Source organism: Ciconia boyciana, chromosome 12 (assembly GCF_034638445.1).
Source record: "Ciconia boyciana chromosome 12, ASM3463844v1, whole genome shotgun sequence".
In the NCBI taxonomy this organism is placed as follows: domain Eukaryota; kingdom Metazoa; phylum Chordata; class Aves; order Ciconiiformes; family Ciconiidae; genus Ciconia; species Ciconia boyciana.
The window spans coordinates 10,032,455-10,176,633 of NC_132945.1; the positions used below are offsets into that span (position 1 = coordinate 10,032,455).

Genomic DNA, 144,179 nt, shown 5'->3' on the forward strand with positions numbered 1-144,179 from the left:
GTCATCAACAAACTTTCAGGCTCTTATGCACTACAAACCTGAGGCAGTTTCCGGACTTGAAAGTTTGTCTCTGTCCTGTGCCTCCCACCCAAACCCATATTGCTTTGCTGTGGTGATAACATGGATTTAGCTACATCAAAATGATCTCAAGTCTCCTACTTTCACCCTGATTCAACATAGCTAGCAGGAAGCTAATCTGAACAGAGATATTTTAATCTGGTTTTGCATTTGGATTTGAAGTATTATCTAGAAGCCACATTTCTACAGCTGGCAATACAACTGAGGAGGGTTGCTCCCATAAAACATTTCTTGCAAATATTGAGTAAAAACTGAAGTATTTGAGAATTATCTTGGTGAACCTTCAATAACCCTGGTAGATCTGCTCCTCCCAACCCCACCGTGCCCATTCCTGGACCTGAAGAGCTCAGCTGCTGCCTGACCACAGTCTGGGGTGAAAAGAAAGGAGGGAGATTTCTGCAGCTGCAGTGCCCTGACCATACCTGGGCTTCCACTCACCTACCTCCACTCTTTCTTGGGTGAGGGGAAAACCTCCAGAACTGAGTCTCTTCTTTTTTTAAAATTAAAAATAAATCAGCATTTCCCTTCTAGGGGAAATTCTGAATATTTGAAGTTCCAATTCAGAACTAAGTTTATTGAATATTTTCCAGTGAATGGAAATACTCAATCTGTGAATTGTTTTACCTAGTGAGCATTGAAACACCATGGCTTACAATTCAGTGTGGTCATCTCAACTCATTTAAAGCTATCCAACTGTGTCATGGCATTCTTTAATTAAAATAAATTAAAATTCACAAAAAAAGAAATAGAGTTTAATTTTTCTAGCATGCCAAATACAGAAAACTTAAATTATTTAACAATGTATTAAAATAGAAAAAGGTCACTTATGGGGAGTGATTAAAATCATTATTGCCACAAAAAACTGTAGAATTGGGAAAGAAAAAATCCAAATTGACTTGCTTTTTAACTTCACAGTTTATTCCTTAATTTTGAATAATCTGCTCACTGACCTGAAGGAAACAAAGTATGCTTTCTCTCAATCTTTCAAAGAAACCATTGCTAATGTGTTTATTTGGCACTTGAACACATTTAGGTCTAAGCAACTAGGTAATGGCTTTCATAAGCTTTGCAACCTGGCATCTTTAATGACTTCAGCAGCTAACAAAGACATAAAATATTGGAGCTACGTTTGGTAAGGCTACAGCAAGCTCAGTCAAATTCCAGTCTGAGAATTTATTAACTCTCTACAGTGTTATGAATAAACATCCAATGTAAGAAAACAGCATGGCATTGAATACACAGAGGGTAGGAGCACAAGTCTTGTGCACAATTCCATCTCCATCTCATTACTCCAGCCAAAAAAAAGGACAGCTGTAGCATTCCCCATGGATTGCATGGGCTGAGTTCACTTTTGAAAGGGAAGAGGGCAAAGCAACACTCAGTTTTTCTTCTCTGGGTTCTGCATGCCTCAAACACGGTTTCTCATTAAACCACTGCCATCTTTTCGGTCTCAGTTTATCTTCTCAACCCAAGAACAAAATGCCATCCAATTATACTGAAAAATATTCAAACATATTTATTCATTCTTTACAGATCAAGTAACTGCAATGAAGAACAAACAAATGATAGGAAAACATGGGAAATTTCAAGCTAAAAAAACCCTTAACCATAAACAAGGTATGTTACAGATGAAGATATACTCAGACACTTACTTCACATGCCAAAACACAGACTCGAGAAATTCATTCATTAGGAAGGGCATAAATTACTATTATTCAGGAAACAAAGAATTATCCAAAACTTTTCTATAGTGATCTAAACCATCCTCTGCATTTAAGTCTTCCTTTGACCTAGCACCTTCTGTCTGTTTTTTGCCCTCCTTTGGCTTTATGAATTTGGGTTTTTTTTTGTTTTTCAAACAAATAAGCTTTGGTTTTACCATAAACACCAAAACAAAAGTCAAAAGAATTTAGGGTAAAGTACCAAGGATCATCTTCCTAGATTGCTATACTGAAAGCCACAAAACTTTATATCATACTGTTATGCTTGCTTATCTTGAAATGATACATTTCTGTTTGTCTAGTGGTCTATGATGAGCAACATTCTAGATGAGGTAGATTCGAGAAATATTTATATTGCTATAATGATACAAATGTTGTGGGGGAGAGGGAGTGAAGGTGGCACAGGAATTTAATTACCCTTTTGCCCCTGCTATTCCTTTACCTCTGGAATATCAGATAGTGCTGCTAGCTGACCTTATATAACCTGAGTTTTGTTTTATCTCACTGAAATCCCTGAGACTTCATTCTCATTTTGTCTCGCTAACCAATTTTTATAATGTCTTTTTTTTAGCCTGATTGTAAGTAAAAGATTTAAGCTAATATGGGGTCTGCTAGTTCTGCTACATTTCTCCTCCCCTTTCTACCACCAGTAACAAGAGGTAGATAAGTGACGTGGAGGAAACTGTATATTTGAGAGGCTCAGTGGGGACTGGAGAAAAAGTTGAATTTATGAAGAGTGGGAGGGAATACATAAGAGGATAAAGGATGTAAATTTGTAGCTAAAGAGCAAGCTCCATTAGTTCTACTTCTCGCAGAACTGTATGTTCTAAAAATGTAGCGTTTCATTTCAGATTTTTGATTGAATGGAGTTTGAGGACAGGGCTGAACTTTAAAAGGTTAGTGGCTATAGCGTTTGTTCCTAGCAAACTTCTGAGGAGATCTCTTCCCAGTCTAAGACTGACTATATCAATACTGTCTTGACTATATCAATAGTGACTATATCAACAACGTGTCTGCACTTAGCGAGGAGGAGCAAGAAATTCCTGAACACTAACCATAAACAGCTTGCATGGATCCCTTTCTCCCCATTACATTACTTTCTGCCTCCAGCACAATCAAGGTACTGCTGTTAACACCCTTGCAGCACAGGGTAGAAACTAATGCTCAGAATTCAGAGCAGACAAATGTCATAGTTGTGCCAGAAAACGTCTGCTGAGCTTTGCTGGGTAAAGCAACCTCAAAACAAAACCATCAAAAAATGAACAAATCAATTAATGGTTTACAAAAAAAAAAAAGTCATCAAGCTGCTGCAGTAAAGTATAGAACAATTTTTTTTAAAAAAGTCAAAACAGCACTTTAAATTGCTAAGCTCCTAGAGGGGAAGCTCAAATCACAGCTTCATCACCACAGAAAGAATAAAGCTTATCCCTTAGAAAGCAGGCCAAGGTTGTCATCTCCTCTTCCCCCAAATCCATCAGCTCAGCAGTAAGGATGGGTCTTGGAAGTCTTTGAATTAATTTGGCTTCAGTGGTTTAGCACTTGCTAATCAATTTGACCACAGCTCCTTAGACTCATGCATCCATGCTGGTAATTTTGCTGGACAGACTCAGGATGACTTAGCTTGCAAAAATTGGTGTTTTCAGGCCAATATGGCCAAAGTAGAATCACAGTCTGGTGAGACTCAATACAGTTATCGGCCACTGCACAACACAGGTAAAACAATTCTATTTATCATTTTAAACAAAGTATAATTAACCCAAGAAGTCCAAGAAGGCAAGGCATCTGAGGACAGGCACTTGAAAGGATAAAAAACTAAGCCTTTTCTATGAATAGTCTGAACACCAGCTGGAAAGCAGAGAGGCTTTTCATACACATTTTTAAAGAAAAAACAACCCTCTTTTATGGGGTTTGACCAGGCCACAGCTGATGCACATCAACCAGGAGCATAAGAAGGTCAGTCCATAAATGCCCTCTGGAAAGTGCCCTGCCCTGGAGCACACAAAACAGGCCATCCACAAACGGTCCGTGCTCTGGCAGCCTGCCTGGCAGCAGTTCCACGTAGTAGCACTTATGAGCCATCTCCTGTAAACGAGCCTCATCTCACCTGCTGCAAAATTGAGCCAAATACTTCAGAGAAGTCACAGTGCTTGCTCCAAAAAACTCGGTTACAGTCTAATGTGAGGCGCAAACACAAGTGCAAATGACAAGTAATACGGCAGAGCTGGCTGGAGCCAGAACGCGAGACGCTGCAATGCAGTCAGATGAAAGTTATGTACACGCTCATCTCGAATGATCCCAGATGAGTCTTTCTAGCAGAGATGGAGGAATGGTCACTGTTAGTGATGTATCTTCTGAGCATCAGAGAAGTAAGGCTCAGAAAGGACTCAGTAAGGTGAAAGCTGGTGAATGTCTTGCAGGCCTCTTCACATCTACATTGTCACCTGAGGTACAGGAGCAGGAACGAAAGTTTCCTCATCTTTCACCGGTAAAGCAGAGTTCATCGGTTTTCTTTTTCAGAATTAGCGCACTCTGGAGTTTCTGTTAAAATTAAAGAATGAATTTCTTCTTCCTTAATTAACCTGTTGTAAGCATTCACAGAATCATCCTTTGCACAGATCTGAAAGAGAACAACATTTTTAACAGCGCTTCTTCATGGCAAGCATTGTTTTGTCAGCCCAATAAGACAGACCCATTTCACAATGCATAGCCTATATTATGGTGAAAAAGCCAAGGTAGCTGGGCAACAAACTGTGCTTATTAGGGACATGGCTTAGGCCTGGTTGACAGAAGAGTTGTCCTCTCTGGAGACAAGGAAGAACTGAAGGTTGGCCCCCATCTTAAGAGTGCTTCCAACTACAGCTAACGGGTGAAACTCAGGCAGGAGGATGGAGAAGTGAGGATATACACATCAGTAGAGTTTTCACGGAGGCCCCGAGCACACAGAGAAGACCAAGATAATACTCAGAGGCAAGAACATAGCGTTACTTGGGGCAATAACAAAGCACTTGTCAAAGCACGACAAAGCGTAACAGCTACCATACTTATGACCCTCATGGCCAAGAGTCCCATCTTAGTCCCATAATGACTAATACATGCTGAAATGTTTATCCAAAGGGTAGCAAACTAGGCGGCCAGATCCATGCTTTCCACATAGTTCTGGTTTATTATTAGGTGAACTCAGAATACCCCTGTGAAAAAAGGGAACACTGGATTTTGGACTCTGACTCCATTTACAATTGGGACGCCACAAAAGGAGACTTATTTTCAAAAAGTCCGTGATTCCTGCAACTCCTGTTCAACTGAGAACATCCAATGCACATGCAGCATCAAACACCCAGATAGTCACTATCCTCTATAAAGGTTTCACAGGTGGCATCAATTTTGAGATGCCACAGTGAGTCAGAAGGTCTCTTCCATGCAAGGGCTGCGTTCAGCGAACAACATACATTGCCTCATGTCCCGGTTTGAATTAGGGCTTGTCAGTGTACTTCCCTTAGGATTTTATGAAAAGCTACTGAGTTAGATTTGTTTAGAAATAAGAGTTTCCATAATCAGTATTATTTTTCCTGAAATAAGGGCCCATAGCAAGTCTTTCATCAACCAAAGCTTGAAGCAGCTCTAGTTAGTTTTGTTCTTTTACCAACAAGAAACTAAGTGTCCTGATTTACTTCATAGCTAACTGGCTGTGATAAATGTGAAAGTGATAAAAATGTAAGTTTCTGGAAGTCGAATATGAATAGCTTTATTCAGCATCATAAATATCAGCAACTAGCATGATATTGCTATAAATATCATGCATCATAAATATCATAAATATTCAGCATCATAAATATCAGCAACTAGCATTAATCTACTTCTGAATGTCCAGAAGTAGATTAATGGAGCTGAAAAAAAACACAAAAAAACCAACCAAACAAAACCAAAAAACCCCCCCAAACCACACAAAACCAAACCAAAACAACCACAAAAAAAATCCAACAACCAGAAAACCCCCACCCAAGAAACCCAACTCCCAAACCAACCCAAAACACATTTAAGGGACTAGCAGTCTGTGAAATAATAGAATAATGCAATTCTACTAATGTATCTAGAAAAGTATACGCAATTTGAGGGTAAAAAAAAAAAGTCCTTCTCAGCTTTGGGTAATTGTTTCTGAACAACTCTTATTACTGTAAATACTTACTCTTTGTACGATATACTTATATACAGTTAGTTTTAAGACAGACACAGGTATAAGGAAAAAGAAAATTGGAAGCCTACAGATTCCAGTTCAACAGATTAGTTGGCCCAACAGCTTCTTACTAACCTGGGAATCCTCATTCTGCTCTCCAAACATGCGCTTAAGAATTTCTCTAGGGTCCGGAATTGGTGGAAGAATTAGTATCTTCAGCCTTCAGAAAATTAAAAAGAAAAGCTTTAGATGAAAGATGTATTAATTTAAAAATCACCATTTTCATGTCATACTTGGGGGCAGTCAAGAAAATTTGTGGAGTCAGCTTTGGCATCACCGGGCAGCTTTCATTCTCTGCAACGGTAGCCCAATTCTCATTTTTACTCCCCGAGCCAAAAGAAAATGGGAATATTCACAGAGACAGATTCTGAATAACTTTCACTGTTGACAAAGACAGCAGCAAAAGTAGGGTTTTTTTTTAAATCTGGTAAAATATACTATATAAGCTTAATTTTTAATTTGGACTTCATTGCTTAAAGAGAGGGCATGCAATAGCTGTGCAACAAGAAGTTTACTGTAAGCATACATAAGCAATGTTACCCAAGCGCAACCAGAGAGTGTATATGGTCTATAAACCTAATTCTAATGACTGAGGCACAACGGGGCTGCCATTTTTGTTATGCAATGCATGCTATGGATAAAAGAGCGGCTACTGAAACATGCCACCCCATGGACAGTTACCTGGAAGAGAGATGAATTGTAACCCCAGTCACAGACCAATCAGAATTAGTGGATCGTAAATAAAGGGAGATCATTATTTACCTTTTTAGATAAACTAGTAGAATTATCATAGATACTGCTACTATTAATGGAATGGTGATTATTAAAACAAAATAGAACGTAGAGTCTGTCTTCTCACCTGGAAAACAAAAATTGTAGAAACTTATGGATGTTTTGGGAGGCTTTTTAGGAATAATGACAACAAATTAAATAATTCTCTAGTTAATTCACAGACAATGTTTTTCAAATATATTAGCACTTTTGTAGGCAAGGACTCATTTTTCAAAGCATGATATTATAATGTGGATACATTTGGCAAGAAAATGAAAACCAGCAAGACTCAGGGCTGAAAAACTGACAGCACTGGAAAGGGGTTATTGCACAGCTACACAGATGGCAACCCCATCACCACAGATAGCAGTACAGGCAGTAGCTGACGGCACTGCGGAAGGACTAGAACTCTCTTGCCCTCTTTTCACCAACAATTAAATAGACACATAGGAAGATGATCTTCAACTCTCATTTACTTAGCAGACAAACGGTATTAGATGCCTTACAGATGAAGAATAAAGTGCAACAAATTGCAGGAAGAATAGTTCTCACCAATACTCTTTTCTTCACTCCAGTCGCTACAGAGCTTGCTGCTGTAACACTCGGGCTTTGGTTTTGCTCTCACTTTGAAGATGTACTTGCTGTTAGGATCAACGCTCGGAATTGACGTATAATTATTTTCAACCTAAGGTGAAAAGAAAAGGTAATTTGCCTTGTTCAATTACCAACATATTCTCAGTCATTTACAAGCCCATTTTCATTGTGCACTTAATGTATTTGGAATGTTTTGATGGAAGATCGTTTTGTGAATACTGAACTTCATATAAAAAGACATAGTAGCATTGAACCAGCACAGACTGCCTAAACAGAGATTCCAAAGCTAAGATTTAAACTTATTCACTGCTACATCTATCATACAGCATTTGGCATCAATGATTAAACTAAGACTCAGTATCTGGAACACTGCCTTTTTTTTTTTATTTTTGGAGAAACATCTGTGATTTACACTGCCTTCCCCTCTCTGTCAGGGCAGCAATGCTGATCCAACTTTGACCATGCAAAAGTCTTCTGTGATGCCTCTACAGAGACAGGCAAACACACTAGCTGGGATCAAACTTCACTTATTTTTGATCCAAAATGCCAGTTTCCTGAGAAATGTTGATATTATTCGAGTTTGCTAAATTTGGGGTAGGACACACAACTAAATATGCTCTGCAGGAGAAGACTGCCACCTTACTTTTAAATTTATCATATTGTTTACCATTCTGATCAAACAGTAGAGTCAGTTTGGCTATGCAGATACAGGCATGAGTACATCCAGACACTGAAGTCAATGCTTTTTACACATACATTAAGGTCAGTGTATCTAAGAGTGCATGCCTTTTTCTTCCCTCCCATCCTCAGTCTTTTTATCCCCTTGCTTTTCTGTATAACATTCTGTGTTCTTGTGTGCACGCACAATTAATTCTGCTTTATGATAATCAAGTCACATAATTCAAGAACAAAGCAGTCATCTGACTGAGCACAGACCAACGACAGGAAAACCCAACACCAGCAGAGCAAAGTCCCATATCACTGAGAAGCAAAGAGGCACATGCACTGCAGTATACTTCCTGATAAGTGTTGTTTAGTTTAGTGTATACTTCTTTATCAGACTGTTCTTACACGTTACTGCTTTGCCATAACAAATAATGGCAAGAATTCAGAAGATTTGTATGAATTGTGTTGTATAGGTATTACTACCAGAAACCTACTGTATGGGAGAAAAAAATCTTATGTCCCCCTAACACTTCCAGCTAGTGCACCAGACCCATTCCTATGCAGCATATATAATTCTTCACTTTTAAACAGAAAATATTTGAGTTACTGTGAATATCAACACAAATTATAAAAGATACGTAGGAAAAAAAAAATCAGTTAACTGTAAGTAATGAAAAATTACCTTAATTATCTGAGCGGTGTCCAAATCACCATTGTGATATTCAACTTCATAAAATAAACAATTTTCTGGAAAGGTGTCTGATTCACTCCATTCTACATATATTTCATCATTAGTCTTTGACAGTTTAACTTGTCTCGGAGTAGCAGGTTTTACTGAAATGCAAAATGGAAGAATTAGTTTAAAAGTGTATTTCAGTGCTCACAAAAACTGTTCAAGTCCTGTATTGCATCATATTACACCAATTCAGGAACAGAAAGAGGAAAAAGTTAGCACCAAAAAGTCAAGAAAGAATAAAAACGACTAAAGAATAAGAGTAAAAATTAGTGGAAAATGACACCCCACCCCCCCAACCCCCAAAAAACAAACCTTGTCTATATAATTCCCAAATCAAAGATCAATAGAAGAAGGGAGCATTTAATCATGTTGTCTCATCCACAGCTTATGAAGTGCAAGCTTCTCAAACACAACAATATACTAGCAAACTTCTTTTTTTAATTATTTTTTATGATGTGGTGTTAAACTTACCAAGGGTGGTAGGATTTTCACTTGCACACACAGGCCTAATTTCTTCAGAATCATCTCTAATCAAAATACTTATAGCTGGGTAAGTACTGGTGACTTTTGGGAAGCTAAGATTGAAAATGCATCCAAAGATTCCTTGGTGCATAGAATAGTTGCTGCACTTCTTATGGTTTTTCAAACCATCAAACCTATAGGAATAAAAATGTTTTTTTTTAACTTCAAAAGAATAGGACAGCAAGGGGCCAGCTTGTTCTTAAACCTGTTGCGAATTCTAAAGACTGATCTTGCATTAAAGCTGTACTATAGCATATATAAAAATAAAGCTAAGCAAAATAAGAAGCTTCTCATTTATCTCAAGCTTTAGAAAGAATATTATTTTTGTAAAGAGTGTCAAGCAGCAGAAAGAGCGGGAGGTTTGCTTTATATCCAAGCACCAAATACAACAGCTGCTTTCAGCTTTGGTTCACGTTTTCCACATGGGAAAACAATTTCAAGGAAAAAAAAAATATTTAGAAAGCAAACTAATTTGTGTCCCTTCCTGTCAACAGAATTTCACTTCTATGATAGAATGACCTGATCAATCTCCTTCAGCAATGCCTCAGGTATTGCAGATCTTGCTTGAGATGGTTGAGTTTCACCTATTGCTGCATTTGCTTTTCAAAATGTCAGTATTCACTTCCAATAACAGAGAAGGTATGACAACCTTCTTCCTTGCTTCCCTTTGTTTGCCAAGTCCCAATGAAAACGTGCCAGTAGCTTTTCCTCCCGAGAAAACGGATTTATTTATTTATTTATTTAAAAGTGGTACAGAGTAAATCAGAGCTTCATTTAGGAGCACAATAGGAATGATGTTCCCCTACTTCACATCTCAGTGAATCACATACAGGGGCTTGGGAAGCCAAACCCCTCTGTCCTGTTTTCAGGACAGACCCCTTTTTTATCCACCCTTCTCACCTCCTGCCGTGGGGCTGATGAAGCCGGGAGGCATTCAGAGCAGACAGCACCATGCCGATGCATCAACCTGCTCTTGTAAGCCTCTGTTTCAGCAAGTATTACTGTGCACTGACTGGATTTGTTTGTTCTAAGCTAATGTCATATTCATGTTCATTTTGGATGAAAAGATAGGGTTTTAGAGGAAAATATCAATGAAGAATATAAAATGGAACTAAGCAATAATTTTTCAGGTCACTGTTCAGTCATTTCTGGGGAGGAAAAAAAAACCCCACAAAACAAAATGAAGATTAAAAACCCCAAACACACAGCCAAAAACAAACCCTCACCTGCACTACGGAAAATGTATCTTTCAGTCCAAAAGTCAAGTGCTTCCTTGGTTTTCAGCTTTAAAACCAGAAACAAAAGTATTTTTCTTTCTAAGCAGCATGAATCAAAACACACTGCTGTCACTGCAGCTACATCTTTCATCAAACTAAGGGGTAAGTTGAAAAGAGCTCTAATTAAAGCATTATTCCAGTAAGTGTCGATATACCCAGAAATTCAGATCTTCAATGCCTCATTGGTACTGTTCTTGTAATAAAGAAAAATTTTCTTTCAGTAGCAGTTTAGAGAGAGAACAGTCCTCCCTGCATTTAACTAAAGCAGCAAGTGTTCTGCTGTTTGCTGTCCAAATGCATTAAATCGAACAGTTAGCCTGTGAGGCTGCCACTGGAGAGGGAGAGGAAAAAGTTTATTTAGTTAGTTCAGATAAGATAAAAAGCTGATTTAAACTACAACAAGGGGCTTTCAGAAAGAAAACTTCAATATTTCTACAGAAGCTAATGCAATCTGGCATTTCACAAGCTCCATCAACATGCAGAAATATGCATAGATTAGCGTGCACAGATCTTGCTGCCAAGTTTTTGCTCACACCACAACTCTGTTCCTTTGGAACAGGAGTCCATTTATGGCAGTCAGCTGGCAAGCGTGGATGATGATAAAAAGATGTTCTCCATAACTTTCAAGGTGAATCGGTTATTTATGACATCGAAGATACAAACCAAACTACTGTTAAGTGTTATTAATGCTTTCATACCATTTTCCAATGATTTAAGAGCTGACACATACATTAGTAAGTGAATCTGACTTAAATGGCCCATGTTTATTGGCCTGCAAAAAAAGCAATTAATACATTGGTCTTGCTCAGTTCTTAATTCTTCCCCCTTTGAATCCACAATCAGAAAAAATTAGAAAGCCAAAGCAGTTATTTTTAAAATGGGCTGCAGAAGCAGCCAGTGCTTCTCATAAAAGTTACATCAACTTCCCAAAAAGACTCAGAAACAGCAACCGCTTGACCCTTCCATAGTGAAGTTTTCTGTTGGACAGGACCCAACGCTAACTTGTACGAAATGCCCTGGGATCTTCCAAGGCAACAGGAAGCGGACAAGTAAAACGCCTAATGTAAAACTAAAGATTAGCACTAAAGCGCTTTAGAGTTGGGAATAAAAAGTTCATACGAACCAGTAGAACAACGTGTAATTGGTATCACTGCTTGCATTCTCCCCAGGACGCCACGTACAAATCATGTACTCCAAATTGTGCCAAATACAGCTCAAGTCAACAGCAGCAGTACCTGGAATACCTGCAAGGCAAGTTGGAAAGATCTCTTAAGATTTATTTTGCCAGCAGTCTTGTTTCCAGAAGTAAAACATCCCTTTTCACATAACTGAAACTGTCTGGAAGGCAAAGACGGGTTACCTCTCAGCCCGCACTGCCTGTCTCAGCATAGCCAGTGATGAATTCCAGTTGTTTATTGCTTGCAATAGCTGAAATCTCAGCAAGGCAACTTCTAAACGCAAGCTAATTCTAACAGGGATTCTCAGTTTCCACCATGTCTGAATTACTACTTAGAGCTACCTGATGCTAAGGACAAGGTGTTGAGTCAGGAAAATATTTTTTTCTATTAAGCTACAGATACTTTAAAAAGGAGTTAAAGTAACTGGCAACTATAGGGATAGCACTTAGCTTTGTTATAGTTACTACAGCCATCAATGTTAAAAATAAGCAGCATTTAAGTATAGTATCTTCTCCAGATACAATATTAGTGTCTCAGTATTCTGAATATTGAAACACCTGCAGATCTTAAATGCGGACAAAAGCAACACTGAGGTAAGTTGAATTTTTAATTGAGACCCATACACCTCTAGACAGTCACTTCAACGTATTGAAAACCCAAACTACAGAACATAAATACAAATGAGTACATAGCAATTGTGAATAGACACATCAATGTATCTCCCAGGCAGAGCAATTACAGAATAAAGTCCTTCATATTCAATCTTGCATTTTTTATGGTACAAGTTCTTCATACTGTATTATCATATTACAGAACATTAGATATTTTTTCCTTTTAACAAGTTGCAACGTCTCCAACAACTAAAAAAAAAAAAAGACTTAATTTTATCAAGAGTCCAGACTTTTATTGATAGCAAACCCCAAAATACCTTCTACTTCTAAGCTTGCATTCTCCCTGAAGCAGTAACTAAAGAGTATAGGAAAATGAAACTGGTTTTCCTATTGCAAGAAGTATTTAAAAATATTTTATGTGCAAGCAGACTTTTAAAAGCCCCAACCTGTTTAGTACATGCTGTCCTAATGATCCGCTTCCCTGATTTTCCAGAATACCCTTTTGACAGACACACAGACAAGCCTGATAGGGTCTCAGATTCTCCCATCCACATGCCGTTTTCATCCACATAGAGTCACACTCCTGGGTTAGACAGACTTTTACTACTCAAGGCAAGAGGCTCTATTTCCTTGCTGTACCTCCTAACTTCCAGCATCCAGCAGAATACATTATTCCTTAAAGTCTGCTTCCTAACAATTTTGCTATGGACCCCTTATTGCTGGATGTCAAGAAAAAAAAATATTTTTTCTCTATTCATTTTGCTATGCACAGCTTTGTAGACCCCAGTCATCTCTTTTAAAAAAGACAGAACCCTACTATAATTATTTAATTAAGTCATTTATTTATTCAACAAGTTGTTAAATTTGCTAGATTCATCCCTCTAAAATAACCCTACATTTGTAAATGTTAGACACTTTTGCTTGTACAGAAAAATCATACAAAATAAACTGACTTAGATGTTAGTCACAAAGTCAGCAGGCTTAATACAACCTAAGTTATCTCTTATCCCACAACCAGAGCATGGCAGGGACAAGAGGAATGACAGGAATCACATCATTGTCTTGGAAGAACATTTAAATTTTACAAGCTCGTCCATAAGGTTTTAAGCGTCGGAAGACTCCACTTGGGTTTAAATGTAGTATAATCGTTCTGTTTAAGCTCTATCAATTGAGCTAGCCCTTGTGTCTGGTATGTCTCTATTTCTCTATAATGTATTTCTATGATATTTTGTTAAAATAGCAGAGAAAACAAGGCCATGTCTCCTCAGGCCCAGAGAGTCACATCTGTCTCGGGTCTGGCTGCTGCACGTGTTACCTTCTGGCTTAAGAGAGGTCTCCACCCATCGGCTGGGCTCGCTGGCATTATCGTACTTGCATTCACTTCTCACTTTGAAACGCATTTCCTCATTCAAGAATATATCCGTCACACGGAAGCGACTCTTACTCCATTCCTGGGTTTAGATGGGGGGGAAAGAAAACCAGAACACTTGGCATACCATATCAGACACATGGGAATTACTATTAATGTAAGAATACATTACAGGCCCTCACAAAGACTGCAACTCAAAGCCAAATGAAAGGAGTGTCTGACAACATGGGAAGCCTCAGCATCACTTTGCTTTTCTTTTTTGCCATCAGGCACACCCAGAACTCACCAAAGGAAAACTACTTCTACTCCAGTGACCTGTAGACACAAGCAAAGGCCACACAGAAATCAAGGAACAAGTATAACGTGGGGGGAAATTATCATAAACTCTTCACAAATAATGCAAAATAAGCATGTTTACACTACAGCTATATAAACAGGAGCTTACAGATCTAACCTTCATCTTTCTGTGCGCGCACATGAGTGCAGGATGAACAGAAAAAAGAACCAAAAAGCAATGAGAAGAGTTTGCATGGATTTAAGGAGCAAAAGAAGAAAATTATCAAAACAAATCCACAAATGGCTATTAAATACAGTGACAGCACATCAGGCCCAAGTAGTCCATGAGCTTCCATTTTCAGAAGAGAGCATGCATGTGTGTGAGAAAAGGCTTATCATACACTTACTTGAGCATCTTTTATTGGGCTAGGGGGATACCTTTTACTTAACTGGGAACAGGATTAAAAAAAAAATAAAAATCTTTGTTATGACCAAAGAATGGTGTAACCACTCGTGTATAAAAAAAAATAACAAATAATAAGAGGGCAAGGAAATCAAACAGCAATGAACAGACTAGGTTCTACTAGTTGTAATGCAAAAAGTCTGGTTCACCCTGTCATGTGAAATCACTGTCCCACAGCTCTTTCATGGCTGTTGACCTTAACAGCTGTTAGACACTTCCACAAACTCATTCAGCTCGTTAACCAAGCAGACTTTCAACTTGTTAATTTGTTAATGAACCCATCAAAAGAGGTAAACAGGCTTCTGCTGAGTTAGCAAGTTCAACTGGCTCATCTAAAGGTCCAATGAAGATCATTAGAGAAAGGGGTGTCAAAAATGAACTATCACCCTTTTAGCACTGTTAAGCCATTAAATCAGCTCAGCTGTTTGCAAAACTACAGACTTACTTCAAGTCCAGGATATCCTGGGGCTGTCAGAAAAGCATGGCAGTCACTGTGAAGAGGCCATTGTAAACATCAGGCCATAAAACAGTAATAGGGCTCAACAACAAAGGACTGTTTTAAGAGGCATCATATAGATTTTAACCATATCTGAAATAGCAGCGCTGCCGGCCCCACAGTCGGTGCATATTCAAGGCTTCAAATTCTGACAGTTTGGAATTATGGACTGATAGCATATTATCTTACTGGCAATAAATTGTAAAAATATTTGTCCTATGGCCCCTTCAGTACTATGGCAATGCTGCTCTCATTCCTGACCAAACAGTTGTTAATCCATACCAAGGATCACATCTGGGCTGCAAACCATCCGACATAGAAATAAAAACAAAAGCCCCCCCCCCCCCCCCTGAAGTTCTACAGTTTCTCTTCCAGGGAACAAATGTGTTCCATGTTGTATTCATAACACATCCCCATGGATAACTGTAAGCGCAGGTGCTGGACAGGGCAAATGCAGGAATACGTTAACACTTGGCATTACCTCCAGAAGACACTGTCAAATCACAGATACATCAAGGTTAATGTGGACATTTCTTTCTTAAATTGAGTTCAGAGTGAAGGAGATCGGCCTTTGCAAATTGCCATTAAAGTCTTAAAGATGTAGACTGCCCTGTATATATTTTATTTTTTCTAGGAAGCTGCATAAGCAAAGACTGAAACAAGTCTTTTTGCATTATTATGGTACTTCTGTGTTATTAGTAGCAGCTCAATTATCAGAGAGCGACAGACAGATTTTTCTGATCTGAAGATCCCACATGCTGGTATGACTCGTTCTTGAGGTTTTGATCCCATGACAAGAATTAAAGGCTATATTAAAACTGTATTTATATACATTTATATATGTATATATGCTTACATACACACAATTTTATCACAGTAAGACATTTACTGGAGCATAGCAGCGTTTAAAGAGGCGATGCACTTACTCTTTTGTCCTGAGGGACCTTATCAATCACGATGTCGCTGGAATACTCCAGGTCACAGCTACTGCTGACGTTCTCTGGGGGGTTCCACGTCCAGTTCAGGGTGCAGATTTGGATAAATGTGTAGCCCAGGTTGGATGGAGGTGGAAGAACTTTTGCTCCTAGAAGAAATAAGTTATCAGTGTAACAATCTTGTTGGTCCACATTTTACCCTTAGTAACACTGACCAATTTTTAACTCTCCAACAGAAAAGAACACAAAAGACTTCTCAACTTCACTAGCTTGTATTTGCTATCAGATAAATGCCCACTAAATTGTTGCTACTATTCCTGTTATCTCAGTCTATTAATCGCTTAAATAATTATAATAAATGCACACACAAAAAAAATTGAAAAGTAATTTTAAAGAAATTGTTGCATGCTGCAATGTAGTAGCTGTGGTAATGAAACTTATGCTCGTGGAGGGAGGATAAGTCTCATTTTTTGGATCTTTTCTGCTGCGAGTTTGCATCGCGCATGATGAATCTTTAGTAAAAATAGTAAATACATTTTCTGGAGCAATTAACACTTTATTCTACCCCAAAAGTATCCATCAATGCAGTTTTAGAGAGAAAACTTTAAAAAGACAAGGGATTACATCTTGCAGGCGACAGCTGTAGGTTAGAACCACAATTTAGCCCAATCCAAGCAAAACCGAGAATGTTAAAAAACAACAAAGAAACCACAATGCTTTTTCAATTACTCACCTATTAAACTTTTAATGCTATGCTTTGGCACAGTGAACAAAACCAGTGTGGGACAAATAGTAATTCACTGCTGGTGCACTTCAGTGGTACATTTTCTCACCTCCCCAAAAGCAAGATAGAAGCGGAGGAAGAGACATGACTCAGAGAGAGCTGCTGGAATAAATCCATTTGTGCATTGACCCTTCCTCACTCTTGTGCACTGAGTCACAGACTACTCAATATCCAGTCATACAGCTTAAATGTCTTACTAGAAAACAAAGAAGGGAAGTGTGGCAGAAAACAGAAAATTGCCAGGAAAAATTAAAGTATGTGCCAGACTCCAATTCTAGAAAAAATTACCAACTGCTAATTACCTGAGAAAATGAAAGGGAATTTTGTTTTTTCTTAAAGGGCTACTCTAATGTGTACTATTAGGAGATATTAAATGAGAGGCCAAATGAGACTGCTTCTCAAGGGTATCTACAGGTACCATCACTGAGGCACCACCACCTATTTATCTGTGGAAAGAAAGTACCCTTGTTACACAGTAGTTTCACAAACACTTCAAACTGATATCAACTAGGGCTGCAGGTCTTGCTCGTCCCAGGAAACCAGGCTCAACCTGCCCCAGCATTTGGGGGAGCACATAGGGAAAGGGCAGAATAATTCCACCGAGATCAGTTTTCCCATCCAGGTCACAGTGCAGCCCCATTTCCTTCTGCTAGTGCAAGGAAGAGGGCAGATGGAAAGGCAAAACGGCTTCTTTCAGCAAGAATTCTGCTCAAAGCATCCATGACACCATTATCTTACATTTCCTGAGAGCCTTAGCTGCCAAAGCTGAAGAAAATTAATCAAACTCCTGGAGCTTTCTCAGACCTTTGCAGAGTTAAAGGACCGGCAATGGTAGAGATCAGACATTACTACCATCTGCGTGTCCGCGTGTATGTGCGGATAATGTATGCTCGCACAGAAAATGAGACTAATGACTAGAATTTACTGTTTTAGTCTGAATATGCTTAGCTTTTTTGAATACTTAAAACTTTTGAGATTTTTCTGTTTGTTTGTTCAGTTTTACAGCTGGCCTTGGGAGCAGAGAAGACAAAGTTTTGTTCTTACAAAAATACAGTCTCCTCTGAGAAAACTGAACGTAGCCAGAGCATCTTTGCCTACTACCTGTTCCGCTAACAAAAGCTTACGACAGGTTTTAGTAACAGCATCGGGAGCTTAAGTTTACAAATACTGAATCCTTTAGATCATGTAAAAAAATAAATATATTTATTCAACAAGACTACACAGCTCCAAACATTGTCTTTTCATGATCACACTTTTTATTACCTACAAAAGCCACAAACCATTTTAAAAAAATAGTGTCATCCCTGATTGTCGTTCTGAAGTTCTACACATTTCCTTTTAATAGGTTTGATTAGAAGTAACTGTGCTTAAGCTTGCAGATCTCTAACCTCACAAAGTAAGAGCTGGGAATACTCAAAGTTTAGAAATAAATTAATAAATTGTATTAGCATAAAAAGTTTAAATCTAGTAGGTTTTAGATTAGTCTATACAATCTGAAGCTCATGCTTTAATGTTATATTCAGCTGAAGATTTGCTTTTATTCATAGGCTTGGCCAGTCTCTACTTTTGTTGTATAAAATATACATACACCCTAATACTTTTGTTATTAAAATCTAATCGCTACAGCAATTTAGCAGAACAACTCAAAGACCAACTATGAAACATAGACAAGACGTTATTTCACTATTAAAAAACAAAGCCACAGTGATGCTTTGAAGAAAATAAAGTGCAGCAGTAACTAGCAGAGATTAGCTGAGGCAATCCTGCATAAGAAAAATTTTATTTCTAAAAGCGATGCTGTGGAAACATCAACAAATACTTTGCATCAAGTATCATAAAAGTGTTGTAAAGTATCATAAAATACTTTGTATTTGTATTTTGTCCTCCTGTATTTTCTTAAGGTTGATTTCATAGTTATAAACCGAATTGTAGCCAGTTGAAAAATAACAATTCTCTAATGTTTGCAACTGCATTTTTGCATAACATAAGCAAAGACAGAACTAATGAGGCTTCGAGCCCCGTTTCTGATTAAACCCTCTCAGACACGCACACATCTTTCCTGCAACTAAACGTTCGTGTTTCCAAAAGCGCGGAAACTAAAAGTAACGGCAAACGTAATGTACAAAGCACACGACAAGGGCAACTTTATGCCCAGAGCTCCCACAGCCAGCAAAGCCAAAGGCGGCAAAGGCAGCGAAGCCAAAGGCAGCTCCCGCCGTGCTACCAGCGGCTGCCTTCGCCTGACTTCCAGGAATCCGCCGCAAGACACACGCACAGAGAGAAGGGCGCTGGTTTGGTTTCTGCCTCGGCTCTTAAGGCAGAGACACTCCCGGGAACCGAAGACAGAGCTCAAAAGATTTCTGCTGACCCTGTCAACCGCTGCCTTCCAGAGAGAGAAAAGCAGATTTTTAAGCATCCCCGTTCCTCTGCCCGGCAAGAGGCCGGGCGCTACCGGCATCGCTCTTGCACGCAGCCGACGCGCTTCGGGCGATTTCGACTACAAAATGAAAGCATTTGACTTAACTATAAGAACACAGACGCACCGAGCCCACAGCCGAGCGGCCAGCGCAGCTCCCACGGCCGCCCGACCCGCGCACGGACGGGTCCCCGCAGCGGCTCCCGCGCGGTGTCCCAGCCCCGCCTCGGGTCGGCAGCGAGCGGCCCCGCGGCCCCGGCTGCGCCGGCCGGGACGAGCGCCCGGGAGCGGAGCGGGGCGAGCCCGGCTCGGGGCTGGCAGCCGGCCGGTGGTCCCGCTCCCCTTCCCGCTCCTACCTGCCGCCGGCCCCGCGGCGACCACCCAGCAGACGGCGAGGAGAAGCCGGCACCGCAGCGGGGCTCCGGGAGGATCCATGGCTCCGGCGTCCCGGCCGCCCGAGCACGGCCCTTCGCTCCCACTTCCCGTCGCGGGGGCCGGGCCAGACGGGAAGAGCCGCGACGCGGCCCGCCCAGGTAACCCGAGCCCAGCGGGGAGCGGCGGCCGGCGGCAGCGGTCCGCCCCCGCTACCTGGGCAGCGCCGGCCGCCGCCCTACCCGCCCCGGGGCTGGGCTGCCGGCCCCCGCCGCGGGGCTGCCGGCCCCCGCCGCCCCCCCGACAGCGCCGCTCCGGGGCTGCCCGCTGCCGCGGGGCCGGGCTGCGTCTCCCCCGCTGCGAGGGCAGCGTCCGCGGCAGTCCCTGGCCCCGCGCTGCCCTCCCTCTGCCGTCCCCCCGCCGGCCGCCCCCTGCCTTCCTTCCGGTCTCTGCTGGCCGCGGCCGCCTCCCGCAGCCGCACCGCGGAGACGCTTCTTTCCCCCGGAGCCTCTGGCCTCCCAGGGGCCCTCCCCAAGCCCCGCCTCGGCCCTGCTGCAGAACCTGAACTTCGGCGTTGCTCAGGGACCCTGAGCGCTTCCCGCACCCCCTCTGCAGGGACCACAGCCAGCACCGCCCCGCCCCGCACCCCCTCTGCAGGGACCACAGCCAGCACCGCACCAGCTCCGCACCCCCTCCGCAGGGACCACAGCCAGCACCGCACCAGCTCCGCACCCTCCCGCACCCCCTGCCGCAGGGACCACAGCCAGCACCGCCCCGCCCCGCACCCCGTGCTGCTTCCCCTGCTGCAGCCCGGTGCCCCGCCGCGCCTTCCCCCAACACCCTCCCAGCTCCCCTCGCACTGCACTTCAGCACGGCCCTAAACGGAAAGGTCTTGTTTTGGGAGTCAAAGTCGTTTTCCTTTTACAACCAGATCTACACTCAGCTCCTACTATTACTGAAACGTGCCCGAGACATTCATATCCTCTCACCAGGAAAGCCACTATGTTAGCACATCCCCAAATAGTTCTCTTGATGTTAAACCTAGGTATTCAAAACCCCTGGCAGAACTCCTCTTTTCAAAATCCCTCCTGCAAATTCAGGTCACTTCTATAGTTCTCATCTGTACTAAAAATGCATATTGTTCTTTTTCTAATCCGCTACTACAGATTCTTCTTTCTACAAACTTCCCCAAACACCTTCTGCTTCAGCCCCTTCCAAACATGATACGGTCACTCGCAATTTTGCTCTCACTTTTGCAGGTGTGACGTGGCAACTAATTTTCCCAAATTTCCACAGAAGTGAGAATATCACGCAAGTGATATTTTGATACACTTCAGGATAAGAAAACATTTGGGATACGCGTTTTTCTTCTCGACTAGATTTTTGTGGTAGCTAGCAAGCTTGCTCCTACTTGCCACCCGAATACAGGTATTATAAAAATAATAAAGATCCAGCAGAGAGGAAACTTTGGCTAAGTTTGAAGGCAAATCAAAATTAATTAGTGAAAATTACTTATTCCTAAGCCAACAGAACGTTTCAGTAGTTACTCAGCTCTTCAAGGAGTTTTGTAAGAGTTCATCTGCTTTTTAGACACTCATTTTAGAAAAAGGGAAGCGGATCTTTTTATGATAGGGCGGGGAATATCCTGTGTTAATGTTTTTTTTTTGCTTTTCTGCCTGTTTGTTTTTATACTCCTGGGAAAAGAAGAGGATTTAGCAAGTTTCTTAGTTGCTGTTAGAAATTGCCCAAGGGCCTGCAATTATAGTAAAATAAAAATTGTGCCTTAAAGTTCCAGGACGTGGAACGTTTAAGCTGTGTGACGGTGATCAGACTGTGCGACTACCTACAGCCGGCATGGACTACGCCTGCTGGTGATGACCTTTGTAGAGTAAAGCTGATCTGAGATACAGCGACCTCTCTCTTGCTTTTGGTTTCCTTGCTAATGTTTTCTTTCCTTCCTTCTTTCTGTTTTGTCCACTCTTTCTCCTGGGAGAGCCAGTGCCAAGCACACATCCAATGGTTCACATGCTTTTGGCTGCCTGCCCGTTATCGGAGGCAGCTGGAATGTTTTTCCCCGGCTCCCTCCCTCCTCCCCAAGTGCTGGGCTTGTCATCACATTCCCATCTCAGTGCATGGCAATCACAACTCCCGCCGAAGACTTTGATCCCTGCCACCTACCCGAGACTTCCCGTTTCTCAATCTCATTGAGTCCTGTCCTGCATCTTCCTTTTGCAAATCTCATGCTCGCTCATGTTCTTGTTAGACAATACACCTGCACTGTAGTGACTGGAACTCACATAGACACACCTGAGGTATCTTTAAAATGATCTGTTAAGTAAGTACTTGGGGTATGGCTTCATGCTTGGTGTAAACTGATTTACGATCGTGCTGGTGATCTGCCCTTGGCCGTGCATTCCTGCCATTTCCACCAAAGCTAGCAATCATGGGGCTGTGCAGCGAGTTTGCCGATGCATTAAAAAAACCCAACTAACAATTTTTTTCTGTACATGTTCCCTAACTCAGATTAACAAATGATGCTGATGCATGGTGTGGCTGCATGATTACTAGGTCCAACAAGAGGCAGCGGTAATTAGCAGCATGGGGCTGTGGGGAATTGTCCCTTTTGGGAGCAGAAGAGTCCTCAGTTGGCCCACACCGATGGTGAGATTCCTCCTTTTTAATTTCTGATTTTGCAGCAGCTTCTGTCAATACTTTAGGTCTCAGCTGACATAATTATAGGCTCTTCAGAAGATGGCTGGGGTCAGTTCAAAAAAGGGCTCAATTAGAATACAGCTGGATCCGAGGCACAAAAATCCAAAATTGTGAGCTGAAAAAACCCGGTCTGACTCACAGGGCCTCTCCCTTTTTGACCTCAGTGTTCTTTGGGGGACGTCTAGGGTTTTGTGATACGTGTGTTCAAAACGGCCATGAACTCTGCAAGTTCTCTCCGAGCTGCTGCCCAAGCATCACCGGAAATCAGAAATTATGCGGAATAAAAACTGCATCCTTTGAAGAGCATTTTTGGGTAGATGTGGAACCAAGCATGCTTGTGCAAAAATTGTATCCCTCTCCAGTAAATTGCTACTGCAAGTCCATGCATCAACTTTTCTGCTCACAGTTCCCTAAATACCAAGGCCTATTTAATTCGTCTGTTTGTTCGGCAAGGGAGTGACTCCTTTACCCATCAAGGGAGGCAGGGCATGAACCTGGTTCTACAGCTGCTCGGCCAAGGCTTGCAAGAGCCCCACACAGGAAGCCTCAGCGGTAGAAGACAGCAGTAGAAATAGCAGTTTGTCTTTTATCCACTGGTGAGGTAAATAACAATAGTTACACCTGACTTCCATTCCATCATGTAATAGCCGATACAACTGCCTGAGCTTGGCATATATATTAGTATGCTAGCCATTTAAGTTGAGTTAGTTGGAGAAGGGCGACAGTAAATACATTCCCGAAGAGCAAAAGTCTGGGTTTGAAAATTGGAACTACAAAACAGAGCAAAAACCTGATCACAAACTTACTGAATATTCTTTAGGAACGTAGGGTGATGTGCTGGGACATTTCCTCACTAGCGATTCACACCTTATTTCTATTTATAAATTTGTATGCATTTCTATGTCTGTCTCAGGTTTCCTGATGAATCGTAGTTTTGGGATCCTCCGAACTGGATGTGTGGGATTTATGCTCCTTCAGTATTTCTGAATCAACATCTTCTATTTGCTGCTGAATAATTTAGTGTTAACAGTTTCATTTGGTGTACATATCTATTTGAAGATTTATTACAGTAATCTTTAGAGGCAGCATAGGCAATAGCTCATTTGACTAGGTTTAGTCCTATGAATCTTACACTGGTGTTAGCTTCAGATCACTCATCCTGTTCTGTGAAGGGAAAAAAAAAAACCCTAAGCAAAACATGTTTATTGAAATACTTATTTTTCCTGTTTTTGTAGTCTTTTATTTTGACTTGGAATAAACTTTCTTTTATCTGGATCGACTGAAATGTGATTTTGCCCTGACTTCTCAAAATTATTGATTCTTCAAGAAAAAGAAAACGAGAATAAAGAGAGCAATATAGGATCGCTGGTCTCAGAAAGCTCTGGAGCAGCGTTGTGTATTACTCGGTGTCACAGGTACATCAGTTAACAACCGAGGCAAACGGGATGTACCGTTCTGTTGTCACACACAGAAGGTTAAACAGGGCTTGTACAACACACGTATATACAACATGCACAATAAAAGCACTTCTGTTATGAATATGTAGTAGCAGGTGTTAAATTTACATGAAAAGAGAGTAAATTACATCCAGAATAGCTGAAATATTATGTGTGCATCATAATTGGTTCACCATTGCTTGACACAAGCATATTATTTAAAGGTTAAGTACTACAGTCTGTGGTTGCATAATAATTAGCTGTATACAGTATTCCTAAATCCAGTAAGAACCCCTTCTTTAATTAGAACTCAGCTCAATGATGAAATGAAACACCCTAGACACATGCTACTCTCCTAAAGTGCGTAAATTGAGTAAGATGTGGTTTAATTTGTATGAGACTTTTGAGGCCATGATTTCCACTTATATTTTCCTCCAGTCCTTTTGGGCTGCGTTACATCAAATTGTAGGGTTATTCTGAAGCCTGCTGTGAAGTTCATGGGACTCTGTCTCTACCAGAAGGGAAAATGAACATATTTTATCTATCTACTTGGAGATAAAAGGCATTATGCTCATGTAAACTCTTATTCTATATCAAAATACCACATGGTGTACGTTCAAAAGGCTTCTGAAGCAAAATAAGCGCATTACTACAGATATGCTCACATCCATGATTTTCCATTTCTTGGCCTATCTCATGAAAATTTCTGTTTTCAGAAGAAATTTAGAACATCGAGTAGTATGTAGAAATATATCCTTGGCTGTAGTTAATTCTGGATTCCAGATTTTTTTGGGGAAAGAAACGTAACTCTGAAGTAATTTGTCTTAAAATACTACTTTCTGATCTCTCTGCAGAGAGAAAAGCAGTAAGACAAAGAAGAGACTAGAGGTTTACACTTTGCTTACTCTATCTAGGTGTATAAATGTCTAAAAGCATGTTCTTGTACATAAAGTGCTGGCAGACCCTGTGTTGTTTTATATGTCCTATTTGCAAACAATCTGGCTCTAACACATACCATTATCCAAAACAGTCCTGATACTGAGAGTAGCCAAGTACTCTTAATCCTCATGGACAGATATCCTATTTCTTCTCCTTTTATGCAAAATTACCAATGCACCCCTTCTGAAGACTTGATGTGTTACACAGCACTTTTGCAGCAAAAGTAATTAGAGGTGTACATATAAAATATGTATGTGTAGCTATATTGATATATAGAAAGAGTGCATGCCAGGTTGTAATTTGAAGTATGTCTACTAATTTTTACAGACCAAAAAAATCCTGCCATTCCTTAGGCAGTGTAAGAAAAACAGAAGTATTAATGAACAATAAACATTTATATTCTTCCAAAAAAGGTAGCAAATAGGAAGTACCCAATGTGAGTACCAGCTACATAAAACAGGCACATATACAGTACACTCCCCAGATATATATGTGAATTAAGCTATTTCAGCCAGAAATAAGAAAAAATCTGGAGGACTTCTTTAAACTGGGACAATTATGTAGGAAAAAGATAGGAAAAGAAAATGTGAACACTTTCTTGGCACCATTGTCCAGATACAGCTGTAAAATACCTAATGACCACTCCCTATCATTTCTAGATTAGTGAAAATGTAAAGAAAACCAAGCTGGTTTGTTACCAGTCTTTTTATAACCCATCTAAAAAGGACAAATTTTCCTTTGAGATTTTTCTGTTAAAAATCTAGTCGAATTATTTACCTGCAGGACAGAAGGCAAATCCTTAGGGCATGATCATTTTTGTTATTCATCAGAATAACATAATAATATAAGCGTGTATCCTGAACTGTACTGACTGTATATATTCTAATTGGACTGGTATTAAATACTTTTTTTGGCTGAATTACCAAGACAGCTTTCCAGTATATTAAATTGAAATGACCGGACAACTCCAATACCAACAATAAATTGAGAAGTTCAGACAAAAATTCATTTTGGACTATTACAGACATGCGAAGATATAAGTGAGAATTTCACTGGAATTCCAGTAAAAATAAGGAATAGCAATTGAAAATTCAGCCAACAATGTTATTTCAGAACATTAAGGACATCAAGAAACATGAATAAGAATTTCACTGCAATTCCAGGAAAACTATTAGGTTAGCTGTAGTATTTAAAAGAGCTATAGTGCAAGAGCTTTTGGATGTCCACATCTCATCATTGCTGATTGTATTCAAGATATGCCTTTTGTACTGATGTTTAGTTTAACTAGCCCCCAAAAAACCTTGTAATGTATCCACTACTAACAGCTTCATCACCTTTTAGTAAAGTAATTTGGAAAACTCTCACTATCTGCCTTTAAATACTATTTGTTGAAAGATGAAAATCAGTAAGGTAGTAATCATATTTAAACATACTAGTCTCTCTTCCTCTTTCTGTTAAGCTAAATTTAGAGCCTGCCTGGCATAAAAGCACATACAAGCAGAAATGTTGTCTGTTTGTTATATAGGCACATCTGTATTTTTGCTTGCAACAGCTAATGGATGAATTTACGGATCACAACATTACTTTCTCAGAAGACAATTAATTTTAGGTATTTAGAATCATGCACAATAGACATTTTGAAATGTGGTCCAGTTACTATTTGGAGATAATTTTTGTTACAGAAATTAGAAGCTTAACATTTTATAGACACTATACCCAAGCTAAATACCCAGCTGGAGTCCTTTTATTACGGCATTTTGTTACATATCCTTAAAAAAACCCACCCTTCCCATATGAACTACTGGAACCATATTTACAATTGATGGGATTTTGAAAAACAGGGATGTTAAAAATGTTGCTGGATAAAAGAATTACTGATCTGTTTTCTTCTTCCTGCATCTGAAAGTGTCTTATTAAAGAGACAGAGATAATGTATTAAAGCTTTGGGGAGGGGAAGAAGGAATAAAAGAATTCTGGAAAACACATTTTCTCCAACCACCTGTCAGACAAAAATAACGTGCTTTCAGAAAACAGATCTGTTTAACAGGAGGGAACATGCATGTCATGTGATGTTAAAAAACCCCCTCAATTTTGTATGAGGTATTCTGATGTGCTGCATTTTTTTTTAAAGCACATCTCACAGATTATTAGAATTTTTCTGATAGGTGTTAAAGCACTTTATAATTTCCAACTCAATTTAAGGTGTCCTCAGAGTTTATATTTGTGTGAGACCATGAGTGGTAAATAGAAAAACTCGTATCAAATGACAAATCTCTTAGGTTGTCCTCAGTGAGTACAATCCATCCTCCTGCAGCTGTGAAAGATCAGCCAAAATTGAAATCAGCTATAGTAAGCTCAGCTCTCGTGGAGGTTACTTTAGAATTATCTGCTCAGAGGATGTATGAAAATTACTATTTCTGACTTAGGTTTTAGTTATTCCAGACTAGGGCAGGTTTACTCTCATTGTCTGAGTGCAACAGGGGCACCTGGACCCCAAGTCACTTTTTAGAAGAGGAAGGTCTCTTACTAGTGACTACAATTTCTCCTTCATGTTCCCTGTCCAACAAAGCTTTTAGCAGCAAATATGACATAATGCTAATTTCTATATACTCTACGCTCCTTCTATTTACAAAGTAGTTTTACATTTTATTATATTCCATTGTACAACTTTACATAGTACCGTTATCATTTCAATTCATAGTTCAGCACTTCAATACATATTTAGATAACTGCCTTTCCATGTCCTTTTTTTAGCTTTAAAAAAAAAAATAGTAGAAAACAAGCACGGTGGTGCACTGTCCAGGCACTTTCAACATTGCTCAGCAAAATAAGCAAGCACCCTGTTTGAAAGCATGGCAATTTTTTGGGAAAAAAAAAAAAGAATCTTTGCTCATCATGGATTTTTTTTAAACATCCTTTGTACAGTTCCAAGTATTCCTGAGAAAGCTCTGTAAAATATGACTGATATGTTTATATTTCAGCAGCGGGTCTGAGTGAGCAGTAACTTCCATCACCAGATGTTCCGCTGATCGCACAGAAGACATGTAGGGAGTCATGCATCCATGGCGAATGCATTGTGTCTTCATGGTAGATCTAGACAAACCAAAATAATCACAAATTCAGTAAAAGTTTCCGTTTGTTATTATAATCAAGCTGTTTAAAAAGGCATGCAAAAGAGATATCCAACCTTGTCTTCAAAGCTGTTTCGCAAAGGCAGCATAACAAAGAAATGAGAAAGAAGAGTAATTTAGCAATTTCTGTAGCATTCATATATACACTGTTCTGTGTATTACTGGATCATTTTTAGTTACAACTATCCAGTATAGGAGAGAAACAATTCTCTGCATAGCAATTTTTTATTATATCTTAGCAGTAACAGAATTCTAATAGGTTTTTTTGTAAGCCCAGGGAGTACCTGCAGCTAAATACAGCAAACACTTACTACACCTGTGCCATGTGGCAAGAATTTGTACTTTATAACCTGAAGGTTGGTCTTACAGCACAGGACCTAACTGGACTGGTAGAGCTGCTCTAGAGCTGACTGTGTATTTGTTTTTCACCCCGTGGTTCACCAGTCAACAAGTTAGTTAGCCTGAATTGACATTAGTGAAACTGAGATCACTGGCCATCATAAACAGTTTCTGGACATCCAGTTTTCTGCCACTCTCCGAGGCTTCCTGTACCTGTTCAGCTGCAGTTTTTCAATTTTTTATGTTTACAATTCCCTAACTTAAAAGATCTGTAGATAGGCCACAGGCTGATCCAGTGAGTTACCCATCTGCCCTGCCCTGTCAAAATAAGTGCACTGCCTGTGCTGTTTTGGGGCACTGACAATATTTAGAAAAGCATATGTTATTTGCAATTAGAACCCTAAATTAATGTAATATACTTTTTATGTTTAACTGAGTAATTTTGCGGAAGAGGAAAACATGTTCCATTAAGTTTAATTTGTTAGATACTTAGGTCATTTGATGGCAATACAAAGTTCAAGTCAGCAGTTATCTACATAATGTTGTACAACCATAAACAACAGTGCCCGTAAACATGATCTTTTAAGCTGTCTTTTGATCTAATACAAGAAGAAAGTGAAAAGTATATCCTTCCCAGTGAGCCCTTCACTTTGACATTTCAGTTGCTGTAATATTTTGCACATTAACCAAAGACAACATGACAGTGGATTTGTAAATCTATCAAGATAATAGGGAGTGTGTTTTAACAATACTTCTTTGTTTTAAGATAATCTTAACTATTGTACTGCGATGGTGCAGAACTGAGTGATTTGGTTTTGATTTGACTATTGCAGAATTCAGAAACCACAAAAGTTCCAGCAGCTGCATGCAAATTAAATGTCTTGGAAAGGTTTACTTGCAAACAGCTTAGAGTAAGCAGGTGGCAACTCCTATGAACGAACATCTCTGAGCAAAATTCAGCAGTGGAGTATACATGGTAAGTAATGTACTTGAAAAAAATGAGTGTGCCGAATGTGCAAAATTAGTAATTTGCACACTAAGAAAATGGTGGTCATGAGCAGAATAGCAGGGAAATGTAACAAAAGCAAGGGGGACGCAGCAGTCACTTATTCTTTAACGGATCCTCCCTTATACTCCTACAACAAAATTCAGCCCCATCATGAGACTGTTTCCCTGAAATGATATTGTACTCTTCCATAACAAGACTCTGTTTGATTCCCATAAGCATTATTTTATTGTAAATACATCTGACTTACAAACAGCAGCCTGGTGCAGTTGTATGATTTTGCCACTTGTGCATTTTTGCATTAGTTTGAACAACTGCTCAACTTACTGTGGAATTTGCCTATATATTTTTTGTGACTTAAAATGTTGCATTTTTAATTGTCACACATGGACTGAATGTTGAGTAACTGGGAGATTCTGAAAATATTCTTCTAAATTTCTAGTACTATGAATCACAATGCAGTCTGTACCGTTCATTTTATGTGCTTGATACTATAAATCTACTATGAGCTTTCTTTTGTCATAATGAAGGCAAAATTAAATAGCAGAGGTACAGAGATTACTTCAGAAAGCCAGTTTTAATCTAATTTCACGGCATGATACTAGGTAGAAGTGCAACTGTTCTTTAAATCTCTCACCTCTCTGATGCTACTGTTCAAATGTATTTTCCTAGGAAGATCCAAGAAAACATTAAAACACAGGTCAGATAAATTAGCACAAATATTTTAACAGTGCATATAAATAGCATGTTGGCATTATGCCAAAATTAAAAGAAAACATCCTTTAATGAAAAATGATAAAAAAAAGGAACTTAAGCTGGATATAACTGAGGAAATGAAAATTTTGCCAAAGAATTTTGATCTGTGGCTTATCACAGGATTCTTACGACGTAGAAAACATGAGGCAAAACATGGCACAGGATTTCTGATGACCACAGCAGCCAGGAAACTAATGGTTTGTGTCAGCGAAGACTCCACCCTGAAGCACACTGTATACAAACACCAGGCTGAGACTTTCAATCAACAGAAACGGGTTTTAGGAATCCACCAAGTGTATAATTTACTTTCATGTTCAGTTACTCGCCTTTTTATATTTAGCTAAATAACATGAAGAGCGATCAAGTTTTCAATTAGTTTTCAGCATTAGCAAGTTTTCAAGCACAGAGAACCACCTCTGTGGATTCCTGATATGCAGTACGTGCCTGTTCGTGGATGATGTCAGAAAGCTCTTTCACCATATCCCGAAAGTTTGATTTTAGCCCCTCATGGTACTCCACTTGATCCTCCTTTATGAGTCGCTCATTGAGCTCCAGAGCAATTCCACAGGCTTGTATAAACTTCCTGGGGAGGAAAGGAATGAACTTTGGGCATTACAATAGCCCAGTCTTCTACCAAAGCAAACAACCAAACAGATAGGCAAATCTCATTTTTTTCCCCCTTTTCTCCAACGTGTGGGACAAGTCACATTCTAGGAGCATCCCTGGCATAGTGGATCAGGGAATGGGGAAGGACTGCAGCACAGTTATTGGGCTTTCTGCTGGAGCTCCTTCGAGCCTGGATCCTCAGTAGATGGGACATGTGCACCTGCAGTGGTCTGACACCTTCACCCCAACCTGTAGGACCACACACAGCTTGTAGGTCCCAGATAAGCCCAACCAGCTGCACATAGGGTCACAAAACAGAGGGAGGCCGTGGTCAGGCACAGAAGGGAAATAAATCGTACAGGGTTTGACAGCTCTGGATGTATGTGATGTAGCACGTGTGCTTGAGAGGTCAAGTTGCTAACAGCAGACGCCCTCCAGAAAGAAATTTAGATCAAGGGAAGCTGTAATATTGCTTACTTGGTTACTGTTACTCATTTTCTTTGCCTCATTTCACATGCATATTTCTCCTTTTTTATAGGCTACAATAAAAATACAAGCACAACTGGGATTTTCCAGGATTTTTTGCATGAAATAGAGATTGTGTTTGTCCTTCTGGCTGCACTGCAAGGCTGGAAAGTAAGACTACCTTCCCTCTGTTCTGCATCCATGCGTGGCAGGTTTGCAGGGATTGTTCCTTTATTTTTTCCATGGTTTGCTAGGTTACTCAATACACTGAAGGAAAATAGGATTGGCCCAAATGCTGCCTTCTCCATACAGTGACGGATGGGTGAAATGGGAGTCACCAGCAGCCAGTAATGAATGCAGGAGCTGGTAGGCAACTGGTTGCTCCTGAGAGGTCCAGAAAATAGTGTGGCAAAGGCTCATCACCCTGAGGTGAAGCCAGAGCTGCCTGATTATATCTTGGGGGACACTTTCAAGTGGGAGGTAAAACCTACGTTAAGGGACAAAGTCAGAAAAATGCCTGTGCAAGTCACATAATTTCAAAAATTAGCAACAGAAATAAGAAAGATGGTCCTCCATAAACTGGGAAGGGATTTGCTTTAAAATACTTCAAGTTCATCATTATCTGGTAAAAAAATCCCTTTGGAAAGATTGGGAAACAATGCACAATGTGAAAGATCCCTGAACACAAGACTGTCAGACCTCTGGTTTTCAAACATACTTTCTTCACATGATAATCCCAAATACCCACACAAACCATTGAAGCAGGCATTCAAGCAGATCTCCCCACAGAGATCACAGCCCTGAGCTTGGGAACTCTAGACATATATAGTTACATTGGCTTTTTTCATTATGTCTGAGCACCCACAACCCTGTGAGACCTGGATCTTTATAAGGCGCATCTAAGCATTCAGCATCTGCTGATTTTGGAGACAGACAAAAATATAAGCAAAGCAGGTACCATGTTGCAGCCAGCTGGCTAGTTTTTATTACGTTAGAAATCCTACCTGAACATTTCTTTTAACTCATTCACCTTCTTAGTAGGATATTTGCTGGACTGGCTGTCACTTAGGAAAGCTCTGGCATAGGCCAAGGGACCAGCATTAACCTAGAACCAAAGAAGTAAGAAATCATTTATGCTAGAACTTCTGTTGAGTTGCTAAAGGCAGTTGTGAAGAGAATAACTTTTTTTTTTTAAAACACCCCAACATTAGCATATTATTTGAATGCCACCAACTCTGCATTACTAATGTCACCAGAGGCACCTGAGGTTTCAACAGTTGAGTATTAGTTTTTCTATCTAGGTTTTTTAGGACCAAAAGATAAATGGAGATAAAAAGAGAGATGCAATCTGTTTCCTCATACTTCCCTCTTATTTCTGTTTGGAAAAGCAGTATGGTCTGAGTCTTAAGGTCACTTATCCAGCTTGAGAAGTCAGGCTCACAAAAAGGCTATTTGTGCCTGATACTTACACTACAATCTTCAAGAGTTAAGTATATTTCAGCATTCACTCATGGCCAACTAATGTGCAATTACATTTGGACTTGACACTGTAAACACCACTGGACAAAAAGCTTATTACCATGAGCCACCCGCTAATGTACCACTGTATGTGGCAGGGCAAGCTGTGCTGGCAGGTTGATGGCTGCAGTGCTGCAAACGAGGTAGTTAATGATTTCTGGAAAGTCAATGTGTTGCGCCGTGAAAAGATGACTCACTCTGAGATGTGTATATAAATGTAACTTTGAATGGACATCAAGCCTTACCTGCACAGAAACACAGCCTTGCAATTTGAGTTGCAGCTGGATCATGTCAACATCACCAGCAGAGCAGAGTTTCTGGAGCTCTGCTGTCTTGTCTTTTATTTCATCAGTAGCAACATCAATTGGTTTTAAATTAACCTGATGTTCGTAATTGACTGGAATTCTTTTCTTTACGTATGGAAAGGAGTTCAAAGCTACCAGAAACAGAAAAAGAAGTTTATAGATTGAAAAGTCATGCAGCAAATGGGAGCACTCTTCATAGAACATATACAAGCAGATCCTTGCCCTCAGGGTTGTACTCAGTGTGTGTGAAATCCCAAACAAGGCTATAATTTACCAGCACGATTTATTAATTTGTAAAAATTTGCACATAGAAATATAAGGTAAATTCCCCCACCCAACCAGAATATTGTATCACAATTCTCATTAAGTAGCTGAGAGAATTTCTGACTCTTTTGGAATATTTTTATGAGCTAAAATGGTCTAAAAATAGTTGCTGATACATACTGTCTCATGTTCAGATGCTTGTACTTACTAGTTAGAATGGTCCTTTTTTTACACTGTTCTTCCACACTGCCATGCTTTTTTCCAGATAAAGTGTAAGGAGTTTCAAATACAAATCTGTTGATGTTATGATTTCTTTCAAATTCAGTCTTTCTTTCAGAGATTTCTTTGTCTTCAAAATAGGGCTTCACATAAGTGACTTGAATATAGGCATACTTAGGATCAAGGTCTTTAACATTGACCTGTGAAATAAGAGGGTTACTCACTAGAAGAGCAAAGGTTAATAACTTAATTTATAATTGGTTAATTTATCTGCTGGGATCTGATTTAAACTGATTCCCTGCTGACCCAGCCCCATTGCATGCAGGTGAATGACACACAAAACACTCCCTTTGACATCAGCTGTGATGTCTAGACCATCCGCTAGCAGACACACAAGACAATGAGGTGTGGCACAAGAAATACCTCATCTGAGGCCAAACAAGCTGCATCTGGAACAGGTAGCTGTATCACCTTATCCATCAATGCAGCACATGCCTGAGCTACTTAGTCCTTCTTATATGACCATATTGCTTCCAGGCCATGAGCTAGTGTTCATGTAGTACTGTGCTGTGGCACGCAAATCTGCAGGCTTGCACAAAGGAAGCTTTGGGATCACCAGTATTGTCTTTAGTAACCCAGACATATCCACAGTTGCAACCTAAGGGTGTGAACAGCCCTTGCAGGGAACATAAATGGATATTCAACAGGAAAAGGAAGGAGCTATGGCTGCAAGGGCTCAAAAGATTTTCTTTTAGACTTGCAGTGTCAAAGCAACAAGAAGTAACTCCACTTCCAATCATCTGCTCCTCTGTGCTGGTTCCTAACGCCTCCCAACAACAGGGCCCAGTCAGATGTGGATTGCAACTTCCCATTCATAATTCCCAAATCATTTATTTCCACCTGGGAGCCAGATCAGCACCAAAACCTGTCAAGCTGTGCAACATGTCCACACAGGAGCATGAAGACACAAGGGGCAATTGGAAGCAAGGTGCTTGTAAGAGCGCAGAAGACAGGGCTCACTTCCATTCCTACTGGCAGAAGGAAGGGATGCTCTGTCATCTCCATCTTCAGCTCCACAGAGCAAAGCTCATCCTTCTGTGCTCCATTTGCACAGCCCTTAGAGCAGTGCAGTCCCAGGCCCTGAACAGTATTAGAATACAATTGATATTTTTGTCACACTCATCAGTGCACTCTCTAGTATGTGGCCCTGATGCTCACGGCTAATAGCATTTCGTTAGTTTGTCCATGCAGTTTAACTCTACCTTGTTAGAATCCTGGATAATTTTTACAGTCTCCGACCCAAATTTTTCTCCATAAAGTTTAAGAAGTCTGAAGGAGATCTCCGAGAGGCCTGTCAGCTTGGGTTCCTTATAGATGTATTCCTTCCCATCTTCTTCTTCAAAGAACGTCTAGCATTAATCACAAACAAGTAGTGAGGAATAGCTGGGTTTCTTCACTTGGAAAACTTTATTTTAGATTTGCTACTTTGAAAGCAACTTTCTACTAACATCTCAGAAAGTCAAGAAGGTTTAGAAGGCTATGGCTAGCATAAAGTCTGACTGAACTTGGCCTGTTTAATACATTCCTTCAAAAATTGTGTAAAAAGTCATAAAATTCCTCAACCAACACAAACACGTCATTGCTGAACAAAAGGCTTGCGTGTGACCAGTGAGAACTCTAAACAATGTGGAAGATGGGTTTGGCCAGCGGTTGACTTCTTGGAAGGCTGGAAAGAGGCAAGCAGGAGAAAAACCACAAAAACAAGGCATAGAGAAGGAGCAGAAAGACAAGTAAGCTGAGGAAGCCCTATAGCAGAGCCACATGAACAGTCTGAAGAGAAGGATTTTGTGTAGGCTGAAAGGGACTTCAAGCAATAAAGAAAGAAATGGGTTTCCTCTGCTTTGATTCCTCTTGTATTCAGCTAAGTGGAACCTGGTGTATTTGCTGTAAATAGAGACAAAATTTCATTAAAGGTTGTGCCTGCATCATCAGTCCTCCCTGCAATGGAAAGAGCATGAAAGCTTCATGCTTTGGCGAGCTGTTCCAGTCAGAAGTTGCGACAGAGCGTTAAAACTATCTCCGTGTAGCTGGCATATAAAGCTGGCAAAGCTTTAAAGTGCAAAACTGGATCAAGTATTGATTGTCAGGATGATATGTTACATAGCTTAATTTTAGGGTCTGATCCAGTTATTTCTACAGCTTCTAGAAAACTAAGCTAGCAGTTGTTTCCTCTTATCTATTGCTAACCTTATTTACTTTTTATTGGTGAAGATAAGATGGGGACAAAAATAAAATATATGTTTGCTACAGCAAAAGTCAATGCTCCGATATGTTGTGCATGTAATGACAGTGGTGTTCAAAGGTACAAACCCAAGATAGTTTCAGGGGTATTCATCATCTCTAAAAGAAGGAACAAGGAAATGCAGGGCTAATATAATTTACATGGCATTTTCTAAAGAGGGGTCCTGCATCTCCCCCGTGGTTATGGGTCCACAAGCAGAAGCAGGTAGTTCAGACACAAGGGAGATGAGGGGTAACACACGTTATTATATTAACTGCTATAGCTGGAGAAAAAAAATAAAACCACAACCGCTTTCAGGCTCAGAAGACTTCACAAGATATGATGAGATCATGCTCCTTCATGGGGCTCTGAGCCCCAGATCTTGTCCATTTTTCCAGCTACCTTCGTCTAACAAAAAATACTATCTATCTCTACTAGTATGTAACCAACACTTATAGATATTTTGCCTCCAGCTTCTCCTTTTACTCTACTAATACCTAGAAGGGAGCAGCAATTGTCTGTTACTACTAGTGTTTATATACTATGGTTATATACTGTTACTGGTTATATACTATACACACTAAATTGTGTTTATGTAACTTATAACTATAATTACAAAAAGCCCTGGTGTTTTCTGAACCCACTAAGCCATTTCCTAACTGCTGAGTTGTTTTCTGAAAGGCCCAGCAGAATCATAAACTGTATAATAAATCAAGTGCTCCTGGAGAGAGACACAAACCCTCACCCAAGGGTGCAATACTGAAACGCTCACGTAGACATGCCAGTGGCTGCACCAGAGAAGCTAGCAGGCTTTTCAGCTTCAGGTCTGACAGAGCAGCAGCTTTAGGGGCCAGGATGCCTGGTGAGGGGTAGCTGGCGAGCCGGTGTATATACTTACTTGTCCATAAAAGGCCACTTTGAAAAAGGTTCCAAGAAGCCTCTTCCTTGTGTGCATTACTTCCAATATCTTCGCGTATGCTCCATGAAGTGTTCTGTACAGCTGAGTAAGTTTCTGGAAATCAAATCTTGACATAATTAAAGCAGAATTTTGCAGGCAGGAAATTCTAGCTAACACTGGAAGCTACTGAGATATCTGAACACAATTCTCTGGAGAATTCAAACTTGAATTTCTAAAGGGGTTGAACTCATGCAGTTTTCTTTGAAAAACCTCAGTCTTAAGCACATGCTTAGCTTCACGTCTGAAAGGTACACAGACTGCAATAATACCACTATCCTTAAAGAGAAGGCTGAGCCTACTGTCTCAGCATGTTCCCTGACTGAGCCTTTAAGGGTAGAGCAGCTTGCAGTACTTTACTGAGAATTTTTTTATTAAAAACAGCTTTATGATGAAAAAATAGATCAAGGCTTCCCCTAGCTTCAGTTATACAGCTGGATGCTGTCCTGATGTGGAGGGGTCATGGGAGAGGGAGGGAAAGAGGAGTGCTATTCAGCAGTTGAGCAACAGCCTTGCCGAAGCACGGGTCACTGCAGGTGTTGGGAAGGAGCAAGGCAGAGGGCTGGTAACAGCTTCTTTCCTTCCTCTTCACTTGCCACTGAATTACCTGCAGATCTAGTCCTTTCTTTGAACAGTTCTCACTCTGTTTTTAATTCTTAAAATGCTCAAGTCTCAAAAAGAATCTGGCTTTGCTGAGCATATGGGATGATGACAGCTTTATTTTAGGGGAAGAAAGGTGGGAATTATTCACTAAATATGAGTCTTCCGTGTCTTTAGCTTTAATAATTACCCTCAAGACCATTGCTTTCACTAATTTGTTTAATGACCAGCAATGAAGCACAGTGTGTGCTTTACTGACACCGATTCATTAACTCATAACTTCAAAAATAAAAGTCTCCTGTTTTTTTCTTAGTGATCTAGAAAATTACCTGATATATGCAAACTAGTTCAAAATACCTACCTCAAATTCACGCCGCTTTTCATAAATAGGAATGATCAGTTTGGAAACTTCAGAAATTGTTTCATAACGCTCTGCTTTCCACAGGCCATCTACACATTGCTCCAGCAGCTCCACCAGGACTTCCTACGAGAGCAACCAGATGGGTGTTTTTAATAACCGCCAAAGTTAGAAGAGGAACCCATTTTAACTTCAGATACTTTAACAGGTCCCAGTGTAAGTAGCCACAGTTTAAACCCTGTGTGTTCCTGGCCTTTCCAAAGGTATTCTAAATTTTGGAAAAAAAAAAAAAAAAAGGACAAGTTATTTTTTAAAAGTTCATTCATTCTTAACAAATCATTAGCACAACAGCCAGAAAGTATGTCTTGGTTATTTAGCTACCTCCCCAGGAGAATGCCAAAACTCTGGGAGGGTATGAAGATGACGGGAAGTCAGAGGTACCTGCCTAAGAAACACGTCCAAGGAACATACGTGCAATAGCAGTGGGATGTGATGCTAAGGATCCTCAAGCCTAGTCTTGATGAATGGGCAATTGGGCAGCTGGGCTGCAGGGCCACTTCGCTCAGCCACGTGGCCCACCCAATACAGTTGTGCAGGGATGGTGCAGAAGTAATTGTGAGACTTTATGACTCACGGGAGCATCTATCCACTTCCCCAGTGCCCTGCTGTGGTTTCTGGATTGTTCTGCTAACGTGGTGTCCTGCAGCACAGCCTGAACTCAAGGGGAACCTAAGCTGACCTCTCACTTGGCAGAGCGTGACTTGCATTCTGTCCCTCCTTGGAAATACCATGCTGTGCTGCCCTGTGCTGGCAGAATTAGCATTTGCATAACATGGCAGGCAAAGATTGTGGTGTAGCTTTTTCAGTCTCAGTGCTAGAAAAGCCTTTCAAAGGAACTAAGAACTTACACCAGTTTTACCTATCTGAATTGGACACAGAAAATCCTTCAATGCAGCTTTCTCTTGGGAAATTGCTGTGGAACAGTCTTCCTTACAGATGCCAGTGCACAACTATAATTTGTTAGAGCTCACGTGAACAAAGTCTAAAACTAAATCCTAATCAGCTATCAAATAGCCTGTAGTCTATACTACAGGACCTCACCTCACTGTAATGTACATCCATCATCCCACCATCTTCTTTCATTGCACCTTCTTCATCAATGTTGGGAGTGATTTTCCTGAAGGCAGTGCATCCACTGGGGAAGAGTTCTGTAGCAGACAAAAGCAAATGGATGAGTGGAATAACATATCTCAAATGTGTCATGCTTTAATGGCCAGGAAAGCAGTCTAGCTGATAGCGAAGTCCTACAAGTACAAGGGAACCTGACTCCCATTTTTGCTACTGATTTGCTATATAAGACTGAACACATCAGAACCTCCCCAGCAATTTGCCATGAGAGTCATTCCTAGTACGTAACTAACACCAAGCACAACAGATTTCCCAGTGTGCTATCTGGAAGTCATCTTTGACCAACCTAACCAGCTGCTACCAACTGAAAGACAGGAGAGAAGACGAGGGTATATCTTTGCACAGAAGATGCAAGAAGAAAGCTATTGCGGGCTGCTGGAGAGCTGGGTGGAAAGTGAACAGGATTGTACACTCCTAGCAGAAAGCACAGTTAGGTACCCCAAAACTGAGTAGTTCAGCCTTTACTGAACCCTTTCCAGCCTATGTATATGTAAAGAGTGCCAGTGACAGAGATAACTGAATGTATTCACTTGATATTCCTTTGGATTTGTTCCTCTTCTTTTTTAGAAGTTCTCCTTTACCACTGGTTGTGGTAAGCAGCCTCCAGGGTACAAATAAAGAATTGCCAGCTTTCAATACTCTCCTCTCTGCAGCCATGTGAAATGTATATATGTATCAGAAAAACAAGTCCTGATTTTCCCCACTTAGCCAACACAAAGTATAGAATTTGGAGGGACTCCAAGCCCCCTGAACAAGGCACTTAAGACCTTTCCCACCAAGGCAGTGCATGTAATCAGCTTTTATGCAGCCTTAACTTTCTGAAATGTTAAGTGTCCATTTCAACAATTACTCCCTTACATGGAAATGAGAAATGGGGTCAATATATCCACTGTGGAACAGACATTGAAAAGAAAACCTGCAAAGTGGTGTTACTTGAGAACACACAAGTCTGTCCTTCCTTCCTGTTTTGCATTAAACCACAACACTCCCTTTTTTCTGATTGTTTTTTACATATTTGTATAGTTAGGCTATAGTCTCATTTTTTGACTGAATTTTGACTGCTTTATTCTATAGTTTTCTGTCCTGCCTATAGTGATACTTCTGATGAACATATTGACAGCCAGTTTTTAACATGGGTTTCCCCTGCGAGCACATTTCCTAATGTAAAATACAACTGAACATTTAAACCGAGACCTGATGTGTCAGTTCTTATTTCACTCAGCAACATGCCACCATGACTGTCTAAGCAGACCTGGCCAGCCTAGTAAATGCCTGTGTATGAACAATTGGATTCCATTCTTAAAAAAACCCTCATCTTCTTCTAGCTTTATCCACTGCATTAATTTTTTTTTCTTTTTTAGCTTGTTTCTAAAATAATCATTTACCAAATCAAGAGAAACTTGTCTCTAAAAAGATTCTGATCCCCCAAAACCCACCACTTCATTGTCTTTCTTGTGCCTCCCAAACAGCACACACTTACTTTTCCTGTGCAGAAACTCTGCAACGAGGGCTGCTACATGAACGTAACACATGGCTGCCTGCAAAGTACAAAGGCAAAATTAAAACGTCATCTGTACATCTGTCTTGTTGCGCACCATGTTTTTAATTACATGAATTACCTCTGAAAAGTCTCCGTTTTTTACATGTATCTTTGCCATACTGTCCAGCCATGTTTTCCGGAGCTCTGGGGTACTTGCATAAGATTTGGCTAAACTGTACTGTAGATCTATTAACATTTCTGGATCCTTCTCATGTTCTTTCATTTGCGCGGTAGCCATAAGCACTGTACGGATTCTCTTTGTCAAGTCTTTGACTTCGGAAGGAAAAGCAGTTGCCTGACACAAAACAAATCTAATTAGAAGCAAATACAGAAATAAAAGGTGTTCCAGGCTTTGCCAAGAAAGACCGTTGCTACCCTTTCAGCCAACGCTCCACTTACTGCCAATCTGAAAACGCCGAGAACACAGGAGATAAGACTAACTAGCTTTTACTTATTGAACTCACGCTGCACACAGTGTACAGTATTTCACATGCAATTAGAGGCATTTCAATCTGGGCATGCAGAGGGCCAATCTCTCCTGGCCATGTGCAGGATGCCAGGTTGGCTGTTCCCGTGCTACAGTGAAGCAGGTACTTTGGCATCCTGAGGAGCTGGTGTGAGAGTGAGACAGAAGTGCTCTGTGCATGCGAATGTCCCAGGACAGGATTGTAAACCATGGCTGAAGTATTTTTCATGTCATTCACCATCCGGCTTGTTAGTCTCTGATGTGGTCATTCTTCAATTCCTAAAGCACCAAAGGCATTTGTAGAGCTTCCCACCACAGGAATGTAATAGAGAAAGAAACACAGGCTCCAGTCTGATCCCCTGCTCAGAGCAGGGCCATCATTGAGTTAGAGCAAGGCTTGTCTGGCCAAGTTTTATAATCTTCAAGGACAGAAATCTCACTTCCTTTCTGGGCCCTGCCCCAGAGCTGCACCATGTTCTTGGGAAATAATTTTTTCTTTAAGTAAAGTTGGAATTTTCCTTGCAGCAACTTGTGCCCATTGCCTCTTGTCCTGCCACTCCACACCTCTGAGAAGAGCCTGACCTCCTCGTCTCTATAACCTCCCTTTTGGTAGTGGAAAGCAGCAGTTAGGTCCCCCCTCAGCTTTCTCTCCTCCATGATGAGCCTGGCTCATGTTCCCTCTCCTCGGGCTCCTGCTCCCTAGCTATCTCTGTGGCTGTGCAGGGCATCCTCTCCCGTATATTGAAATCTCTCTTGTACTCTTGCACTTTTATAAATACATAAACTCGATATAATGATGGTCTCATGATGTAAAATATGAGCAGCAAAGTATGGCTCAGTGAAACCCTTATAAACACCTGTGCACAGAAGAGAACTGAGGTTTTTGCCAGGTATATCCTAACTATAACTTTGTTACAGCACAATTCAATACTTAACTGAGGTTCCCATTCCACCTTTAAGTCACAGGATAATCACAGAACTGTAAAAACGCTTCCCGTTTTCCTCTATCCTACCTTGGCAGCTACACCATGTGCAATGGAGCAAGCTGCAGTGATGATATATTGTTCAATGGATTGGGTAGAAGCTGTTAATTCTACCACAAAGACAGACAATTATTTTCCAAAGAAATACAACCATTAATCTCCATGAAAGAGTGCTTTCTTAATATTACTGGCACTTAATTAATTAAAATGAATTCCTGCTAATTATTACCTTCAGGCAACAGAAGTATCAGACCCTCCCTTGTCATGTCCCTCAAAGCTGGAAGTTCTTTGAAAGCTCTTTGGACACCCTTGCAAGCAGCACACTTTGCAAAGCATAACCTGAATCGCAGACCTCCCTCCTCTTGGCGTGAGGCCTCACAGATGGAGCACGACCCGCCTGTGCAGCTGGCCCTATTGCTGTTGGCATAATACTTACTTATTGAGCAAACACAGCTCATTATGAGCTTATAAATCATAGTTCCAATCATTAGACTTACCCCCATGATTTCCTTGAGTGTGTCCCTGTCTTGCATTAATGGCCGATAGCACATGATGTGATTTAACGTCTCCAACTTACCTTCATAGGCCTGTCACTGTTTGCAAAGTTGTTAATGATGAGCAAGGAGTCCTGAAATCTTGTCCCACCGCTGAGTGCCACATCTGCTATTAATTGGCTCACTGCAATTATTATCTGTTGGGACAGGGTAGGGGCTTTATTTAAATGAGCCCTAACAGACAAGTTTTATTGCTCATAGGAAAACATCACGTCTTTCCCACAACATAAGCAACGGTTGTTGTTGTGGCTTTGCTGTCACATCTCCCACGGACAAATACTTCCCAGGGGACCAAACTGCTTTGCTGAACAGTGAGTTCACAGAGTTAACAATATAACAATTGTAATACAAATCCCTGTTTGTACATTAGTTACCTTCTGCCGTGATTCATTACAACCCAGATGGTATTCATCTGCCCCACTAGGTATCTAAATTTGCTTCAGAAAAACACTGCTGCAAAAGCAGCTCCAGGAAAATCCCTTCTCCCGCCTCAAAGGCAGCTCTTCTTGCTGTGCTTTCCACCCCATTCTGGCCAGCTTCTGGGGCAGAGATGTGTCTTGTGTCTGTGATTCCAAAAACTCAACAGCTTGGAGTACTTGATGGCAGTGTATTTTACCCAAAGGACCCTGGGCCAATCACTGGAAACAGGAATTAGGCAAAGCTTGGAAATAAGAGGATTTTTGTCCATATAACAATTGCAAGATCCTCTGCAGATATGAGGTGACATAGTTATATTGATATATCTGTTCATTAAATCTGAGGCATCCTGCTCTCTAGGTTTTCCCCAGTCACTGACCTGAAGATGCGTTCTCAGAAATGTTCTCCTTTTGGTGAACTCGAAGTTATTTCTCATCAGGAGATACAGAAGAGCTGAGGCTTCGTTCCTCGTGGAGGACACCTTGGAAGTACAACACTTCAGGATCTCGTAGCAGAGGGCAGCGCACATGTTCACCCTTCCCTTGAAAAATGCTGAGGGAAACTTCACAAGAGGCATGCAAATATTAGAAAGTACACCACTAAATTACACCCACAGGGCTCAGAAGGGCAGGGGCATGGGGCAACACACTGGGCTCCAGCCTGGATAGCCTCAATAAAACTTCTGCCAGAGTTCTGAGCCTGAAAGTATTTGTGGGAATAAATTCAGGGCCTATTTTTAACCACGTTTCGTAGAGCAATGTGAACTTTGCTGTCACTCTTTTTGGGGATGTGCCTGTGTATGTCTGTCTGTCCCCTCCCCCAACAATTTTTGGGTTGATTGGAAAATTCTCACCAAATTGAACAGACAGAAGTTTTATGTTCTTACAAAAGCCATAAACACCAGCAGCAGGGCAGAGAGGAGAGGTCCCATGTACATTCCCACCAAAGGCTGCCATCTGGGACATCAGAAAATCTGCCGGAGCCCACCCAGAAGCCTGACCTTGTTGGGAAACATGACCTGCGATGCTCACACAGCTACTTCTACGTGTCCCCCCCAAAAAGCCTAAAATCATGCTTGCCCTCAGGAATGCAAAGAGACTTGCTTGTCCCAGAAAGCCTAAAATACACAGTGACCTGCCCTGGCTGCCCAGATGGAGCTGGCCCCAGGGAGCAGCAGGATCAAGCCAAACCGCAGCATGAACTATCTCAGTTAGCAACGGGGCTCAGAAATTTGCAGCAGAGTGAAGAAAAGCAGAAGAGGAAGACCAGCAGAGGAAGACCCTTTACTGCCGTAGCATGTCTATCACCTTACCAAAGACCTACTTCCAGGCACGTCTGCAGGGGCAAGCTCAGCCATGCCTGAAAAGCAGACAGCTGCAGCGGTGCCCTGCCCTCGCAGGCAGCAGCCTCCATGCAGGGCTCGCCGGAGCGGGCACTGCCAGTGCGCATCCACCTGGCCGCGGTCATGAGTGGTGGCTGGCGGGGAGGGGGCACCGCACTCAGCTTCCTTCCACCCTGGCTGCAGTGGGCTGGGCCCAGAGAAGCAGAACAAGGAAGGGTTTTGTGCTGGCACGCGGCCACCTCCGCTGCCACCGCAGAGACCTGGCTGGAAAGGGGTGACGCCAACACCTCCCGGAGGAGCAGAGGCTGCTCGGGCATCGCACAGCGGCACTCTGCTCCCTCTGCTGCAGCTGGGGACCAGCCGCAGGGAATTTCCTGGCACAAAGAGGTAACAGAGACAACCATATTTTTTATCTGTTCAAAGGAAAGATGTGCTCAGTTCGTTCAAGACCCAACGGTCCTCCTCCCAATGGGGCATGGTCCATGAGCCACTTCTATCTGCCCCACTACCTTCTCCCCATGGGAGATGACAGTAAATACTGTCAGAGTATTCACTCACATCCTCCAAGTCAGAGCCTGGAGCTGTTACCGTGGCCCTCTACTCCTTGCATTAAGCACATACGATTCAGAAAAGCTCATAGGTACTTCTGCGGCCACCACCATGGCGTGCTGGTGAAAGGGTCTCAAAACAGGAATCTAGGAGCTGTGGCTAGCATGACTACACTGTTGGGATTACACTGAGCCACACAGGTTACAAGGCAGAATGAAGACACTGACCAAATACTTGGTGTTCACTGTCTCTGGCCAAAAATATTTTCAGAAAAAAAGTGGAAGAAAGACAAGAAGCAAATAAACATCATAGTAACACAGGGCCAAGAGGATCATGTGTGCACTTGGGAAAAGAGCTATTAAGTAATTGCTGCCTGTTGTAATGCAGTCCTTCTCCCATAGCGAGATGGGATCATGCTCAGAACTGGGTTTAGCCCAGAGCTGGCCACAGTGATGTGTGATTGAGCATGCACAGGCAGCACATGGGCACCCAAGAAGATAACGGCCGGCACGTGCTCTCAGCAGGGACCACTGCTTGCCTGCAGAGGCTTTTCAGACATTTCCAACCCAGTGCCAGGGAGAAAAACTTTGCCTGGGAATCTGCTCCAGGAGAAGCCCAAGATCCTGCACGTTCCCCTCGACACTGCACCAGCTCTGGAGGAAATCCTGTGACACTCTGCAACCAGAGGGAACCTGTGTCCCCACCCAGCTCCTTCTGGAGACCAAGCCCAAGCAGATGCAATCGCTCCTCGTACCAGGTTCAGGGCAGCAGACCCAAGGGTGTATGCCTGCTGGAGACCTGGCCAGGTGCTGGTGCGGCTCTCCAGCTAGCAGGAGAACATGAGCTGGGAAGAGCTGTGAAACGGCACATGTGGCGATGACTCTGCGTGCGCTGGAGGAGCACATTTCTGATCCAGCCCTAATACAAAGGGCTAGAGCAGGAGTCAATGCAGCGAGCAGCTCCCAGAGAGGCCTTGGCACCAAAGGGACGTGAGGGCAGGGCAGCCACAGTGGCAGGCAGGACATGCCAAGTGCCCTTCACAACTGCATGGGAGGCTGTAATGATGCTTGTATCCTGAGAGCACTAACAGAGAGGGAAAGCACAGCTTGATGTGGTCAGGGGGAATTGCGAACAGCCAGGGAAAAGCTTCCCAAATCGGCTGTTGCAGGAAAGGAGCAAGGCTCTGCTGCCCTAGCCCTTCAGGGCCTGGGATTTGTGATGCCTCTAACGTGCCCTGCTCGTATCAATGCACTGAGGGACAGGCAGGCACGGAGCAGGCACCTACATGGGGTTTCCATCACTCTCACATCCACATGTCTGAGCTGCTCTTTAATGCAGGGCAAATTATCTCAGCCCTCCTCTGTGCATGTTTTCCTTCATAACCTTTAATTTCAAGACCATTCCCAAGCATGTATATATGTATTTATCTGTAAGTGATGCTCTGAAAAGGATTTAGTTGTTAAGGAAACCTAGAGTATAAAACAAGAGCAATCTAGCTTTTGTTGCTTCTTCCCAGATGGTAAAACAGACACAGCTTTCTTCCCAAATTCCCAGCACACATGCATGCAAGCGGGATTCATTCTAAAACCAAAACCAAACATGCAAACAATTATAGAACTTGTTTGTTCTTTGCCTTCTTGCGACATTTCTTTCTTTTTTTTTTTTTTTTTTAAGTCTTTTGCCTATCAAGTAACCAGATTTAATGCAGAAAGAAAGCTATTTTCAACACAGATTTTGGGATGCAGAATAAATCCCAGGAGTTTTTTCCCCTCCAGCAACCATTTGCTGCGACCCTAGATAAGAGGGGGATTCTCTTCCTTGTAATTATTAGCTACAGAAGGCCATAAAAATGACAAATTGTCCATTCTAGCTGTGTCAAAGGTATTTCTTGGTTTTCTTGAAGTTAATGCTAATTTATAGTTAACAGCGGTATGCAACCCAAAACAAAGCAGTGCAGCTTTCATATTTCGAAACAAACTTGCAGGAAAACATGCCATCCTTGCACTTGTCATGAAATGCAGTGACCCCCTTGGCTATTTTATTGTCACTTTGGGCCTTAGAAAAGCCCTTCAGAGGACTTAAAAGGAAGTTTGGGACTCGTGGTTATGGAGTTGGCAAAGAAAACACTTCCTTATAGATACCATCTGCTGGGCTCATATCTTGCTTTTGCAGAAGCAGCACTGTGTCCTGTCATAGGGGAAATGTGAGAAATTAACTGAAATAAATTTTTCATATCTTTGAAGACCCACGATGCCAAATTCAGCGTGGATTCAGGCTGGCATAAATCCAAGAAAATGACCCCACTGCCTGTCCTTGCAGCAGCCAAGAACACAGCCTCCATTGCTGTAATTGGCATTTTGGAAAGCGAGCGTGGAACCCCTGAAGGACTCCAGGTTTTGAAGGCTGATGGTGAGATCAAATTGAGTAGGTGTGCAGGTTTGGCTTCACATTTAAACAACCACAGAAAATTTGCCAGGGAGGCAAGGAAGGTCTCTTATTTTCTATAGGCACAGAACAAATATTTCTGGCTAAACAAACTTTCGAATAGTAAGGGGAAGACATGTGCGGAGAGACTGTGTCTGAGTGGGGTGTGTGCAGATCTGCAGCAGGATGGATCTCAAGGCTAAGCAGATCACAGGCAAGCAGAAAACTCAAAAGAAAGGTAGAGCAATAAACATGTGTTGGACCCTGTAGAAAAACTGAGTGATTCCTGCCAGTGCCAGCTGCCAATCTAGCAGGCTTTAAGAAGCCCTATGGAAAAAGATCTTGTAGGAGACCATGCTGTCTGGAGCCACATAGGTAGCTAGCAGGACTTCTGCATTTTCTGCTTCTCATGTGTTTGCTTAGGACAAACCAAAATTCAGCCCTAGACATATTCATACTAGCTCTTAGCTTTGCTGTGGGGTTATAGTAAAATGTACGTAGCGCAGACTTTTTCCACCTTTGAAAAACAGTTTAGCAGTCTCTTTCTTTAATCAAACTTTGCTTGGCAACTAGTGCAAGACCTCCTTTGGAAGTAACGCTGTGCTGCCTGTCATTCCCGTACTGTGCTCTGCCTGGCTGCAATCTCACGCCACATGGATTTACCTCATTAATGAAGTGTCGCATTCAAGTGATTTGAGATGTTTTAATTCAGTTTGAATTTATGATAATTGTACAGCTTGGAAGGAATGGAGTTTGCATGTACATCTGGTCTCAAAAATGTACTCATGAGAAGCGGCAGGTTTTGACAAGCATGAAGGGAAATGTCAGCAATAGCATCAGTCACTGCTCTTACGTGGTTAGCTGTGCCTTTGATGCTGCTTGAGCTCAGGGGATTAAACAGCCTTGCTGTGTACCAGGGCTCAGAAAAGTGTAGAAAGAGGTTCAGCAAGTACTACCCTCTTTCAAACACAGAGGGAGAGGAGCAGCTTGTCAGTACAAGTATTATTTAAGCAATAGCACTGTCAGCAATATTGACAGTTTGGGGCAAAGATTCAAGAAGCACTAGCTTTTGGTCAAACAGATACTAATCTTTAACAGCAGTTTTGTGACCAAGGCAAGTGAGGGAATTCCTCACGATTTCTCCTTTTGTTTCCTGATATCCAACAAATAATAAATAACTGTTGAAATAGATAACTTAACCTGGGCTGGTTTTTAAATCAGTGAAGAAGTTGTTTTCTAAAACACATCTCCAAACAGCACAAAAGTATCAGTTTAGCAGGAGTTTAACGGTACTGGTCTCTTCCATCATACCTATATAAATTCTCCTGCACCTTTGGAGTCATATATTACATACCTTGCTAATGAAAGCTCTCAGAGAGGCGAACACATGCTTAAGAGCTGCTTCTGACTGCCCGTTTTTGAGAAAAGCCAGATGAATATCAAAAACCTTCTTCATGAGTGGATTGTGGCCATCGTTGCTTAAAAGCTGGGTCTGGAAAGCAACAAGAGAATTGGTTTTGCAGAAATGTTGCGCCTGAAGCTGGAAATGACAGAGATAATTTTGCATAATTAATCACATCAATTCTTAAGCCAGATAAGGAACAGGGCCTTCAGCAAAAATTTAACCAATAAATGTGACAACCAGTACAAACTTACAGTAGTTGTTCAGAAGCTATTTTTATAGCAGAGAACAAACCAAAAATATTTTATCACTTTTGCATCACTAATTCCAAAATCTAACTCAATAATCTGTACAACTTTCACCAGTTGCCTAGATTTATTTTAAATAAAACAGGCTGTTACCAACAGAACACTGTTTTTTCCATTTCTTTTTATTTGTCTTGACAAGTGTTTCATTTGCAGCCCAAAAGAGAGTCAGAAAAAAAAAAAGACTATCACATCTTTTCACTGGACAGATTCATAGCTGCAGTAAGTCAGTACACTTCCCTTGTCTCCTGCAAAGTTTTGACAGTTTGCACCTTCTGGAGATATGGTGAAATGGAATTACTTGGTGAAATTGGAGAGGATTAATACAGTTTGGTGTCAGGGTTATCTTGCCTGTGCCTGCTGTCATCCTTGCAGCTGCTGCGCAGGAAGCCTGGCACATCATGGCCACCCAGCAAGGATGTGGATGTCCCACATCGATAGGAGATCAATAGTCCCTATCTCTTTGCCAGCCCAAGCTATCCTTCGCTGGCTCAGATTTGTCTTTTGACATCCTGTTGACATCTTGTAGCAGGGTAAGTTAGGATCCATACTTTTTAAATGAACTCATTTACTCTGTCAGTAAGAACAGCATCAGCACTTTTACTGCAGTATAGAGCACACTTCTGTGCAGTAACACCATACGACCATAAAAGCAGAAGTCTATTAAAGCGGAAGGGAATCCAGTCTATCCTGTGGTTTGAAAATCATATTGTTTTGTGGTTCAGCCATATTCAAAAAGAGGCAACTGAGAAAGTCAAGCAAGTTTTAACTCTTGCATCTAAATCCTTCTGCTGTTGCCAGACTTCTAAGGAGTAATTTAACGTATGCCAGGATGGCTTTTTTGCTCTGTAACAAAAAAGAGCAAAGGATATGAAGCGGAGCATATGATGACCTTTCCCTTCACGTTGTTCAATACATCTAAAAAGGAAATCTTCATTGTGCTTACTCTGAAATCCGGAGTTGTTCTTGTGACATTATGCAAGACACATTGCTATGAGCAGTATTCCTCCAACCACACTTTGAGGAAGAGCTTTTCTGGAACAGTATTTCAGTATTTTGCTGCCAGCCTGGGGCTCACTTCACCACAAAGGCTTTGATTCTTGTAGATGGCAATGACTGCTGGGAGTGTGAATCACTATATGGAGGATAAGACTTCTACCAGTGGTACTGGCCCTATCTGAACTGGTAACCACAGCTGGAATGCCTCAGCCCCAGAAACATTCAGCTATTCAAAGAAATCTGGGCCTCTCTTCTAGGCAATTTATGGTAGAAAACAGTGACTGTTCTAAGAATGCTAGACCTTCATTTCCCTTTCCTCTAGTCCCTCCTTTCTATATGATGTACATTTCCTCTTATTCTATTTTTGTAATGCCTACACTCATGTTATAATGGCCACGTAATTTTCTCTGGTCTTGCAGTTTTGAGGACATTGCAAGATTGCCTAAGTGCATAATTACTCTGAGACCTCGTAAAACACTCAGCATTTTAGAAAATAAACAAGCTGCAAATGATTTGTTTTTGTAAAGCCTTCCATAATCTGCCGCTCTAGGACAATGGATCACCAAAATCAACACACATACAGAAATACACCACACATTTCTATAATACTTTTGATTTCAATGCTGACCTTGAAACTCTGAGTGAAAAATGAGATGGTGTCCAGGACTGTCAGGCACACTTCGGTGGCAATATTGCCCTCCAGTAACGCCTGGTGCACAATATCTGCTTCTGAGGTGCCTGCATCTGTGGATGGAAAGCAAATCAGGAGGAAACAGTGTTCAACACTCCAGCTCCCACAAGATATAAATGCTGATATAGATAAGGTTCTCCCCTTGCACTACACTGGGTTTGGGAGATGAGGTAAGAATAGCAAGATCTGAATTTGCAAGCTCCATTCAGAAAAGCTGCCTCAGCCTGATGCCAACTGAGAAAACCAATGTCAGTTATTTCCCCTTAATCTCACTGTCTTTAAAGCCAGACAGAGAACAAGGTGTCCAAGTTGTATCCGCAGAGGAGAAATGGCAAGGTGCTTCAATGGGGCAAAACTCACCCATGCGGAGAGGCTGAGAGCGATCGTGGCCCAGGTCTCTGTGCAGGGCAGCTCTCCTGCCTGCCCTGCTCACTACCCAAACCAAGGTGTTGCCTGCACACACACTTGGAGCTGAGCCAAGGCAGGAGAGAGGAAAAAGTCATGCAAGTCCTAAGTCCCAGGGCTGATTTTTAAGGGGCTGACTTAAATGTCACCCCACCGATCTAGGAATGTTGCAGGGAGAAGCAGTGACCACTGTAATACTGCAGAGTTTGAATATCCTGAAGCAGCAAGCAGCAAGTGGAAAATGGCTACATGCAGTTTTCAGCAGGCTAATACTCTGTGGTGCCATCTCACTCTGCTGTACATACTGTGGTTGAGTGTGAAGGAGGTCTCCAAGCTGCCCAGATGCTGGAGCCGCACCTGCATCCCCCCAGCTCTGCTGCGGAGTGCTGGCATCGTCTGGGATTTCCTATCAGCTCCTGTGTGCTTCGATAACCAGGCGTCGTGCACCCTGCAAGGGGAAACGAAGATGGCAGGTTTGGATGAGCAGCAGCAGCCACACCACTACAGGATTCCATGAGGCACCAGGACGGTGACCTGGCCTCCCTCCAACGCACTAATCTGGTTTATCCTGGACAATCCCAGGGGGACTGACCAGGCTACCCTGGTCTTGCCTGCACCAGATGGTCCTAGAGCTAATGAAACAGCAGTGCTGCTGCTCAGGGAGCAGAGATGCAGCCGTGACTCGTGTCTCACCTGCAGCTGACTGCGGGGGACACTGCCAACTGGCGCGGGCATCCAGGAGCGCCTGGGGCTGGGGGTCTCATGCAGGAGCTGGAGGGGAGGGAAGGGGCGGTGTGCTAAGACGAGGGGACCCTGCTTGCGGCACGGCGCTGAGCAGAGTCCCGGCCCCGCAGGCTTCCTGCCTGCTTGGGTTTGCCCAGCGTGGGTGTGCATGCTCCCTTCCTGCCTCGGCTGCCGGCAGGGAGCACAGGGACGGCCCCCCTGCCCCGGCCCCAGACAGAAGAATACAGTACCTGGCAATATTTCTCTTCCCCACATATCTGAAGTGAAATAAACACACCCTAGAAAGAAAATAAAATATGTATCTGTTACAGATCCTGCAGATCAGGTACGATCCAGAACATTTAAAATCTACCCTGTCCTTGTCTGCAGACACACTCCTCTGTGCATGAGGGTTTGGGTCTGTATTTACAAGTCACTTGACCTCACACCCTCGGTTTCCAAACCCTATGGCACATCCCTGTCTCCTCACCCATCTGTTCCACCAAACCCACCACAAAGCAGAGGTTGTGCTGGTTACGGTGGGAGGCTGTGCCGTCAGCCCTGCTTGCCCGCGGGTGGTGGGACACCCTCTGCACAGTCTGGACTGAGCACAGCGCACTGCCGCTTCACCATGCTCCCTCGATCATACACCTTCTGCTCCTCAGAGAAGAGCATTTCATTACAACCTGGCCAGACACGTCTAGTACTGCACAGGACTGCATGCACCCTGCGAGGCACACCACACTCATGTCTTCTTCTTGGCCAATGCTGCCTGCACAAAGGTGCAGTGTTTGAATTGCAGCCTCATGATACTCACTCCAGAAGCACAAGGACATTGATCAGCTCTTGGGGGGAGAATTTGTTCCAGTAAGCTAAAAGAGTATCTGAAAGAAAAAAAAAGTGCACTGAGATTTTAAAAAAAATTAAAGGGGGACCTTACAGACCAAAACTACTGCTGATGGTCTCTTGTCTTCCTGGCTGCCCCCCAGTGAGCAGGAGCCACCAACCTTCAGAGATCATCTTCACAATGTAGAGGTAGCACATCAGGAGCGTCCGGATCTCAAACTGGTCCAGCCGGCTGCAGTGCGACACGCTGCTCCTCGTGGAGCTTCTGCGGATCTAACAGGACACAGATGTGACGTGGAGGCCAGTGGCTCCAGGTGCCTGGGCTGTGCCCGAGCGGAGCACGGGGCCAGATGCCATGTAACATGGGCACAGCAAACCTGGCACAGACCAGATGTGCCAGCATTCCTCCTGTCCCCCTACATGTGCACCCCCACAGCACCATGCTTTGGAGACATCTCATCCTTTGGGGCTGCTGCCCATCCAGTGATGAGCAGTCTGGAAATCCTGGACACATGGACGAACACTTCTCTGCCCAGAAAAAATATGTCTGGGCAGAGCACGATGGCTTATCCAGCAAAACGCATGGCAGCCCTGCTTTCACTTCCCCTGCTCTCTGCAGCATCTAAGCTCCCAGACATTTTTGAAGTCTGTTCTTGTCAAACAAAATAGTTCATTAGCTGTCACAGTTTAAAGCAAGAATCTAGCTTTCTGTTAAAGATGCACACTTCAAAACAAAATGTCAGTTATTAAAAAAACAGGAAATTTCAGCTTCAGAAAAGAACTTTTTTTTTTCCACCTGATTTTGGAAGTGTCTCTTGTTTTTCCTCCTACTTAGTGACTTAGGCAAAGATAAGTGAAATCCTGCCAGTGAGACGATCCGTGTGGGAAGGGCTTGGGCATTGTGTGGTGGGAAACACAACTTCTAAAGCTTTACCAATTTTTTTTGCGTTCTCTATGCTTGCCCTAGCTGTATCCTCCAACAAATGGATATGATTAAGCTCTAGGCAGGACACTTCTCTTAAAGCTGTGCCTCACATGTTTGGAGAGCAACCCACAGATCTTATTTGTTGTTTATACTGGGACAAGCTGTGGATGTGAGTCATAATAAAACAGAATTAAACATTCAGTTTAGAGTTGGAGATACAGTGCTATAGCCAGAACTTTGCTGTTGACCATGCCAAACTATCAAGTCAGCACACAACTCTCTCCAGGAAAACAGGCAATAAGCAACGTGTCTACCTCTGCAGAGCAGCGTTAAAGCTGTGCTCCTCCATGTGGCACTGTTTTTACATGGTTTTGTGGATATTGCATTCCCTAACAGAAAAGCTGTTTTCAATGACTCTGAAAAACGTACCTTCAAGGACGCAGAAGAGGACGTCTAGCTGTGGGGGAAGAGCTGAGCTGTAAGCAATAAGGCTTTCTGCAAACCCTGCCAGCAGGGTTAAAGCATGTGCTCAGAGCTTTGCTGAATATGAACAGTTTGATAGTCAAGTGTTTGGCTATACTTGGTCTTGTAGCTTTGTGATTCATGTGGGAGAGCTTGAAAGGCCCCACCTCTCCTAAGCATGTCAGGACACAGCCAGCAGAAGCCCAGATAATCTTTGCCTTGCTTGTTGTAAGGGCCAAAGTTTTTAAAGATGCACCAATGATTCACGCCAACCCAAGACATCTGGAAAGAACCTTGAGGAAAACCAGGGGCTGGTTTGCACAAATACCTGATTTCCATGTGTGCAATCTACCAACAAGGAGAGTACACCCTGTCTGAATAGTGGGGTCAGAGTTCTTTGTGGCATGACCGCAGTCACCTTCTTCAAGTTTGGAGCTGTAGTTATTAGCCTGTGCTGATTTTCCTACAAATACCTCATCTTCTCTTAAGTCAGCGGTCACTAGCAATCTCACACCATGGTGCCTTACCTCTCAGCCGTGTGTGGAAACCAGTTCCCAGCACCGTGCGCGGGGCACTGGCCAGGCTTAGACCCATCCACGCACAGGGAGCACATCTAAGTATGCACCATAAATGCACCATGGGAGCAGAGATTTTCCACACAGATTTTGCCTTTCATCTTTGATAAGTAATTTGTCAATGGTTATATTTTTGGTTCAGAGATGTTTGAAGAGGGAAAGCATACCAGAACTGTGAGTCTGACCTCCTCTGTTAAACATGAATCTGTTTGTTGCCAAACAGAGATATTTATAAGCTGGCTTTTGAGCGCGTTACCACAGGGAACTCCTTTTCCCTCCCTCTTATTTAACACAGCCCACAGATTGGTGCAGTGAGCACCGTTCTTTCTAACCCCAGATACATTACGTTTTCACTCTGATCCGGGGAACCAGTTGCCCCCTCTGAGTTCAGGGATCCTTTCGAGTCCTCTCGCTTTATTGCGTGGCCATTTGGAAGTGCTGCTCCGCAGGCTGAAAAAAACCCAAACCTCACAATTAACCCCTTTGCACTGGCACTCCTCAGTGCATCACGGACAGTGAGTGGAGGACGCGATTCGGACAGCACAGACAGGGCTTACCAAAGCCCCATGTCGAAAGCTGATTAACCTGGAAAGGACAGCTGCGGTGATACCACGTCCAGAAAAAAGCATACAAACTCTAAGAGGTCTTTTGGCAGATGACCATTTCAGGTTTTTGTAATGGATTTTGGGTTTTTGAGGCTGGTAATAGTTGCGTTCAAAATAATTGGGAAAGTTAAAGTTTAGAAAAATTAATTTACCTGGATCTTTGTCTGCAATCAGGCTGGATCTATTTGAGGAGGACACAAAACTGCACATGAATTCATCCCTGGATGCCTGTAAAGCAATATAAGGTTTTTGTGACCAACAGAAGATAACACCTATTCTCTTATATAAGAGAATAATGAAATAAGAAAAGGCAAATTAGAGCAGCTTTTAAAATGCAGATTTAAAAAAAAAATCTATTTCCTTACTTCCGTAACAAGGAGACAAATGACTTGGGGAGCAGTACAAAGAATAGCAGAATATATTGAAGTAAGTCATAGCAGTTTTTTCCCTTTTATTTTTCATCATTTGAGTTAAAATTTTGAATTGTTTTTCTCAAATGTCTTTTTGTTGTTGTTGTTTTGCCCCAAACAAGGAGGAAAGTCTAGTCTGCGAGGCTAAGCCCACCTGGGAACCAGACACAACCCTCACGCAGATGGGCAACTCCCCAGAACAGCTGCTGGAGTCCAAGGCTGAGTCCTGTTGCAACTCATTGCACGTGGAGGGACTTACCTCACCTCACTGCACTACACATACCGTAAAGAAACACGTTAAATGATAGCAAGCAAAAGGGCAGAGACACTGTACCCGGTGCTACAGACAGAACAAAGTCACAGGAAAAGCCAAATTAAAAGAAACAAGCAGATTGTGGGGCTGTGGGGAGAAGAAAAACACACTTATTTCTAAAGCTGAGCCTGGCTGCAGGCAGTGGAAGTCAAACAGGGGGTGTGTGGGGAGAGGAGGACCGAGGAGGAGGGCAAAGAGGCATTGCTGGGCTTTACTCACGGGGCTGGAGGCGGCCGTGCAGGAGTAGAGCGCCTCGCGGCTGGCCACGCGCTGGAGGTTCTCCAGGAGCAGCCCGAACAGCGGCAGGTAGAGCTGGGCTATTTTTGCCTGCTGGTTCTGAAAAAAGACAGGGAGAAAAATGTAGGTAAGAGCCCAGGCTTTCAATGGGGTGAAAAAGGGAAACTCTTGAGCCAAAACACATATACATATATATATATATATATACACACACACACATTTACACACTGTATATGTCGTCTGAGCACGTGGGTTGGTTTGGCTTCTCATCTCCACTTCCAGAGCTGCCAGGTAGGTATTACGCTTTTAGCAGCAAGCTTAGGGCACTCAGGGATTTTGGGGGCTGAATAACATTCCCAGTTATACAGGATGTGACAAACTAAATCCTGGATTTCCTAACTCTTTAACTGGCACTTCACTCACATGGCTTGATTTTCAAGTGCCACACCCAGAAGTAATTAAATAAAAACATTTGTTCCTCGCCTGGTGCTGGCTATTGCTTCCAGTCAGGAATTCTCCATAGCAAATGCTTCTAGTTAAAACAATTTGTAGGAACAGAGTAATTTGGATTAAGTGATACAGATCAAAAATGGTCTGGTTGATGTCTTCTAAATCCAGGGCTCTCTTGCATCCAATTCTTTTTTGTTAAAAACTTATTATTCTGGACTTGAGAGAAAGGTTAAAAAAAAAAGAAATTTAAGGCTTGCGAATTGAATGGCACATTTTGACTGATACGAGACTCTAAATTTCTCTTCTGATTCAGCATGACAAAAGATAAAAGAAATCTTGAAAATGCCCATGGGTTGAGGAAACCTTCTCTCGGCCGTTGATGGAGCCGGGGTTTCCCTGGCTGGAGCGAGACTGCAGCAACAGACCCTGCCAGCTCAGCCTGTCCTGCCCGTGATGTGGTATTTTTGCTCCCGTCTCGGGACACCAACTGAGCATCTTGCCCTGGCTCCAGGCAGTTTCCTGGTCACGCAGCCCAGAGCACAAAACACGTACAAAAATCCAGTGGGACAATTTTAAGGCAGGTGGTGTTTTTGAGGAGGCAGGGACAGTGCTGCACGCCGAGGGGGCAAACGGCTTCTGAATTAGTGTGAGGGTTTTCAGGCACTCAGGAGAGCAGAAACAGGCTGCCTCTGACCCAGTCTTGGCAGAGAGCTGGCAAATCTCTCCTGAAATATCAATTCTTGCCAACTATCATGGGTTGCAGTTTTGTTTCCAGGCTGTGTAAGTCATCGGGGATCCTCACTGCAGAGAAAAGCAAGTCCACCCCCTGCTCAGCCCTGCCAAACAGGCAGAGAAGGGAAAGGAGAGGAGCTGGCTCTGGGTCCATGCAGAGGGCAGGAGCCCTGTGCACGTTCAGGTCACTTCTCCCACCCTTTTTGCCCAGGAGGCTATCCACATTCCCACATAAAACCCAGGAATGCAGCACACTAGGAGCAATTTGAAGAGCTAAACTAAACAGAGGCATGTTTTCAGTATAGAGCAAGGACAGGTAGTGTCTGCACAGGTAGCTCAGCACTTTCAAGGACATATGGGTCAGCAGGGAGCAGCATCAAGAAAGAAAACAAGCCCATCTCCAGGCTCTTTCAGCAATACCACACACTGAGCCTCTGACCGAAGAAAGCTGGAAAGTACCCAGCAGAAATCCAGTATCTCATGAGAATCCATGGATCATCTCCTCTGATTCACTAATTAGTAAAATATGCAGCTGACTTGTAACAGAGATCAGTCCTGTTTCCTAATTATAGTATATTAATGCAGGATATTAATTTAAGCCCAAGACCAGAAGAACATTGACGTTGCTTAATTTTGTTGAACAGCCTCTTGGCTAATGACACTTTCAAGTTCCTTAATGGGTCAGGGCTTTATTATCTAAATACTCAGCATGAATAAGGGTGCTGCAGTTATCTGACTGCCTTGTTTGTGTTCCTAGATCACTTCTCAGAGCTATAACTGTAATGCCATAACTATCAGTTGCTTACAAAAGTTCCGTAAAAAGTAAAGAGAATACCCTTAGTGCACCTAAAACTTTGATGTGTGTTTTTTCATAAAATTCAAGAACCTTACTTTTAAAAGCCAACAAAATATGCCTGACCTTGTGCTGGTATCTGTTGTCGAAGGCGTGCTTTATCAAGAGGTTTTTTAAGACTGAGATGGCCGTATATCTGATATCGTAGTTGTCCTGCAAGGCAACAGAGGCTTCTCTGAGAAGCATCCCCACCAGGAAATGATGCCTGCAATACTCATCAGTTAAACTGTATTCAAGATTTACATCTGAAAGAAACAGCAAGGCAATGGTTAAGGGAACTGTTCCCAGGATCTGTTCAGAGCAAGACATAATGATCATGTAAGCCAAAACAGTCCGCGAGTATGGCTCATCACTCTCTCCCCTACAGTACACTGATCTTTTAATAAAGCCTGAACTGACTACAGTTTTCTCCACCACTGAGTTAAGTTATATCAAAGAACTTGGCATCTTCCAGTTCAGGCTAATCATTAATTTCAGCCCTCACCATTTCAGCAGCAGCTGAAAGAAGGACTTCTGCAGTGTGATGCTTTACAAAGCTTAGCGCTCCAAAGAGTAATCTGTAAAGTCAGAGATGGATGAAACGGGGAAAGACAGCACGACTTACTGCCTGGGGGCTGCTTTGCTCCTGACTGGGCATTATCCTGTAAATCCCCAAACTACCCAGGCAGCAGAGGTGCCCATCTCCACCGAGCAGCTGTGAGGGTGGCAATGGGCAGGGGAGACGTTTATCACGGTTGCCCAGCCCTAGCAGTGCCGTCTCTTGTTCCACATCCTCCGTGAAATCTGCATTCCTTCTTGCCAGGTCAGAGAGCAGAGAAAAGGCAAATAGTCCTGCTGGGATGAGGGATGCAAACAAGGACATGGTGCCAAGTGACCGCTACTGCATCCTCCAGAGTTTACACAGCCAGGCTTTCCAGCCCTGCCGCAAGGACCGGGGAGCCAGGGCAGGGTTCCAGGCAGCTGCTTGCCAGAAACTGTGAGACTCCCTTAGCTTCCCACCAGCAGATATTGAACATAGCTCCTTAAAAGCTGCACTGACTGCCAGGAGAAAGGCAGCTCAGTACCTAATCACCTTGGTTAACTTAACTTGTACCCTGCATCTCACGTAGATTCAGGCTATATACTGTGATCAAAGGAGCGGCTGCTACAAGGGTAAGGCATCATTTTCAGTGACTTGCCTGGATAATGCAGCAGAGAAGCGACAGAGACACAGATTTCAGTGCAGGGTGCGTGTGCACTCGGGCTGCTACGAATGACCTTGCCCTGACACTGTTATCTCTGCCAGGCAGCCCATGTGCCTAATCAGGCACCGTTTGACTGTTGCAGTATGGCACTAAGCCTCCCAGAGGGATAACCCCAAAGCTGTGCATTCTTCCCCCAAGGGTACAAATGCTGTCTGCTCAGCTCAGACTTTTTTTTTTTTAAAAACCCCACAGGTGTGAAAGTTTTTCTGTGGTAAGGCAGGGTGCATACACACAGCTTTGAAAATCCCAGCCAAAGGGTTCCAACAGCTCTGTGGCTGCAAAAGACAGTAAGTTTGTTGATTCATAAGTAGCATTTACTGGTTTGTGAAAGTCTGATTCAGAGGAAAGAGAAAGCAATCTGGAGCATTATCTAGCTTTCATTGTTAGTCATGTTAGCAAATGCCTAAGTGTCACACATCATGGTTATTTCATTAGTTGGATGCAAGCAAATTGATTGGAAGCTGCATGTTTAATTTGACATTAGAGGATTCAGTGATCCCAGTTAGACCTACCTACTGAAGTGAACCGTTCCACAGCGAATGAAAAAAAATCTAATTCATGTGTAAAAAGAAAAGGCACAAATAAAAAGACAGCAAAAATAAATCGGAATAAGTAATGCTCTAAATCTTGGAGAAATAGGACAGTATGTCATGTTTTAATATTATTTGTAAGGCTGTTGCTTAACTCCCAGCTTCTGTCAATCTCTTGGGTTCTTTGCTATCACAAGATTGCGAAAACAATTCTGTGCTGCTGGTTGTGAGGACAAGCTCGGGGTTTGCTCTGGCTGATGAAACACACATGTCCCCCAGGCGAGGGACGCAGACCAGCAACCAGCCTTATTAGGTGAGACGTTTCAGAGAAACTGCTCCAAGATGCAATGCTCCAGCTCAACAGGATGTGGTCACAGGGATATGCTCTGCCTGCAGGCCCGTCTGCACCAGCTTCTGCTGAAGAAGCCCTCTTTATCCACCTTCCTGGGGGCTATTCCTTCTTTTCCCAGAAACAGAGTAGTAGGGGGCTAGGCACATCCCCTCTCTTCATTCAAGTAAGCTGATAAAGAGGTGAGGCACGCCAGCAGGATATCTCCTTGGTGATGTGCACATCATACCTCCCCATCTCTGAGCCTGCTGTCCCCTGTAATCACAGGTCTGTCCATAAAACCAGACAAGTTTGCAATGGAGATGCATCACTACATGCCTCTACCATGGCAGGCAGAGCACAGGCACTACTGCGAAGGCACTTCTGCTACCTGAGGCTAGGCTGCTTTACTGTCAAGAGATGTGTGAATGACAGTTGCTACCACTATTTTAAAATATATATCTTAAAAATAAAACCACATCTGGTAGGTCCTAGTCACAGTAAAACAGAGGAGGAACGATGAGCTGCTCTTAACAGCTTTTCAGTTTAACCATCGCAAATGCAAAGGTAAATGTTAACCAAGAAAGAGCGTCCTTATGTTACCATGCCACTAATAAGCAACAGGGAGGCACTGTGGTGGTATGTTTTCCTCTTTCTCAGCCATTCCTAGCAGTGCACTTTGTTAAACTATGCCAGGCGAGTAGCCAAACTGATGTAAGTGTAAGATTAGCAGCTGGTCCAGAAAGCTCTAAGTGGTCAGAAACATACCAAAATAAGGGAAACTTGACAGTTTCTGCTTCTTCTGCCACCTGGATGTAAAGGGAACCACTTTGGGATTTGTATGACTGCACCCTGAGGCACCACTAAAGATCCCTTTGCCTGCATCAGAATAAATCCACTGGGCTTTCACACGGGGCACGGTGGGGGGAATCCCAAACCTCACCCTCCACTCCGGTACTTATCTTGCCAGGCTATTAGCACCCAAACCTGGCAATCTTTACTGTATTTATCTAGCAGAGATGAGAAATTAGGACACAGAGAGAATGAGGCTATGTCTACAACAATCTTAGGAGGCCAGCGAGGGCTCAGCGCTGTGTGCCTGCACCGTCATCAGCAGCACAACTGCAGCTATCCACGCTCGCACAGCGCCTCAGCTCAGCCCCTTGCAAACCCCATCTGCCCCGTGGTGAACCAAAGGGCATCAGGACCAAAGGAGACACGGTGTGACAGCAAGAGCAGCCTGGATACGTGCTGGTGCCACAGTACGTGTGCCCTTGGTATGCACTAAGGGTTGGCATGGGCTCAAGTTCTCCGCTGGCTGCCTTCAGCCCAGGTTTGAGTACAAGCTTGAGCGCACTGTGCACTGCTATCCTCTTGTTCAAAACGAAAGCAGAAGGTAACCTAAATCACCTTCTTGTGACCACAAAGAGAGCTGGCAGTGGAGCAGTGAATTCAATCTGTTCTCCTGTATCTCCACTCTCTACAGCACCAATCGATGAGACACCCGACTTGTCAGGGGATGCTGACACTCGTGGGAACAAAGAATTACACTTGCACAATTTGTGTATTTACAGAAATAGGGGCAGTTCCTTTTGGATATTGTTAGTCCCACGCAAACTTAAATATACTGAAAAGACTGATTGCATACCATTCTAGAGGAAAATGATGTGAACCTGCCAGAACAGCATCTTTTTCTGAGGTTAATGTAAATCAGGCTAACCAGGACATATATTTCCCTGACACCAAACAAACTCCATCTGGACAGAAGCCATCATGACTAATAAATTATAGCTCTCTAGCCAGTCTCTTGAGAAAAAACATACCTTGAACTCTTTGCAGCTTGGGTTTGGAAAAGGTCATTGGTAAGTTCAGAGGAATGTAGTGCTCATGATTGCAAATGGTTTGAAGAAATTCAAACTTGTATTCAACCAGCAGCTGAGACAAAAAAAAGACAAATGCAAACTATGTTTTCAGTTTGACTCATTTGCTTCCAGTTCAATGTGTTTGTTGCACAAGGACTGGGGAATCTAAATAGCATTTGGTGAAACTCAGTAATAATTGGCAAATTTTTGTGTTGTTCCCCCTAAGTGTCAGTGCATGTGGCTGTCACTTGGGACTTCTCTACCTTTTTCATCCAGACTATTAACCAATCTCTTCTTAGTTCTGACTCTTTACATTGGTTTAAAGCTTAGCTGCATACAGGCTCTTGGCCCAGACAAAGAGAAGGCCTCCAGAAGACTTCTGCCTCCAGAAGACTTTGCAGGAACAGTGTCTAAAAGGCCTCCGGGAGTCGTATAAAATAATCGCTACAGAGCTTTGACTGATGTAGATGTGTACAACTGCAAACCACCTTTCAAGAAACATACTGCTTACCTTAGGGTCTTTTGGGCTGAATCCAGAAATGTAATCATTTATCAAGTTAAAAACAAATCCTCTGTCCATAAAGGTCAAACAACGCTGGAGAAAAAATAGCAACGTATGACCAATCATTAAAAATAAAAGCAATCATCCTAAATCATCTCCATTCTATTGTCCTGCCAGCAGCCAGATTTGATCCTCTAGGCTGCTGCTGACTTTCTAAAATGTACTTGATCCTATTTCTCTGAAATTAATTGGATGACCTCACTTAAGTCTCCAGTGGACAATAGAAATATTTAAAGTGAGAGCACACATATTTCCTCTCAGGTTTGGAACAGTTGCTAGGCATGACTGAAAACCGTAGATAACATAGAGTATCATAGTGTCTCTCTTGGAAAGTGAAAGTTTCTTTCCTAGGAAAGCTTATCCCCTCTGCAGTTTTAATCACTGAAGAAACCAAAGAGATGATAAAGTACAAACACATTTGTTTGCTTGCTGCTCATTTCTAATTGTTTTTTTCTTTTCCTGATAAAAGCCTGGGAGAAGGAAAGAAACTGCTGACCTTCAGGAAGTTAGCCAAGCTAAAGTTGACATTCCTGGACTCTTCAGGGATTTCATTATAGCGAATGGTCACGTGAGGAATGATGGCGAGCAGCAATGAGTGCAGGGCGTGCTGGTAAGAGTCGGGGAACCGCTGGCCTCTGGGCAGCTGAAACCAAAAGCACGTCGTACAGTCAGTGCTGCAAGCGAGCAGCTGGGGAGAACCGAGCACAGGCACAAGTTCACTTTAGCATTTGTTTATGTTGTTTCCTAACAAAACATTGGCACAAAGAAAGCACTGCCTGAAACTGCAGTAGCTGGTAACAGAAAAGGAGGCTGCATGAGCCATAAGGAGATCTGGAATTTTGAAATTACAATTGAGAGTGAAAAGAGGAAGAAGGGAAAATAAAGTGGGGGGAAAAAAAAAAGGAAAGATCTGGCTACCCGTTCAGCTTGTCAAGGTTTTTTTTAAATAAAGAGTTACATAGTTTTTTAGAAAAACTTTTGGAGGAGAGTTTGTTTGTGATGGCTCTGTAATGCAGCATCAAACAAATTTATATTTACCTTGATTTTGTTTTCTTCCAGTAAGTACATTGCCATTGACTTCGCCAGTGCTTCAAAGAAAAACCACGAGTACTAGAATGAACAAAGAATACTATTATTTTTCTCAGCAGGATCAAACATGTTTTACTATGTGGGGAAGCAGCAGTGTGGGAGGGAGAGCTCACAAAATGACATTTTGTAAGCACAGCTGTGGTTGCACAGCTAGCTTGGCATGGGTGCCTTTGCTACCTGGAGGAGTCCTGCCAGTCTTGGGGTGGGAATAGCTCCATCCCCTCTGGACCCCAATGTACCCTGCAAGGAGCCAACAGAGTTTGGGGTGCAAGCCCTGCAAAGGCCCAGAGGCAGAGACTTAGTCTGGCCGCTGTGAGTCACCCCTCGCATATGGCTTGAAGAAAACAGATAAAATGAAAAACCCTTTGCTGTGTCCTGCCATGAGCCTTAACACAGCCAGGTTCCCCACAAGAATTCATCTCTGTTTTAAGGGGAGAACCTCATGGACGTGGAAACGAGGCGCTGCCCTGGTAGCTTTGATCCTGTGGTGGGTTTGGACGAGTGAAAGTGTTGGGCTTTATAAGAGACCCCCCCCTTTTCCTCCCTTCCACCCTTGGCAGCCAAGTGCCAATACTTCACCTTGAGTAGCTTATTGATGGCTAGAAAATCTGCTGACTGCTTCAGGATTGTGGCCATGGAAAGGACCAGGATTTCATGGGTCATCTTCGCCTGTGTGACACTGGGTTTCTCAGCTCGAAAGACGTACTGAGGCAAGAGGAACAGCATTAGCAGTGTGCCTGCTCCCAGCAGGGAGTTTTGCAGACTGATGTGTCATGACTGACCTTTATAAAGGAGCGCAAGTAGTGGTCTAGACCTTCTTCATGGCACTTGGACACGATGTGCAGAAGAACCCTGGGGAGAAATGTGGTTTGTGTTCAGCATGCAATGCGAGGGCAAGTTCCTCCAGCTCATGAAAGCAGACACCATCTGCGTCCTACCCTGCTCAACCCCAAAAGCCTCACTGCTGGCACAGCCTGATCCGCAGAGTCAGGACTTGCAGGCTACCACCCCTCACAGCTCCTGTGGCTGCACCACCCTTGCCACAGCACAGCCCCTCGACAGAGCACTCAGAGCTGAGGTGGCCAAAGCCTCTTCTCCACTTTGGTGATGGACCAGGTGTTGCCCAGACCAGTTGCCTTCAATGCTCAAGGTTCCCTGCACAAGGAGGTGAGGTGGAGCATTTCTCTGCGGGGCACATATCGCATTCTTTGGCCTCCATGCATGCCAGGATTAAAGCCTGCTGCTACTTAAATTCACGTTGCAGTGAGCATCAGGCACCTGAACAATGCTCAGGTGTTAGATAAGTCGAAAACAAAAATATTAAGTTAATCTGCTCTGCACCCAGTTCTCTTTGACTGTATCTACGGACCTGCTATATGGAGAGCAAGCCCTCCTGCACATGCTACAGATTCATCCGCACTGTACAGCTTATCATGTGTTGAGTCTGTCCTCACTGGGAGCCCTTTCCTAATGATATTACAAGTGACAATGAACAACTATACTACTACATCAAGTCTGCAAAATGAACACAAAAACTCCACAGAATCTCTCCTGAGAAGTGGGGAAAAAAGTCTCCATCGTTGTTATACCCTGATACCTTCCTGTATCCCCTGAATTTATTAATTCTGGAAGGCTCTTTTTTACTCAGTTTACATCATATGCTCCTTGTTACATGCACTGGATTATTTCTGGGCTGTTGCCTTGCAGTTCACTGGGGCCACGCAGACCCTGGAGAACATGCCAGCCCTCTGGAAGCACTCCAGGCGGCTGATGAAGGCAGCGAGCACTTGGTTTCCCCAGCCAACATTAGGGATTTACATTCCAGTCCCAGCCAGAGGGAACAACAAACTATTGCACATTGTCACAGATCCAACAGGCCAAACCACAGGGAGGAGTTTACACGTCATTTATCAGATAAAGTAGGTTTTAAATTCCACTCATGAAGTCTGGATGAGAAAACAGTTGTCACTAAACAGAAAGCTTTTGACAAACTGGAAAGCATCAGGCCGAGCTTTGAAAAAAAATCTCTGGAAGTGAAGACAGGAGCTGGTCACCCAGCAAGGAGCCGGCGTCACTTGTTCCCCTGTCCCTGCCCTCTGGTGATTCAAGCAGAGCGGGATTACAGTGCTCCGCAGAGGAGATGTCCCCACAGCCTGCACCCCGTGGCACAGGGCCGTGATTGCAATGGGCCCCGCATCTCTGGGGACCAGGGCTCAGCCTCCAACCTCTGTTTGCATGGCAGCGAGATGCTTTTGGTACATGGATGCACGGTACCTCCTGGAGTCAGAGAGGGACCTCCATGGAGTGGCATCCAGCATCCCCCTTTGCACTGCAGCACTTAGAGGAAGAACCACGGGAGGAAGACGGATGTTTTAATGCATCCGTCAGTTTAGGGGTGTCGTGGCCAGAGCTAGGCAGGAAAGGCGCTTTCGCACCTTTTGCTCCCCGTGGGCCCCGCAGGGCCTGCAGGCAGCAGCCTTCCCGCGGGGCCCAGGCCCTAGCCGGTGCTGCCCTCTTGGGGCCGCAGGCGCGGCACAGCACCGCGAAACAAACGCCGGCCGGCTCCGGGCCGGGAGCCTGCGCCGAGACGGATGCAGCGCCCGCTTCCGCGGCGTCACGCCGCCAGCGCCAGGGGAGCGTAGCGGCCCTTCCGACGCCGGGGCCTGGGGTGCGGGAGGGGACCCGGCGTCGCTCCCGCGGGGAACCACGTCTGCTGCCTGCAGCTGGGGCGGGCCTGGCGGCTCTGGAGCCTTTCGACACCCCAGTAACTCGGCCCCCGGAGCCACCCCAGCAGCACACCCGTTTTCTTTTGCAAAACAAACCGGGAGTATCTTTAAAATGCCGCGGTTTTCCCCATGCGGCTCCCAGGACAAGGGCTCCGCGCTGCCCCGTGCCACCCAGATGGGGCAGGAGAAGACGGCGGCTGGTGTTTCACAGCACGGGAGCGAGCAGCAGGGGACAGCCAATGCTGTCACTTAGCACCTTGTACTGGGAAACCACACCCCGCTTTGCACTGTAGTTTGTGGCTTTGCGTTTGTAACTGAAGAAAACTGGATGGTTTACCAGACACTCACATGGTGCAGTTGACAGCTACTTCATCTTCCTGGGTCACATTTGTAAGGACTCTAAATAGTTGCATAAGAATTACAGGTAGAAACTGAATCATTACTTGGATCTCCATGGCGTGCAAACACTAAAACAAATGTTCAAAACACAGACACTTTTAGTTCAACATTTTGCAGATGTTAAATATTTATAGGCCACAGACATTTCTGTGGCAATAGGACAGGCATTAGCAAATGCTTCAGGGTGTGGGCTTCAGCCTGCCAGAGGACAGGAGAACTTGGACCTGTAGCAGCGCTTACTGCCTGCCTTCCAGCTGACAGATCCCAGCTGCATGCCTTCAGGAAGCAACATGAATCACTCATGGCAGGTATTAATCCTCCTCTCAGATATGCCCAGGTAGCTATGACTTAATGAGGGGTCACATGCTACAATTTGACCCCAATAACCCAGAATTTAAGGCTGAAGTTTTGCTCCCAATTCTTCTTGTCACTTGTGACAGTTTTTTGAAGTGACTAAGTCCCATTTTCACAAATGCCTTTGGAGCATGGAAACCTGATGCCTGATGACTTCCAGTGAGACTTTTCTCCAAAGAGCATAGCTTGCTATCAGAAATGGGATTTAAGTGACTTGGTGAAGGTCAAGATCATCTGGTGCATACACTCTCCACCCATCTCGTAGAACTCTTTTGCCTGAATCTCACGAGTCTAGGAAAGACAGTGCATTTCATTTTCAGTTTTCAAACCTGCAAATCTAATGAAACGTTCTTAAATCTGTATCTAGTTATTTAAATTACTGAAATTATTGAGGTATTGGTGGTAAGAAGCCCTCCCTTGTGGTTAGCATGTAAATATCTCCCTATCTGCAGGCTGCAGCGAGGTTAAAATGCCCTTGACGAAATGCTCACAACAAAGCAACTGTTCTTTTAGTGCTTGGCTTCAAAACCTGCCATTATTTCTGTTTCTTAAAATACTTGTAAGTTATCTGAAACACACCCAGTAACTTTGTGATGATAAATCCCCACCACTGGAAGCGGAGCTGTTGCTACGGCAGCACTCTCAAAAACAGGCAGTTATGGAAGGAAACAAGGACAGTAAACAGCCAAGGAATATATTCCCTGCAGAAGCCTTTGCTGGATCTGCTCCAAGGCCTTTACTCATGCCGCGGCGATTGCCGAAAAGCTGGGTCTGGGTCACAGGTCACCTGTGGTGAAATTTAACTAATTGATAATCACACAGATCTTTTTTCAGCCTGAAAAAAAAAAGCCTGTTTTGAATGGATAAATACCTGAAAACAAGGAATTGTGCTACAGTTTAAAGGTTTGAATCAGATCTAGGGCAGCAAGGAAGGAGTGCGCGAGCCCACCAGGAGGAGGGTTTGCCATAAGCACGGCAGAGCGATGCTGACTACTTGTTTATCTGCTGTGAAAGGCAGTGGGAAGCAGCACACAGATAGCAGACAGTTGTGTCAGTAAGCAGACGTAAGGATCTTGCACAATGCACTGGTCCCAGTGCTGCAGCCAGCGTGTGTTCCTACAGAGCAGGGCTCTGGGTATTTACTGATGGTCCGTAAACACACAAACGAAGCCCACCAACAGGCACTGTTCACCTTTAGGTATTTAACAAGCTCTCCTGGGACTTCCTTAGCTCCCGCCTGAACCAGCTGGCAGTACTGGAAGAATTTGTGCAAGTGCATGTCCTGGAAGAGAAGAAAACGAAGTTCAATGCAGCAGCCTCAATATTTGTCAACCTCTACTCTGCAGCTTACACCCTAAAATCTGCCGACATACTGCAGCAGTGGGCCATGTCCCTAGCAAGGCCCATGTCACTACCAGTGGCACTCTTGGTCCCCAGCTGCCGTCTCCCAGGACTACAGTAGTGCTCCCTGCCTTTTCCAAAGTACCCAGCCACTGCCCATCCCCTGGCTCCCAACTAATCTTGAGATTAAGCACAAACCTGCCAGCAGTGTTAAAATTCTCCTGTGGTTGCACTACCCCGAACCCCAATCCCTGTCCAACACTGGCCTGGAGAAGTGGGAGCCCTTCTCTCCCAGCTGCGACTCCTCGAGTCTGCCTCACCATCTGCCTCACTAACCTCCTACTGTCCATCTGAGGCAGACTCTCCTTCCCATGCTTCTCCATTCCTCTCCCTCCTCCTCCAAGGTTAAATTTTATTACTCGGTTATTTAACCCTGAAAAGCATCTGGGAATGTAATTTGGTGGGGAGTGGAACTACTGTGCTGCTCCCAGTGCTGTACAGAATCGGTAAGACCCTAAACCAGGTTTAGACAATGCTGGAAGTGAGTTGCTGCGAATGTAAATGCAGCTGATTACATCCAGCACAGGACAACAAGCCCTGCCAAGGGCATTTCCCCATGAGCAGTGCTGACAGGAGGTGCCCCAGAGCACGTGCTGGGAATCTTTGCTGCACATCACATGAAGCTTGGGGAAGTCCATCACTACCATAAGATGGCAGAACACACAAGGACTTGGTAAAATAGCCTGAACTGGCTTCAAAAGGAAATGAGGACTCTTGTGACTCTTGTTTTCTTGTGTCTGCTGCTGTTAGAAAACTTTTTTTTTTTTCAACTCAACAAACAGTCTAATATTTGGGGGAACCTCCCATTTCCAACAGTTCTTCTCTCTTTTGCATCATCAAAGTAGCTCATTTGCTCAAATGTTTCCTTGGTCCTGCCAGTTACAGTGAAATTGGCCAAGGAAGCATCAGCCTCTCCCTAGGCTCATTCACTCACACAACTGTCTCATCACATCCGGATGGAGCAGATCTCTGCAAGTAATCCCAGACCTGCTGCTACAGAATTATCTCAGTGCTGCTCTGCAAACACAGGTACCTCTTTCCCACAGCACCTATGGCATAGCAGTAGTAGAGATACAGCAGTTGCTTCCTCTGCATTTGTGTTGAAAGTCTTTAAGAATGAGGTGCTTGACTTACCTGGGTGTAAATGGTCGAGTCCAAATGGATTCTGATTTTAAACAGTGGCTTTGCTCCATCCACCCACTTTGCATCCACGCTGGGCTGCTGTGAACAGACAACATTCAAGTACTTGGTTTCAGACTGCAGTGAGAAGGTGGCTCTGTGCAGACAGACACCTGCTCAGAAGGTTCGGGTTGGGGTGGAAGAACGGGCTCCCCCGCCCAGCACAAACACCAGTGACGTGACTGCAGCCATGGCAGGGCAGAGGGGTCCCTGCGAGAATGTGCACACAGAGCACGTGCCAGCTCTCCTGCTCTGCACCATCTGCAACAGCCCAGTCCAGCCTGCCACAAAAATATTCCCTGCAACCTATATAGCCACGGAAAGTGGAATTACAACTGTCCTGTCTCCTGCCCCTCAGAACCTTAAGCTTTGGGGGCTGCCCTGCAGTAGGAATCTCTCCAGCTGAGCAGAGCACCAACAGAAGCCCAGAACTTACAGTGGTAACAAAAGCTCAGCTTTCCTATTCCCTTTATGTTTAAGCCCATTTTAAATGGCCTTCCTACCCTTCGTGACTCTGTGTCTCCGAGACCCAGGTAGCCAGGTGGAAGGTTGGATGAGACTGGCAAATGCCGCTCCAGGGTGACAATCCGTCCATCCTTCAGCAACGGGACCCAGGCATATCCCACTGCAGAGGCAACCAGTGGACCAGAGTTAGCAGACACACAGCGATACATATTTAGCTCAAGCTCCAAAAAGAGCTGTGTATCACCCTGAGAAAATCCAACTCACAGTTGTGCAAGTGGCTTCAACGAGGCTGAGAGTGACCATGTCAGCCTTGTTAAAGCACGTTTTACGCGGTGACTTGGTGAACAAAATTCAGACACAGCTCAACCACGATCAGGAGTGGGTTTGAGGGGCAGAAATGGTGTGCAAGCCTTGTGCACCACGACGAGGGTCCTTCAGTTGCCCGAGGACCGGCTGAACAGAGAGGCATCCCAGCCAGTGGGACCTGGGTACCCTCAGTCTCTTACACATGCCTAGTGTTGGCAGGATCAGCCCCTGAGGCCCTGATCTCACACCAAGTTTTTGGTGGTGATTTGACTGACAATAGCACATTCATGCAAGCCAAGGCAAGAACACACAGAAATAGCTGTCAGATTACAGCAAAAATTTGAGCTTTAGTATACACTAAAAACATTGTGCTTTATTCCAGTTTAGACCCATGATTTAAGTTAGGTTGCTTTCAAAAAAGAAAATTCAGATAGGCTAGTATTTTAATCAAATATTTTTTCATGTCCCTACATTAATTTTATCTTGGATTCTTACACTCCAACAGAATCAATTTAAGCAGTGAACATACCTTGAGTTTCAACGGTGTCCTGTTTTTTCGATGTTGCCTTTGTATTAATTTCACAGCTGACATGATAGAAGGTGAAAAGCAAATGATGCTTTTGATGGAGGTGAATTGGAAGCTCAATTTTAATCTAAAATGATATCATGATAGATAAGACTGTATTTTTAATTGTGGAGTAATATTTTAAATTCTATTTTATTTCACAAATGCTATGTTGTATGCAGTTACACAAGACACATTCTTACCCATCTTAAACAACTCCTGGCTAACATTTTCATCACATTTGCACATTACTTATTAATGGGGGTGTGTGATTGGAGTGCACAAAGCGTGACAGTAAAGACAGCAAAACTGGCATTAAAAATTGACAAAGTCTCTGGCTTTGCTTAGCCCTTCTACTGAGGTGAAGGGCCGATGATTATTTTTGCCCGTATTTCACCCAGCCCTGGAAAAAGAGATATCCTGAAAGGCCCCTTGGCTTTGCAGCTTCCAGGAAAATCTGTTATTTCCCACCATTTTGTTTTTACCTCGTCGTAGAACTCTGGACTCTGGTTGTGATGCAGCACGGCAGCATATGCATTTGTGGTCAGGAGATGGCCTCCGGGTTTGCCATATATACACTGGAAACACAAATGAAGAGCTGGATTCAGGGTTGCTGCCACCCTAAATTAGCCGGCCAAATTAATACTGCATGGAAACTCAGTGCTTTCTTATTGTCCTGCTTAGCCTGGCTGGCATACAGTACACAGCAGCGAGCCCCAGGTCCCCAGAAATAACAGGTACCCACCTTTAACGGCCTGGCATCAGCTTCATCTGAATCCCTGAACTCCACACAGACAGCAATATTCCTTGCCTGAAGTGGGGGAGAACAGGAGGATGAGCCATTGCCACAGGTCAGCAGCATCACCCCAGACCACGCCGAGTCTGACGGCAGCCTGCTCTCCAGGTTGCTCACCTTTGCAAACACCTTCTGATTCTCATACTTCAAATGCAAGGGGTAGACGTAGAGGTGGTTTTTGTAGATAGTGAAGGGATAACAGTATTTTGCAACTTCTGGGACAAGCTCCTCCACTTCAACTGCAATGTCCTCACAGCTCTTCTCAAAAGGTTTTATAGGAATATAAGAAGCTGTGACACAATCTAGAAGAGAAGGAAAGCTTGGCTAAGTGCGCACCCCACAAACATGGGAAGTACAGCCAATGTGAAAGGAAATATGTGGGTCTGAAACTCTGCTATTGCTCTCGAGCATCCAGTTCTCTTCACATCAGAGGGTCATGTGTGTTGACCAGGCAGCAGGACTTGGACCACTCCCGTTGAATGATAAAAGGAAAATTCTCCCCTTGATCATGCAACATCTGTGGTCCCCAGCTGCATTAGCAATACTGAGAAAAGATGGGTGCACAGGCACCATGGGGCTCTGCTCTCTTTGCCAGTGGGGACTGCAGAAATGGCACTTTCCTGTAGCTCTGGGCAAAATCAAAGGGTCTTGTGAACTACCCATGTCTGGGCAGAGATGGCTGCTCTGCCCAGGGCCTGCACCTTGAGACTTCCAGGAATTCGAGTCATTAAGTTACTGTTTTATAAATCATGCAAACGTCACCTGACTGAAGCAGACAGGCTACTGAGATGATGACTTGAGACTGACGTCTCAAAGTGCGTCAGTCCCACTACATCAGTCCTTTTCCACTCTCTGCTTCAGAAAGATGTTTCATGGTTATGTTGCCTCCAAATACCAGTGCACAAAGCCCGCCTAATGCAGTGAGACTCACATCCACCATGAGGGAGAGTTCATCTTAAGTGATGGCCTTTCAAAGAACAGAAAAAATTAAGTCCACTAGAAAAGCCTTTTGGACAGGGACTACAGGACTGTCTACAGAACCTGTGACAGGAGCTGCCAAAGGCCCATGGAGAGACACTGAACATATCATGAGTCCTTTCTTTGTCTCAGTGTCTTTAAATGCAAGGTGAAGGATCACACTGACCATGTTTGTGAAGCCCTCTGGTGTTATGGATCAAAAAAGTTATATGAGATTGTGCAATAATAACAGCAAAAGCAGGCAGGTGGCTTCCTTTAGATTTAGGATGTGATGGCCAAACCGCAAAGCAGATGCGCCCCTCAGGTAAACCTCTGCATTTGGTCCACATCCCTCCGCAGAATCCATCAGAAAGACTTACACGTCAGGGGTTGTGCTGAATTACTCATTGTAGTCCCAAGATACTATTGTTAATGAAACAGCAAAACTCCCCATAGAAGCATTAACTCCTGAGGCTAGAGCCATCAGCATTTATTTTAAGATCCAAGATCCTTACTTGTGAAGTCTAGCGGGATGTCTTTGATGACGATACTTAACTGGGCTGGAATGACCTGTAGTTTTGTCTTCTCTGGTCTGTATTAGGGAGAAAGGAACAAGAATGTGAACCTTGAGAACTCAGGTGCTGAACACATCAGCAGGGCTTTTTATTACCCTCTGAATATTTTAGAAATTGTCATCTCATGCTTACGCTTAACTGTTTAAAAATGTATATTAAAATGCCTGCTCAGCCTCTGCACCAGTCTCTTACACTTACTTCTTATACTCTGCTAAAAGCTTCAGCATATCTTCGTTCGAGAGTTTGCCGCTGTCTTGCTTGTACAGAGGCGAGAATTTTCCTTCAGCATCGAGAGTGCCCTGGGAATCTTTGAACACTGGTCTGCAGAAAAGAAGAGACTCATTTCTTAAATGTTGGTAAATATGCAGACGCTGAGGTCTTGACACGTCAGGCTGAAGGGCAGTTTATCAGGTGAGAGGTTCACTGCTCTGAACACTGCCAGACCTCCCAATCACCCTCCCATCCTCATGTGGTGCTTAGACCCCACACAGACTACAATCCACTGTGTCATATAAAATTGGATGGGACATCACCCATTTGCCTTCTCTCCAGCCAGGTGAGAAGTACACACCCTGCCCAGCTCCAAGCCTGGTCCACAATCACGAACACCCTTCAATCCCCTCCCACTAACACCAAGTGGTAAACTATCTTCCTAGTTGCACGTGGGGTCAGAGCATGGAAATCCTCCTAGGAAAGAAGTGCGCAATGAAGACCAGTCTCAGGACATACATCAGCTTCCTCCTGAACCCAGAGCAGGAGACTGGGCTCTGCCCTGGATGAATACCAGCATCTTTGCCCTTGAATATAAGGGTGTCTGTGTACAGCAGGAACATTAAAGCATCCGTACTCCCTTTCTGTGCAAACAGCTTCCTCTGAAACCCACAGGGAAACTGTTCCAGGGATGCAGAGCAACACAGCTCCCCACACCAGGCTGTTGGCTCCTCAACTCCTTGGTCTCCAAATGCAGGTCTTTACCCAGCAGGAACAAATCTGAAGCCCGTCAAAGTCAATACCCACACAGAGCCCACCATTAGGCTGAGGCACCACTTGAAAGAGGGCTGAGGCACTGCACAGGCTGTGTGCTGGCTCCCAGGAGCGAGCTGCATCCCAGAAATACCATCTGGAAGCTGAGCAGCCAGTGTTACAGGAAAACCCAGCTCTATTCTATTCTATTCTATTCTATTCTATTCTATTCTATTCTATTCTAAAGAATACACATTGCAAGCTGTATACCACCAAATCCCAGCCCACTGTGACAGTCATCTGATGTTCCCATGTCATTACTATCCTTTTTGTCAGCACCAAACAGCAATTTAGCAATAGGAGGCAGTGGCAGAGGGATGAACTCGCCTTTAGGCCTTCCTCTGACGTGAGATTTAAGGGAGTTAGCACTGATGTGCTTTATCAGTCACAGTAAAAGAACAGGGAGGGAAGGGGATCACTATCTTCAGTCATTCCCAAGAACATTAATTAAAGCAGAGTCTAAGATGGGAGACAAACCCCAGCTGATTGCCACCACCAGGCCAGGAGGTCCTCCACTCTCATCCCATCCCTGGCAATGGCTGGTGCCAGGAGGGAATTTCTGCACTGATTCCCGTGGTAGCATGGGACAGGGTAATTTGTTCCCGGGAATGTTCTGCCCTGATAGCAGTAGCTACAGGTCAGCAGGAAGGTTACTGTCTTCCCAGCACTGTTTACTTTTTAATATTTTGTTTCTAATTCTAGATAGAGCATTTCAGGCCAATCCCCATTCTGTCTTGGGAATTGGAGCCACATTCTGCCCTCAGCTGCAATTTCACTGACTTCAGTCACTTGGCCCTTTGCCCACTTCGCCCGGGATCGTGTCCCGGAAAACTTGCAGCAGCAGCTCCTGCCATGGCCAAAGCGCAGTCCCAGGTGACTAACCTGGCAGCCCAGCCGAAGGGCATCCTGTACTGCCCCAGACGGCTGCACACCTGCTTGGCCACCTTATGGACCTTCTGGGCAGTCTGCAAAACACAAGAGAGGTTAGCATGTGCCACGGCTTCCATGCTGCCCTGGAAAAGGAGTAGAGTTCTGCACTCTCCAGGGAGAAGAAACTCTCCATACTCCGCAACGCACAGCTCCCCAGGCACACAGCACAACAGTCGCCGAAGCAGTCAATAGACATCCCTGTCACTTCACACCATGCACATTTATTACTTTTGCAAAGCAATAGCAAACATGTTGCGGGCACAGTCATATTAAAACTCCTCTTGATTCTGCATTAAACTGTCAGGGTATTAGTATTTTATTTTCCAAAGGGTATTAGTAGTTATTTTCCAAAACTGACTGTAATTGGCTCATCCTGCACAGGTTTACAAAGTGTGCCAAGGGAACGCCATCACATACCAGGTCTTCCATACACTGACTTTCCAGCGACTAATTTTGACTGGCTGCAGCAAGGCAGCATCAGCTCCACCTGGCATGCAGAGACTGATGCCAGCAGGACCAGGACCAGTGACCACCCTCTGCATAAGTTCCCCCGTATGATCATGGCACTCTGCATGGAACAAGGCAGAGGCAGGGCGAGCAGAATAAAGGGTGAAGCCCATGTTCTGCTGCTACTAAAACATTGGTGTTGCCAGCCAGAGTGAGCCGGGACCAGTCCAAGACACTGTGTGTAGCACCATGTAGCAGTGTAGCCCCTTTCTCTGGGGATGAAGTGTCCACTTTTTGGCTGCCAGCCCAGGCTCTGCCTTGTTGAAGCGTAATGGGGAAAGGTCCCTCTGCCCCAGCTGCTTGGATCTTTCTAAAAATCCTCTGCCTCCTTCCAGGGGAAGGAACCAATTCTCCCAGGACAGCCCAGCTGATGCCAGCCTGGGAACAGTGCAAGTAGCAGAATGGATGAAGACCAGTTTTTGCCAGAAAGCAGCTAAAGAGCCACAGAAACAACCCATGTTTCAGACCACGCTACTCCCCACAGCAGCAGACAGCATCACTAAGCAAATACTCTCACAGCCCCATCCAATACCTTCCCCGGGTCTGAGTTTTTCATGTACGGCTCTGCACAGTGCGTAATGCTGCCCTGCAGCACCTTCTCCACGCGGGCCACCAGGAAGATCTCCACGTGTGGGTCAGTCACAGAGAAAACCCCCTGCAAGAGATAGACAGCAGGCTGTCAGAGAGTAGGACACCCTACCCGCACCGCTGGGTTTGGCCCCAGTCATCTCACTGTCCCCCTCACAACCCACGTAGACCCTGCTCTGGTTGCTGCTGTGGATGGGCCATGAGGGCTCACAAGGCTTGAGCATGGTCAAGTCATGAAAAACTCTACCTGGTGCTTTTGCCTATCGCTGCCAATGAGCCCGAAGTGATAATCCGCTCGAGAAACTGACCAAAACATGACAAAACCCCACAGCTCAAGAGAAAAGCTGACTTCTGCTTCTCCACACAGTGGATAACAACACACCACAACACTACTGAACAGGCACAGCTTCAATGGAGATACAGAATGAGAGGAGAAAGTCAGTTCTTCACCTGTTTTATGTAGCGCAGGCAAGACTCGGGGACTCCATGCACAAGGCTCTCACCCGGCGAATGTCCCTTGGTGCCCTCCGCTCCGGATGCAGAGTTATCCAGCAGCATGTCACGGACAGACGGAGGGTTCAAGTCCACGTGGAAGTCAGCTGAAATCTTGCAATTATTTTTCAGGTCAAATAATGCCAAGCTTAGGAAAAAGGGCTCAACCTGGAAATTTGATTGAACATATATGTCAAAAAAATGCATGGTACAGGCTCAAGAGTATTCACATGCATGGTCTTCCCTGCTAGGTTTGCCTTCTGCATCTGTTTGTTCCTTTAGTTTTGTACACCAGCATTTTACGGAATTCTTACAGACAATCCATGCTTATTTGCTTTATAAATACATAAAACCATTTTTCCCTGCATCTTCTTGCATTTTGGTCTAGTCAATTTGAACGAAGCTACTTTAAAACCATCAATGAAATATAAAGAATGAAATCCATAGGGTTTTTTATATAAATTATAAACTATGAAGTTAGGAAGAAAAGATGACCCCAATCCATCAGTTAGAGCTGTTTATGCTTTGCAACGAGAAAGAAATCAACTTAAGAGTGTTTATGTTCACATGCTAAAGACCACTTCACTTATTGTCCAAAGTCAATCAGCTCTGCAAGACACTCAAAATGTTCCTCAGCTGCCATATGCCAGGCGGCACAGGAGGAAAGTTAGCTCTCCTAGCCAGGACAGCTCAAATACAAGGCGAACACTGCTGAGGAACTGCATGCACAAAATCTGACAACTCATTTGTAGCTATTGATCTTGACAGCACAAGGCAAGTGGCAACAATTCCATGTATTTTTAATTCAAAGATCCTAGCAAGCATGCATCCCTGTAAAGATAAAAGCGAAGGCCTGAAGATAAGACTGTAGTGTGTCCGAGACATTACAGCATAACTTGGAGGCATTACATCAATACTAAAAATGTGCTGATTAGGTGTGACTCTGGGCCTGATTAAGGATGAATAACAAGAATCCCTGCTATCAGCGATGCATTCATTTGCTGGGAGTTACCGAGGAGAACAAGCCTGGTGTACTAGCTGTGAGCTGCCGCATGAAACCATCACAAAAAAGCCTTTGCAATTCTAACAGGCATCAGACAAAGTACCATCAGCAGAGATCAGTCCGTGCCAGTGCCGCTGCCTCCCCTGTGATGCTGTCTGCTGCTCTTGCACCCTTGCATAAAGGCTTGACTCTAGCCAGAGCAAATGCAGGACATGATAATAGGGATTATGTTTTGCGAGGAAAGACTGGAGGAGCCTGGTCTTCAGACAGTAATAGCTGTCTACAGACATCAGAGGCTCAGAAAATACAAGGAAGAGTTTGTATCTCGAAAATACAAGGCTAAGGCACAACTTTGGCACAATAACAAATGTATATAATAAAGTGGCTGTGAATACAGTTAGGCTGGGAGTCAGAAGAAGGTTTCAGAACAGGGAAATCCCTTGCCATTAGGCAAAATGAAATAAAACACAGCAGTGAGTGGTTTGGAGATGGAGCTCAATCATTTACCAACAGGACTTTCACAGGGACCCAGAACGTGGTGGACACACGCTCCCCATTCCCTGTGCCTCTGAACCGCTGGTTTCCCAGCAGTCCCAGTTCCTGGCAGGCTGAGGCACGTCAGGACAGACCCTGTCCACAAACACATTTTTGGAACACCAAAATACCAAGGCAGAGAAATCCTGCAATGACCCTGAGCCAGCAGCCACTGGAGCTCATGGCAAAATGGGATGTTTTTATCCACCCAGATTAATCTGCTGAGGGTTTTTCTTGCTGGTGAGGAGAAAGAAGACAAAGCAGGACATGCCAGAGCTCCCCTTACGTTGGTGGGTCCTTCTTCCGACCTGTCGCTGAGCTGAGCGAGGAGGTTGAGGGAGAAGTCCTGGCAGCACACCACAAAGCGCCTGCTGCACTTTTCCTCAAATGGCTTCACATCTGGCTCAATTCCCGAGAAGTCTAGCCTCTAGACAGCAAACAAGCAAATCTAGTCTCATTAAAAAAGAAAATAACCTCCTGAATAATGTTAAGGGATCACATTACAGCCAATGCTATCTTAACCAATTTTTTTTTTTTAAAGTGGTACAAAAGGTGCAAGACATTCACAAATGAGTGCCATTTGGTGATGTTACACAAATGTATTCAAGACATGAATTCATGGGGATGTATCAATTTTTAGCAATCTGGTTGGTAGAGCACAGAAAACTAAACCTCAGTATGATTTCAGTTCCTTCCTGCTTTGCTGTAACCCTGGGGATCTTCCCAAACACCATTTAGAGCTTGGGGAAGAAAGTGGAACATAAGTCGTCGTTACACTCAGAAAAGTATCTTCCACTTTGAAGATTTGACTAGTTTAAGAGATGGTCCCTGTGCCTGAAATAGAGAGAAGGCACACGCTGTTGGGATCGTGAACAACATCTCGAACTGGAAGGCATTTCTAGATGCACAGCATAACTGGCGTGGTTAGAAACAACAAAGACTGTCTGGAGAGCTGGCTGGGAAATCCGAGCAGTCTTGTTTATAATCATCTCCTTCCTAACCCAGAACACCCATGCCTGGTCTGTGCCTTGACATCCGCCCTTCCCAGAGAGCAGACACGTACGTGACCGAAATACCATCAGCCACATAAGGACCCTCAGCCTTCACCATACCCATCGTATTGGGCACTGGGGACACAGAGCTACCAAACACCCCTAAATACCAGCACATCTCTCGGTGACAATCTGGCACAGTCTTATTCATTTTCCCCCCTCAAATCCTGCAGGAACCTGCATGCTAAACTTAGGGCGCTGATATCTCATGATCAAGTAATTTCAGCGAAATAGGCTGCAATTGTTAATCCGAATCTGGGAAGCTCTTCCCATTGTTTCCCCTATTTCCTTTCAATGAGGAAAGTTACGGGTATATGTTCCTGCTCCCAGTTTCCTTAGCACCAGGCATACAAGCATGCACGTACACACCAGCAGTGACTGGGGCAGTGACTTTGAATGCCCAGTATTATACCAGATCCGACTGACCCACACCAGAATGAAGAGCTCTGGGTATAGAGGGAGGGCAGTGAATTCCACCTAACCATTTGGTTAGGTAAAAAAGATATCTTAGATGCTCCGCACTGAGTAATATTTCCATTTTTATTAGCTGACTAGAATATAGGAAACTTCTCAAAGCTTCTCTTAAAAAAAAAAAAGCCTCCTGGATGCTTATCTTCTTCATGTTAAAGACCTTAAAGAAGTGCCAAGAGAAAAGCTCATTTTGTACAACAAAACCTTTTAAAGACTAATTACATTTCCTTGTTAAACCAGAATGTTCTTTTTCACAGGTGTGAACAAGCCAAAGCATGCCAGAAGGAGAACCAGAAACTATGAAATAACTTGGAACAATTCTCTAAAACTGTGTTAACAATTGCAGCTCATTCCACTGAAATCCCACACCTGGACCTTGGCAGAGAGCTCAGCAAAGATGTCAAAGCTGAGAAGAAAGCAAGCCAATAGTCAATGAAACCCTACTCCAATGCATTAGAACATCATGGAGTGTTTTTTTCTGTTTGTATGTCCTCTGCATTTGAAAACCCCCTGAAGACTGTAAACCCCTATCATGGTCTTTAACATCACTGCTCCCTACTCCAGACGTGCTGAGCCTACGCGGCATTGCAGGTGTCCTTGCAATACCACTTCTACTGCTTCTGCAACCATGAGAACCTCCCAGAGGCCCAGATGATGGGTTTGAAATCCAGCAACATCAAGACGCATCACACAGAAGCCAGCAAAGCTGGAAGGAGGCCATGTGTGGGGCTGCTGTGAGTCCTCCTTTATTTATCACCTGAGCATTGAGATCTTGTTCAGCTCTCACTGACAGGGACATGGGCTGCACCTCTGTTCTCCAATCCACTGAAAAACACAATGCCTCTGCAGGCGAACGCTGTGGCCATGCAAGGGAACAGGGGAGGCACAACACCAAGAGAGCTCTTACAGAGAGCAAAACCTCGCATTTGCAAACACGGAAATGTTTACCTGGACTTCTGGGTCAAAAGAAAAGAGGTTTTGTCTTCCATCATTTCTGCTCAGTTTGTTCAGCTGATCTGTTTCTCTTCCATACTAGGACAAAGGAAAGCATTGATATTACTGCCTGGCCACACAGAGGTAAACATTCGTTATTTGGAAAGAATGGAAGCAAAACAAAATAAATATTTTTCAGGTTCCCTTTGTGATACATGAGACAATGCAAAGCTTCTCAGGTGTAGTCATCAATATGGTGCAATGACAGTAAAGCAATGTGGCTCTGCCAAATGAGAAAGCAGACAGAAGCAGACAACCACACTCTGGATAATATAGGAGGCGGCTGCCACCTAACTGCCACTCAGCCAGGATGGTCATCCCTGCTGAGCAGAAATGAGCAGTACCGACCACAATGGCCCTTCATTTGCTCTAAGTCTGGTTCTTCCTTAAGGGCCCCACACTTGGAGGTGAGGAACGTGCAGCCTCAAACCATGGAGCTCCATCCGTGAGACAGGCAGTGAGATAATAGAGATCCCAGCAGCACTGGGTGCCTGCCCAGCTCCCCCAGAGCTGAAGACACAGAAAGTGGAAAACCCTTTTTATAGACATGGTGGAGAGAACTAACTATGGGCTGGGAGAGCGATCTCTGCGAACACAATACCTTCATCAGCTCCGGATGCATGCTTCTTTCCAGGCTCTCCAGGATGTTCTCTGATTTTCCCTGTGTGCTTGATTCATCATCTGCAAGGACACAAAAACCAGATGGTCAAAACAACTGCAGGAGCACTGTTCTGCCAGAAAGCATCCTGCGATATTTGTTTACAATAGCACAGAAATGGTTTACGGAGACTTTTCCATTCCTCAGGAGTAAGATTTTTCCATACATTACTAGTACCAGAGTGTACTATTACAGCCTGCTAGGTCTTTCCAAAGCAGAACTTCAGTACAGAGCCAATTTTCCTGGAGTCTTGAAACTTTGCCATGGAGTTCCCATCCAGAGGAAGGGTCACATTTCCCTCCACTTTTATTCCTCAGACTATTGTCTACATTATAGTAAACCCTTTTGCATGATATCATGTGTCAGCCACAATTCTTGCTATTAATCCAGAAAGAAAAGTATACAGTTCTCCAGGCACACTGCTTGCATCCTGCTGGAGAAGGGTGAAGGTAGGTGTTTATAAATAAACTGACCTTGCACAGATTCCACAGTGTCTTTCTTCTCTTGCACCGAACTCTCAATATTGCTCTGAATGATCTTTCTCAGAGTTACCAGCCACTCTTCCATCTCCTGCTCAGTTTCAGCTGCGAGATAGTGGCTGTACTTGTCTATCGTTTTGAGTTCAAATGCGTAACGGCGCATTTTAGGACACTGAACAAACAAACAAGAAAGAGCAAGATTTGTATTGCACTTTCCTCAGCGACTCAGCACAGTACCTGCCATAAGGCTCCTCTCTGTGAAAGCATCCTGAACTGAAATATTATGAAACACAATGCAAGCACCCTCCTTGACACAGCGCCTTTCCTGCAGTAATCACAAAGGGCTTCATGGCTGTGATCAAGCAGTATGCAGCTCCATGGTTGCCAGCTACTCTGAAAGTGGAAGAAAGCCAGACTGAACCACAGATGTTGCACTGAGGAGCAGGAGCAAGCTCCTTCTTCTGTCATCAGACCTTTAATATTTATCCAGAGAAACCAGAAACTGGGTTTGTCTGACACAGTAAGTAACATTGCACTCCAGGACACTTAGAGGCATCTATCTTAAAAGCAAGTGGTTCAATGCAACTTTTCTGAGCCCTGCTGGCCTTTAAACAGCATTTTCCAACCAGAAGTCAAGGCAAATCTGATGCAACTTGGGAAGTACATCCTGTACATCACTGAGGCGTGTGCACTACTGCTTTTACTGTGTTCAGAAAGATAAACGGAAACACACAGCTCTGACTCATCCATGCTGAAGTAAACCACCGGAGTAATTTAAGCTGCCCTGTACCAGCTCCACCACACTTGGTGCTTGAAGCTTCTGCAGAGACAGCAGCGGCAGAAGGCGCAGCAGCAATCCACTGCTGCACTTCACTCTCAGCATAACAAAGCAAACCCAGGTTTAAGCCCTGTATGAATACCTACTCCTAAAACCTTACAAGCCCTTTGCAGGTCATAAGTCCCAAAGAGCTGCATGTTTGCATGGACTTATCAGGATGTAACTTAAGAAACAAGAAGCTGGTGCGAGCAGCAAACAGAGGAGGAAGGTGCCCAAGACTAAGTCACACCAATTACTTACTGGCTTCAACCCTCAGGGTGTCTTGGAAGGCACCTGACCTACGATAACCAGGTAAAGGAGATGGACAGTGCAGGGAGACAGCAGATAAGGTAATGATGAAATGCTTCCATTTTACTCCGACAGCAGTTCTTCCACTTGCTGTCTTCCTGGCCAAAAGTACGGCACCCTTATGAAACGTCTTGCCTGCCTTTTAATCAGATTAGCTGACAGAGCAAACCAGCTCTGGGTTAGTTTGTAAATCCATGCCTTCACCCGTCGGTGGCACAGACCTTGAGAAAGCATGCCTGTCTCGGAACTAGCAAAGCAGAAGCCCATGTACAGCTATGCAGAAAGCACACCTACCTGAACAACATCATTGCAAGCGTCCAAGAAAATACAGCCTTTGGATTCTTTTGAAATTTTCTCATCTTTGTAGGAATTAAGAATATAGGAGCCATCTGTGAGTTGTGACAAGTAAAAATACCTCCTCTTGAATACCTGCAAAAGTACAAAGTCTTGCTCATGCAAGTATTCACTCTGTTGTATATCATAAACCACAGCTACAGTTTCAGTATCTGCCCTCCTGCTATTGAGAAAATACTGTAACAAGAAACACTGATGACCCTAGAGTGTTGCAGATTCACCCCTTTGAGTATGACTTGGTTTTATAGAGATTTCGTCATCTTTAATTTTAATGTCCTTGTTGTTATTATAAGTTTGCCCATCTAAAGCAAAGCCCCAGGGCTTCCAGCTCATCTCTCAGCTGGCTCCAGCCTCATTTATCTTTACAAAGTAATGCTGCACAGTAAATTCAGATCAGCACATTGCTTGAAGATTCATCCCACCCTAGAGCAGGTATTTCCAGAGCCTTTTTGATAAAGACCTCAGTTAGAATTACAAAGCAATTCTCTGGAAGACTTTGGAACAGACATGTGGAAATTCCTAGCACTCAAATGCAAGCCAAGGGACACTGTAATCCATTCAACTGCTTGGTTTTTTGTGGGTTTGTTTGTTGTTTTTTTTTTATATAAACCTATTTTCATGAAGTGGCTTTGGCTTAGTGTTCAATTCTCACCTCAAAAAGCAGTAAGTTTGGGAGAAGTGTCCTATGTTTGAGCTACTGATTTTTATGAAACAAAAGCTCTCCAGTATCTCAGAACATCTTCCTTCATGTTCATCAGCCAAAAGGCATTGACTATAATTCAGGAGAACATTTTGGCAGCAATTATGGTAGCACCATATGCTGTCAGGTCTGTAAGGAGCAGGCAGGGTGCATTTCACAGTTGCTGGATATCTGTGTTAGGAGAATCACAAAGGAAGCCGGGGCAAGCGGCACTGTGAGTATTTCCACTGTTCTGCATATCTGGAAGATCTATGAATAAACAGCATTTTTCATCCCAGACGGGAGACTACTAGTAATTTCCTGCTCCCATCATTACTGACACTAGCACATGTTCAGTAAAACCACTCCCTTGCGCAGAACTGGAAGGGAGCATTGCGCTCTGAACAGTAACCTAAGCCCTCTGAAAGGTAACCTCTGGCATCATTTAGATGGGTAGTTAGCTGTAGAGATGCTCCAAGGGGTGTTAAGCTTTAAGTTTTATAAGGCTTAACTAAACCTTAGTTCAACAAAGCATAAAAATACATGGAAATCTAAGTATGCTAAGTGTTAAGCCAGCTTAAACACTGATTTAGCACTTCACTGAATCAGTCTCAGAAACTTTGGCAGTGGATGTTACAGAAACTCATGATAGATCTCTCTCTTCATATTACAGTGTTGATATCCCTCGTGGGTATGGGATTTCATGCTAAACCATTTGCATCTTCTGAATTCTGTTGAAAAGCGAATGCAGAAGCAAGCAGCAAACACTGTTCCTATGATCTGCCCCCCCTTGTAAGCAGTGCTGTCAGAAGGAACTGTCAGAAAGATTATGATCAATTTGAAATGAATACTATAAACCTAGGAGCAGAGGGAACATCCCCTCTGATCAAGCTACAGACACTGTTCGTGAGCATTGCAATTGCAGAGGGATGGTAGAGAACTGGCAAAATCCATTTGGGCAGAGATGAAGGAAAGAAAGAGAGAAAATCCTGACACCGTGGTTGTAGTGCAGCACACTGACATGCTGCAAAACAGACAGCAAGAAAGCTGGGCCAAACCAGGGAAGTTCTCTGCAAAGGAAAGGTTACTCTGAAATAAAGGTTGGCAGCTGTAGCCTAATTAAAGTTTGCTCATGGGCTAGCTCTCCACAAAATACACTCTGCACATGCTTAGCAGCAGTGTGAGGTACCAGCATGTCACAGCAATGAAAGAACCAGCACCCAAAAGATGGGTGTGTCTGCTTCTGCGATAGCACAGCAGCCTCTCAAAGTGGTGATAAGGCTGAAGACGTTCGAAGTCCTCAGATTTCTCACACGTGCCTTAGGAGGTGTTTTGTAAGACACAGAAGTGACAAGGACTAGCTCAGAAAATGGCTACTGATTTTCGGTACTTTGATATCTGAGTTTCACGAGAGATTCTGTGGATCTTATTAATTGAACTGAAACCAGTGTAGTTCAGATAACATCTCTGAAAGGTGGGTCTGAGGTGCTGGGCACTGAGGCCAACAGTACCACAAGAGGCTCAGTCAAGAACGAATCCAAGTAACTGCTTTGAGCATATATGATACCTTCTCCAGAAGTTACAGGAGTAGAAATGGCTTCAACCTTGCTGCTCGGAAAAAGGAGAGCATCAGAAAACCCTCTTCTGTCTATCTTCTTCAAGCTCGTGAGTAGTCATTTTAAAACTCAAATTAAAATTTGCCCTATGAACGGTCCTGTTCCACTTCTTATGAAAGCATAACTCATTGAATCAAGCCTCAGAACAACTGAGCTTTTTGAGATTTACTAATATCCTTACAAAGCAGCCTCACTGCAGCCATCCTTCAGCTGCACAGTTGAGCATAACTCCCCAATATTCTCTCTATGCTGTAACAAGGCAGCTGCGTGGTGGAACAACAGATGCGCTCACTGCCACAGCAAAAACCTGTGGTGGAACTATTAAAAACCTCCATTGCAAAATCTAAGCAATGTCACGCTGGATTACATACAGTGGAGAAGAGGAGACAATGCAGCTGTTGCTTCTAGGTCAGTAATCTCCATCTCCTCAGTGATATCACCCCTGCTTTTAAAGCAAAGACTTGTCATTTCAATTTAAAGCTGGCTTCCTTACATACTTCCTACCAGCAAGGAAACTATCAATTCAGAAAGTCTCCTTTGCAGGGCAGCTGCTTCAGTTATTTAAATTGCCTTCATCTTCTGGGCCTCAGCTGCTCATTCAGAAAACAATCTTGGTTTACTAGAACTCGCTTTGTCTTTTTGTTCAGCTTGCCTGCCATGATTTGAAGTGCATTTTTCTTATATTCTGGGGAGGGAAGGGTCAAAAGCTGTTACCAGACTGGGTTTTCGAGTGCACCTTGGGATACTCTACAAGAGGGATAGATGCCCATCCAAACCCAAACCCACCCATTGCACTCCTGCTAGCTTTAGAGATGTGGTCTAAACTTAACCTCATGCCTTGTTCACGATTAACATAATGCTGGATGAAACTCACCTTCATGGTAACAGTGATTGTGCTATTTACATTTGCTTTGTGCAGCCAGCCTTGCTTTATCACACCACCCTTCTGGGAGCACAGGGATGAGGAATCCTGAAAGAGAGCAAAAGATCAGAAAAAGAGGTCAGGTGAACTGCAAAATTCCCCTTGGACACAAGGGATATGTCCACCCTGGAAAGCAATACAGCAGCTACAGCAATACAGTGACATGTAGAATGTACGTGCAACGTACAGCTACACATGCAGTGTTATCACAAAAAAAGTCAGGGTTATCTCTTTCCAAGAAAGAGGCAAAACAGGCTAGTTTGGGTCGCCTTTAAATAAGAAAGATTAAATCTACGCTGATAGAACTGCACAGCAATTTTGCAATGAGGAAATGCATGTTGGTTCTTAGGCAGTATTTCAAAAACCTGGGGAAGAAGGAAGTTTTCAAAATGGTCTGTTTAGAAAGTTGCAAAATGCAGAACTCCAGACTTATTTTGTCATTTCCTTTTTTATAAATCCACTCTCCATTTTAAATTTAGGCAAAACCATCAAACCCCAATAGCTGAAATGTAGCTATCTGGTTTCACATTTATCAAAACAAAGTTTCAAGTGACCCAGCCAGGCTCTTCTTGGTGTACCAGCTGGGATTTCCATCTTTGCTCCTGTCCTGTGGTCCCAGAAAGGGAGAACGGCTCTCCATCCATACCTGACTGTGACCTCCACTGGGGAGGAGGGAAATGAGATCCCAGACTGATGAAAAAACCCTCACCCTGGGACTTCTAGTGACTCAGCAGCAGAGGTGGACCTGGACTGCCTGTCGATGAGCTATGAAGGGACTGATTTATATCGTTTCCTGCATCCCAAATGGCAGGTTTTCACTCTTTTCTTGTCAAACTTCCAATGACAAAGTAAATTGCCTAATGCTTTATTTCCTCGGGTAAAACAACCCATGATTTCTCCTTTATAATGGTTCACCTTTTTTTCATCAAGAGATTTCTTTTACTTGAATTTCCATTACATAATTCTAATGTAAACGCTCCATCAGGAAACTGTAACAGAATCCTTTAGATATGGCCATGCCAAAAGAGATAAATGCCAAAATATCTGCCAAAGCACTGGGAATACTCTTCCACAGCCAACCTCAGTAACTTCACTTGTTTGAGTATTTGGGACACTGACCAGAAGAAAAAAGGTCTGCATCAAATTTTGATAGCATATTTTTGTTCTTTTACTTTTTTCAGAGGCATGCTGATAACATAGTGCACAACTCTGTCTCCAGCCCAGATTAGATATTATTAAAGAGGTAACAGCTCAAGTTAACGATGTAATGCAAACCAACAACACAGCCAAAAAAAGTAAGGCCAAAGCTGAAAATACATTTCCATTTACAAAGAAGCCGTCCCAGCCTAGACCTGAGATGTGCTGGGACATACACAGCAATTGTGAGAAACGTGCATGAAACAGTCCCTTCAAATCTTCAGCTCTGCAAGAAAGAAACTTCTCTTTTCTTCTGTTCTTCTTCCCTTCCCTCTGTAAGTTCTTCAGCAGCAGCATCTTGGTGCCATGCAGATTTTAAACGGTTTGGCTAAACCCTTCCCACTGTAAACTAAAACTTCTTAATGTCACGTGCATGAATTAAGCTTCACATTGTACTTAAGACAGAAGCATGCTACCCCTCCCTTTTGTAGAAAATGCTATATGTACAGGGAAACATGGCATCTACATCGTCCAAAATGATGACCAGGTTTGAGATGTCCCAGCTGTCAGAGCCCCAGCTCACCCCCACGGAAGAGCTCCAGGGCTGCAAATCCTCCCTGCAACCAGGTGAGCACAAACATGCCAACTTCCAGAGGAAGCAAAAGCCTCTGAACATTTGCACAGTATATACAGAACGGGACTGACACACTGTGCATATTTTGGGTAGAAGTGACTGATTAAGAATTGCAGGTTATGTGGCAGAGCACAGAACTTTTTAAGAGGAGGACCCCGATATTGCAGTGTAGTTGAAAACCAAATTGCCCACTTTTCATTCTGGACATGAAGAATTTTACTTAGTAATTGTTTGGCTTCCTTTTTTTCTCTTCTGCTGCTGCACTGTTTCAAGTGAAAAAGTCATGAGAAATATTATGGTCAATCTTCCAGACAATTTAGGAGACCCTTGGCTCCAAGAGATTATCTTGTCATACTTTGAAATAAACCACTGTCTCAGTTTTGGTCCCATCTTCACAGTATGAAGCATCTCACCAGAAAACCATTCCTGGGAACTGAATTCTGACTTTGCCCTGTGAAACCTGCTTTCTAATAGATCTTACAGCAGAATATGTAAAAAAAAAATCTCCTTACCTCATCCTTTTCAAAGTCTTCATCAATTTCAAACACATGGCTTGGAATCTTGTCTGGCCTAAAGGATTTGCTGAAATCACAACACATTTTCATTTTTAATGACTGGGAACCAAGGGTCCTCCGAGCCAGCAGCTGATGCTGGATCCAGAAGCAATAGCCAAACTGCAGACTACAGAGCACAGCAGAACTGTCCTCCTGCAGAAGATAGATTTCAAGAGACCTACAGCCCCTTACAGCTGGAGAAAGCTAACTTCTGAGTGCATTTCATGGAAGTTAAGCACAAGCAGTACGTAATTAGCTTTCTCTGTGTTAGCCGTCTGATTCTGCAGAGTTTTTGCTGACTTGCATCTATGGAACACAGAGATGCAGCAGGCCAGTCTGTCTTCCATCTTGCTAAAAAAGAAGCAAGGTCAGACTGCAAGGTTATTCACAAATTTGAATATGGTTTGATCAACACTGTTGCCTCATTGCTGCTTCACTTCCCTGCAAGATCCTCAGAACAGACCCACTTCAGCCAATTAACAAGAAAAAGCATTTAACAAGCTGCCAGCACACGAGCAGCCTGAACAGTGGTCCAGACACACAGGGAGCGTGGGGAGCCAGAGCAGAGCAGGCGCCACCACTGAGAAAATAACAATCCAGCAGAAATCCGAGATGAACACGCCTGTCTGAAAAACTCGATTAGCTTTGGGGCTGGGATCACTGGTACAGCCCCGCATTTCAGAGCGCACAACTCTCCAGCACTGCCAGCATTAATAGCAGTACTACACTACCGTACTGAAGTTGTAAAGCAACATCTCAGTGACAGGGGGGCACAAAGAGGATCTGCTCAGCATGGGAACACCGTGTCTAGCACGCAGAGAACATCAGCCCAGGGGCACAAGGCTCCTAATTTGGGATGAGCAGACACTGCCAACACTATTTATCCTGCCACGGGCCCAGACTGTAGTCCATCCTCATCCTAGATGGAGGGGGCTGTTTGCACGCTGGTGGATAGGATGTGAAGTAATGACCCATGCTGGCAATTGTTGTCAGCATCTCCCTGACACAGCTGAGTGACAATGGCGTGATAACCCGAACCTCTGGCTCTCTAACCTTCAGAGTGACATACCTCTGGAGGGGAGGCTGCCTGTGGGACAGGCATCAGGAAAAAGGGCAGATTGTTTCTCCTAAGCCTGATCAAACCCCAGTCCTGTGACCCATTCATTAGTATTCCAAGGGAGCGCGACACTTACCAGGGCAACATCCGAAAGTCTCCTGAGTATTCTTCATACTTGTAGTTTACCACGTGCCAGTCTGAGCTGTAGGTTTTAATGCACTGAAAGGAAAACAATACAGCTCTTTGAAAGCTACACCAAGCAAAACAAAACCATGCACAAGTCTGAAAGGTTACAGACTGCTGGGTGAGGTAAGCACAAGCGGAAAGGGTCCAAACAAGCTGCTTCACTTGTTTGGCGTTGCAATAGAGAATTTCATAAGGAATCTTTTAGCATAGAGACAAAATCACATCACATCTGGCCTGCCACACAGCTACTGATTTTGTATTTACATCACTCCAAGGCTTTAAAAAAGGAGTAGTGATTTAGCAGGGGACTGTTTTCCAGAAACCACCAATTTTCTGCCCTCGGAAATGTAGTGCCTCTAACTCACATCGACCATCGCTTGGCATTTAGTTTCACTGCACTTGGAGGGAATGGTCCTAGAGAGCAGCACTTTACCGAACAAACCCGTGGCACTCAGGATGCTTGGGGGAGGCTGTGTAGCCCACCCCCTGCCCTGCTGCACGCCTCGAGCCTTGCTGCTCAGGCAGGTGGTGCAAAGCCACACGCCTTGTCTGCTGCGTACAAAACCCACTGGAAAGAAGCACCGTACAAGAGGCACGTGCGAGAGCTATCTCGTGCGGCCAGCCTGCCAGTGACCGGTGCTTCCCACACAGGAAAAACTGATCTGCAACCTCACAGATCAGGAGCTACAGCAGAGCATCTTGCCTAAGGGAGAAAGTGCTGAAGGCAGGCGTTGCGTGGACTTTTGCCCCTACCTCTTTGACGAAGAGACTCTGAGCTTTCTTTAGAGCGTCTTCTGGCACTGTAGACTGGACAGTCCTTCTCTGTCGACCGATGACTGAGATCTGCAGGGAAAAGGAGAACATGGTTTCAGTGCAAACTGGGTCTTCAGGGCTTGATACTTGCTTTAAATAAATGTGGTGGGCCCAAATCGCCAGTGGGTCATTTCGGTTTTATGTGTCAGTAATGCAGCCAAAATCAACATGTGGTTAACAGTGGAAATTTTCCAGGGTAAGCAGGACTGGAGATGAGTGAGCCTCAAACATGAGAAACAGCCAGTGCAAACTCACAGATACATCTTCGATCGGAAATATAAGCAGGTCCCGGAGGGGATCACTGTAGATCTGAACTTTGCGTTGAAGGATCACGTTCTCATAGTCCAAGGGTTCAACCACTTTGGTTTTCTCCTGCAGGAAAAAGAGAAGATGATAAAATTTACATACATATAATATATAAAATAACCAACATCTTGTGCTTAATTTAGCCTGACAATTTCAAACCGTGTTACCAATGGACTGCTTGTTAATTCAGCGATCACTGAATCACTCATGTGATGCAGGTAACCACCGGTGTGCATGTTTTGCAGAGAGAGAAAAAGGGGTTAAGTTATTTGTGCCTGGTAATAAGTTATGGGAAGAAACAAAGCACTGTGCTGCTCTGGTCCAAGCACAGTCTCTGATTTCTTAATGGAGCAAGAAATCCTCCTGGACAGGCCACAGCTTTAACAGCTGCAAGCTTCAGTGTCTTTATGTATGAGCAGCTCATCCATATAGCTCAGAAGAAATACAGCCCCCCACACTGGCTCCACTCAGCTCGAAGCTGGTTTTGCTAGAGGAGCTGATGAGAGTTGTGCTCTCTCTGGAAACACACCGCCGGCGAGATGAGAGCAAGCCGGCTGCTACGACCTACGAGCAGGAACCTTGCCCCGTGGAAGGAAGAGAGGCATCCCTCTGGAAAGGCAGGAAAACCCTCTCCATAAATCACACCTCAGCCACAGCCAAAGGCTGGAAAAATCTGGGGCCTGGTTTTGCTCTGACTTACATTTCTGGGAAGCAAGATGAACTTCCACAAAATCCCTTGAGTCACAAGTAAAAACTATTAGGAGAATGCCATTATGTTGGCTATTGCAGTACTTTAGTCCGTGTTACAAGTCCAGAAAACAGAACTTAAAAAAACATGAGAAAAACACAAACTTCTGAAGTAGGAAAATGTCATCCTAGCTGCCCAGTCCTAGACTTTAGATTTCATAAGGAAATCTCAGGCACTTAGATTTCATAAGGAAATTCTCAGGCACTTAGCACTGCAGTTGTGAAAATTAAACTTTACGCCAAAAGCAAACTCATGACTCTGTGTATGAATGGTCATAATAAAAGGGGAAGCAAATTCAGATACATCAACTTTGCCTTGTTTTGAATCTTGACCAAAAGGCTGTTGATGCCTGGCCGTGCCATGGACAGTGTTTATGAAACCCTTCCAGCAGCCTCGTGATGCCTGGATGGCACAAGTCTCTGGCAATAACACCCTTGCAGGATGGCGTGTTTGGGCTCTCCACCCTCGGAAGACGAACATCGGATGCTTCCCCATCGGCAGCAAACTTTACCCCCCAGCTGAATGGTTTTGCCAGAATGAACTATTCACGTAGCATGATCCCCGAGTTAAAAATGAGACCAGTACAAGGTCTCTCGCTGAAGACAGCAAAACCTGCAGCCTGAGAAAATGAGTCCAAAATGAGGATCAAAAGCTCAGCACCATATAACACCACGGGGTAAACTGCTGCACCACCAAGCGTCCAAACAGCCCAATATTGCCTATGACGTGTGAGATAAGCCAAAAAATCAATATTGCTCTTCCAAAAACAATCATAGCCAAAGGGTGTCTGTCCTGTGCCTTTGCCTCCTGTGCCTCTGGGATGCATTAAGTAATGTTTTCAAGCCCTTTGCAGCAAATGTGAGCCAGGGTTTGCTTTGACTGACAGCTGAGCATCTCCTGCATTGAAGTGGAGCTGGTGCTGGGACTTCGGGGAGGCAGTTGTCACGCAAGGGGGTAACGGCCCCAGGCAAGAGCTATTTGGGGATGGTCATATTTTAATCTTGTTTTAATATTTTTCTGAAATGTTGCAGATAATCTTTGTATGGTGATATCTTCTCAGACACCAGCACCTTTAAAAAAAAATCAAAGAATTGAAAAAAAATTCCTTTTTTGCCATACTCTGGTACATGCTAAAAAAAGAATAAAGATCCAAGGTCTGTAGCAGACCTGGATGGTCCATTGGGCTGGAGCAGCGAAGGCAGTCACCTCTCTTAGGCTGCCTCTGGCTTCTCTCACCCAAAGGACCAGCCCCGCCAAGCAGAGGCCATTCCTCTGTCCCAGGTGCACGACTGGTGAGCTTTTAATACATTCAGAAAGCAAAACTGAGATGAAAGCTTTTCCCCACAGCACTTCAGAAATGCAAGGCGGGTACCTTTCACACCATGTTTCCCAGGACTGCATCCCAGCAGCAGAACAACATCTCAGCATCTCTCTAATGGAGGACAGCACAGAGCCTATGTGCAATTAAGGCCTGTTTTACTAATATAAGTGACGCCTGGGTCCCATGCAGAGCAATTGCTCTGGGCAGAGCAATTTCTGCACAGCCTTTTGCCAAGCACCCGCTCTGCCGTGCTTCTGGCTGTCCACAAAGAAGCTCTTACTCTTGGCTGGGGAAAATATACCTCCTGCCCCAGGCAGTTTTGCATTCAAAATGTCTCTTTTCCATGCTGCAGGAATCCAGCATGGATTAGCTCAGATATCTGAAGCAGTTCCCTCTTAATCGCTCCCTGGAAACTTTGCTTCACCGCTCGCACGGTCCTGAAAGAAACCTCACAAGCCTCAGTGCCGTGTTAGCACCAGCAGAAGCACTGCAGCCATTGCAGGAGAAGCCCACCAGACTACTGGGGGGAAAGACAAAGGCCACTCGGCAGAGAGCCCACGCTGTGTGCCAGAGTGGCCGGGCACTGCTGCCCGGCTCTCCCGGCCACGGGGGACTGGGGGCATGGGGTGACAAAGGCTGCCAGCCCCAGTGCTGCGTGCTGCCAGCCTCACTGCAGGTGGAGTGCCTCTGGCTCCTGCATCCAGGAGCAGAGCTGCATGGGAATCTCATAAAAAAGAAAAGAGACCATCTGAAAAACAGGAGTCCCAAAAACCCAACAGGTAGATGGAGAAAAGGAACCCATTTTCTCTCAGTTAGTCTCATGCTCTTTAAATGCTTAATTGAATTTGGTTAATCATCTGAAACACTGGTCTTATTTCAGGATAACACTACGCGCTTCTGAAAATTTGCCAAGCTTTGCAAATTAATGTGAATTAACAGGACATTCATGAGCTGCTCTCCCATTCGCAGATCTGGGGCCAGGCATCCCCAAAGCTCAGTCACCCCACGAGACCAGGCAGGACCCTATAGACCAGGCGTACGGCTCTCTGCCAACCCATCCAATTTACTTTTCTCACTGCTAATCACTGCAGCAATCCCAGCAAAACTCAGCAGCCTAAGCTGGTTAAAGCAGTGCCATGAGCCCGAGCTCTGCTTACACCAACTCCCCGTCTCACCTCGCCCCGGCAGCAGCTGTAACGGTAAATTAGATTCCCTCTAAGAGCCTTTCACATCGCTATGGCATTAAATAGTGGCTTTGGGTACGCAGAACTCGGGCCTTCCGATGACACAACATTTTTAGTCCTTTTTTATTTTGCAAGGTGGTCCTGAAACTGGGACTCTGTTTCTAAAGTTGTTCTTTTTAAAAGTTGGGGTTTTGATAACATTTCTTTTCTAGCTTTGACATCTCTGGTGACCAGCAAGACAAAGTCCTGGCAGTGACCCTTGTGGGTTTCGATGACAATTAAAGGGTAAGGACTGAAAAGGATCCCACATCCTCACATGAGAGGCTTCAAAACCTGTACAGCACTGCCCACCACAGATATGAAAAAGCTCCTTAAAATAACTCACTGCAGCCCTTCCACTCTTGTGGATTTAGCGATATTGGACAAAACGTGTTGTGCAGGCTGGTGCTGTGATCTGTATCCTGTGAGGCCGTGCTGAGTCCCGGGACAGGCGGCCAACGACCCAGGGAGCTCCAGGAGGTGAGGGACGCGTGCCTGCAGGGCTGCAGAGAGCTGTCACCCAGATGGGCTTTGCAGCACCCCAGACAGGCATTTCTCCTCCAGAGCTGTTAGAAATGCAGTCCCTAGAGCTCTCCTTACCCAAGCTGTGTGATTTCCCTGTTTCAGCACACAGCAGCCCTTCATCACTTGCAGCACGGCGTCACGCCGGCCGTGCTCACACCCAGCACGATGCAGCCAGGCTGTCACAGGCCATGACAGGAACCACAGCAATGTCTCTAAAGTGAAGCCAAAAGATGTAGGTCAGGCTGTTTGCAAGCAAAGCAGCTGCTCACAAAAGGGTGTGCCCTGTCCCCTGCCTGCCATCGAGGAAACACAGACTGCTTCGTCCATCCCAAACCACGCTGGCTGCCCAGCAGGGCCAGGCATGCCCATGGCCCTGCAAGCAGACCTGCAGAGTAAGGAGGGAGCCATCACAAATATTTGTTGCCCTTTGGCCCACCCTAGTGACCAGTGTCCCAACAGGGCTGGAGGCTTTCAGCTTTAAGCCCTGAAAATCAGATTTCAAAGTCTTAGTTTTTCTGACGAGCTTGGTTAAAGCACACACCTCCCGGCATCCAGGGCTCAGCCTCGCACTGCCCGGTGCTGTCACAACAGCAGATGGCACCCACCAAAGTCATTACGAAAGCAGAGGAAAAACTATTACACTAAAGCAATTAGAGTCTTAGAAACCACAAATTCCTCCACAGGGAAAGCCAATATCCAAGTACAAAGAAATGCTGCCAGTCCAGCAACAAAATCAACCCATTTCTGCAGGAAAAAACGTGCAGTGCTCTCAAAGCAATCCTGTTCTCCTGCATACACGCAGCAGCTGTTTACCCAGGGCAGGCAGACGGGTGCACTGCGATGCTCCTCGGGTTCCTCTGACCGTTTGCACAACAGCAGTGTGGGCAGGTTGGGGTGCGCTGCCTTCTCCCGCAGCCCCCGCCGTTGCAGCACCCCGAGCACACCTGGCAGCAGCTCCCAGCCCAAAGGACTGCAGCCCACTGCACTGGGATAAAAATCAAGCCTATGGGAAACACCTCATAGGGGAAAAACGTAAACATTATTTTAAACAAAGATAACAGGAGAGCAGTGTACCCTCCCGGATAAGCCCACTCACCTCTCTTAAAAAAACCACTGGTTCAAGCCCCGCACACCAGCCTGTTCCCAAAACCACACATTGCTCTTTCTGTCCCTCTGCTTCTGCCCCGAGACTGCTGCTCCCCTGAGCAGGGGGCCATGCGGAGCACGGGGCCATGCGGAGCACGAGGAAGAGGGTCGCCAGCCGTGCTTGAGCCCCCATCCAAGCTGAGTCACGAGGCTCCCCTTGGACAACGGCACAGGCAAAACAACAGCCTATCTATTAGAGTATTGACTCTCCACCAACAAGCAAGTTGGCTGGCATTTCAACAGGAAATTCAATGAAATTACTTCAACAGAAACATGCCCACAAACACCAACGCAAGGCTCTGCCTTTGGCCAAGTGCGAGCACAAAGAGCCCGGCACAAGGAAAACCCCAAGTAAAGGTCCTCATCCTCAGTGCCCTGCTTGTCCTACCGCCCTCTGCCAGCCCGAGCACAAACCCCCACTGCAGAGAAACCACCAGGGAGAGTCTGAAGGAAAGGTTTAGCAAGGGAATTGCCCTTTAACCAAGAGGGGGGAATCTTAAGAAGTCAGATTAAATTGTCACCTTTCTGTATCCATTTGCAAAGCTTACAAAATTCCTTACATTTGCTTGTTGTGAACAAAGGTTCACAATGACAGCTGGAGATACCCATGTGGGGAAGTATGGGAAAGGCCATCTCTATTTTAAACTTTTATTGCCTGAAAAACAATAGCCACCTGTCTTTAGTGTCCTGCATTGTATACCATACAAAGGTGCCAATGTTTTTATTATATGATTAATGTTTTTCTGAGATCCTTTTCTCCCAGAATGACAACAGGTATAATCCAAGTGATGTGAATGTACAGAAAGTGAAGGAAAAATGTTTCATTCGAGGAGTTTTTTAAAACAGTGGCCAAAGGAAAACTATCAGAAAGCTTTTGTACTTTCAGTCCTTTCAGGCTGGCTCTCATTTAAAATAATATCCAGAGGAAAAAAATGGCAAACCCGGCTGGTTTGGCTCCACTTTAACCCATTTGCTCATCCCTTTGCGTTGACACGAGCCCCATGTCAGCTGCCAGCGCACGTTTCCCATTGCACGGCGGAAGCCAAGCCCAGAGCAACCCCCAGCCCGGCGCAAGAGCTGCACCATGCTCGACTTTCGCTTCTCATGGCGCTAACGGCCAGCACACACACAGACATGCTGCTCCACCTCCGCCCGGCACAGCCGGCCCTGCAACGCTTCCTCCCTGCTTTCCACTGAAAAACTTGCGGGTTTGGCAGCAGCCGGGACATGGCGTTTTCTCACTTCCTCAGAAATTAAGATCTACCCAGTGCATGTATCCACGCTCACAAAGCAGCTAGAGAGACACAAGTGATCCGAATATTAAACGTGATGGTTCTTTAGCTAAAGAAAGAAGAGGAAATAGCACCGACCACATGTACATGTAGATGCATTGCCTCAGACTGTACAACTGTTCCCCAAAATTTAGTGTGCGTTTTACAGCCTATCTATTTACTGCCTCATCTGTGGCAACCCTGTAATACACTTACGTGGAAAGCCTGGCAAAGCCTGAATTTTACAACAAATCCCAAAGGACCAAGTAGGTGAAATACACAGAAAATAGGAGGCGAAGTCAATCTGGGGTCTTGATTAAAAGCTAAAGGGGGAAAAAAATGGAAGCGTACAACCACCCTTTGGACATACTAGTCACGGTCACATCAATTCTGAGACACCACAGCCCAGGGCAGAGAGGGACCACTTCCCACCGCAATGCGCAATCTGGAAATGCAAAGATAGCTCGCAGACAGTGAAGAGAGCTCCCCATTTTTTATTTTGCTCATGAAACCTGACAGTACATGGGAGAATTTAAATGGTGCCTGGGAATTGAGAAAATTCACTTGGCAACCTGTATGGGCACATGGAACTGAGGAATTTCTATCCATAGAAAAACTTTTCCAAAGCCAGGGATTCGAAGATCTCAGGTCAGGGCTCTCTCAAATTGTGGTCTTTAACAGCTTTTTTTTTTTTTTAATAGCACATTGTGACTCTTCACTTTTTCTGCCCCCAGTTCCTGCACTGCTGTCTGATCCCGTTTACACGCTCTAACTCAAGGTTGCAGGAAGGCTACAGAGCTTTGTTTTAAAAAGCTGAGATTCACACATAATTCATCATTCCAGGAACCTGGGCATAAGAAAGAACAATGAAAAGTGAGAAACCCTGAGCTTGGCTATCCAGTGCCTGGAACCACCCTAACCCTGTGCAAAGCCAGAATAAAGTCTCTGCCCCAAAGACTTTGCGTTCAAAAGCACAGAAGAGATGGCAGAGGTGGAAAGAGAAATGGGGGAGGAAGGGCAAACAGGGAGACAGTGTGAGTCAGCACACGTGGCAGCAGTCACAACACGACGCAGCCCTGCCGCTGCCAAGGTCTGTGGGCTTCTCAGCAAAGCCACATTTTGGGAGGAAATCAGAAGGGAGGCAATGAAGCAGGTGATGGGGAGCTTGATGAAGCAGGTGATGGGGACCTCACCAGGTGATGGGGAGCTTGCGCCCATGAGCCTGCTGCAAACCCAGCACTCAGCTGGGTGTAACAGCAGAGCCCAGGGCAAGATGCAGAGATGGGCTATGGTAAAACCACAAGGATGAAAAATAGTCAATAAAGCTGGGTATGAGCAGGGCAAGACTATTTTTATATTGGCCAGAGAGAATGAAGTTTAAAAACGCAAGAGGAATGCCCAGACAGGAATCCTGTCTGTGCTGAAGGGACAAAAACACTGAGCTTGAGACCATGGGGGAAATGTCTGCAACTGGGACAGGGGAGAGAGACGGGCTGCAGGACAGACACACAAAGACACTGAGCATTTTGTGAAATGCCAAGGGAGGAAAACCTCCTGAGGAGGAGCAGGGGAAGCAGGGAGAGAGCAGGGTGTCAGAAGCTGGTCCAAGGTGGTGCAGGGGCAGGTGGGATGGGGGATGCAGGTTTTGCTCAGCTGGGGATGGGGCCGTGCTGGAGGCAAGTGTGAGCACAGAGGCGATGTCATGGGAAGCGGGGCTTGTGGAAAGGCTGGGGCTGTGCAGCTGTGAGAGGCGGGAGATGGGGGCAGGGAGGCCAAGAGGGGATGGCGGAGTGGGTGTGCGCTGAAGACAGGAGAGAGGAGCCCCGTGGGGAAGGAAGGGAAGGATGAGCTGAGGAAAAGGGGCCTGACAGGGCGAGATCGGGTGCCAACATGGCTCAGAGCAACACTCTGCACAGCTCTCCTGCAGGCAGCGGGCGAGCAACCTCCGAAACAGCTCCAATGTGCCTGCCCAGCGGGCACTGCCTGCTGCCTTGCAGTCTGTCCTGCACCCCACTCCCTGCTCACCCAAAACCTGCAACCCAGAGCAAAGCTGGCAGCACTGCCTTACATGGATGCTCACAGTGCATAGATGCGTGTGGATACTCTGTGGCCCAGAGCAGAAAGAGGAAAGCAGGACACAGGCTTACATGGGCCAGACCAACACACGGGAGCAGATCTATGGCACACCAGCCCTCCCAGGGCTCTCCTCTCCCAGCAGCAAACAGATTCTCCTTTGGACAGCGCGGGTTCCCCAACGAGTTGTTAGGTGGTGCCTTCAGCAGGGTACCCCAGCACCTCCTTTTCCCCTGCAGTTCCTATACCCTGGAAAGAAATGTTTCCCCAGCTGCGGTCCAGGCAAGCAGACTCTCCCTTCCCCAGTCCCCAGCACTCCCGCAACAAGCTGCAGGACTCACTTTGTCTCTTTTAAACCCACAAGTGGGTACATGGGGCTAAGGGCGCCCAGAGGCTGGACAGCAGGAGACACAGCTCCAAGTGCATCATTTCCAGGGTCTCGTTAGATGGGGGTCTGCGTGAAAGCCGCCACGCTCCCATCTCCATACAGGAGTTATGTGCCAGTCTGCACCACACTCCAGCTCAGAAACACAGTACAGAGAGTACAAGGCTGTTGTACCCCTCTCTCCTTCTGCTCTGTGTTAAATGGAGATGGCTGTGTCTGACAGGAGTTCTCAGAGAAATAAAAAGCCACCACAGTGGGGAAGGGGAGGATGGGTGCACAGTTCTGGCACCCTGCAAGAAAACACTTGCAGTGAAAATGACTCACGCTTTCCATCTGAAAGTGTGGAGCAAGATTCTGCCTCCTCTCCTGTGCTTCCTCCACCCCACTGAAGTCCTGTGCAAAAGCATCTCACCGACCCACACCTCTCTCCTCCTGCCTTGATGGCCCCGGGGGGCAGCGGAACCTCATCTGAGCACTACGAAGGGCAGACTGGGTTCTGGGTATTTTGTAACTTGGATGTCTCCTTTTTCATTGTAATGCCCAATTCTCTAGTGACAAAGCAAGTGTTTGCAGTTACCAGCGCTGTCTCCCAGAGTGGCGCAGCATCAGTGCAAGACACCAGCTTGGGAGAAGGCTTGAAGAAACAGTCAAAAAGTTGATGTCAGTGTAGACATACAAACATTTACCTGTCATTACTACTTAGGGCTGGCAAATAAAACTGTCAGGCCTTGAAACGTCTTCAAACTGGTTTAGAAATTACAGGACGTCATGATAATCAGTGTATGGCTCTTCATTTCCCTTCCACTTATTTAGGAGAACTAGACTCCACGCTTCACAGCCTTCAGCAGATCACATTTTGAAACGAGGGCCAGGAACGCTGTTTTTTCCTGAAAGCTTGAGATTCTTGCATAATCACTTAAGCAAAGGAAACAGCCGTCAGAAAGAAGCTGCACTGCAATGAAGCAGTGAGAGTTCACAGCCAACCTGGGAGTGGCCCAGTGCTGCCGCTCCAGCCCACGCTCCAGCCCACGCACGCTTCACCTTCACACATCACCTCTGAAAATGATGCCCTGAACAAGTGCAGAGTCACCCTGAGCAAGTGCAGTAAGAAAAGCATCGTTGGAGGCAAGTGGTAGCTGGGGGCATGGCCCATATCTGGCATAAGCACACACTCGAGGTGATCCAGCACCATTCCTCCACAGGTAGGGCAAGCATCTGACACTGCTTTCAGTACCCTTGTCCCATGTGTGCAGGGAGGGACGCTGAGTGATCCTGACCTTCCTCAGGATCACCAAGTGCTCCTGTGTGAGAGACACCAGTGACGGGTCAGTACAGACTGCCATGGCATCTCCAGTCCCCAGACACAACACCTGAAGTCCCGCATGTCCCTGCCCGCACAGGTACATCCTGGCTCAAATCCAGCCTTTCTGCATGAGGAGCAGAGGGAGGGATCAGTGTAGCTCCACGTCAATGGAGCTGCACCTGCATCCAGCTGAGCATCTGCCGCGGAGCATGAGAGATATGGAAACACGGCACAGCTTTGATTTTCTCCTCCAAAAATAACAGCATTAATAGAAATTGGCAAAAGGGTACTGGTTTCTATGGGACAGCTGAATTTCTGCCAGATATGACTTCTCAAAACATTCTGTAAGCACAGGCACGCTAAAAAAGGAAAAGAGTAATTACAATGACAATAATACATGTTATTTATGTAAGTTCTTAACTGGAGCATCCCAAAGTGCTTTTCAGATGTCACTGGTATTTCATCATTTATTTATGTAGTAGCAGTTTTATATTTAGCATCCAGTTCCAGAATAGCCAGCTTCAGAACATCTTAAAGCAATTAATTGCACATAAGCAGAACTCCTCCCTTTCCTGCCTGCTCTTAAAAACTCTTGTTTTTCACTAAAGAAACCACTTGCGCGCGGGGCCGAGCCAACTGCGCAGCCCCTCCCCAAAGGCGAGCAGGCAAAACGCTCTTCGGCTTCGCTGGGGCATGAACCGAGCCAGGCAACGGTGAAGCGACTTGCCCAAGCCCATACAGCAACGCGGGGAAAAAACAGAGCAGGAAGTCACAAGACAGTTTTGGGTTGCCTTAGCAATACAGCGAACACCCCCAGCAGTTAAGTCAAACCCCAGAGATGTCAGTGGTGGTTTAACCAGCTCAGGAAGTTGTTTGTCTCAGCCCCCATCTACGCTCCATCTTCGGGCTTCAGGCATCAGACGCAGGTGCAGACGGCTGCAGAGGCTGCAAAGTTAAACTCTTTTCTCCCCAGCAAACGTAGGAGGGCCTATGGATGGGCTCTGCAATGGACGGGCTCTGCAACAGATGGGCTCTGCAAATGCTTCAACCCACCCGCAGTCAAAATGCCGCTGTCAACAGAGCACCTCAAAGTTTCCCCCAGATGAAGACATCCATACAAGCTCCAGCACTATGCAAAGGCACAGGGGAGTGCTTAGGGCTCCCCAGGCACAGAGGAAAAGGCAAAACTGCGAGGGAAACCTGTCTGAGTCGAATGCAAGTTTCCTGGACCCCCAAACTGCCACGGAAAGTGGCTGTCTCTTGGCGGCTGGGTTTGCCTCCCTGAAAACCAGCTTTGGGGGCATTCAGCCTACCCTAGCCAGTACCATCATCTCCCTCCAAGAGATGGAGGCTCCCTTCTCCTCTCCTGACCGTGCCTTTCCTACCTGCCCCTATCAAAAACCTAGCCCCTGCCAAGCCTCTTGTCTTCCTGTGCCCCTCCACCCCTTTCCAGCTGGCACCACGCTTTCCTCAGGTCCCCGCTCCAGCTAACCTTGTGTCCCCAAGGGCCAAGCCGCAGAGCCGCAGGCTTGGCAGTCTGGCAGAGCCCTGGCAGGCGCGGGGCCAGCTGCCATCCTGAGCCATGGCTTCCTCCAGACCTGCCGGGAGATGTGCCCTGCTCCACACAGACACTGCAGTGCAGCTCCAACCCACATCCCAGGCTCCTGAGCACTGCCAAAATACAGTGATATATATGGCTGTTACAGAGAGCAACATACGGCACTTTGACGTGACCGGGTCCTAATACTGCACAGGAGAGATGTCGTCTTTCTGGCTGCACCCATGCAGTGTCCCTGCTCTGGGGACGAAGGGAATGGGCTGCGGTGGGGATGTCACCCACAACGGAGCCAGGAGCAGGGTGATGGAGCAGGGAGCGCCCTGGACTGAAACAGGTAGGGTCTCCTTCCAGTCGCAGCCGCTCCCCAGGGACAGCCCTGTGGCAGGAGATATTAATAGGGGAGAGAAAAAATTGCATTTCAGCAAGAAAGAAGAAAGGGGTGAGAAAGGGGTCAGGAACAAGCAGACCTGACCCCATTAGAGAAGCAGCGGGAGGCAGGGAAAAGCTGTAAAGATAAGTCAGGGCTGTGCTGAAGGAATGAGCAGCCAGCAAGGGAGAGCTTTGATTTGTACTTTTTAAGGGAATGAAAGAGATGGAGGGAGATGGTGGCAGGGAAACATAGTCCAGCGTTTCTCAGATGACAGCAATGCCCACAAAGGCATGAAACTACCCTTTTCTTCGTTGGACAGAACAGGAGTGAGGAGGCCAATTAACCAGGGAAGCTAAAGCACACGTGTGCCCCAAGCCTGGCTGCTGTTCAGCTGCTGTGTGTGACTGTGACTTGCATTCTCAGGCCACAGAAATGTCAAAAGCTTTGCGTAATTTTGCATCATTAGAGATAATAAATCAGTGTGCAAAGGGCTAAGTGAAATGCTGTAAAAACCACCAAGTGGCATATATAAAAGGATGCTACAATATGCACTACAGCAGGTAGTCCAGGTTCAAATGCTCCTGGTCCTGCGGGGGTCTCTGCAAATATCTCCAGATATCAGAAGAGGCTGAAACAAAGCCCGAGAGACATCCCCTCACCGGATTTTGAGTGCACCAAATCCCCAACCGCATTGCTGGCATTAGCTGCAGGCACCAACAGCAACCATCTGTTCCAGGCGTTTCACTGCATTGACGGTGGCAGGTCAGGGCAGATGCTGTCAATGCAGGGACACCTGCATTTTCATGACACTGTCCCTGGCACAGAATAAACCACTCTCAGCCTTGCCCAGCAAGTGCTAAAACCCCGGCCACACAGCTAGCAAAATGTGATAAAAGCTATATGCACGTGCGTGTAAGGGCTGGATGCTTTGCGCTCTTCCTAGAGCTTTCCTATAATGGGCAGGAGGACACATATATTTAAATGATGCCTTGGGAAGGATAAGATGTAGTGCCCATCAAAAGCTTGTCATAGCCTCCAAAAACCTCAAAAAATAGATGCATTGACTACTGCTCATCCTATAGTACCCATTCCACAGCACACAGGCATGCGTGGGGGGGCAAGGTATTGCTTCATCTCTTCTGGACTGGGTATTGGTAGGAGACATGCCGGGGATTTGCTAAGTGGCCCCAAATAGCTGCACAGTGTACTTGGGGCCTTGCTCATCTCCATAAAACGGTGCCCTTCATCCACTGCACAACCGGTGTGTACTCAGGCAGGAGCAAACCAGGCCACTTCCACGACATGCGCTGCCCAGGGCCGTGCCACGGCACTCAGCCCACGCTGAGCTAAATTCAGTCCCTTACAGCACACGAGCCCCAATTCAGGAAAGCATGTGATTAATTTTAAGAATGTGTTCAAGTGTTTTCTTGAATAAGCCCCTGTGAGCAATAATCTCTCTATAAGCACTTCCACAGAAGTCACCCGAGCGAGCTGCGGTGGCCGACTCCGGAGGCACCCTGCCGCAGTGGGCAAAACCTGCCCTGGCTGAACTGACAGCAAAACTTCCACCCACTTACGCAGGGGCAGAAATTTCCTCCCATGTCTCATATACATCTCTTTTTTTCTATGTAAATTATGCAAACACAGCATAGTGACTACACCCAAGGGGGAACATGCATATATTCTGTGTCTCTCCTGAGCACCAAGATCACTACAAACACTGCATATAAACAGTTTTCACATTGATCAAAGTGAATTTAGCTTATTAAAAGATGATTCTCTGCAGAAAGCTGACTTCCTCTGCTTGAGCATAAATTCAGACACTAATAATATTGTTTAAGCTGAAAATAAACCACAGAAAGAACAAAATGCCTTTTTGCCTCCAGTCAAAACCTTCTTAATATCACCGTTAAGGAGCTTTTTATCTCCTTTTTGTGTCTGCCTGAAACTGAGCCACCCATGCAAGCCCAGCCCAGCCAGGATCAAACAAACCCCATCTTCTCCTGGCACGCTGCCCACCATCTCACAGTGAGGTTTCAGGGAGCACATCCCACAGCACCACGTAACACAGGAGAGCAGACGCTCGGTTTGAATACCTCTGTATGGCAAGAATCGATGCAGTTGTTTGCAGGCAGAGGTTCTCCCACACCGCAATTGCTGGGAGTTCATGTGCTGGCAGATGTGTGGCCAAGAGCTGTGAGTGTCCCTGGGTGCCACCAAGCTGTGCCTTGGGGTGCCTGGGGATGCACCACTGGGCTGGCTGACACTCAATGTGGGCAAATCCTTTGCAGCTGCTCCTTCTCAGATAAGATGCTCTGGGTCTGCATCCTTTGTAAGTCTCTATGGCGAAGCAGTAAATGTATCTTCAGTTAATCCGTATAGAAATGATCTAAAGAAAATCAGAGTAATTGTGGGAGACTTAAAATTGCCACCAGATGACTAGTTTTGGCAGCGCTATGGGAAAATGGATTGTCTGGGTTTTGTCAAGTGCTTGTTCCTCTGAGCTCATGTGTCTCACACATTAAATTTCTCTGTCACGACACAGAGAACGACACCTTTGGAAAACTTGCAACTGGCTTGAGACACAGCCCTCTCCTTGCGGGGGCCCGGCCGCTGCCGAGCACATCGCTGCCAGAGAGGGGAGGCACAGGGAGGCTCTGGCTCAGCCTTGGCCTTACATCCACACAGGGCAACAAGTGACCATGATTCGGGTCCTGAGGCAGAAGGTAGAGGCTTTGCTATTTTCCTGGTAGTGCCACAAGGCTCAAGATGACAGATCTCATTCACAAGCATGTGTGCTCTTAAACTGCTCAACTCTACAATGGCCCACAACGCTTTCAGGAGGAAAGCAAAGGTAGGGTGAAGGAGAGGTGCACAGGCACCTCCACCAGACCAGGGGACCGCACACCAGAGCATGCGTGTGCATCCTGCTGGCAAGGCCTGAGCTCCGTCTTTGCAATGCTCCCGCGGCTGCCCAGGTCCCGTGTCGGCCAGCGCCTCGGTGCAGCTTTCTCCTGCCGTGCCACGCGACTTTCCCATTAATACTCAGCAACATCCTGAGTGTGGAGAGGATGGGAGGAGGGAGATCGCACTGAACGTCTGAGCCAAAATCACCCATGTCTGTCTGCTGCCAAAGGTCCCTGGCTGCTCTCCTTGAGGTCTAGCCTAGATGTCTTTCCCAGGTATCATCGGCACTTTGTACTCTGGCTCTGAAGTTGCACTTCTAACACAGTATTTTACTGTTGGTGCCCCAAGGTTTAAGCTGCAGGTAATCTCTTTGTTAAGAATGGTTTAAGGTATCACAATTAGGCTTTGACTGTTCCTCTCTTTAACCTAATCTTAAAATTTTCCTTCATCTTTTAGCGTGTCATTTATCCCACCTGCCAACTTAATGCTTTTGCTAAATTTGTCTGTTTATTTAAACAGTCACCTTGTTTGTCAGTTATTCTGCCAAAACTCCACCCATGAGTTATAATCAGTAGCACACACAAGTGACCATTCAAAGCTGAAATTGATACAATCTGCCCTACAGCTTTGCAAAGACAAGTGCACGGAGAGAACCAGGGTTCCCACACACGCTGGCTGCCTGCGGCACGCCCAGCGCTCCCAACTCTGCTCCACAGGGCTGTGCATGCTTTCAAGGGATTCCTGCTGAACTCTTTTTCCTCGCCAACACCTCCCTTACACAGCCCATCTGTGAATGTGATGCAAGGCCAGAATGACAGACAGGATGCTGGGAACACCAGTGCAGTAAGAGGAAACAAAAGAGCCCCAAGTGAAAGCTGCACTTCATCCTTCCCCATCCACGGGGACCGAAGTACCTCTGAGCTTCCCACCACAGCCTACGCTTACTTTCGCTGCTACAGCTCTGGATTACAGCTCCACTTATGCCATGACAGGAACAGCACTGACTGCATCCTAGCAGCTGGTCCAAAGGCCACAGGTGGGACACAGGTACCCCAGGACACCTCGGAAAGGGACAACCTCCCTTTGCTGCTGATGTCCAACCACCACCATATCCAACGCTTCCCTTTCACAAGCACAAAGGAGCAAAGCCCTGCCAGAAGTCACTGACCAAACTCCCACCAACTTCACTCCAGCTTTGCAAACCAAAGAGAAGCATAAATATTCTTCTGGTCCTAGACAAGCATAAATGGAAAACCAGGAACAGAAATAAGATGACATGCAGTTTCAGAGCTGCATTGTACCAGACATCACACTTGCTCAGGCTGGCTGCGCAGGAGCACAGCACTCCTGGCTGGAGATGCGTCTCCTTTAACACACAAATTATGGCTCCATACAAGCTGACCGCTTCCATGACGTTAAAAGCTTTCCTCACTGAGACATTTTCATTTACTAGGATTTCATTCACTGACTACAAATGGCTTCTTACTCCAGACAGTTCTTTGTCTCGAGGGAGTGCCTTGAATGCCCAAAATGCTGAGCTCAATCTACGCATTGGAAGAGCCCTATAGAGCCCACTCCTCCTGCAGATGAAGTTGCATGCTCTGGTACCTGCATTAGCTCTGCCTCCCACCCCTTCATCTCATCCATGCTCGCCACCACAGATACCCGTGGTTTCAGCTACGATTGCCCCAAGGCAAGCGGACAGCCAAGGTACCTGACAGGATCACCGAGGGACAGGCAGGGTATCCCCAGGGTCTTGGTGAGTATTAAACTATTCACATGCTTTTATTGACTTAACATCACCTGCTGTGACCAGGCTGCAGGAATGGGATGCGATCCTGCCAAGCAAGGTCCCTAGTGTCACTCCAGTCTGCTTCGGACTGCCAGAAAGCCCCAGCTCCCGATGCCCTGGGACACGCTGCACCGCATGCTGCCAGCCTGCTCCATCCACTTACCAAGCACCAGCCCCTGCTCCCCACATACCCATCGACCACCCCCTGCCTCCCGCGGCACCGGTGGGCTCGGCACTGCCCCAGGGTGAGGCACAGCTGGGACTGCAGCCTGCTGGCACACACCTGATGCTGGGGCCTTCGGTCTCCCCCAGTCTGCCTGTGGCAAGGAGCGGGCAGACGGGCAGGGGGTGCGCTCACGCCATGCTCTGCAGCTGCCCAGCTCAGCAGCGCCAAGGCTGAGCCTCGCCTCAGGAGCGGGATCAGAAACTATGGCTTTTCAGTCTCCCCCTCTCTCCACCACTCCCCACCATCGTTTCCCTGGATGCCTTCTCCACCCTCCCGACAGCCAGCACACCAGCACATAGACATCCCTTCCTCCCAAGGACGATGACCTGGTAGATGGAGAGGAACCACCTTCTCCTTGGAGCAAGCTGGAAAGCATGAACCTCATCCTTAATCACTGAGGGTGGCCAAAGTGTCATCTGAGACAGTCCTATAAGCTTATGCCACCTCCTTCTCCACTCCCTGAACACTGCAGTGTCTTATGGCTCTTCCTAGTGATGCAGAAGTGCTGGGATTTATCCCTTGCTGCTGAACTGTTGAAAGCAGGAAACTCTACCAAGACTTAGGAATCAGAGACACCTGCCCTCACCCTCCTCGGGCACTTGGCTGCGAACACACTAAGCAGCACAGCAGCTCTGGGGGATTTGCCTGTCAGAAAGAGAGAGAGAAGTTGGCAGGGACAGTGTGGGCAATGAAACCCTAGAGAGGATCAGAAAGAGAACGGCTGCTGATGGATGCTGGGCTCTGCCGGCTCCTTTGGGTTGCTGTCAAGGTTTTATTTATCTGCAGTCCCACCCATCCCTTCCCTTTCTGACAGAAGGCACCTGGCACAGGCACTCAGTAACCATTTGCCTGTAGGATACCAAAGCTCTTCAGGTCCTATACAAACAATTTCATTTTTAATGAGAGGTTCCATCAGCTTGTACAAAGCATTTGTCCCTATGTATTGTTGATGAAAGAGGGAAAGAAAATCACATGGGAGCCCGTAAGGATCCCTGAACAACTGCATGTAGGAAGCAATAGCCATGGCACTCAGAAATCAGACTGGATTATCACCATGGCTTTTTTCAGCTTTGGAAATCAGTAAATTTACAAGAAAACTCTGTTTTTAAAAGAATTGTTTAAAAGCTTCCATTTATTTAACAGCACATGCCATTTAATCTGACAGTAGAGCACTAACAGGAATTATTCACTGAACTTGTACTGCACTTTCTGCATATCCCATTGACTAACCTTCCATCAAAGTCAAGGTCAAAGTTGATTACATGCTAGAGTAATTCAATGAGCAACAGTGAAATACATCCAACAAAGCCCAGGGAAGCTTTGAACTGACCCCAGCATCCACCCAGGGTACAGCAGCTCATGTTTGCACAGCTGTGAGGACAACAAAGACAACCTGCTGCAGCATCCCACATGCAGGGATGAAATGCATCTGAGAAAGCACATGACTTTCACCCCAGACATTTGAGCGTGACTCCCTGGATACATCGGACTCCCGGCTTACGCCAGTGCCCATGCCTCTCTCTCACCTCGCCAGGCCATGCCCTTCAGTCCGGCCCTATTTATTTGCCAGTTTTACGTTGCCTGCACCCGATGCAGGGTGAGCTCCGTTACCCGTTTGCTCAATGCCCTGCACAGACAGATTCTCATTAATTCTTGCTCCCACCACACAAGCACTAACTAACCCCACGCAAGCCGTAAAGGTGCCGGTTCCCTGCGATGCTCCCATCTCTGAACTGCGCTCAGACGGGCACGGTGACGGCAGGTGGCAAGCGGGGGGGAAGGCGGGACGGCATGACACAACACATACGGAGGGGAACCCGAGGAGGGAATTCTGCCCCTGCCCTGCCCTTCCCCATGCCCTGCCTTGCTCGGCCGCGCCCTGCCCGTCCCTCGCCCAGCGCTTCCCAACCCCTGCCCAGCCGTGCCCTGCGCATCCCCTGCTCTGCCCAGCCCCGACCTAGCTCTGCCCCTTCTCCATCCCCTGCCCAGCCCCTTCCTTTTCCTCTTCCCCCGCCCTGCGCATCCCCTGCCCGACTCTGCCCCTTCCCCAGCCGCTGCCCGCCCAGCGCCGTGCCGCCGCTCCCGCGGGCCGGCCGCGGCCCCGCCCGGGAGCTGCCCAAGGTACCGCCGGGCCGGGCCGGGCCGGGCCGGGCCGGGCCGGGGCTCCCGGCCGGAGCCCCCCGAGCCCCGCCGCGCTCACCAGGACGAAGGAGCTGCGCACCGCCTCCGAGACGCTCTGCCGCAGCTCGGCGGCCGTGCCCGGCTTGCTGAGCCGCTTCGTGAACTTCCTCACTTCCGACATGGCGACATGGTCCGCGCCGCGCCGCGCCGAGCCGAGCCGCGCCGAGCCGAGCCGAGCCGAGCCGCGGGCTGCTGCCTCCCTGCCTCCCTGCCGGCGGGCGGGCGCGGCGGGGCCGGGCCGGGGGCGGGCGGAGCCGCCGGGCGGCGGGCGGGGACGGGGACGGGGACGGGGAGGGTCCCCGCTCGGCCCGCCCCGCCCCGACCCCCGGCCCGGCCCCGCTTTGTCCCCGCGGCAGGTGCCGCCCCGGGGCCGGCTGCCCCGTGTGCCGCGCTCCCCCTCCCCGCCTCTCCTCCCTCCGCCGGACACCCGTCCTGCCCCGGCACGCAAAGCCCGGGCTGGGGCTCCGCGGGGGACAGCCAGCAAGCCCCCGGGCGGGCGCGGTGCCACCGCCTGGCACTGCCAGACCGTGCCTGCGCCGGGGAGGTGCTCCCGGCCGCACCGCAGCTGCGGGGGATGCTCCCTGACGGAGCTCCAGGGAGGCAGCAGCGGTTTGCCCAGCAAGGGCACGCCGGGGCTGGGGCCCACCCAACGGCAGCCAGCCTCTAGGCGAAGGTACCGGACGCTTACGCCAACACTACCCCGAGGAGGCTCGGTGCCAAATGGCGCACCAGTCCGTTTGGACTGGTGGTCTCCGTGCAGCTCTGCCCAAGGTGCGTCCCTGCTGTACTAGCTGTGTTCCTGTAAGGCTAAGCTGGATCCAGGACAAGATCTTATTACTGAGCATCTCCAACCTATAGCGTTTGCTATAGGAAAGCGCTTTGATTATAGAGGCCATGATCCCATCTGGCTGCCCGGCTGCAAAAGGCAGAAGTAAGGATGTGGAAGGAAGGTTCCTTAGGACTGAAGTTAATTCCTAGTCCTTGTCACTTTGTCATTGTGCACTGTTTTTAAGGATGGTGATTTTGAAATTATAATAGAAGTTGAGAGCGCCATTGATCCTTTATGTTTTGTACATTAAAGCCTTACTTTTAGATCTTTTTACTTATGTTATTGTGTGCTGTGTCTTCACAGCAAGATACTGAATTGGATAGAGTTGCCATGTAGTCATACTCTTAAGGAATTTACACATATTGTGCCATATGGCTGATTAAATACTGTCTACAAGGATCTCATTGGAATTATAGGCATGCCGTAAGTCACACAACATATAGAGAAATTGTTTCGATTATGAGAGCCAATCTGTAGGGGGTAATGAATACAGCCATTATGATCCAAACCATTCAAAATGTTATTTGTGACTTCTAAGGCATGCAAGCCAGTTATTGTTCTGCTTTTTAGCAGTTCACTAAAGGAGCAGCAGACACCATTTCATATTAAACATCGCTCTGATTTTTTACACAGAGGCAAAACAAATCTAAAAGTTTATTGTTAATTATCAAATATCTATTAGATGTGGGACAGAAAAAAAGAGAGTTTATGAGCCAGCGAATTAGTATTTTCACAAACACAAAGCTTTTCCAAATCTGTCTAAATTAAGAAGCAAAAACCCATTGTGATGCACAATTCCAGCTGCAGCACACAGGTTCACTTCCTTATCCCCGCACCCATGCACATTCTTGCAGAGATTTTACCAGCCACTGCAAATCGTCACACCATACAGCTCCAGCGACTGCACTGCGATGAACTGGGCTATGGCTATACTGGTAAGTAAAATCATTAGGTCTCATTCACCTGGCTGCGAGAGGACAGGTAACACAACGATGCTTGTCACAGAATGGGGTAGCCCTGTTCATCCTGCCTGCTGCGGAGAGCCCCTGGCCCCCGCGGCTCCTCAGAAGAGGCTGGGCACTGCAGGAGAGCACAAGCCAGCACAACACCAATGATCAGAGGCCAACACTTATGGCCGTGCCATTTCTGCCTTTGGTTTGCTACATTAGGAACAGCTCTGAGAACTGGAGTGTTTGCCAAGGGGCTGAGGAGAAGAGTGCTGTGACGGGTCACTTGACAAGAAATAAAATCATCCCTAGAGCACCCACCCTTCTTTATCCAGTCAGAAGCAAAACATTCCTACTAAGGTTATGAGCTTGGTTTGGTGCCAGCGAGGGGCTGCATCCGATCAGCTGCCCATCAGCATCCCACTCAACTGAGCTAAGCAGCCATGGAAAACCAGTGAACAGTGAGGCTGTTTTTTGGAGCTAAACATGAAAACAAAAGGAAAATAGAAGCAATGGGAAGGACATATCACATGAAAACAACATGCAGAAAGCTGTGACTCCCTCTCAGGAAGACCAAACATCAGAATAAGAGTCTCAAGCACAAGGAGTACTAAGGCAAGACAACAGCAGCCACAGTGACAAGACAAGCCCAAGGTTGCAAGGATTGAGGTTTTCATCTCCTTTTTCACTGGGAAGAAAGGCCAGTAATGGTTTATCACCATAAGAAAGGCACCCAAGAACATGCATGGCATTCTGGAGGTGCTGAGGAATTGCACTGCCTCAGATAAGCAAACTTTCTTGAACTCAGCCTGCCACGGGGAAATCGCGGACTCAACTGTGCTAACATTTTCACCTCTTCATTGAGACTAGAGCCTTGAGGTCCCCGATGTCATTTTGACCCCAGGCCTTTCCAAAACATAAGCATAATTGAAATCGCTTTCATTTCCTTCCCATGTACATAACTGCAGCTTCTCTTTTGCCTTTAGCAGATTCAATCAAGAGCCTTGAGCACCAGGCTCTCCAGCTGCCAGGCTACAGCTGATGGATTGACCGCCCTTTTCCCAGGCACGTGCATTTATTGGAAGCCCAGGAACAGCAATGAACACCAGATTCTCTGAAGAAAGAAAGAGTCTTTGCTGCAGGCTGAGACTGTCTTTAGGACAGGCAGCTCTTCCCGCTTCCTTTATCTGTCACCCTCTACTCACCAAGTTCAGACAGGGAATTCCTCTTTCTGAGGAAAGAATCAAATTCAACAGAAATGTGCTCTGCTACTGGCCAGGCTTTATGACCCACCCAACCCAAAAGGAAGCTTCAATAAAACATAAGTATCAACTCAGGGGAAAAAAAAAAAAAAGAATAAAAGAAGTAGATCTGCTGAGACAACGTGGAGTTCACAGGCAAAAGGGAACTCCTGGCTGATCCAAAACTCCCAGCCTGTAGCAGCTTTTGACTTTGACTATGAACTTTAAAAAAAACCTGAACCATCCTTACAGCAAGCACAGAATTAATGACATGACACTAAAAAACCAGTGGAAATTTCAGTGTTTTGCATTATGTGTGTTGGTGGTGAAAACGCACAATATCAGGGTGTGGGCGAAGAGCTGTCCAGGTTACTTCAGCCAGCAGCCAAGGAGGAGATTTGAAAGGAAGGGAGGGATGATGCCACACTACAATCTTTTCTCCCAGGAAATCTTAACGTTCCCAGAGAAAACAGCATAGTCAGGCAACCCGAGATAACTGCAGAAGGAGACATATCCATCTTTATGTGACTTTCTAGAAAGCTAAATTCTTAACCACATCCATTCCAGCATTCAGACTGTCTGGGTTTTGCTTCCCAAGCCATTGGGGCATCCACACCTGCCTGGCTGATCAGAGGGTGAGCAGCAGCACCAGCCTGCAGTGATCAGTGAGGAAACACGCTGGAAGGTATAGCCAACATGGGCGAAACAGCTCTCCTGCCACCACCTCCCCAGATCTGGTGGACAGCACAGACTACAAGAAAAAATTTGCAGGGGACATCATATTAGACTGGTAGTGGAACCCTTCCCACTTACCAGTAGCACTATAGCACAGAGGATGCATTAAGGAAGAATAATTTTTTTTGGCTAACATTTATCAGTCTGAAGCTGATGCTGATATAAGGTCTGGAACCCTATATAGGGAACTCCTGGGCCAGCTCTGAAAACCTCCCAAACAAGTTGAAGGGTTAGTGGCAGGCTTAGGATTTCATTTCTCACAAGCCATCCAAGATAAAAGGCACTTAATATCATTAGAAAATAATCCTGTTTTGCACTGCCTTCACTGGTTATCTGTGGGCCTTTTTATCCCCTGCAAATGGGCCTATCCCAGAAAAACACTTAACTAAGTGATTAACCTTAAGCAGGTGATTAATCCCAGTGCTTCACTCCATTGGATAGGGGCCTGCATTCCTGCAGTGAACCTGCAGGACTCAGTAACCCAGATCCAGACAGGCTTTTTTGCTGAGGAGGGAGAGGATTATAAATGCCATTACATCTTCAGTTTCCCAGCTTCAAAATTCTTGTGAGATACCGCTGTGATGTTTTAATTTATTTCAAATACTTCAAGATTTAAAAAAAAAAAAAATTTCTCTGCTTGCTGTAAGGATGGTTCAGGTTTTTTAAAGTTAATAGCCAAAGTCAAAAGCTGCTACAGGCTGGGAGTTTTGGATCAGCCAAGAGGCCCCTTTTGCCTGTGAACTCCATGTTGTTTCAGCAGATCCACTTCTTTTTTTTTTTTTTTCCCCTGAGTTGATATTTATAAACATCTGCACATTTACGTCTCTTGATCACAAAGCCAAGACACAGACTGTTCCAGGTCCTCAAGTGAAGAACTCTTCAAGAAACGCTTTTTGTGTAGCTCGTGCCTCCTGCCAAAGCAAGGGAACAAGCTGTGTATTTGGGTAATCTGATCAGACATCGCTCCTTAGCTATACACGCAGCCAGCCAGCACTTCTGGCGTGCTCAGAAGTCCGGTCGTGGCACCAGGACAGTTATGAACACTGTGCAAGGCTGGACAGGGCAAGAGCAGCTGTTTGGGCTCCACAGCTACTGCTGTTACTCCCTATGTGCCATCTGTCCTGCCTACTGACTCGCGTCACTTACCCCTAGAGCTGTCAATGGGACTGTCAATAAGCAGCTACTTATTGTGGGCTTCTCTGTGCCTGTGAAGGGAGCATGCTCCACTGTGCAGCAGTAAAGTGATACTTAACTCAGGGCTACACAGTCCTTGCTGTTAAAGGGCTGCCCTCTGCTGATTTACCCAGGATTGCACGGCCACAGCTCCTCGAAGATGGGAGGAATGCCAAGTCCAAGCACTGCCTTTCCCAGAAAGGCACCATCTGCATGAACACTCAACTCAGCAGGACCAAACACTGCTGCACTTTGCGCCAGGGCTGCTGTGCTCCTTGCGTTCACCTGCCTCAGCTCCTGGGGATGGCAGTCACAGCAGCCGCACTGTGCCCACAGCTGCTGGTGCATCCTGTGAGCTCCCACCAGTGTCCACCTTCGTGGAAGAGCATACAAGGGTCTGCAGGGACCATGGGTAAACTCCTCCTTGCACTAAGGATCAGTGAAGTAGCACTAAGAGGTACCACCAGTAATGGTGAATCCCTTTGACGTACCACACTGTTCTTAGCATAGCTATAAGACTTAAAGAGACAATATTGGCCCAGTGGCCACCAGATTTTTGTATTTTGTTGAAGTACAACAAATAAAAGTTCTCCCAAGGTTTAGTTCCTGGAAAATAATATACTTTATCATAAAATGTGATTTAAGAAAATGAAACCAAGAGACATGCTGCTTCTGAAACACCTGGTGTTAACTATTTTCAGATACAGAACTACAAATTAGATGGACAGCTACTCCAGTATGTCTCTAAATGCCCCCTTAATTTTTCTGAAGAGACCTTTTTTTTTTTTTTTCCTCTTCTGCCACAGAGAACTGGTCAGAGATAAAACCTCCCCTAATCACTTCAGGTATTCTGTACACCCAGACGGTGGGAGAGGGGTCAAGACATGGTTGTTGGTGAGGGCCAGCAGGAACCTACTGGGCTCACTGTACAAGTGGAGAGTGCCGACAGCTGCTGCAGAGCTGCTGCCTGCACCAGCACTGCACAAACACGGTCATACGCAGCAGCACAGCGCTGCCTCGGCTGTCTCACTGCCCGTGCGGGCCACATCCCTAACCCTAGAGAGCAGAGCATTGCAAAGACACGCTTTCCCTGGTGCGAGAACAACTTCTGGTAAATTGAGCCCACCAGAGAACACTTGAGGGGCAGAGGTTTGGGTCTGTTCTAGTGTTTGACCACCCTGACAGGGAAAAAAACCAAACCACTGTTTCTTATGTTTAAATGGAATTTCCTATATTTCATTTGTGCCCATTGCCTCTTGTCCTTCCACTGGATACCACCGAGAAAGGTCTGCATCAGTTGTCTTTACCCTGTCAGGAATTTATACGCATGGGTACTATCTCCCTGAGCCGCCTCTTCTCCAGGCTAAACAGACCCAGCTCTCTCAGAGCATCTGACACCTGGGGAGAGCCTAAGCTCTTCATCATCTGAGTAGCCCTTTGCTGAGTAGCCCTCAGTATATCCATGTCTGTCTCATACTGGGGAACTCAGCACTGCACACTGAGTAGGCCACTGAGCTGTGGCTTCATCAGTGCTGAGGAGAGGGGAAAGATCACCTCCTTTGAACTGCTGGCAATGCTCTTCTTTGTGTTGGACCTCTTTTCTGCATCCTGGATTACAACTAAGCAGATGGGAGTGACGGTATGAGAGCACAGGGTTTGGTTTAAGAAGTAGAGCTGTACGGTAATGAAGCAGAACCCAGCTTATGAGTACGCCCCTATTTATCTTCCTCTGCTTGAAGTCTTGAAAGATCATTTACAGTAACTGACACACAAGAGGATTATTAAGATCTCACACAACTCCCATGAGCATCTCTCTAGCTTAGACAAAGAAGACGGCAATTAAGAGGAGGATATACACAGCTGCTACCGCTGCTAGACATCCCACTTGAGGTCAAAATGCCATTGCTGCCTGGTCCCAGCCCAGTATTTTACAAGACAAGTCTGTGTGAAAGGCAGAAGAAAAAAGTGGTAAAAATCTCCTTTATGTTTGTTTCCTTGTACAGACACGTTAGGCCAACTGGAAAACAGTATGAAGGGGTCACCATCATTCAAATAAATCTATTTCGCAGTATGGTCTACAGCATGAATTACTGCACTTAAATCAGGCCAATATAAGAATCTCTCACCTTTTCAAAATTTTTTAACTTCAATATCTGTTTCCAGACAACAAAGGCAAAGAGCTACAAGGGCAGCTGTGTGGATCTCCTGCTCCTTGTGCAGGAACACATATACCAGGAGTTGAGGTTGTGCCCATGGCAGGCTGGGGAGTGGTCTGGACCTTTCCAATTCTGTTCTCTGAATGCCTTGTGTAAATGTGACCCTCCAGGGTGTTTGTATGACACTAGATCCATTACAGAGCTCTTCCCTGCCAGAACAACGCTTTGTCTTCACCTTGAAGACAAGAAGGCAGGAACAGGGCTGAAGTCCTGTTCTGAAGGGGATGCTTCCATAGGCAAATGTTTGACCAAGCTCGGAAGCAAGACAGGTCAAGTAAGCATGAAGAAATGGCTGATTTACAGACCCAGCCGTATCACAGTATTCAGAAGTGCGCTGATCACAGACAAGGGAACTGTAAGCAGAACAGGTTGCAGCATGGTCTGGTCTAAAAGAAGCTCTCATTGGTATTTATTCTGGAACTCCATGTCACTCCTGAGCCACTTTTCCACATGGAGGAATGAAATCTTGGCCAGTACCCCCACTACCCTTCCAAGCTTTCCACAGCTTTCCTCAGAGGTAGAACAGTGATGGCTGGTTGGGGTTTTCCTACAGAAGGCAGTACAGTGAATTCTTGCAGGCAGCCATCTCTCTCCTTCCAGAGACAAAAACTTCCCTAGCTTGAGTAGCATCAGCAGAACTGACACTGTCTTAAAGTAAAGCAGAGCACTTTTGCAGGTACGACAGCAGCTCCTACCCATGTCTCACAAGATGGCTGTTCTCACGTGAGGAGGTCTGATGAAGTTAAGTCTACCTGTTGATAGCACTGATGTGGTTTTCTTCTTTTTTGCCCATGACCTTTCATGCTTCACAGATGACAACATGCTTACTTCAGTTCCTTCAGGATTTGGCAGGCAGATATTATTCTCAAGGCACCCAAGTGTCTAGGAGCACAGGCCCCACTGAATCGGATAATGTAACTACAGGATTTTCACACTTGTGAAAACACAGATTCATGGATTAGGTTCTTAATCAAGCAAATCAAAGGTTAGCTTAAAGGAGAGAGCCTGCTGTTGCCTGACATTAAATTCACATTACAGAGGGATTGTCAAATGCTACCTGGATTCTGAAAGTCTTGTAAGAATTTCCTGGGCTGGCATCGGAGCCAAAGGTTAATGGTCTTTTGTCATTAAAAAAATCTGAGTTCAAAACAGAATGATGGAATAGAACAATGCCAGCCTGTTGTCTGGGTCTGTACTTGACTTAAAAATTGTTCAGTGCTTTGAATTAGTCCAGCATCCTGTGTGGCTGCCCTCTTCAGACTGTATCCTATGCTCCAGAAATTTATTTATGCTTGCAGGCAATAGCCAGGTGCACCAAAACAAAATTTTTTTTTTTTTTTTTAAAAAGCTTTTCTGGTTTAAGAATAGCATTTGAGTATTAGGAAAAGTCCAAATGAGCAAAAGTGCCCAGACAGCAGACAGAAGCAATTGCTGGACAGAACTGAGCAAAGATTCCAGTTTGATAACAACTTCATCCCCACGATCAATTTTCTTTATCATTTTCCTCAGCTTAAGCAGAGTACTCATTTCGAAGTATCAGCTGTCAAGGTTACTGGCTGTTTCACAATGAATCTATTCAGGCCATAATCATTGCTCCTCAGGCAACCACTAACTTCCAGTTCAGTGCCCAGTTAATTTTGTCTTCACAATGAGATCCAAAAGCACGTCCTCCTATCGGCTGCCATATCTTTTGAACTAAGAAAAAAGCCCACCCAGTCTTAATGATTTTTAGAACACCCAGCAACATTTGATAGGAAGTGTTCCTTAGAGTTTTTCTTTCTTCAAAGTACAACAGGTCTTTAAGGTCTGTTTCTGCTCTGAATTAGCCTACTTCTCATTTAAAATCACATTTTTTCCAAGCTTGACTGCTTTAAACACAAATACCCAGTAGTTTACTATGAGAAAAAAGAAAAACAAATTTAAGTAAATGAACACATTCACTCATCAATTATTACTTGTTTCTATTATAGAAGAAATTAAAAGTAGAGAGCCAAATAATAACTGGGAGTACACTGACATGGTTTGCGGCAGGTAAGAACCTTACCTACACCTGTGACAGATGACAGAACTAGAGAAATATTACGCATTTTTGGAGGAGTCTATGTCCTCCTCAGACAACCCTAGCAGCTATAGCACACACACACTGGGGAAACACAGAACATGTTTGACACTGTGCTCACCTCCAGTACTAGAAAAATCACCACCATGGGTACAAGCATAAAACCTACCAGCTCACCATGTAATCTGGGGAAAAACCACCCCACTGCAGTCTCAAAACCCACCTTTCACAAATTTCCCCAAAGCAAATCCAAGTACAATCTGAGTAGCACTGTGAATAATGCAGTTCAGAATGTCCGTAACATCTTGCAAGAAGCATGACCTCAGTAAGAACTTACTGAATTTGTAATAAGTTTTAGATTTTTTTCCTGAGCAAGTACATACTGTAATAGTTAACGAGGCCTCCAACTGTTGAACCCTTTAATTGACAACAGTTTAGAGGAAGTTCCAGCAGTGCTGAGTTTGAGAAAATATTGTGCAAGGTCTTTCAGAGATTTCCATGAATCTAAGTCTTGAGGCTAAAAACACTGAAAAGCCAGAGATGAAAATGAAGTGACTGTTAAAGACACCGATCAACACTGATCCCAGCTTTGTGTCAGACCATTTAGCAGTTACTTCCATAAAAACAGACCCTGTTGAAGAACTGAACAACTTAGACACAAATTCACCTAAGCAAAGCCCAGTAGGACTAAAAAGACAGAAATGGCATTGGGACATTTAGATATACAACCAGAAGAAGTAAGTGGAAAAAGAATTAAAGACAACAAGAAAACACTGTGAGGCTGGTCAAACACTGTGACAGGTTACCTAGGGAAACTGTGGAGTGTCTATCCCTGGAAATATTAAAAGCCCAACTGGACATGGTCCTGGTCCTGTGCAACTTGCTCTGACCCCGGCTGACCAGGGGGGTGGACTACAGCTCCAGAGGTCTCCCTGAACCTTGAGTATCGTGTGATTCTGTAACAGGCTGTTCTGATAATCGCCATAATATAATGACAGCCTTTATTCAGAAGGGTACTTAAGGATGTGCTTAAGTTTATGCATGAATCCTACAAAACTCAAAGGAGTTACAGTTATTGGAAGCACAAACTTATTTGCACAGCTCTAAGCATATGCTCATCACTTACTGCAGTTAAAGAAAAATTTACCCACAGGCTTAAACAAGTACTCGGGTCCTTTTCTGAATGGCCTTTTGTCTGTTCTTTTGTACGTAGCACTTGGCTTCACTAGTTTTTCGTGCTCTATTTACTTAGTATTATATTCTGATCACATTTCCACACAGAAGCCTGAAACACTGTCACTAAAGCACATACAGGAAAAAATAAACAGTTTCATGTGAACTGAAAAGCCTCCATAGCATCTTGGCCAATACTATTAGCAAAATACTAGGCAGAAGTAGCAGCTATAGCCCTTAGCATAAAGAACCTGGAACCACAACTCCAGTACTAGATCCTCAGAAGTAGTCAACAGTTCCCTACAGCCTTCCGGTTTATTCCCACATTCACAAAATGAAGCAATGTGTTTATATGCAGTTCTCAAACAAACAAGCTATCATATATAGAGAGAAAACACAGAAAACAGACATTGACAAGACACAAATAAATTTGCATTGCTTGATATTCCAGTAAAAAGCAGCATGCAAGTTTGCTTCAGAAGACAGCAGCTTAGCATTCACTTACACTTGCAAATTCACTTTGAATCAAGTTTGAAGAGTGGCTAGTTTCCAATGCTTTCCTGAACAAGCAGCAAATTGCTAATGGCAGGCAAAAAAAGCATACAGCAGCTTTCCCTGTGCCTGATAAATCAATTCTGCCATGTCTATGGCTAATGTTCTTAATATTTAATGGTGTAAGCATCATGTCAGTGGCTGAGTTCAGCATTGCTTTCAGTTAAAAACCAAAAAAATCTCACCAACCAAAAGAAACAAATACCCTTACCCTTTTTAACTTGAGAAAACATGACTTGTGCAGCGTTTGAAGATCCAATTTTAGCATTATTCATCTACTTGAACTGTTGTTTTTGCCCTCTGCACATGCTCTGGGATGGATGCCCAGCACTGAAAGAGACCAAGGTAGTAGAGAAACAGCTCTGTTTCCATTCATAGCTGCTTGCTGACAGGAGCCAGTTACAGTAGAAGTTAGGTGTTGAAGGGAAGAGTTCAAGTGATCTGTGACACTCCAATCAGCTCATTTTATTGATTCTTGGGAAGGGACTGAATGAATTCAGACATTTCCTGTACCAAGGTCCTTTACCATGGCAATTCCTCACTTCTGCCTCCTGGCAATTCTCATTCACATTCTGTCAGCAGAATTTTGATTACATGGATGTCAACAACTTCTGTTAAAGAACAAAAGGTTAAGTAGGCCCTTAGAAGAAGCAGTCCAGAGAGGTACCCTCCAGCACAAGGGTAAGTGTTTTATTTTAACAGACCTCCAGCCATGCATTGCTTGTGTTCAAGAGAACATCACTTCCCAGTGCAGGGGCACTGCCCGATGTACGTACAGTGAAGGCACTTGACTGAGCAAAACAGGCTCAGCAGAGTAACTGACATTGACCTGCAACTTAACATTTACCTGCAAAGAGAACTTGGAGGCTCTAGATAAAAGCAGAACCCAGCTGTGTAAGGTACCAGACAAGCCTTAAGACCCAAGTAGTGGACAAAATTAGACAGGACACAGCACCACTCAGACCGGACTGCCACTTGACTGATGCAACTTTTGGAAGGACAGGGAAAGAGGCACTGATTTCTGAACCATTAAAAGTGTGCAGCATAGTTCAACTGGGGAAAAAGCACAGAGAATACTAGATCACTGCAGAGGAGCACCAGAACTGTGAGTGCTAGAAGCTAAATAGAGAAAAATGGAAGTCAAACATCTTCCTCAAGATCTGCTTTATTTACTGCCTGCACAAGTTCCTAGATAATGAAAAACAACAATAACCTTTTTTAATGATCACCTGAGTACTGAAGGGGTTGTGTTGAACCTGTTGTTAATAGAGCTTCTGGCAGCTACAAGGAGAAACTACAGTTCAACTTAGGTCTCCAAAGTAGTCATGTTTAAATCTTTGAAAAACCCAAACCATTCAGATCATTAAGAGATTACAGAGGAGACTGTTTGCATAGAACATTTAAAACAACCTGTGTCATGGTTTAGCTTCAGTTGGCAACTAAGCACCACACAGCCGCTCGCTCACCCTCCCCACCCGGTGGGATGGGGGAGAGAATCGGAAGAGTAAAAGTAAGAAAACTCGTGGGTTCAGATAAGAACAGTTTAATAACTGAAAAAATATAATAATAATACATTGTAATTAAAAGGAAAACGACGAGAGAGAGAGAGAACCCAGGGAAAACAAAACAAAAACAAACAAGTGATGCAAGCGCTCCCCCCCTGCCGACTGATGCCCAGCCAGTCCCCGCAGCGGTCTCTGCCCCCTGGCCAACTCCCCCCAGTTTCTATACTGAGCATGATGTCATATGGTATGGAATAGCCCTTTGGCCAGTTGGGGTCAGCTGTCCTGGCTGTGCCCCCTCCCAGCTTCTTGCGCACCCAGCAGAGCATGGGGAGCTGAAAGGTCTTTGACCAGTGTAAACATTACTTAGCAACAACTAAAACGTCAGTGCGTTATCAACATTATTCTCACACTAAATCCAAGCCACAGCACTGTACCAGCTACTAGGAAGAAAATTAACTCTATCCCAGCCGAAACCAGGACAACCTGCCAACATGCATACCATTAATGTTGCAGGATCCCTCCTGAATCCCACTTAGTCCCAAATCTACATTGAACACTGCATGTTGACAGAAGCCAGGTCTTCAGTCACTGAAAAGCTGGGCTTGAACCCATCCTCTTATTTGTATTTCTTACCAGCTAATAAGTGCTCCCTCCTCCTGTTACTCATTACTAATTTTTGCAATTGGTATTTTAACTATAATATGGGGAAAGCAGGAATGGGACAGCAGCACACCTGAAAAAAAAGCATACCCCAAAAAAACAAGGCAAAGCACATATGGCCTTCCTGTCTCTGGAACCAGATGGGAGAAAAAGGCATATGTGCCAAGACACTAGAGGGAAGGTACCTGTAAGCAAAGTGATGGTGTTCATACTGCACAATGCAGCTTCTTAGCTTGCATTTGTCACTAAACATGTAGAATATCTATGGCAAGCTTCAGAATTGTCTGGGATCAGCTCACAGGAATCACAGTCAATTAGTCTTCTACATATATAACCTATTACAGAAACTTGTTTTTGGAGTCACAAAACAAATGTAGTCTTGTGCCTCTCCCCACTTCTGTCAATTCAGTGGAGCTCAAAGTAACAAAAAAAAAATCTGGAGTTTAACTAGTCTCATCTATACAGGTACTTTCAAATCCAAGAGTCAAACTTACTCCAAATGTGTCAACTGAAAAAATTGTATATAGTGTGCACCATTTTTGTATTTATTTTGTCTGATGATGTACCCCCTTGCAAGTGCCTTTCTTGTTCAAGACAATTTTACAAAGTCATGGTCAAATTCACCTGTTAAAAAAAGAATTAAAAGGAGAGTGATACTCATTTCCTGCCTTTCCATGCCTTCATACTTCCACTAATGGGAAGGAGAAGATTCTTTACACACTTCTGAAGTCTCCTCCTCACACTAAACTATCATATAACTATTCTTAATTCTGCTTAATATCCAGTTCCAGCATTCCATTCCCCATTTCTTCAGAAAGAAAGCTGTCAAAGAAGTGACAAGATCAGGAAAAGTAGAACTCAAAGTTAACAAGTGCATGCAAGATCAATGATCTGAGAAACAGGTCAAAACTACTTAGACAAAAGGCAAATTTATGAATCAAAATGGAAAAGAAGCAACAATTTCCAAGTGTGTGACCAAGTTTAATGATACATCTGTTCTCTGAAACACTTGACCATCAATAACATTTCATGGGTTATGATGCCCAGAATGTTACTTCATAGGTGTTTTATATGAATATTTACAAAGACTTTCAAAATTCAGTGGCACTAAACAAACGAGAAGAACTTAAAACTTTAAGCTACAATGCTTAAAAAATGTAAACAGTTTATTTTACATAGTTGTAAAATATAAGAACTTTCTAATGCAGCTTAATTTTATCTGGAAGGTGAATACATCCTGGTGCCCATGAACAAGGAATGAGAGAATTCTTTACACAAGTATTGTGCTCCAGTGTGCAAAAAAATTATATATAAGAAAGGAATCTAAAGTCCACAACAATTAAAAGACAACAAAAAAGTTTTCACATCCTGAAGTTGAGAAATTTATAAAAACATTTACACATGGTTGCTGACCCATCAAAAACTTGCACAACTTAAAATTCTGAACAATAGCTACTACAAATTCAAGATCTTTCTCAAATGGAATTTTGTGCAAAGATCAGACTAGATCATTCAGCATTTTTCCAGCCATACCTCCAACCTTCCCTTCCCGTCCCCATTCCTGACATCTAGTGGCCACAAGCACCACTAAAATCCTTTTGATATATGTTCAAATTAGTGCACGTAGCCAAAAGGCACACACATGTGTGAATACATTTTCGTGCAGAAACCTGTGCAGGTTCACAATTACATTGCAAAACAACTGTTCGTAGAAAGTTTAGAGTCTAATGTTTGGCAGGATTATTCTTACACATTCCTTTCTATTCTACAAGCCCAGGTGTTAATAGGTAGACACTGCTTTCCGAGGATCCAATATTTGAGTAGTCTTAAAATAAAGATTTAAAAATAAAATCAGCCTGTAACATTATTATATTAGATACTTTACTTTTGCCTGCATTATTTATGGAATTTTAATCCCACAGTACCATAGCTTTATGCTGTCAGTTGCAAAACAACTAAGATACATATTTCTTTTTGTTAATGAAGACTTTGATTGCTCCAGTAAAGTCAGCTGATAAAAGCACTTCTGTGTGATCTGTCTTCAAAGCTCCTTAATAAGGAAAGAGAATAAGCTGTTAGTTCATTAAAAGCAAAATTTTTTTAAAATTAAACTCTCATTAAAAGATAATCTACCACCGTGACAGCCTTCTTCCTCTATCACATTCCTGTTATCTAGCCAATACTTCAAGAAACATCTGCATTTCTAGGAGAGGGAATTTTAGTTATATATTGGTACAGCTCTACCTCTTAAGAGCTCAGGTGTAAAAAGAATAATCCTAAAGTACACAGGACAACAGCTATGCCCCTCACTTCTCATTCTCTCAGGTTTTAAGAATGCAACAGCTGCATAAATGTTCAACCGCTAAGGTAGAAATATATATCCATGCCACTGCAAGGACTTTTAATCTCAAGAAACCACCCTCCCAAATTGAAAGCTTCATAATCTTTTCCTCCTCATACCATGGTATCAAGCAGAGCTCATCTTAAAACACCTACCAGAGGGTATGGTATCTGATGTTTCAGAATCTTCTCCCTTACTTTCAGCCTCTTGCTTTTCAGAAGTTTCCAGTGACACCATCAAACCAGGATTTGGAGCAAAAATCGCAGATGTGACCACTGCATTGTGTGCTTCAGAAAGACAATCCAATTTTGATTACCTTGTTTCAAGGAATTGTTAATTTTACAAGAATAGCAGGCATAAAGTTTAGTAAATATCCAAGAATCTCAGGGCTAGTGGCACCAGGTAAGCTCATCATTCAAGGAGCAACTGTCCTTGTTTTATAAGCTTAGGGATCTCAGAAGTTCCTGTAAGTGCCCAAAACTAACTGGCAAGAGCTCCAAAACACGTTTGATATAAACATGGTCCCGCATTTCCCAAAAACTGTGTGTTTGTAGGAGATAAGAGTTGCCTTTTTTTTTTTAAATCCTGCCATGAAAGAAAAAACATTTTCATTTGTTTTCAAAGCTACTTTTCCATAAAGGATCTAAGGATTCATAATTATTTTGATTAGTACACTTATACAACCAAGTTCTGCCTGCTAAACATTACATTCATTCAGAATCTCTTACTGAAGCTGGACAAAGTCTTAGCTACTCTGTCTCTTGCCATCCCAATCCTGCATCTGTAGAGATTTGCCTGTGGACAAGGTTTTCTGAGAGTCCAGTTATTGAAAATCCACCAATTACAATGCATCTTGCTAATAATTTGTTCAAACTAAATGAATAGCACTGCTGAGCAAATAAAAACTAGAAGATAAAAATACTTAATTTTTTAAATCATATGAACTTTGATAAAACAAAGATCAAAGGTTGATTTTTACCTTTAATGCCTTCCCAGAAATCATTACGGTCTCTTCTTACAGATGTAAACTTGCTCAAGTCATGGTATGTACTCCAAATATAAACGTACTTATCTTCCGAACCACTTACGATGTAGGTAAAGTCATGGCTAAAGATTCAAAGAAGGAAACACATTACTTTTCTTAGCTGTTCAAGCAACTATTACAATAGCTCTCCAGAGGACTTGCAGATTTACAAGTGTAACCAGGCTAAGTTCACAATTCAAACTGATCCTTTATTTTAGTGACTGCAGCTCAAAAACATAAACAGTCAAAAATGAATGTGCATGCAAGCTTCCTGATGCTCTCCATCTGGAAGAAAAAATAGTTCTCATGAATAGCACACAGAAGCTGTTCCCCTGCAGCTTCCAACATAGATGAGGGTTAATCTAACAGCTATACTAAGCAACAAGAAAATGGCATAACCTTTAAGTGCCATTTGCATCTGTTTGAGTCTGGAACCTGTGTGAACACCTGAGACTCTGTAACAGGAGTTATTTACAATACAATCACGGGCAAAAAAAACCCACATTCAACATGATTGTAACCAGATAACTGCATAATGCACACTGACGGAGACAAAACGGTACCTGCAAATCCAACTCAGTACTTACTTTTAATTTACCTACTGCATGAATATGCTACATATCTGAACTCTAATGTTAACTATGCTACAGCCCTCTAAGTAGAGATTACTTAATTTGGGAAATTGATCTTGAGCAAGGGGGGCTGGACAAGATGACCTCCAGAGGTCCCAACCTCAGCTATTCTGTGAAATACTGTGTCAGCCTTAAAGATGCTTTCAAAGGCCAACAGCTGACAATCAAGATTAAACTTGGCATTATTCATTAAGCACTGCCGCCCTCCTCTGCTCAAACATCCAGGTTAAACAGATACCCAAGTGTTTTTCCTCTTTGGCTTCTGCAAGACTCAAAGAGGGAATAGAACAGATACTCTTTTCCCTCTACTCCCTCTCTTTTATTACCTTAAAAACCAGTATTTCCATGACAGTCACAGTAATATACTCAAACTCAGAAAAGCATCCTAGGCCAGCACAGAGAAAGATGACAAAAAAGAATTCCAGCTCAGATTTGCAGGCTGTTTCCTGACAGTGATGATACACAGGCAGTGACCAACAGCCTTGGGCAACAGTTGGGTGACCAACACATCTGCAACAATACCTGACAAAATTAAGGAAATAAAACCTATTTATCATGGAGGGGAGAAAAGAGGCAGTGTCCCAGCCCCACCTGTTCTAGCACAGTTCCTGTATTTTCAGCAGTAGTAATGGACATGCATCGTACTGTCATTATGAAAGGATTCACTCATCCACAGAAGCTCCCTGCTTGTAGGCAGCTTTGTCATTCTTGACTAGAGCCTTTAGTTACCTTTGTATTCCAAGCTAAGTGACATTTCAGAGGCTCAGCTGCATACCAAGGTAAACAGATTATTTAAACGAAAGCCTCCGTACTTCAGCCACAGCATTTCCCAAATCCAACAACTCCATTGCTATAATACTGTCTTACCTAAAGCTGGCTTTGATTTGGCTGCTGCTGTTGACATAACCTTTGTATTTCATAGATAAAGACAGATCTCTTAGGTCATACAATCGGATTCTGGAATCATTTGATGTCACTAGTATCTAGAAAAGAAATAAATAAAATTTAGAAATGGAAGTCATTAGCATGCCCAAGAAGGAGCAACAGAGTTCATTCAAACAGTCAGAATTCCCAGTTCTTTTGATAAAAAAGTGACATAGACAAATAAGAGGTCTAAAGAAGCAGAACAAGATTTAGACAATGACATTTTTCTCTCTCATATTCTGTCAATGGATAGAAGACAACTTCAATGTCAAGATCATCCTGACTAGTCTGAACCAGAACAGCTGCTCTTTACTGAAGTCAAATGTGGGCCCTAAGAACAGTCATCAATTTGCAAAGGATATTTTGGAACACGTTCCACAATAATATAGCAGACCAGCTATTCTACTGAGGTAAATTTCTGGAGAGTCATGAGCTATCAGCCATGAAGCACAGATCAGAGGCCACTGTCTGCTATATAAACAAACTGAGCTTTTCTTGGTTGATGTGCGTTTGCTTCCTTTTCACATTTTTCAGATCAGAAGCTTAAATGTACTTATAAGGAACAGAGAAGTCTATGAAAGGGTCATCAGAATGAGTAAGGGCATTCAGCTGATTAGCCTTTTTATGGTACCTTAGAAGTGGAGCAGATTGCAGGTTAGCAATAAGTCTCAAGATGATGCTAGGAAAAGGGTATAGCAGAGTAGCAGTCAAATACTGACCCCTACTTATCTAATCATTTATGCAACAAAGTTGTGACAACTCTTGGAACACCATTCCCATCAGATTAAAGAGTTCATGCTGAGCTGTGTTTCATTACATCACCTAACATGCCAACGCACAGCATTTGACGCAAACCCAAAGACACTATTGGTTCCTGAATCTTCCACGTCTTTGGAATTAACTAATTTCTGTGTCATTGATAAGAATACAATATAGGTGATAACAACTGGTGATCTACTACTCTAGAGCCAGCTGTTGACCCAACATCACCCCTGAAACTTTGTATACAAGTGAGAAACTCTCCAGCTTTAGATTACGACTTTAATATTCAACAGCATGTTTTTTGCTTCATGAGAATTTGACCCTTTCAACAGAAGGCTTCAGCTTAGACTGAAGCTAAACAAAAGGACCGATTCTGAAGAACAGACTACACTTGTTTGGATAACAGCTTCTGAGCTTTCAGCGTTTTTACCAGCTTCTGTATGAAGCACATTTCCAAATGAATATTAAATTAGAGAGAAGTTATCTATGCCAAAGAAATTTTCACTGAAAGCCATCTGTAAGCATTTTCTCACCTTTACATTAATCAGAGCATAATGTCATTTTTAAAAAAGTCTATTTTACCACTATTTAGTATTGTATTAGTCTAAATCAGCAAAGTGTTCATTTTAGTAGTGTTAAAAGACTTCTGATTTAAATCAGTGACTACAAACAAGACTTAGCACAAACTTATTAAACATTAGATACAAGTATCAGACTCCAGTACTGAGCCACAGTTGCACTGAAAGACAGTACCTTATTTTCTCCAGGCAAGGGTTCAATGCCAGTAATTTTTCTTCCAACTCTATTTCGGCCTCTGGTAGAACGCACATGTATTTGTGTATGGTACTTCAAGTGCTGAAAAGATATTAAAATGTATCCTGATTGGAAATAATTGTGTAAAAACTTTAAACTATTTTGCTTCAAGTTCCAATAGGGTTTTTTCTCAATATTTAAATAAGCACAACTTTTAAATCTGTTTGTTATTTAACATGAAAGAAATACACAGTCTCAAAATCTTTTTACCTCCGTGTCATAGAAGATGCATCTTCCATCGTATGTGCCTATGACTGCGTATTTGCCATTCTGACAGAAGTTGGCAGCTGTAATCAGTTTTGTCTGCCCATCTACTTCATTCCATAATGCCACTTTTTTGTCAGGAATGTTCCAGAGTCGGAGCTTCCCATCCAATGAACCACTTAAGAAGTACCTGTCATCCTGAAAGGACAAACTACATTAATCTCCGCTTGTGCTGAGTATGCCCCGATTTCCTTAAAACCTTCCTGCCGCATTTCCAAACAGCATCTCTCCAGAACCTCCCAAATAAGCGCTCTCAGTTGAGTTGATTATAATGTTTAAGGCGGCTGAAAAGACAATGTTAAAATTACTGGTAAATGGAGTTCAATTTCTTACAGATTTTTGACAAGATTACACACACGCAGTGTGTATACCTCAAGTTAGAAAATTGTTCAGTTACCACAGTTACTTTTTACCCTCTCAACATAAGTTAGAAAAATACTAACCTTGTCAGGAGTTGAAAGCTCCTTTCAGAGTTCCCAATTACCAGTTATGTATGTTCAGGGAACACTGAAAAATGCTTTTCCTCTACTTGAGTTTTATTAATATTAGGAAGCTTTATTACAGTATTTTTAAAAAAATCAAATAAGATAGGTTGGAAGGGGTCTCTGGAGGTCTCTGGTCCACCTCCCCTGCTCATAGCAAGGACAGCCTCAAAAGTTTGGTCAGGCTGTAGAGGTTTATATCCTGTCAAGTTTTAAACATCCCCAAGGATTCTGTGGGCTCTGGACAATCTGTTCTATTTCATTATGATTTTCTCCACTAATATTTAATCACAACACCCCTCACTGGAAATTCTGACTTTTCACAAAGTAACTCAAAACTATACCAGCTGTGGTGTTATAGCCAACAGACAATTCACTTTCCACATCATGCTTACAAATGGTTAAACCACATAGACACTCCTGGCAAAGTTTAATGAATATGAATTTAAAGTTCCTGAATATTATCTAATAGGGATATTTTTAAAGTGCACAAACTCTATTATTCAATTATTTTTTTTTAATTGAAAATAAAGGGGGATGACTCTTGTAATTTCAAATTCTACCTCTCTAGACGAAAGAGGGCAATTACACTTACCCTTGGATGGAATGCTATAGCAGTGACAAAGTCTATATGCTGGAAACAGCAAAGACATTCTCTTCTTGATATGTGCCACAGTCTGACAGTCTTGTCCATAGAAGAAGAAAGCAAGAAGTAATTCTGTGAAACAAGAGAATTCCATGGTTATTAATAGACACAAAAGTAACAGAAAATACTGAAGCAATCTGATTGGTAAAGTCTTACCAATTTCTCTGTTGCCATGAAATTCAACATTTTATCCTTTCAAATAAAATGTTTTATCCAAATTATCATTACTCATCGGTACTTTCCTTAAGCCCAGTACACTGATGCTCAGTCACAGAAAGTTTTCTGGAAGAATCTCAATGGAAATGAATACTTGGAAAGTAGTTACAGTATTCAGAGAAGAAACAGCACAACAGGCTTCAGAGAAGGGATAAGAGTCTCTCCTGTCTAAGATCCTTCAGCCAGACTGTTCTTAAAATTACAACTGTATTCCAATGTGGAGAATTAACTGAAAAAGTTTTATGTGAAACATTTTGAAAGTTAAGCACAAGTTAATTCTCTAATTTTAAGATATATGTATATATTCAGCAACTTTAGAATCTGTACACTGCATAAAACCAGTGAAGCATACTGAAGACAAGAAAAGCAGTAACAGCATAAATCAGAAATCACACAGCTCAATGGAAATTCCTCCCACTCTAAACAATTTAACTTCACTATTAAATACACAATTGTAATTGTTACTAGCTTGATTTTTTAATTCTTTTTTAAAGATGACTCCTAATTAGAGAAGCCCAAGAAGTTTGTTCATTTTATCCCAACTATTTCAGCTGGAATAAGTGTTGTCTCTACAAATCTTTTCTTTTAACTTTAATGATCGTTTTGTGTTGTTTAGCTGTATGGCAACTGACAAAAGAAAACAATGAAAACACAGGAGAACTGTGTAGTCTGTATTAAGGTGCCTTACTTTAGACCAGGAAAGATCAAGAAGATCTGCTGTATGCCCTTTGTATTTGCAAAATGGTCGTTGACGAAATGGGGCATTTTTATCATCTGGGTCTTCATCAACTCCACTGCAAATCTATCACAGAAGGGTATAGAAACATTACAAAATGTTAGCTGGAAAAATTAACAATAAAGCAATTACTGCTTACAAAAAGTACAGGGCCAATAAGAATTTGAAGAAAAACTCTTATGACTTCAAAATAAACAACACTGCAGTAATAAACAACCAAAGTAAATTTCAAGTACAACGGGCTGTGAAACATCATTTGAAATTCCAAAATTAAGAAGCCCTACGTTTTCCATCCATACAGCTTTTATTCAATGGGATACACTTGACAGCAATTTAAGCAAACATCTGAAGATAAGCTTTTGGAACAAAGTATATCAATCTTGAAAACTGCATTCCATTTTAGAATATAAACTGTGAGTTAAAGTTTCCATGTTTCTAGTGCATATCAAGAATGATAACTTCCTAATAAGAGCCCCTTTCAGAATAAACATGTGCAAAATGAAAAAAAAAAACCCTAGAAGTTCCTATGCAAAAGCTCTCCAGCAAAAAAACCCTCAAAACAACATCCCTGGTGTGTGTGGCTAAGCAAGCCTCTTCACCTACCTAAGGTACGGAAAGATTCCTGCCTGCCTCCCCCCTGCCAAAAGAGTGCACATTAAATAACGCTACTACTAAAATCTTTGCTTCAACCCTCATTTTGTCATGTGTTTCTTACACTACTGGAAATGAAAAATAGAAAAAAAAAATAATACTTAAATACATTAATTTTAATGGCAAGTTTACTAAAGTATCTGAACACTCTACAAGTAGGAGTGTCTTAACACTTGTGGTCAGTCATGTTCCATTTTATTCTACACAGATGTGAAAAATTTAAAAACATCAGGTTTTATTATGCTTCTGAGTATCCCATTGTTGAGTTTGGCCTTTCTCAGAAAAGACATCATCAAGTCAGATATTGACCGTAAGTAATGCTCAGAGGCAAAACACTAAGACGGGAGATTCAACAATGTAGGTTTTTTTCCCCCCTTTAGCATTTCAGTCAGAAATCTACTCTGGCAGAAGGCCACAGTGAAGCTATGCAGATTTTGTAATGCATGGGATAACAGTATTTGAAGGTGTCTATTGATAAGACAGTTTGTCTATGCCTCAAAGACACAGGCCAAGAACTCTCTAATGTGTGTTTGGATAAAGCAACAATGAAGATCTGGCATTACAGAACAACGCAACCCCCTACCTCTTGCCCTCCCAATACCTAGCGTACATACCCCTGCATCAGTATCAGACTTTGAAGAGTTCAGACTTTCTTGAGATGGGGAGGGAGAGACACGGCCTAGAACACAGGCAGAAACCCCATGGTCAACTCTAAGTTCCCAAATAACTAGAATTTCTAGTGTTTTAGAGCTCTAGCAATGCATAGAAAGATACCTTCTGTGTTGTACTTCATTCGCATGTTATTGAAATAGTCAAAAGCATTCTTTAAAACCCATATTCTTACTACGTTGTCCTGTCCTGCAGATGCCAGTAATCGGCCACAGTGAGAGAACTTCATTGTCCAAACAGCACCCTGTCAAAATAAAAAGATCATTGTTTAAGTTACATAAAGTGCCTTTTTCCATACCAAAAAGTCTTTCTATAATGCAAACTGTCAAGATTCAGGACATATACAAGATACCACAAGTAAAATAAATTGTAGATCAAAACACTGAAAAGTAATTGTTAAGACTGGTGGATTGCACAACATACTTGCAAAAACAGTTTGAAAGAAACAGCCCACAAGGCAGCTTACTGTAGAAGAGGAGTTAAGGGAGCTCAGTGCTACCACAGCGCTACCACAGTACATAAAACTGATACAGTTACTAACAGTCAGCAAGCCAGGGTTCTGAGTGACTTATAACCTATCTGATCTGTAAAACGGGCAAGTATTTGCAGCTGCACCTGAAGTTAGCACAAGCTGTGCTAACACTTTTTTTTTTTAAAAATAGAAATTGTGCTTGGTTACATCAATTCTGGCAACCAAAACTAGTACTACATATATTTGTTAAATTCAGAATTGGCATGAGGATTTTGCAAAGCCTGTGAGGACAACAATTCTTTCTCCATTGCAAAGTCCAAAGAGTCAGTAGTCAATAAAACACAGTACCACACAAGCAATATTCCATTTCCTCCTGTTATTTAATGAACAGCATTTAATTAACAAATTAGGCATTTGACTCCACCAACCTAGCATCCTTTTAGGATGCTTTTGGGGAACTTCCTAGGTTTTAAGAAGTCAAAAACTGGCATGACGGAAACTAACACAGATGGATTACAAGTAGGACTGGAAACTTTATTTGTAGATGACAAGCTTGAACTTTCCAGTCACTAAACTGATTGCTGTAGGTCATTATCCTTAGCCTAACACTTAAAGATGGGGGACTGTTTCAATTGTTGTCAGACAGTTGCTGTCAGTAGAAGAATCTGGGAAGTCTGGAATACTAGAATGTATTTCAGAATCTGCAGGGGAACATGCACACTTCCAACAGTGATGAATAGGTGGGTTTTCTGCCTCATTCTCCACAGGCATCTCTGCAAATATCAGATCCCGGTCTCTCCTCTCCTTATGATTCTGATCCACATGCCCCATTAATCTCTCCCCACTCTTGCCTCCAGAACCTATCCAGTATTTCTGTTCAATACTTATGTTCATATCTCTAATAGGCAGACTAGTTTATTTGCTGAGCAGGTCAACCCTGCTGCTCTGTGCTCAGTTCTGGTAGTAGAATATAGCCTATTTCAGCCTAAATTTGTAATTGCAGGAACCAAGAAACCAAGTACCACTCAATATGAAAACTCTTTCAAGGAAAAGCTCTTGGGAATCCCTGAAGCCCGAGTATCTACAAACTTTTTTTTCCTGAAGATCTGATCAAACCAGCCAAATTTTCATTTCTTGCCAGAATGTTATTTTCCAGAATGGAACTGCTCTTCAAGAAGAATAAACCTGACAGTGATTTCTGGAGGTCACCAAGTAGATGAAAACTAAAAGTTGAAACGCAGGCTGAACAGATTCAGCAAAACCACAGATGACATTTGAGAGACCTACCATATGCTCTCCACTGAGATCCTGAACAACTTTAATTTGTTCAAAATCGTAAGGTCCCTTGAAGCCGTGTGCTGCTTTGAACTTAACTGGTCTTGTATATGGCATCCCTTCATCATCACTGGAAGAGGGATCATCTTGATCTGTATGGAAGACTAAGAGGAAAACAAATTCAGCAGTACGTAACAGCACATATTTAATCTATAAGTAAGCATTTGCCAATACTTTTTGGTAGCAGATTAGTCTTGAATCAGCAAATCTGTATAGGCAATATTAAGATCTTAAAGCAAAACAAGAATACTGTTGCATCAAGATCCATAAATACATCTACACTAATTTTAGGTTGCAGTGGATCCAAACACTTAACACTCAAAATAAGAACTGCTATCCATTTTTGTTCTGCCCCTTTCTTTGCAATGGGTTCATTCAGCAGATCCTGCACTAAGTGATTTCTGTCAGTTCAATGTGTGCTGAAAACTATCCATTTCATTGTATCGGTTTCTTCTGACTGAATACACTGAAATGGCCTGGTGATTTGCCCACAAAGCATAAGAATTGCAAAAGAACTGCGGCAAACAGCCAGCGGCAACATAAGATGCTAAAGTGCAGCAGTTCCATGGCACTTATCTCAGGCTGTGATTAGATTGGCTTACTGCAGTACTAGAAGTCTGTCTGCAAGAAACACTGATGAAACAAGAAGGGAAGAATACATTTGTAGTTGGGAAATCTTCTAACAGAAGCTCAAGCTATATGAGAATTCTAATGGTGGCACTGGTTATCAGAAAAGAATCTGATTTTAAAGTAATGACGACAACCCCTACTTCTACCTTTGCTGGAATAGCTTTCCAAGAAGGTTTACATTTTGATATCCAGACAGCTTTCTAACAGCACAACAAAAATTACAGTATTCAACTGGCTTACCTGAAACAGTCTCTCAACTACTACTTTACAAGAATTCATCCTTGTAACCTGCTAGTCTCAGAATCCCTACCAAGCTACAAGCTTTAACTCTAAAAAGACACATCAACTGTACAGTGGTAATGTACAGCAGTATACGTCCCTCAGATAGCTTTGATTCCTAGAAGTCCAAGGATAAACAGACTATCCTATTAAAAAAAAATATATATAAAAAAGTCAGTGTCACTGACCTTCATCTCGAACGCTCTTAACTTTATTTACAGCACGTTCACCGTATTCTTCAGCAAGGTGCTTTGCTCGCTTTACAGACTTGCCAAGGAACTTTTTCAGCTGGGTCCTTAAAAAGGAAGGGCACTTTTTCAACACAACACTGGCAAATTCTCATTTTGTGCTATTATGAATCAATAGTTTTGATTTGAAATGCAATATTATCTCTTTCCATTACTGCTTCTTAAAATAAGCATTTAATTTGCCAGCAGTCATGTAATCTTCAGTTTAATTGCAGAGCAATGGGCTTATGTAAATTCAAGTATCGCTTGTACTTAAAAGGTAACTTGTTCAGAAGCCAGAAGGAGAGCTTCAGCTTAGAAAAACAAAACCTGCCTTTTCTTTGTAGGGACATGAAACAGCATCTTACGTTTTTTGTTTTAACCTCCCTCCATCAGAATCGGTTTGCTGTGTCTGCATTTTGTCTTCATCATCAGACTGTGCTGCATCGTTACTAGGAAATACAGAAGTGATTGTTTACTATGAAATCATAATGAATCGAAATTGAATGAAACATTAGTAAAGTAGGATCTGCATTTTAGGATCCATCTTTATTCCTTCATGTAACACATTGGGAATACATGGACGTGATGTTAATCAAGTAACAAAACAGATCTTTCAATTCTTCAGCATCTTGATACTAAAACTGTATACACACTCCAGATGCCAAAGACACATTACTCCCTTCCATAAATTCAAAACTTTAAGCTTATTGTGACACTTTGAAAGCTAAGAGCAGACCAAAATACATTACATTACTAGGAACTGATAACATGCCACCTTGTTCTCATACCTTGCTTTCCATAGATCAAATAAATTAATACTGGTTAATTCTGAAAAAGAAGTTTGTACACAGAAGAGTACAGTTCTACAGAAGAGAGCTTTCAATGACAATACAGCAATGCAAAAAACCTAAAATTGTCTGATGCGTAATTCACATAAATCTAGGTCTCGGGGGGGGGGAAGTAGACTGACACAATTCCCTAATGATTAAGAAACTGTATTTTTCTATTAAAGTTTACAAACAGACTCAGTTTTAAACATTAAGAGGGCCTAAAGCCCTGCTGAGGACAGGAAAACCTCAAAGTAGTCAGCTACGCTGATGACCACAGACCTTCAGAGCACCAAAGTCTACTAAATTAAACACTGAAAAAGCTACAGGAGGTGGTAGCATGAACAACATATAGTACTTGAACATAACTGTATTTAATTCAGTATAGAAATGTCAACATTTAACACATCAAGTGCTAACTGCAGTTCAGCTGGATTTTCAGAGATACTTGCCTGTCAAGTTCCAGCAATATCATCAACTTTTAGTTAACTTAAAAGAATTCAATAAACAGCCTAGTTCATAGAGAACTGGGAATTAGCACTCAAATTAGTCAGAGATAGATGAATTGCAACTCTCTTTACTTGCATAAGAGCTGCCTCCATGTATGCAAAAACTACAAGAGCAACAGTATCGGAAGGAGCTAAAAGCTATCATCATTCATACCTGACGTATTCTTTAGTTCTCCTCATGATATGCAAAGTTAGGGGATTAATGCCTGTTGGCAACTTTTCTTCCGCCAAACTCAGGGGTATTTCTTCACCTGTATCAAGGTTTTTTATCATTACGCTTGCTAGAATTTCCTACGGAAAAAATAAGATGTGAAATCAAGATGACTTGATTAGACTCCAAAACCTAGGGCAAAATATAAATCATCTGATCTTACAGATTATTTACCTTAATGGGAAATTCTGTAGCCCACTATATATTTATTTTACAAAGACTAAGTTTAAGTTAAAATTGCCTTTAGTGTGTTAGCGCAAACGTTATCAACCACTATACACAGATGAACAATTACACGTCATCACAAGCTTCAACTTCACAAATCAGAAATGCAGGTGTAGAGACATCAGCCACTGCCTGTCACCTCCCATGCTAATATGAAACGTATTAGGTAATTAAAAGATTTTGAAGTTTTCCCCTTTCAGATATCCTAACAGCTGTAGCTTAGATTTAGTCAAAGACAACCTTTACCTACAGCAAAAAAGCACTTAGACCTAACTCGTACTACACGAAGGAAAAGGGTTTTTTGGAGCATCTCATGATCTGTTCATGATCATACATCTGTTTAGCACCAGCAAAAAAGCTATACACAGATATACGCAAATAAAAACTGGCAGCAGCTTGATAACATCATTAGGATTAATGGAAGTTATTAACTGAATAAACTATTTCTTAATGTTAGGAAAATCATTCTCCTACTGCTGACTCCTTCTCCTTTTAGACACATGACAAAACACCAAGTTTGCTGGTGTTCCCTCACATTGAAATCTTGTAACATGTTTGCATAGCTACAAACAGAAACTCATAGCATTTCAGGTCTATTACAGCTCACACTTTCAAACATTAATACTACATATGACTCAGGGACCACAAAGTGCTTAGGTGGACAAAGCGTGCATGCCATCACTCCTGTTTGCATCCCTGGTCACAGCATACAGGGGTTCAGAGCACAAAGACTGACGTGTGACTACTCCAATTCATTTGACAGATGGGAAAAGCAAGCACAAGAATGTACTATGTACAGACCACATTCATTAATACCTCATCCGTGAGCTCTCTTCCAGAATTAGACCTGGGTCTTTGTGGTCCAAGTACTTCATTTGTTGTTTGGCCATCAGCTGCTTTACCATTTTCCTGAAATTTTGCAGACAGAACACATTATGTCTAGTGTAACACTAAAGTGATAGAAAATGTTCCAGTTATTGAACTTAAAATAGTTTCCCGATACCTGTGCAGTGACTATTTTATCTCCACTAGTTGCACTTGCCAAATCCAAAGAAGGCTGAGAATCTTTAGGCATGCCTTCTGTCACTGTACTTGGAGTTAAAAGACCACCAGCTGTGAAGTTCTCTCGAGAAACTGAAAAGAGTTTCATATTAGAAAGAGCAGCACAACAATTGCCATAGATGGCCTACAGATTGTTAGAATCGTAACATCATACTCCTGAACACCCTTTCTACAAGTTTGATTTTTTTTTTAAACATCAACTGCCACCAAATCTGCCTTATCAATTATATATTTCACATGTATTTGTAGGCAGAGGCATGATTTCGCACCTAGTCTTCTTAAGTTTTATTAACAATTTTTTGTCATTTCCCTAGTTAACCCAGTGCTACTCACTTTCATAAGACCCAAGTCTACCTCTTGACTTGTATTACTATGCAAAAACAGGTTGCACACATTTTATTTCAAGTAACTTTTTTTAGTTTCTGTATTGATGAGGCAACTTCTCCTTGCTACAAAAGTAGCTATTCTGGTAGGAAATGTTAGTTTACAAGAAAGGCTATGAATTAGGAACACTTGTAATGCAAAAGGGTATTTCTCCACTGTAAGAAGCTAAGATTGTTGAAGAATTTTTTTTCCTCATTTAGATGTCAACTAAACTAAAATCACAAGATTGAACGATGCTTCATTCAAAACACAAAAATAGCAACCACGTACATAACTAAAACCATCTAAAATAGAATACTTGCCTTCTAAAACAGGTTTTTGCACTTCAAAATCCAGTTCACTCTTCTTCTTCCGGGGTGGTGGAGCCGGCCGTGCAGGTGGTGGTGGTCTTGGAGGAGGAACATTTGTTGGAGGTGGTGGCCGTGCTGGGACAGGCTTCTTCGTGCTAGCAACTATATCAGGTTCTACAGTAAGCTGTCTTGGTGGTTTTGCTGGAGGCATTTCTTCTGCTGTGGAGAGGTCTTTGGTAGATAAATCTGAAGCCACTTGTTCTAAAGTATTTGCCTCTTTCTTGTCTGTTATGTCCTCATTTTTTGATGTTTCTTCTTGTGCTTCAGTTTCATCCATCTTATGGTCAGTTGCATTTGTTACTTTTGTTAGTTTATGAGATTCCTGTTGCTCAGAAGTAAACAAAAGCTTCCCTGACTCCAATTCAGTGTCCTTACACACACTCTGATACACCGGCTCTCTAGGGTCTTCTTGTAATGACATTTTAGCAGCTAATACTTCTGGAATACTACTAATGATACCTGCTCCAGAAATCCAAGCATTTGCATCTGAAGTTGGAACAGTCAGTTCTTTTCCTCTAGAAGCTAAAGAATCATCATCTAGTTGTTGTGCCTTCTGGCTTTCTTCTATAATACTGTCAATAATCTAAAAAGCAAAACCAAAACCATTCTACTGTTAAATAGCAGACATTTCTAGGGTACACTTACCAGTCAAGTCTGTACAACACCCACAAGAACTCTTCCACTGAAGAGCTGCTTTGTATACAAAATATATTTTGCTTAAAGATTCTGGAGATCTAGATGCAGAAATAGGTATAACTGAAAAATAAAACAGAGTGACTAATTTCCATTCCTCTTTAATATACTTTGAGAGAAAGTTAGGATACAAGAGCTGTTCACTCTTCAGAGTTCTCATGCACTGCTAAATATGATCCTGTAAGTTATACATATAATTCAACACTGGTGAATCCTAAATATGTTTTTAGAATGCTTAGTTTCATATTTACCCTTTAGATGGACACTCTTACTCATGTTAACAACAAATTCTAACCTATGTTAGTTTCAGGATGAAGACTGGTTATTAAATTATTTAATATTTCTAGTGTGATGCTGGAAGCGCAAAGCAATATTTCACTAACCTCTTTTGAATCATCTTGTTTCATTTCTTGTACAAAAGTTTCATTTCCAGCTTTGTGTAGCTTGCTGTCCGTATCCTATGGAAAAAAGATCGTAGATACCGTAAGATGAAGGTAGTAAGTCCTTCAGTAAGATGATCTAACAAAAATATAGCTACAACAAATTAAATAGCATAAAGGACAAGAATTCTGCTACATTTTCACACATTACTGCTGTCAGATAGATGTTTAAACAGTAATGCACAGTATACATGAACAGTGTTTCACACCACCATACACAGAGAGAAAGCCTGCACACTATTAAACAAAAAAGGCAGTTATCTTTAAAAGGTTTCAACCTCAACTAAAATAAAATTTAAGGTAGCATGAAGTTTAGAGAAACATACACATTAATAATCTGCAGCAAAGAAAATCCATATTAAAATATTTTTTTCTTTATCAGCTTGTGAGAAAGGATGCAAGAACTGTATTATCACAACATATAATCAAAACTTTTTTAGAAATTCCCAGGTTAAGTCAGGCAGATCTATCAAGTGGTTACAAATATGCCTTTGAGGTTCTGACACGGAATCTTACATTCTACAATTTATTCCTAGTGCACATTGTCTATTTTTGCCACCACTCATCTTCATGCAGATCCTTCCAAAATCTAAATAAACTGCAGCAGAACAAATGAAATGACTGGATTTAAGCAAGAAACAAGAACATTTTTGGAACATTTGGATGACAGACTGTGTGAATATTCAAAGCTGAATATACTATTTATTCTTTATATATGTATAATCAACACTACCCGGATATTACACTACTGAGGTGAAGTCAGCTTGCAGTTTAAGAAGTATAGTTTTGAGATGTGCAAACAGCATCACTTCGGCATATCCTACCAAACAAAGAATTAATAAAAGCAATTCACTAAAGGTGGCCTCGTGTGCCAAAATAATGTAGTAAATCTTTATAATAGTTTTAAGTCTTATTTAATAAAAAAAAAATAGTTAAATAAATCATACTTAAGACAGGCAGCCCTAGAAATATTAGAATTAGATTACACTTTGGGTATGTTAAGTATGGATATTCTATACGAAGTCTTAAAACAGAACTGCAAACATTCTAGTTGTGAGCGAACACATTCATCAATTCCTGAAAAATCTTAGAGTCAGAAAAGCAAGTAGTTTACACCATAGAAAGACACTGCTTTAACCTCAGTTAATATGGTCTAGTAGGAACTTCATCACATGCCTTCTGTTCTACCTTATATATGCTTCTAGGCAATGTGATCAATATTAGCAATATCCAAAGGGGAATCTGATAGAATCCTTGACATTGGAAGGGATCTGTGGAGATCCTGTAGTCCTCAAAGCACAGTCAACTAGAATAAGTTGCTCAGAGATGTGTCCAGTCAGGATCTGACTATATCCAAGGATGGAGACGGCACATCATCTCTGTGCAACTTGTTCCACCGTTTGACCATCCTGCACAGGCTATTTGGTGACCAAAGCTGCAGATAAAATCCTACATTTGTCTCACAAAAGAGAAAAACTCCTCACAACTGGCTTAAAGAATTAAGTTACTGAGCTTAAAACATTAAGAAAAAACAAACACATCTCAACCGATTCCCTGAGTTGAGATACAGAACAGCTGTTCTACTCCTCCTTCCTGTCTACAGATACAAAAGTCTCTTCTGTTGAGGTCAGCAGTCCTCCACTGTCTCCCCACAATGTTAAAGCCCCCAAAGGCTAGCTTTACCATTATAAACTATTTTTGTTAAGCTATTAATTTAATTCTGCTTATACAGTTTTGGATATGCACAAGATACCTAATCTCCACATTAAACAGGTATTTTAAAAGACCTCCCCGTATTTTTTTGGACCTTGACAAGATTTAGAGTGACTGTCTAGTACAGATATTTAAGAATTTTCTCCTTAGACTTTTTTTAGACACTTAGCTAGTCAAACAGAATCTTTATAGCATACTAACATACTATAATATGTTTGGAAAAAAACACACAACTCTTGTAGACATCCATCTTTGAGAGTTCTGACCTCAAGAAATGGCATATCATGCAGAGACAGCTGCAATTATAGAAAAATTATTCCTCCCTCTCCACTCCCTCCCCCTCCTTCCACAAAGTTTTTCTAATCTAAATGCAAGTTCTACTTTGCTTTATCACTAAAATCTATATTCAAAGGTATGATGACCTAAATACCTAAGTGTAATCAGTGTCTACAGAAGCCCTTTCTATTAATTTCTAATTTTATTGACCTTAAACTCACACACCTGTTAAACTTTGGACTTAGGAAATATTTCTTACCCATTCCAAGACAAACTATACCATTAGTCACACATTCACTCAACTGATACGGTACCAAGCAGAGAAAAAAGTACTTTTTCCACCTTCAAAAACTTAGCTTTGAACAAGTGACTTCGGAAGATACTTAAAAAAATAAGAAACCTACAAGCAACATACAGAACTGCATAGCTAATAATTCAGTCAACAATACATTAAAGTTAGTTTTGAAGTTCATTGATTGCACTGAATTTAGTCAGAACTATACAGTGACATTTCTCGAAAGGCTTACACATGTAATACTTAATCATTAAAGGGACATTAAACAGAATACAAAATAGGGGATAAGCCTCTGTTCCATAAGAGATACCGTAAGATATGGTATCACTGTAAAAAGATTATTGATTCAGAACAGAGTGCTGCTGACAAATCAGAAACAGTATTTTCACTACTATGTCCCAACACTTTGCAGACAAAACTGTCAAGCCTTCTTTACTCTATGTAACAGTGTTGCATAGCATCACCTTTGGCCCTTCTGAGACCAGGAAATGAGTGTTATTTGTACAAGGCTCCAACTCCTCGCTTACTGTGCGCCAGATTCAGCTGCATTGTCACTATGAACAGATGCAGCATACCAATTACCTGCGTGGGAAGTGGCAACGCTGTCTCATTAAGCTAAATATAGTGTTTTAGCTTCGCATAACCTAGAGGGAAGGCTTATGAAGTACAAACACTAAGATTTCTCTTATTTTGAAGACAGAAGAGAGCAAAGTCAACTATTTCATATAAATCGAA

The 144,179-nt window shown here is 43.8% G+C and overlaps 3 protein-coding genes across 10 annotated transcripts in view; all 3 read right to left on the bottom strand.

The window, feature by feature from the left end:
• Positions 1–2,358: 2,358 nt before the first annotated feature.
• On the bottom strand, positions 2,359–19,693 carry IL13RA1 (interleukin 13 receptor subunit alpha 1). Its single transcript, XM_072876882.1, has 10 exons — positions 19,481–19,693; positions 15,916–16,073; positions 13,701–13,836; positions 11,720–11,840; positions 9,269–9,453; positions 8,744–8,895; positions 7,354–7,486; positions 6,793–6,889; positions 6,106–6,190; positions 2,359–4,416 (listed from the first exon to the last, which is right to left on the bottom strand). The coding sequence occupies exons 1-10, from the start codon at positions 19,557–19,559 to the stop codon at positions 4,297–4,299; spliced, it is 1,266 nt and encodes a 421-aa protein (XP_072732983.1). The 5' UTR covers positions 19,560–19,693; the 3' UTR covers positions 2,359–4,296.
• A 3,760-nt stretch (positions 19,694–23,453) lies between these two features.
• On the bottom strand, positions 23,454–110,444 carry DOCK11 (dedicator of cytokinesis 11). 6 transcript variants are annotated; one of them, XM_072876879.1, is made up of 56 exons: positions 110,283–110,444; positions 91,184–91,300; positions 90,869–90,958; positions 90,066–90,148; positions 88,831–88,900; positions 86,500–86,595; positions 83,271–83,405; positions 81,845–82,022; positions 81,315–81,394; positions 80,669–80,752; positions 78,484–78,624; positions 76,619–76,828; positions 76,113–76,235; positions 75,026–75,108; positions 73,319–73,441; positions 73,061–73,137; positions 71,706–71,890; positions 71,538–71,603; positions 71,278–71,370; positions 70,757–70,880; positions 69,960–70,081; positions 69,412–69,498; positions 68,069–68,158; positions 66,472–66,590; positions 64,180–64,249; positions 63,977–64,102; positions 63,347–63,418; positions 62,805–62,951; positions 62,258–62,341; positions 61,708–61,819; positions 59,539–59,577; positions 57,849–58,027; positions 55,730–55,846; positions 54,940–55,015; positions 54,529–54,632; positions 52,382–52,493; positions 52,192–52,258; positions 51,626–51,673; positions 51,345–51,422; positions 50,957–51,099; positions 50,184–50,299; positions 48,204–48,341; positions 42,914–43,096; positions 42,141–42,254; positions 40,194–40,409; positions 40,055–40,112; positions 38,488–38,594; positions 37,390–37,512; positions 36,372–36,485; positions 34,455–34,601; positions 33,182–33,392; positions 32,650–32,840; positions 31,891–31,991; positions 30,260–30,398; positions 29,697–29,727; positions 27,539–27,676 (listed from the first exon to the last, which is right to left on the bottom strand). In XM_072876879.1, the coding sequence occupies exons 1-55, from the start codon at positions 110,382–110,384 to the stop codon at positions 29,707–29,709; spliced, it is 6,231 nt and encodes a 2,076-aa protein (XP_072732980.1). In that variant the 5' UTR covers positions 110,385–110,444; the 3' UTR covers positions 27,539–27,676; positions 29,697–29,706. The 6 variants fall into 6 exon arrangements, with proteins under 6 accessions (XP_072732977.1, XP_072732976.1, XP_072732979.1 ...); XM_072876876.1 differs by lacking the exon at positions 29,697–29,727 and having other exon boundaries at positions 23,454–27,676; positions 69,412–69,495; XM_072876875.1 differs by lacking the exon at positions 29,697–29,727 and having other exon boundaries at positions 23,455–27,676.
• Positions 110,445–124,498: 14,054 nt separating this feature from the next.
• WDR44 (WD repeat domain 44) overlaps positions 124,499–144,179 on the bottom strand; it is a 26,992-nt gene continuing 7,311 nt past the window's right edge. For 2 of the 3 annotated variants that reach the window (XM_072877000.1, XM_072877002.1), the window contains exons 3-20: positions 141,104–141,178; positions 139,980–140,610; positions 139,235–139,365; positions 139,048–139,140; positions 137,950–138,086; positions 136,825–136,908; positions 136,418–136,524; positions 135,273–135,424; positions 133,619–133,757; positions 133,459–133,523; positions 132,146–132,259; positions 131,191–131,313; positions 130,060–130,251; positions 129,790–129,891; positions 128,218–128,333; positions 126,674–126,801; positions 125,850–125,981; positions 124,499–125,403 (exon numbers count right to left, since the gene is read on the bottom strand). In XM_072877000.1, coding sequence (XP_072733101.1) covers positions 125,309–125,403; positions 125,850–125,981; positions 126,674–126,801; positions 128,218–128,333; positions 129,790–129,891; positions 130,060–130,251; positions 131,191–131,313; positions 132,146–132,259; positions 133,459–133,523; positions 133,619–133,757; positions 135,273–135,424; positions 136,418–136,524; positions 136,825–136,908; positions 137,950–138,086; positions 139,048–139,140; positions 139,235–139,365; positions 139,980–140,610; positions 141,104–141,178 — 2,616 coding nt within the window. In that variant the 3' untranslated portion in view covers positions 124,499–125,308. The remainder of the gene's footprint in view (positions 125,404–125,849; positions 125,982–126,673; positions 126,802–128,217; positions 128,334–129,789; positions 129,892–130,059; positions 130,252–131,190; positions 131,314–132,145; positions 132,260–133,458; positions 133,524–133,618; positions 133,758–135,272; positions 135,425–136,417; positions 136,525–136,824; positions 136,909–137,949; positions 138,087–139,047; positions 139,141–139,234; positions 139,366–139,979; positions 140,611–141,103; positions 141,179–144,179) is intronic. The other variant, XM_072877001.1, reaches the window with a different exon arrangement.

Coding starts and splice junctions, on each gene's coding strand:
- IL13RA1 (XM_072876882.1), bottom strand. CDS start 19,559: ATGGATCCTCCCGGAGCCCCGCTGCGGTGCCGGCTTCTCCTCGCCGTC. Junction 13,837..15,915: donor AGGTCCCTCAGGACAAAAGA/GTAAGTGCATCG, acceptor ATCTAAACCCAG/GAATGGAGTAAGAGTCGCTT. Junction 6,191..6,792: donor CTACTAGTTTATCTAAAAAG/GTAAATAATGAT, acceptor AATTTTCTGAAG/GCTGAAGATACTAATTCTTC.
- DOCK11 (XM_072876875.1), bottom strand. CDS start 110,384: ATGTCGGAAGTGAGGAAGTTCACGAAGCGGCTCAGCAAGCCGGGCACG. Junction 71,604..71,705: donor ATCAGAAGGTGTTTGCAAAG/GTGAGCAACCTG, acceptor CCCCCACTTCAG/GCAAGGAATATTGCTGTCTG. Junction 40,410..42,140: donor ACAGTGACAGGCCTATGAAG/GTAAGTTGGAGA, acceptor GTTTTGTGTCAG/GCAACTGCTTTTCCTTCCGA.